Source organism: Siphateles boraxobius, unplaced genomic scaffold (assembly GCF_051911475.1).
Source record: "Siphateles boraxobius isolate OS27281-9 unplaced genomic scaffold, OSU_SipBor_1 46, whole genome shotgun sequence".
NCBI lineage: Eukaryota > Metazoa > Chordata > Actinopteri > Cypriniformes > Leuciscidae > Siphateles > Siphateles boraxobius.
Genome location: NW_027509097.1, coordinates 11,797,249 through 11,941,427, shown reverse-complemented (window position 1 = coordinate 11,941,427; position 144,179 = coordinate 11,797,249). Strand labels below are relative to the sequence as shown.

General features: G+C 39.3%; 5 protein-coding genes and 2 long non-coding RNA genes across 10 annotated transcripts; 3 read left to right on the top strand and 4 right to left on the bottom strand.

The window, feature by feature from the left end:
• The first annotated feature begins 5,439 nt into the window (after nucleotides 1-5,439).
• glud1b (glutamate dehydrogenase 1b) lies at nucleotides 5,440-24,650 on the top strand. The gene is made up of 13 exons (XM_077200827.1): nucleotides 5,440-6,077; nucleotides 12,712-12,792; nucleotides 12,980-13,035; nucleotides 13,561-13,624; nucleotides 14,390-14,484; nucleotides 18,143-18,322; nucleotides 20,217-20,354; nucleotides 20,462-20,599; nucleotides 20,695-20,775; nucleotides 20,860-20,983; nucleotides 22,563-22,654; nucleotides 23,168-23,230; nucleotides 23,592-24,650. Exons 1-13 carry the CDS (start codon nucleotides 5,681-5,683, stop codon nucleotides 23,709-23,711), a joined length of 1,629 nt encoding a protein of 542 aa, XP_077056942.1. The 5' UTR covers nucleotides 5,440-5,680; the 3' UTR covers nucleotides 23,712-24,650.
• A 756-nt stretch (nucleotides 24,651-25,406) lies between these two features.
• Nucleotides 25,407-41,893, top strand: LOC143709993 (uncharacterized). The gene is made up of 4 exons (XR_013194432.1): nucleotides 25,407-25,545; nucleotides 29,014-29,048; nucleotides 39,809-39,917; nucleotides 41,815-41,893. It is a non-coding gene; the product is annotated as an uncharacterized LOC143709993 (long non-coding RNA).
• On the bottom strand, nucleotides 26,256-27,428 carry LOC143709991 (uncharacterized). Its single transcript, XR_013194431.1, has 3 exons — nucleotides 27,251-27,428; nucleotides 26,969-27,055; nucleotides 26,256-26,855 (listed from the first exon to the last, which is right to left on the bottom strand). It is a non-coding gene; the product is annotated as an uncharacterized LOC143709991 (long non-coding RNA).
• On the bottom strand, nucleotides 31,607-42,721 carry sncgb (synuclein, gamma b (breast cancer-specific protein 1)). Of its 3 annotated transcripts, none has more exons than XM_077200830.1 (6): nucleotides 42,621-42,721; nucleotides 42,260-42,538; nucleotides 38,847-38,888; nucleotides 38,639-38,766; nucleotides 35,562-35,609; nucleotides 31,607-33,143 (listed from the first exon to the last, which is right to left on the bottom strand). In XM_077200830.1, exons 2-6 carry the CDS (start codon nucleotides 42,378-42,380, stop codon nucleotides 33,135-33,137), a joined length of 348 nt encoding a protein of 115 aa, XP_077056945.1. In that variant the 5' UTR covers nucleotides 42,381-42,538; nucleotides 42,621-42,721; the 3' UTR covers nucleotides 31,607-33,134. The 3 variants fall into 3 exon arrangements, with proteins under 3 accessions (XP_077056945.1, XP_077056943.1, XP_077056944.1); XM_077200828.1 differs by lacking the exon at nucleotides 42,621-42,721 and adding an exon at nucleotides 38,330-38,347 and having other exon boundaries at nucleotides 42,260-42,615; XM_077200829.1 differs by having other exon boundaries at nucleotides 42,260-42,652.
• An 11,869-nt stretch (nucleotides 42,722-54,590) lies between these two features.
• On the top strand, nucleotides 54,591-64,348 carry mmrn2b (multimerin 2b). Its single transcript, XM_077200793.1, has 8 exons — nucleotides 54,591-54,982; nucleotides 58,174-58,293; nucleotides 58,382-58,512; nucleotides 58,672-58,734; nucleotides 59,520-59,621; nucleotides 60,295-60,713; nucleotides 60,804-62,292; nucleotides 62,512-64,348. The coding sequence occupies exons 1-8, from the start codon at nucleotides 54,759-54,761 to the stop codon at nucleotides 62,928-62,930; spliced, it is 2,967 nt and encodes a 988-aa protein (XP_077056908.1). The 5' UTR covers nucleotides 54,591-54,758; the 3' UTR covers nucleotides 62,931-64,348.
• bmpr1ab (bone morphogenetic protein receptor, type IAb) lies at nucleotides 63,359-99,200 on the bottom strand. The gene is made up of 13 exons (XM_077200814.1): nucleotides 98,891-99,200; nucleotides 89,001-89,130; nucleotides 80,018-80,261; nucleotides 69,726-69,897; nucleotides 69,510-69,612; nucleotides 69,327-69,426; nucleotides 68,933-69,029; nucleotides 68,411-68,546; nucleotides 68,014-68,206; nucleotides 66,972-67,269; nucleotides 66,641-66,816; nucleotides 66,381-66,511; nucleotides 63,359-65,684 (listed from the first exon to the last, which is right to left on the bottom strand). The coding sequence occupies exons 3-13, from the start codon at nucleotides 80,088-80,090 to the stop codon at nucleotides 65,559-65,561; spliced, it is 1,605 nt and encodes a 534-aa protein (XP_077056929.1). The 5' UTR covers nucleotides 80,091-80,261; nucleotides 89,001-89,130; nucleotides 98,891-99,200; the 3' UTR covers nucleotides 63,359-65,558.
• Nucleotides 99,201-99,976: 776 nt separating this feature from the next.
• ldb3b (LIM domain binding 3b) lies at nucleotides 99,977-126,998 on the bottom strand. 2 transcript variants are annotated; one of them, XM_077200820.1, is made up of 10 exons: nucleotides 126,859-126,998; nucleotides 126,397-126,616; nucleotides 117,266-117,417; nucleotides 110,017-110,092; nucleotides 106,619-106,641; nucleotides 105,825-106,025; nucleotides 104,264-104,293; nucleotides 103,506-103,672; nucleotides 103,298-103,334; nucleotides 99,977-100,544 (listed from the first exon to the last, which is right to left on the bottom strand). In XM_077200820.1, the coding sequence occupies exons 2-10, from the start codon at nucleotides 126,490-126,492 to the stop codon at nucleotides 100,448-100,450; spliced, it is 879 nt and encodes a 292-aa protein (XP_077056935.1). In that variant the 5' UTR covers nucleotides 126,493-126,616; nucleotides 126,859-126,998; the 3' UTR covers nucleotides 99,977-100,447. The 2 variants fall into 2 exon arrangements, with proteins under 2 accessions (XP_077056935.1, XP_077056936.1); XM_077200821.1 differs by having other exon boundaries at nucleotides 126,749-126,886.
• Between the last annotated feature and the right edge of the window lie 17,181 nt (nucleotides 126,999-144,179).

Sequence of the window (144,179 nt, the reverse complement as noted above, 5' to 3'; positions counted from 1 at the left end):
AGGTTTCAAATTAATTATTAAACAATGCATCATCACGTATAGTTATTTTCATGTGTTGGTTTGTTAAAGCACCTCTTGCCCACATAAAACTTGTATCTGAGAGTATAACATAAAATAACACAAGTGTGATACTGTTTGTCAAACTTGTTTATTTTTGCTAAGCAAATAAATTGCGTTTTCTCATGAAAGATGTGGATAGAAGCCAAGCAGCCTTATTCCCAATGGGATTACAGGCCTCTTTAAGAGCATCCCATAATGTGCAGGGTCTTATTGGCAGACCATTATTTTCCATGGAGAAGGGAAACACAAATAAGGAAGAGTCAATAGATCATTAGAATACAGTAATGCCATGATCAAGAACTGTTACAGTCACTCAGAATTAGGCCTATACAAAATAAAATATACATCTAACAGTTACATTTAAATTAGGCCTAGAAATAAGGATACGAACAGCCACTTAGGATTTAATATGGCACCCTAATTTTCATGTTTATTATAGTTTCTCAAGTTAATTTATCTTATGTTTAGCCTATCATTATTGGGAAAATAATGAAATAACCATTGCTCGCTTATTAATAGAAACATTGCATAAGAGTGCTCAGTTTGTTGTGAGGACAATAGTTCAGTTATGATTTATGATCATCATCATAGCTTTGCGTTATGTAACACAACCTTTTGGACAGTATGATTTCCATAGAGGAATAATCTAAATAAATATGTTTGAGTTATGTTTCCGGGGTATTTTGAGTGCACTATTTTGTTAGGCTTTTTTAATTTATTTATGTTAGTTAGTTTGATAGAGGGGGCGAGGAATTAACGTTAGGCTGCCGTCGGGCACAGTTCTCAGGGTGCAACAGGATGTCGTGCCGTTTTGCAGCAACTTGACCTGACGGTGACCTTCATGCAGCTTCTTTCTGAGTACCAGAGCGTAAGATTTCAGCTGTGATTTGTAAAAGAGGAACGAGACGATGTCGAACTGTTATTAGGCTACAATCATTGCAAACATTGCATTCGACATTCTCTGTTGCTAACATAGTGACTGATTCGAGACCAGTGACTCGTGTCCGCCAGGCAGATGCATTGAGCTTTACGCAAAAACTCAAACCACAATAACCATCATTTCCGGCTGTAAGGCACACGACTGGAGCTTTCTCGTGGGAACTTGTTCGACACTTTACCTCTTGACTTCTTCATATTCACACACTGTCTAGATGTGTGTGCATCATGAAACCTCTCCTGTCGCCTATAGCCTAGTCATGTAGGCTTAAAACGTCATTCAAAACACCAGGACATGACATTAGTGGAAATACAAAAAATATAAAAATATTATTTTTTTAAAAGAATAATGATCAGTTTAGCATAGTTACAGGCAGCCTATAACATAATGTGAACTGGTTTAAGTGGTTGTAAAATTATAAAGCGAATGAGCGAGGGGAAATGTGAATGAACCTGAATGAAGGAAAATTAGGCTTCATGAAAACATTTAGGCTACATCAACATGAAATGCACATCATCTCAAGATAGTTTAGCGCAGTGTTTCTTTTCCTGGTGTTCAACAGTCAACCGTTAATTTTTGACGTTTGGCTTCCATCTAGTGGCAAACAGCAAAACGCCATGTTCGAATTTCCTGATATCGAAATAATGTTTGATAATGATGTCAAACTTGTCACCTCAGATAAATTCACTTATCCAATGAGCTTGGACCTGTGCAGGAAAACTTTAATCGTTTCGTTGTCTACAAATGTTCGTAAAAAAGACATGCAAGGTCGACTCTCATAATAAATGTCAAAACTCCTCGATAAGGAACTTCAACGACGAAAAGCATTTGCTCACCAGATCAGCATTATGTGTCTCATTGCATGCATAGCAACAAGATGTCATGGACTTAGAATAAAAACAACTTCTTAACATTTTTATAAGGTAAACCTTAAAATCAATGTAACTCGAGACTGTGTTGTGGATAGTTTGTGAATAGTTTTTATTCAATGCAACAAGAACAAAACATTGTACAATTTAAAGTCATTTATAAAATCCTAATAAATCCTATTAAAACAAATATTAGCAAAATGGAGGCCTATTGTTTTTCACATTCCAAAATGTCATTCTGAAAAAAGCATATAAAATATAACCTCTTGAGTAAATACAATGATGCATGACTAAAGTAGCATTCTGCTGCACTTCATGCCTAACTACTCCTTTTATCCTGGCCATTACGTTAAGCGTTATTTGCCAAGAGTGCATTTTAACAAGTACTCAGTTTGGCCAAGGGATGTCACTATTGGAGCACTTTACACTATATAAACACAGCCCAATAACTGCAAACAAGCCAGAGAGACAATCATAGGTCTTGACAGAATCCACCCAGGACACCCTCCCTTTTTTTGTGCACACAAACCTCATGCTTTCTAAGACAGGTCTTTTAGAACAACATTATTCATAGTAAGCATCCCATAGGCTATACTTCAAACCTGGAATATTCAGTGAAAGCCTATATAGGAATAATTTTTGGAATGGGTCAGTGAGTCAATGGGTGCCGTCGTCAACTGTCTGGTGGAGCAACACAGCAACATTCTTTAAAATATCTTCTGTTGGGTTCAACAGAAGAAAGAAACGTATACAGGTTTGGAACAACTTGAGGGTGAGTTAGTAATGACAAAATTTGGGTGAGCTGTCTCTTTAACTGAATGAGACCTCACATGCAGAGTTGCAGTTTAGCTTGGGGGTGGAGTTGGGGTGTCATTGGGGCATTGTGGACTCAAATGAAAACGTAACAAATTCCCAAAACCCGAAAGAAGAAATGCTACACGATGCAAGAGAGGGGGCTGCACATTCTTTTCAATGTAAAGGGGAAGCCATTCTTGGAACGACACAGTTAATTTCCAACCTCTCCCCGCCCTCCACGCACCCTCCTCCCCATTTATCCAATCACACAGTGGGTGTTGTCAGTGTGTGAGCCAATAATGCCCGAGCGCTTGCCCTTTGAAACATGACCATGATAAATGATTGTATGTCAGTCTTGTGTGAAGAGGAACCATGTGAGGGGGGTGAGACAGAGCAGACCAAAACACAAATCATTTCCTTTACTCCGGCCTTAGTTAATTATTCTTCTATCATCAACATGCTGATAAAATCACATATTACTCTTAAACAGTTCCCTAATATCTTTGCCGATACAATAATCTGTATAGGCTCTTAAAGTTTATTAAAAAGTCAAGTAAACAGCAAAATATATACAATTATTTGGTGTTATTGTTGCCGCTTTTGTTACTGTAGGCTATTACTTATTGATTTATTTACTGGTGATTTTTTTTATTATAAACATATTTTCAATGATATGCGTTCTTATAAATCCTTCAGGCAATAATAATTATAATTCCATCGTGTTTTTGTATTAATATGGTTAGAAAATAAGCAACAGCTGTTATCTATATGACATCACTGTCACTGAGCTCTGCATTGGCTTTTAGTATACCATATCTTTATAACTCTTCACCACTTCACAGATAGCTGTGAATGAGAGTACTGAAAATTGCCTAACATCCCTTTTTCTGTTATCTTCTCTTATCCTGTTTGACTGAGACTTCAACTATCCCTTGACAATAGATCTACTCATCACTGTGGCAATGGTTGTAGCATAAAACATGATACACTGACCCTTCGGTCGATACGAATAGTATAGGTTGTAACAATGAACTTTACAAATTAGCATGATGAGAAAACTGAAACATTATAAACTATCAAGATTTCCATAATGTCCTCAGAGCTTCGAATGTAGAGTTTTGTCTTACTGAACCAAAACAATTTGATTGATTTTAAGCCAGCGAAGAGCAAAACAGATGCATTGAGATACAATCATACTGTCATGGGAAGACATACAAATGAACAATTGATTTCTCACATACTGTGTCTACACATAAACACTATCCAAGAGACTAGCCAGTCTGTGCGTTTCTTGGAGGACAAATACTCCTTCTAAAGCTATTTGCTTATATTCTTAACCTGACTTGGGGCCAATTTGTATCAGGTACCATGGATGACAAATACTCAGAAAATACTCCTAAAGCTTATAGTTAATATTTGCTTAATTTCTTAACAAAGACGTGGGGCCAATTTGTACCAGGTTCCATGGGGATCAATCGTAATCTTATCTTCTGTGCAGAGTCCATTTCGGTAATGTGAGCTCAGTGTAAAGGTTAAAGTGTTGTGAATTCCCCATATTGTCCATTGGGTACTGTACGGCTAAAGATGATCTGAGTGCATATAGTGATTTAGTTTCTTTAGATAAGATGAATGAATAGTGAAAAAAATCAGTCAATCAGCAGTTGGTTGGTTAGAAAAACCTACAGCAGTTTTGGTTTTTAACGGGTTTCCTGTCAAAAAGGGGTCTTGCTGCTTCAAGCTGGTAAATAGGGGCTACATTTTGTCATTATTTACTCACCCGCAAGTTGTTCCAAACCTGTATAAGTTTCTTTCTTCTGTTGAATAGAAAAGAAGATATTTTAAAGAATGTTGGTAATCAAACAGTTGATGGCAGCTATTGACTTCCATAGTAAGAAAAAAAAAATAAGTCAATGTCTACCGTCAACTGGTTACTAACATTCTTCAAAATATGTTCTTTTGTGTTCAACAGAAGAAAAAAACTCATACAGGTTTGGAACGATGTGAGGGTGAGTGAATGATGACATAATTTTCATTTTGAGTGCACTATCCCTTTAAAGCAAGCCTATCAGATGATCAACAGGACAGGAAGTAAAGGCCCGCTTGGTTTATTAGAGTGTGTCATAAAAAAATCTTTCTGATAAAGATTTAATAAACTTTATTGACCATATTCATCTTCAGTTGTTTGATTTTGAAAATCACAGCAGGAACTCATTAATTTAGCAATGACCTTGAGACTGCTGGACAGATGATTGTTTTGTGGCTTTGCTACTGTATAAAACAGATTTTTAACAAATAACATAATAATACAAGTTTTATAAATTTGTGTGTATGACAAAACAATGTGGTTTATAAATGGTGAGTCTTTTTTTTAACCAATACTAATGGCGTTTTGTAAGTGATTTAAACTTAATAATAATAATAATATCCAGGATTTTTTTTTCTTTTTTTACATTTCAATGGATTAAGAGTTTCTTGCTAAACACATCAACAGATCACCAATAGTATTGTAGTTGATATTATCTGCATATTTTTATTTTATATGGACCATTTTACCTCAGGATCATAACATTCGCCATTGCAAATTTGCAATTCATATAAAAACTATTAATGTGCATTATTAATGTTTCTATATGAAAAGGCATTTTTAAAGTTTTTTATGTTATAAACGAGGTTAAATAATAGCAATAATTATAATAATATCATAAATTAATTAATCAGATCAAATTAAAATATAGCTGAAAGAAGTTTTAAAAGTAGCGCGTCCGTTTCCTCCTCCTCCCTGACGCGCAGTGACCTTCCCTCTGCTCGCGCGGCGACTCTTAACACGCCGCTGCCTTTTAAAGCGCGAGACGGTATGAGCGCTATCACTTTGACACTGAACGAGGCAGGCTTAGGAGCTTCCGTCGTCTCGTTCATTTACCCCCATTTTCGTTTCCCTTTTTCACCTCGTCGATAACCCATCATCCTTTAATTTCTTCTTTCTCCATTGTACCGTAACTTTCAAAGCCCCCTTGTCGCCATGTACCGGTATTTTGGGGAGCTGCTGACTCGCGGAGCGGGAAACGCTCTGGCCTCGGGATGCGTCGAGTCCGCTCTGCCGGCTTCCTCGTCTTTGCTGAGGGTGCGTCACTACAGCGAGGCCGCTGACAAGGAAGATGACCCGAACTTCTTCAGGATGGTGGAGGGCTTCTTCGATCGCGGCGCTGCTATCGTCGAAAACAAGCTAGTGGAGGACCTGAAGACCCGGGAGACGCCGGAGCAGAAGAGACACCGTGTGCGGGGGATCCTCAAGATTATCAAGCCCTGCAACCACGTCCTGAGCGTGTCGTTCCCCATCAAGAGAGACAACGGAGAATGGGAGGTTATCGAGGGTTACCGGGCACAACACAGCCAGCACAGAACTCCCTGCAAGGGAGGTAAGAGATATTTGTTTTATATCGTGCAGTAATAAGGAATAAAAGATCGGTTTGCTTGTCGTGTGTTTTGCGCAACAAGGTTTCAGCAGTTCGCAGTTGCAAGTAACTTGCATTCATGCTGACAGTGGTTGACGTAATGACTTTCAAACCTATTCTATTTTTCTTTTTCTTTTTTAAAATGTTTGCACGGTTAGAAATATTTGGCTAGATTTGAATGGTCTCCCTGTCCGTTATAAATCACCTTGACACGCCTTGCTCCTGCACAGGTGTATGTATATTACCTGCAGAGCTGAAGCCAGACACAGTGTAGTCAGGAACAGGAATAACGGAAATGTAAAAAAAAAATGAAACGGATGAAATGAAAATAACTTTTAGTTTACAAACATAACATAAAGTGCTTCAATACAGAACATGACAGTATAATCCAAAAAAAATGCATAGATTGCCCATAAATTATTTGTTTTATTAAACAAAGTATTTTACTTCATAAAAGTTTCGCAAGTTTTGTCAGACCTGAGTGGGGGTTCAATCTTCAGCTGGCTGGCAGGAGCCGCCACTGGCATGTCACGTGACCTGTCAGTGGCTGGCTAGTTGTCTGACGGTCTGCCTTTGGCAAGTTTCAGAAACCATTGATTTTTGACAGTTTTTGTGTTTTCCTTTCTAGCTCATTTATTATTCATCTGTTGATATGATTATGTTCTTTAGTATGATTGATGTTTTGGGGACTGTTATCCCAATATAACCAGTCAAATGGCCGTGATCAGACTGGCAGATTACAGACGCTTGCTGGACGCTCATCCAGTCAGTCGCGGCTGATACTGCGAGTATAACACGTTGCCTGACACTCGCTGCAAGGAAATAAATTGTTTTCTTATTATGAATATAATGTCATGCCTTTATTCTTGTGTATGATTGATGTTTTGGGGACTGTTATCCCAATATAACCAGTCAAATGGCCGTCATCAGCCTGGCAGATTACAGACGCTTGCTGGACGCTGTATCCATCTATTCACAGAGTGTTTCCTAATGGTTAAACACTTTCATTAATTATATAATTATATTCAATAACTACAGGGTTGCCAACTCTCACACATCTGGCCTCAATCTCACGGTCTCACGCTCAACAGAGAAATCTCACTCTAAATTAGACATTCTTCTGTGCTGTATTTTTTTTTTCACTCATGTGCACTAATTTCCCAATTACTATAAGCAAGTTCAGGCTACTGATTGGACCACTGCATTTTCTCACGCAGAGAAAAATCGCGGACAAAGAGGACACTGACAACCACAGACTTGACAGAGAAGGTTACTTTTGATATGGAACAAATTCTCAGCTGTCAGATTCTGTCAATATTTCCAACGTTTTGGCGCTTTTAAATGTGACAGATCGCTGTAGCGCGTCAGTTCAAACAGCACGTGATACAGTAGCCTACAACCCCCCCCCCCCCCCCCCCAAAATAAACAAATCTCACTCCGAGCAAATATATATATATATATATATATATATATATATATAGTTCACAATATCCCAAAAGTAACCTTCTCTGTCAAGTCTGTAAGTGTCCTCTTTGTCCGCGATTTTTCTCTGCGTGAGAAACTGCAGTGGTCCAATCAGTAGCCTGAACTTGCTTATAGTAATTGGGAAATTAGTGCACATGAGTGAAAAAAAAAAATACAGCACAGAAGAATGTCTAATTTAGAGTGAGATTTCTTTGTTGAGCGTGAGACCGTGAGATTGAGGCCAGATGCGTGAGAGTTGGCAACCCTGTAGTTATTGAATATAATTATATAATTAATGAAAGTGTTTAACCATTAGGAAACACTCTGTGAATAGATGGATACAGCGTCCAGCAAGCGTCTGTAAGCTGCCAGTCTGATCACGGCCATTTGACTGGTTATATTGGGATAACAGTCCCCAAAACGGCAATCATACACAAGAATAAAGGCATGACATTATATTCATAATAAGAAAACAATTTATTTCCTTGCAGCGAGTGTCAGGCAACGCGTTATACTCGCAGTATCAGCCGCGACTGACTGGATGAGCGTCCAGCAAGCGTCTGTAATCTGCCAGTCTGATCACGGCCATTTGACTGGTTATATTGGGATAACAGTCCCCAAAACATCAATCATACTAAAGAACATAATCATATCAACAGATGAATAATAAATGAGCTAGAAAGGAAAACACAAAAACTGTCAAAAATCAATGGTTTCTGAAACTTGCCAAAGGCAGACCGTCAGATTACTAGCCAGCCACTGACAGGTCACGTGACATGCCAGTGGCGGCTCCTGCCAGCCAGCTGAAGATTGAACCCCTGCTGTCAGACCTCTATGGCTGAAATTGAATCACAACCTGATATTCAGTTCAACAGCACTCTTGTTTGTTTTTGTTAATAATAATAATAATGATAATTCGTTAAGGTGCACGTTTATTATTACACCAAATATTATATTTTACTTTACAGTAAAAATAGACTTTTGTCTTCACTTAGTGACAAAAACTGTGTGTGTGGTTAAGTTGAGATTTTGTTGCTGATAGAAAAATTAGTGAAGACCTTTATGTTTCTGTGTATTAGTCTATATATATATATATATATATATATATATATATATATATATATATATATATATATATATATATATATATATATATAATTGTTTTTTTTAATTTTTTTATCAAACTTCACATTCCAGATGAAAACATATGGCCCTAGCAAGACTAGCAGGATTTAGTGTTCCCTGTTTGCCTTGTTTTTTTACATTTTCTTTTTAAATTGTTGATGTTACTTTTGTTACTTTTTTTGTTTTGATATCTGCTCTTTCTGTTTGCCCTCAGAATATGCTGCCTGCTTGACATTTATACTGTAGGTTATTAATGTGAACAGCCCAGTTTCTGCTGTTTATACTAACTTGCAACTGATTTTATCCTCTTGCCAAACAAAGGAAACAAGTTGCCTCAAGTCAACTGTGTGTTTTCATGACACAAAGGATCATTCATGTCATTCACTTAGGTACATTCATGTTAGATTAACAAACGTTTACCTTGGTGCTAGCTGATAAGTTGGAGGTTTTATGCAATCTATTTTCTGTCAAAACAAAAGCACAAGATGTGATCTGTACCCGTTTACTTTCTGTGATTTACAGACATGCATACTGCAATAGAAGGGGTTTACGCCCATAGCGAGGCACGTTGTAAATCACGTTGAGGCCCACAGAATCACATTCATTCTTAACAGCAGATGTTGAGGAGCAGTGGTCAATCAAGAGATTGAGGCTGTGCAGAGTGGGAGGGGGAGATGTCATCGTGGCACTGCATTGTGGGTGATTTGTGAGGTTACGTATCGTGAGAGAGGGTTCTAAGGGTGGTTATGGGGGTAGGGCTCAGGCATGATAGAACTACTCTGCTCAAATTTACAGAGTAAATGTATAGTGTATAGAAGAGTATAGCGTTTGCTTGGAGACATCTAACTCACCAGTGTGTATTTGTTCTCATGTTAATGCATATAAGTTAAGGGATTTTAATGTGACTGCAGTCATGCAACATTATAAAATTATGAAAGAGTATAGGGTCTGTTTGACTAGAAATCTTCTGTAGTGTGTGGAAAGTGTTGTTTTCTCTTTTCACTTGTTTATCTGTGTCTTGTTGTGAGTCCATAATAATCCTTAAAGGCCACAGCTTCCCAATCTGAAAGATACTGATTTCCTTTTTAATAATAGTACTTAAAGTTGGCATGAAATTAAATTCATCCTTTCTATTTTCTAAATGCATGATGTAGATCTAATTGTGAAAAATGAATCTCTGCATGTTTCTTTCTTTTTAAATTTACCTTTTATGTTTAATAAAAAGTGTTGTAATAAATAAATATATATATATATATATATATATATAAGCCTATATAAAAAAAAAAAAACTTTGTTAGATGCGATTAATCGATTTGACAGCACTAGTTATAATAACTGGACCTTCCAGTGAAAATTACAGACTTTTCTCTGGTAACGTATGCAGGACTTCTCAAATAATTTTTTATCGATTAAAGTTGCACATTTTTGAGTGCACATCCTCCATTTTTGAGTGCACACCCACATCCCAAAATACAAACAACAAACAATGCATATAAAACTATATATCTATATATATATAAATATATATCTCGTTCCATCAAGATTTTAATGAACCCATCACTGTGATTCTGATAAGACAGTGCTAATAATCATCTCAGCACAACAACCTTTTTTGATGGATCATTATCTATTCACAAACCAATGCCGGCTATATGGATTACATTTTTGAATGTCATGCATAAAATATCCCTACAAATATTACATTTAGTGAAAGGTTCCCCATTTAAAGCTTGGCAAACACAAAGTGGAGCACCTTGGATGAATCTGAACCAGCCAATCAGAAACACTCGCTGCTTGTCAATCATTTTGCATATTCCGGTGGTTTGTAGTTAATGTGCAAATGTTTGTAAGTTATCAAAACGTTTGACATCAGTTGCAGCACTTTTAATCATTCATGTGATGCAGACTCTCGATCTTGCTGGCTCAAATCACTGACAAAAGTGCTGTGATTGACATTATCTGTATGTAATGGACAAGATTAGGTACACATTACAAAGTACAAGAGCAATTCAGCCAGAACACACTGTCAGCTACTGGCTCTGTGCATTTCAACATTAGTTTCATCAGCCAAAGTCGTGCATGTGAAGTCAGAATCACTAGATCAGCAGAAACGTTTTGGCCGCATATCCTTTATATGCAAGTGCAATGGGAAAAAAAGGATGGCGTGAGTCACACTTGTGCAGAAAGTGCACATCCTGGTTATGATAAAGCACATTTGGCTTGATAAGTGAAGTTGAAGGAGATGCTGGAAAGGTCTCCTGTGTATTTTTTTGTCTTATCCGTTGGATGCAGTAGGTGATCAGTGCTGAGTCATTCCTCCATTGAAGAGCCCCTGCCAGCTCTCTCACCATTTCCCCCTCCCCTCTGTGTGTAGACCATTTCAGCTGGGTATAGCCGGAAAAAACACATCTGTTCAGCAGGTGAGCTTTTAGATGCAGACAAAACGATGCCAAGAGGGGCTGATTTTCTTATTGATTTTTTCAGCAATAAAACATCATGTTCAGTGGTTTAATTTAATATCTATTATTCTGTATGTTGGCAGGTTTCAAACTAGTATTATGAAATTAAATACGACTAAACATTAGAACACATCATTTGGCTCGTTTGGGCCAGGCATCCTCAACTGCATTTACAGAAACATTGTGACCAAATCAGTCATTAAATATCATGAAATTATTCCCAGTCTCATTTTCTACTGCTTTTGCAGAATGTCAGTGTCATTATGTTAATCGTAAAAGGGATTGATATGTCTGCCATGGCGTGTGGCAGTGTGTGCAAGAGACACACACTGTTTCATACAATGAATCAAGATTCATGATGTAGCCCATGATGTAGTCAGTACAGTCTACACGCACACACACACACACACACACACACACACACACACACACACACACACACACACACACACACACACACACACACACACACACACACTCATATATACACATGACTCCCCCAGCACACGACATTCAGATACCCTTTACTTCTCCAGGTCAGACCTAACATCATGTACTTCCATGTATTATTATGTTCCATGTTTCCTTTTATCTGGTGGATATTTATCTTGTACTGTCCTTTTGTACAACCTGAAAATACAAGGTTAATTCTAAAATTATTAGTATTTCATTATATTATTTTTGTAGTGAATATTCATGCAATCCATATCCCACAAGTGAACAACTTGAAAATGAGCGTAATCTGCACTGGAAACTTTTTTGCCCTCATATTAAACTCCTGATTGCACGCATTCATATAAGAATGACTGGATTTCCGTGCAACAGTAAATGTGATCGCTCATTTAAATGTGTCCTCATAAGTGATAATGAAGATCTACTTGCAAACTTGATACATTCATTGCTGTTCAACTATTAACACATTTATATATTCATTGTTATAAAATGGGACACATGGTTTGTTATTTAAAATATCATATGAATGTGTAGCAGTATGCTTTATTAAAGACAGTCTCTGTGTCCTCTGAGGTCACGCCCATGCTGTTGCTAGATTTAGGAAACCAACACAAGGCGCTAGAGTCTCTAGAAGGAAGTGATTGTAGCACCTGTCCTAATGGAGCGTGACCAGAGCACAGACGTTGAGGCTGGAATTTTAGCTGCATAGCTTAAACATGAACTGGTGAATCCAAGTAAAAGTCTCAGAACGGTCTAAGCTTGGTTTATTTCTAAACGGCATTGTTTGAAATTGAAATGTAACGTTTTACATATGTTTTCTTGTCTAATTTACGCAAAGTCGTTTGGTGACGACACCTTGTCGTATTCTGTTCTTTTTATCTTCAGTCAATTCAGCATGAAGACACAGCTAGCAACGCCAGCTAAGAGTCTGTTTAGCTACAGAGTGGTTGTTTGTTTAAGCCCATTGTGTGTGTTCTTGGTTTGATCCTCATTAGTCGGTAAAGGAAATATCTGCCGAGGCTTTAATAACCGATTGACTCTTTGTAATGGCTGTGATTAAGTCCAGTTTCATGGGTCCTTTTGCTTTTCTTTTTCAGGTATCCGATACAGCATGGATGTGTCCGTGGATGAGGTTAAAGCTTTGGCCTCTTTGATGACATACAAGTGTGCTGTTGTTGGTAAGCCTTGCAGGGTTTGTTTTCCCTTAACATCTTTGGGTGAAATTTCCACTTGGTATAGGCTATTGCTGATTTGTGATTTCTGAATTGTGCTTTACATCTCTGTCCTACACTCAAATATATTGTTTTTAAAAAGCTGTTGTTATATTTGTTCAGAAAATCTAAAGACTCATCATTTATCTTCTAGATGTGCCATTTGGCGGCGCAAAAGCTGGAGTGAAAATCAACCCCAGGAATTACTCTGTAAGTACCAACACACATGTATAGACTCTGAGCACACAGACTCCAGAAATAACTGGGCTGTGTTTGCCTTTTTCATGTGCTTTATGAAGTGGAAACGCATTTCATGCCACCAGTACTCCTTTCTCTTTTAAATGGGCCTTGTTTCCTGATTGGATGAAGTTTTGAATAAAGGAGTCCACAATATAAAGATGTGTCAACATACATATCTAGATGTTCTCTTTGTTGTTCTGTTTATTTTCTATCTTAACCTTACTGCTAAAGTGAGTGAAAGTGTTTCATTTTACCCTATTACTACTTACTTCTGGCGAACTTGCTATGATATTGCATTTTTCATTTTGTTCATTTGTTTGAACAATCAGTTGACCGATTTTAACACTAAGACCTTTAGCTTGAAATGTGGCGTTTTAGTTTTTTGCTTTTATGGCTGTCATAAGTTATAAGAGAGGGTAAAAAATAGCATTACATTATTGATGCAGAGAAGCACTTTTTGATTTACATTTAGATTTTTTGTTTTGTGCTGTTCAGGATAATGAGTTGGAGAAAATCACAAGAAGATTCACTATTGAGCTGGCCAAAAAGGGATTCATTGGTGAGTTTGATTCATTATGCAGCACAACTGTTTTTAACATTGATATTAATAAGAAATGTTTCTTGAGCACCAAATCAGTATATTAGAATGATATCCAAAGGATCATGTGACTGAAGACTGGAGTAAGTGTAATTGTATTAATATTGTTATGAATATAACAGTACAACACTTAAAATATAGTTCTGTTTATGGTCTTAGTAGATGCATTCTCACTAAATTGAATTTAAACAAAGTGTATATGTTTGTGACAATCACTTGCGCACTATAAGATACTTTTTGTGATATCACTGCTTTGCAACAAATCTGTAGATTTAAATCCTCATTGAGTTATTAACTGTACTTCCATGATCTTTTAACCCGGAAGAGCTTCAGTACATTGGTGCTGTCAAAAATAAGCCCCGCTTTGTGCTTCCCTGCCCCCTCTGGAGCTGTTTTTGGAAATGTATTCCGGGTGTTAGGTTCTTCGCGTAGCTCTTTATCTGGATGCCTTCCTGTTTTCCCTGGTCAAAGCAACTGGCACTGTTGTGGGGGGAAGGGCGATACGCTCTCACAACTTCAGAGTGGGAACTGAAACTCCAGCTCTCCATTAAAACAACACAAGCTGCCTACTCGGATCATTTGTTGCATTGCATCCTAAAAGATTTGTCCCTGAGATGTGCAAACAATCAAGCTTTCATATTTAAGTACATTTAGCATGGTTCATGATAGCTGGCGCAAAAGCTGACAATCTCTTTCCTCTCTCCCTTACTTATTCTTTCCATTCAGGACCTGGCATTGACGTGCCCGCCCCTGATATGAGCACCGGTGAGAGGGAGATGTCCTGGATCGCTGACACCTATGCTAACACTATTGCCCACACTGTAAGCATCTGTCCATCTCTTCAAACACCTTATTACATTATTAACCATGCCATGTACACATAAAACTCTGAGGATTTTACCTTGTTATCACTTGTAGATTAATGCCTAGCCTCTTTAAACAAAAGTGAAAGGTTAAAAAGCATATCCCATAATGGGTATTTGAGCAATAAGTAAAAAACAATAGTCTGCTGAGATCTTCTATAAGAAGTGAATTTTTCATCTTTTTGTAGCTTTATCAGGAACCTTACACCCTTTGTTTGTCTGTCTTTGATAGTGTTATGCTATCTATATGACAGCCTGTGCAATGTTTACCTTTGTGCCCTAATAAACGGATAAGTCGCAGCTTAATTTGCGCGGACAATAGCAACCAGTTTGCTTTCTTATTATATATGTGCATATTTTGGAGTGTTTTTCCTCCTTGTGATATGATTCGGGATGACAGCTTGTTCAGTTGGAGTATGAAGATGCCTGAAGCAGAAAGAGGCTGTAGACTACCATGAAATGGCCACATTGTACAGATTTTCTCTCAGCCTCTTAGTCTCTGTATTTGCTATGGTGCTTGTGGTCAGGTTTATTTCTCCTAGAGGGCTCTTATTATAGTTACATAATCCCCTAATGCAGTGCAAGCACTATCACTATGGCAACAAAAGAATGGTCACGTCTTGTTGTTTTTTATACTTAGTCATTACCCTCCCATTTATATGTTAAACAGCTTTACTAATCCTGAAAAGACTTGGCAAAAATCTTGCATCCAAAGACCCTTTCCAAGTCAGGCTGAAGAAATCAAGAGTCCAGTCACATCCAAACACAATGGCACCCTAGAAGCAACTTTTCTTAAGAATACAGCATTTTATGAAACATTACATTTTCTGTAGCCTTATTTGATTCGATGACCTACAAGCACAGACAAATATTTGAGACCCTGTCTATATCTTAATAAAATCTGTTTTTATAAAATTATGTTATAATAAAATTATGACCAATAGTTATTTCCACATTATGGTTCATAACAAATAAGTGGCATTAAAAATTAAATAAATTAAATTTGATTAAAAATATCTATACCATTTTTAAAAAAATAAATTCAAAATAAAAGACTAAAGATTAAAATCATTGTTTTAAATGCTACAAGTATAAGTGTATTTAGGTATTAATGTATAGTATGAAAAATTAATATTCATTTTGAGAATTTCTAAAGATAACTTTGTACAGCGTTCTTAAATAGCTTGTTTAAAGATTCACTTTTAAGTGAGCATTAGATGACAAAAATAAATCAAAATCTGTTTTTTTTTTGTATAATTTGTATACCATTATAATATTTATTTCAAATGAGCTTTTATTTTATATTTTCATTTTAATTTAAGTTTGTAATTTTTACTAGTTTTTTTAATATTTCTATTTAGCTTTAATTTATATTTATTTCAGTTTGTTGCCAAACTGTTTGTAGGCACATTTCTAAATTTTGGTTTTATGCATGCCAGGCCAGTAGTGGGCGATGTCACTACTATGTGTCTATATATTGAACCAACTGTGCCTGAAAGTCTAATAAATCCAATTACACTTCAAATATATTTGTTTCCAAAGATTGATTCTGTCATTTTAGGTAGTTCTTATCACACAGATGAATGTTCAGGTGTTTGTTTTCCCATTAAACTTGGTTTTAGTTGGTTATTTGATGCTATAAAAAGGGGTGTAACATCATAACTGTATTGTCAACTTGCACTTTGAAACCCTTTTTAAAAATGTTTTAAAAATTACATTTTGAGGCCCCCAAAAATGAAAAAGTTTTTAAGTTTAAAACCGTGTTGTGTAAATGGCCCCTAAACAACACTGGTCGAAAATGTAAAAATGGGGGAAATGAGCATGAGCAATAAAATATCCAGTACGAACCATTACTGACTAATTAAAAATGGTCTCGCTATAATGAATACTGCTTTGTTTAAAGCTGATGTGTATCAAACACAAGGGAAACTCTGTCTGCAAGGGAACAGTAAATGATTGATGGTATCAGTGGACTGGAGTAAAGTTGAGTTTATAAAGGGCAATAATTGATCTTCACTAATACTGCAGTCTCAGCAGCAGGTGAGCCCCTAAGGGGGTGAAAGTTACGACGAATCTAAGGTCCCATGCACTTTTGGGGCCCCCAGAGATCGATTTTATTAATGGAATTGGTGCGGTCGGAGGCCCAACCTCATATTCTTTCATAAGGCCCAAAATTGCTATCGGCACCCATGCTCGGCAGATTTGTGCTCAGTGGCAGTCGAGGGAAACGTTGAATAAGCTTTGACTCCAACATGCAAATCATCTTGATGGAATGTTCCGCAGTAATAATGAGATGCTTGTTTGGAGGGTAATTAGGTTGTTGTTGTCCATCTCCAGCAGTAACCTCTGCCCTGGTCCACTCGCTGTTGTGCGTCATCTGGGAGTAGTGCACAGGTTCTCGTTGCCGTGTCCTCGTTCAATGACAAATAGCTTGCAGCTAGGGGAAGCTTGCAAGCTGCGTTTCGTGTTTGACCCCTCTCACGTACCCTTACGAAAGTAAAGCCCCTTTCACACAGCGCGTTGATCCCGGGAAATTGCCGGAAAATTGCCAGAACACCTTCTGTGTGAACGCAAACACGACCCGGGATTGATGCCGTGTTGGGGACCTAATAACATTGCCGGGATCAGTCCCGGAACGCGCGCTGTGTGAACAAAAGCCGTAATCAATGCCGTGTCGTAATGATGACGCTGAAGTGAAGTGAAAGCAGGCTAGTGAAACGGTAAGTGAATGCGCTCGTTTATGATCGAATCGGAGAAAAAAATCTACAAGCGTGGTTTCTCGAGAGAGAGAAATCGCAGCTCATAAGCAAACTATAGACACTGCTGAGACATTACGTCACATCGATGTCACATGTCTTTACGGGATTTTTACTGGTTGTGTGTGAACGCACTCTCTTATTCCGGAAAATCACTGGCAGTGTGAATGAACCAAAATCAAACGAACCCGGGTCAAATCCCGGGTCGCTTTATCCGTGTATTTTCCGGAATCTCTGTGTGAAAGGGGCTTATGTGACCCCTTCACATTAATGCAAGAACTCTAGTTGTCCGTGTATCACATGTTTTCCCTCGTCCTACCCACTGAACAGCCCTGACTGGTGCTTGTGTTTTTTAGATAAGGAACAGAGAACCACTGTTGCCTGAAGTGTTGAGTTGACAACCATGAACTGTTTTTTTTTTTTAATTCAAAACTGGTTTAATTTTTTTTTTAAATACTGGAACTGAATATTTTAAATTACATACAGTTCCATTAATGGTGCCGCATTAATGTATGTATACATTATAAACTCTTATGAATGTGTATCTTTTTTTAATTTTAAATGTTACCAGAAAATAGTATTGTTTAGTGGACTTGACAACATAATGAATGAATATTTTGAAAGAGTTTTTTTATTTTAATTTATTATTTTTTTAAATTTGAGCTACTTTTGGTAATTTTGTTATTTTTGACTTAGAAAAGAAAAAGCCTATATAATTCAGTTTTAGTTTAAATTGATATATATATATATATATATAAATAAATGTGACCATAACAATGCTGTTGTGTTCTTGAAATGCGTGTGTAGCTGTTGCAGCAAGCATAGTACACTGATAATTTTGCCTAATTCTGTTTCTGTAGGACATCAATGCCCACGCCTGTGTGACAGGTAAACCCATTAGCCAGGGTGGCATCCATGGCAGAATCTCAGCCACTGGTCGTGGAGTCTTCCATGGCATTGAGAACTTCATCAATGAAGCCTCCTACATGAGCAAACTGGGCCTGACCCCTGGATTTGCTGACAAAACCTTCATTATTCAGGTACGTGCATAGAGGACCATTTGAAAAGGTTAAACTGACAGTTTCAACTTAACTTTAACTAGTTTTCCTACTATATTTTAAACAGTTAGTCTATAGTTTTTCTATACAATAATACTTCAATGGTGGAGTGATACAAGTAAAAGCTCTATCAAATAGAGATGTTTAGCAGAATATTCACAATGCTCTTTTTCATACAGTGAAAGCTTATTGTGACCAGGAACTGTCGGGCTCCGAAAAAAAAAGGGGTGATGTCACATAAAATTTTGGTTCCATAAAGCTATCTTATGACTTCAGAAGCCTTTTAAAATTGTGCAGTCATATGGACTACTTTTTGTTATTTCTTGAACATGACTGCCACTGGTCCAAATATGTTTTCATTTTATGGAAAAAGCATTGTTAATACGAACCTTCTACATTATTCCAGTTTTGAAACAACGCCAGGGTGAGAAAATGGTTACAGATTTTTCATTTTGGGCTGAAATAACCGCATTATATGCTGACTAAATATCAGTTTTGCTGACACAAAAAGGGAAGAGTCAGTCATATGTCAGCATATAGTACATCTCAGTTACTTTGAAGTCATGTGCCGTAAGAATCCCACAGCAAATCACTGCTCTCCTTTACAGCTGTGAAATCTGTCGACTTTAAATCTTAATCCTATAGAATAAACATGCAGGTTCATAGTAGTCTTACAAATAAAGCCGAAAGTGGTTTTGTTGCAGTCTTTGGTTCTGATGAATTGTTTAATCTTAGCCACAATGTGAGGGAAACTCCTAAAATAAATCTGTGCATCCCAGACAGCAGGGGGAGGGGGGTTCTCATCAGCTGTTGCTCTGGGATTACTGTCTCACGAAATTACATTTTCTTTTTAAAGATTTACTGGTATGTGTAGGAAATACGAGAAGATGCTGTCACGTGTTATGGATTTAGAGCAGTGCAGATAAGAGATGGCCTAGTCATTAGTATGAAACAAAGCCTCGGGAGTGGAGTTGATTACATAATTCTGTTGCACTGAGTCGGAATGACTGCTTCCCGTTTGTCCTTTTGTAGTGTGAGCAGCCATTTGCATTTCCCCTTTCAACATGCACATGACAACTTGCCAGAAATGCCCTTTAATGTGGGGAAAATCTTGCAAAGACAAACATTTGGAAAAGTGGTTCTGTAAAATATTCCAAAGCTCCCAGAAATTCAAGTATTTCTGCTGTAATTATGACAAAGCTGCATGTTTTTACTGAAACTGAGTATTGATATTAATTATTGAATTAACCACAATTCATTTTGTGACCAATTTCAAGAACTGTATGGTCTTCAATTAAAACAACAGTTATTGAGGGGGGGAAATACATAATAATAATTTATTAATTTAAATTACTTTTTTAGTCATCTTTTAGGCCTTCTGGTTGAGATCCACCAATAGTGGTGAGTGGTGCAGGGATGACGTCAAAACCCAGAAACCCAATTCGCCACTGGTTCACTTTAGATTTTCTTCTTCAATGTAAATTACACACACCTTATCTAGTTACTTATTAGAAACATACGGTTTTTTTTAGGATGAATAAAAAACAGAATCAAAATGTATGTTTTCAATTATGGGTGCGTTTAGTTTCCGTTGTATAGCAAAACGTTCAAGTATTAAGTTCACCACAGACCTTATTTTACTCATCAATTGAAAAACCCCATTATAAAACCCCATAGGAAAATCATGAGTGAACCAGTGGCGAATTAGTTTCCGGGATTTGACGTCATCCCTGCACCACTCTATTTAGAGCCAATGCTAGAGCTAGTCTGTGCTAAATCAAACCAGACGAGGGCGCCACTTCCACACACAGAAAAACTTGTTCTCAGGATTGTGTCTTAATCACAAGTTCACCTAGTTTCTTATCCTGTCATACAGGGTTTCGGTAATGTGGGTCTGCATTCCATGCGTTACCTTCACCGTTATGGTGCCAAATGTGTGGGAATTGCTGAGATCGACGGCAGCATCTGGAATCCCAACGGCATGGACCCCAAAGAGCTGGAGGAATACAAACTGGTCAGTTAAGGGTCCTTTTACAATTGCTTTTCTGAAACTCTAGTGAGAATTTGCCCTTCCTTCTGTACTTGAACTGGTTTTTGAATATTTTTGTGCTTTTTCTTTAGCAACATGGTACCATTGTGGGCTTCCCCAACTCTCAGCCGTATGAGGGAAACATTCTGGAAGCTCAGTGTGATATCCTCATCCCAGCGGCTGGAGAGAAACAGCTGACCAGGAAGAACGCCCACAACATCAAAGCTAAGGTCTGACTTCAACAGCATCATCCAGTTGAGCTTATGTTTAAATGCCCTTCACCCATGCTGAACATACTATAATTGTCATCTTTTTATGACTGCAGATTATTGCTGAGGGTGCTAATGGTCCCACTACACCAGATGCTGACAAGATTTTCGTAGAGAGGAACATCATGGTCATTCCAGTAAGAGAACTTTGTTATATTTTCTCAAATTTTGACGTGCTTCCGGAAAATGGAAATAGGAATAATTTATTTCTTGATGTACAGGACATGTACCTGAACGCTGGAGGTGTCACAGTCTCCTACTTTGAGTGGCTGAAAAACCTGAACCATGTCAGCTATGGTCGCCTGACCTTCAAGTACGAGAGGGACTCCAACTACCACCTGCTGAGTATGTGTTTAAACTTCCTCTAACAGCACTACAGATTCCTACAGGCCTCAGTCACTCAAAGAGTAGCAGCGTGAATCAGTAGAGGTGGCGCTGAACTTGCATCATGAATGCATCGGAGACAGTGTTCAAAGCTATTTTCTGCCAACTTGCATCTTGATCTCTTCAGAATGTTCTCTGCAACACTCTTGGTCATGTTGTTGTTTTTCCTTCGTGATTCTGCAACACTCTTGGTCATGTTGTTGTTTTTCCTTCGTGATTCTGCAACACTCTTGGTCATGTTGTTGTTTTTCCTTCGTGATTCCCTTTCCTTTTATCACACACATTTTCTTGGCGTGCAGACAGTACTGCATGACACTGTTCCCTACAGTACAGTTTGCACCATCCCTGCTATTGTGTTCTATATATACTGCTCTATATGTCCAGTGGTGGCCGAAGTACACAAACTGAGTAAAAGTACAGATGCACTCATACAATTAATAAAAGTATTAAGTACTCATTCTCAATTTTACTTGAGTAAAAGTACAAAAAATCTTGATTTTTAATGTACTTAAGTATTAGAAGTAAAATGTACTTATTGATATTTAATCATTTAATATTATATATTTTATATAATCCTACTGCTTAAATGACCTGGGGTTGCTGGGTCTGGCATGAATTATCAAGTAGCCAGCACTAGTCAGTAAGAAAGATTAGTGGATGTATATAAATATGTATTGATCTGCAAGTAAGATTAAGTAATATTTTATTGTATTACCAAATATCCATTTAGGTTACTTATACTTCATGCGTGTGAACAAGTGAAAAAAAAAAAGATATATTTTATATAATATTATAACATAATATTTAAAAATGACGTGTTGACAAACAATATAAAAACGGGCGTCACATAGGGCAATCTTTTATATAATTTGAAACCGCTACAGCAGTGGGAAAGATGCATGGGGATTAATTTGTGTTCTTTCATTGTTTCGTTTAGTTTTTTTACATAACCCCGTTGAGACTGTGACACAATATCCGAATTCAAGCATTACAGTGAGCTTAAACAGCTCGCCCTTTTATAGCAGATTTAGTTGACAAACAACTGACAGTCGTGACATACGATTTTCATTCACAATAATTAATCCTACAATTCAGCATTAACTTACTTTTCACACCATCAGTCACACATATACTAAAGTTCAGAGGATCTCTAGTTCTTGGCTCATTTTGAGTCAGATTTATGAACTCAGTGAATTGTTTGCTTTTGAAGAAATGTGTCAGTGTGATTAAATAAAGTTGGCTGCCATTACAGTGTGATAGTACTGATTTCATAAATAAATTATAATTAAATAAAGATATAAGTACATTATCATAAATAAATGTGACTTGTTTTGTGGTCCCTTTTAAAAAAAATCAGTGTAGCACAAAAGCAACTTTAAAATAATATATATTTTTAAAAACAATTCAAATGTATGCTTAGTAATTGATAGTGACAATTTGCACCCTTAAATTGTGCATTTGATCAAATATCACTTTCAACCTTTGCTGAAGGGAATTTGAATAAGTGATCAACCTGTTTATTTGTTGTTCTTTCTTCTAGTGTCTGTGCAAGAGAGTCTTGAAAGGAAGTTTGGAAAGCAGGGCGGCCCGATCCCAATTGTCCCTACTGCTGATTTCCAGGCCCGCGTAGCTGTGAGTCTCCATACAGATTTACATTCTTTGCCTTACTAATTACTACTAAATAAAAAAACAGCACGTAATTAATTTATTTGATGTATCTTTTATTTATTTTATGCATTATATTTTATTTATTCTTATATTCAATTTAGTTATTTATTATTAGTTCTCTTTATTTATTACTAGCATAACCATTTCAAATCCATTTAGTGAATTGTACCAGCAAGAAAAAAACCAAACAAAAAAACATGTTTGTGTGTGTGTGTGTATATATATATATATATATATATATATATATATATATATATATATATATATATATATATATATATATATATATATATATATATATATATATATATATCAATTATACCAGATATTGACTTCACTGTCTGAAAAAACAAACAAAAAAATGCAATTGATTTATGTACCTTGTGAACAAAGCCTTAGAGTTCTGTTTAGGACCAGCAATTCTTAACCCTCATGTCAAGTTTGTGCATTGATGTGAGGTGTTTGTGTTTGACACAGGGAGCCTCTGAGAAGGATATTGTGCACTCTGGTCTTGCCTACACCATGGAGAGGTCGGCCAGGGTAAGTTATTTTTATGTCATTGACGAGTTTTGAAGGCCATAATACATGCTGAAGCTGACGCCCATAGAACCACTCAGTTTTACTGCCTGTAAAACAACAACAGGTAGAGCGGGAACCGCCCTTTACTCCCCCACAGCTGCTTTATAACAGCGTTGTGTTGCCATGAAATGGTTAAAAGGTCATTTTAATGTTCAGCCCTCGCTTCAGGCCCATTTTAGCATTGTTTGATATGATCACCGTGCGAAGAAATCCTCCTCGCCCATTGCACAGCTGTTTAGTATTTATTGATGATCTTTCTGCTTTGTAAATGTGCATTAATGTAGTCAAACCTGTATTCATGAAGTAATATTTTCCTTTGCAGCAAATTATGCGCACGGCAAACAAGTACAACCTGGGCTTGGATTTGAGGACGGCAGCTTACGTCAATGCCATCGAGAAGGTCTTCAAGGTGTACAATGAGGCTGGCCTGACCTTTACATAAACGACACACAATTCCCTTTGCAAAAAGAAGACATCCATAAAAAAAACCATCCATAAATCTCTCGATTTCCACCTTCACAACCCTTTTAACATATGCGAGTTTACTTCAGCCTAATCCCCATCTCCTCTAATGTAACAATCACACTGTCATATCTCAAAATATCCGTCCTCATGAGTTTGAGAGCTATAGTGTTTTATTCTGTTCTGAGGCTGCAAGTTTCACTGCTTTGCTGAATATGATGTGGTCTCAAAACAAACTGGCACCAATAATCAGGTTTCCCAAGTATTTCTTGTTGTAACTTGTTTATTTTGTCCCTGTTTTTTTGTATTGATCTGTGGTAAACTAACGTAATCCTCTTCAAATGCAGCTGATTTTAAATGTCTGTTGATTTGTCATATTGGCCCTGGCTTCCTCTCTAAAATATCACTTCAACATGGTGCGTTTTTGTTCTCTGTCATGTTGCGGTAGGTTTTATCTACTTTATTCTTATTGTTCGGTGTTGCAAACCATTTATACATGGTTATTGCTACAGTAGAATAAGAAGAGTGTTAAAGATGCCTTACACCTGTGAGCAGGAGTTTTCTACTCAGAGAAGTTATTTTCTTTGTCATTATAATTCATGTAATGCATCACACAAAGGGAAACCCAGTCATGTTTAGCCTCATCTCAATGTTTTGGCCTAGATGTATAATTAAGTTCTAGCTAACAATGTGCAGCACATTTAGATACAGACTTTTTTTGTGTCCGAGGCAGTTCCTTCCCCATAACTTTTCGAGATCAGATAGTTGTTAGCATGATGTTAAACCTAGAGGGCCTTGGACGTTTGCACTCAAAGGAGAGTAGGAAGTTGCTCACCAAGCTTATCTGCACCCATATCTGGAACTATGTTTTGGAAATTTATATTGCCTTTTTTGTTTAGAATAAAACAACCATCATTTATTTTCTTTTGTTTTTTGTGTCTATTTCTCAGTGTCACCATAATACTAACATTCCTTCATTACCACATGGATGAATTATTCTTATGAAGTTCATTTTCACATTCACATTATAATTAGGATATCAATCAATTAAAATATTTCATAACAATTACTAGTTATTGTTCAGTTTCTTTTAAAGGTAAATGAACAGGCCTTTGTGGAATTGTTAGGTTCAGCAATTTTATTGCAATGTTTCAAATGAGGAAAACAGGTGAATTTTAACCCTTAAACGCATACCTTGGGTCTTTGGTGACTCGGGACATCATTCACTACCCTGCTCCTCATTTTTCTTCATTTAGCCATCAACCTTCTTAGTATTCCTCAATCAACTCAATAAACAATATAACAAGAAAACAATAATAAAGTTATAAGAGAATACCTGTTTTCCCAATCATTTTTAGGGTCGCTAACGACCTGAGGTGTGTGTAACAGTGTAAGTATTTTTTTTTTCTGCACAACAATAATTGAATATTTAATGACTTAATAAGTGCAATTCATCTTTATCCCACAAGGTGGAATGTCTGAGAGACAATGATGAAGTGACGTTTCACTCAGTCACGGAAGGCAGAAAACAAACGAATAGGAAGTATCATCAGTATCATGAAACGCATCAGCGATTTATTGCAGAGCAAATTCTGAACGCAGTCAAATATTAGTGTCACTGTCACTTGATGGTGGATCTGGTGAATAAGCTGCAGTGATCAAAATATTTTAAAGATGTATATATTATAAGGTTAGTTTTGAGAATATGTTTGAGATGGTGAATATGAGCCAGATGCCGAATATCTTGGGAAATGAGCTCTGACGATGATGATATAAAACATCTGCTCAAAATGAACCGTTCCAAGCTCCAAAAGGTAACAATATGCTTTATTTTATTATTCAATTGTTACTCTATTATCAAGAAATTTTTAAATTCGCAACAGGTGGAAATCCATCCATGTTAGATAGCTATAGATCCAGGTGGCTCAAGCCCCGAAAATGTGATTGGCGAAACATTCATGCATGGGTTGAATAATTGAACTACTGGTTGGAGCCAGTGCCTTATTGCTAATTAGCTGGGAACTGATAGATAAATATTTGAGGATTTTTTTTTATTTTTTCATCAAGACTATCAAGACCTGGCAAGTTTTAGGATTTATGAAGTCGTAACGATGTCCGGTGCGTTAAAATCACTTTAGTTGGAGCAAGATGCTGATGTAAAAAACTTTTTAAGTCTTCACTTTTTACGTTTTTCAGTTTGTGAAGGTGCTGTAAACTGAATCATTATATATTTGTAATTGTTTAATACTATTTTGAGCATGCAATATAGCTAGTTTTTTACTATAAACAAAAATAATAGTCAAATTTATTTTAATTATGTGACTCAAAGAAAATCCTGAGTATATCTCTATTGCAATTACGTCTTGGTGCCGTTCAAGTGCATTAAACTCATAAATATGATCTGTCCAACATGACTCGAATGCACTATCCCTTTAACTAACCAACCAGTTCCTTAATAACCCTTCCTTGATGCCCTCCAGGAAGTGACATGATTTTGGTGGGAAAACAAACAAAAAAACATCAGTGAGTGTTAGCAATAGATTTTATTGATTCTGTGATGTTTCTCTCATTTTAAAACATGACACCCTGTTTGACAAAATTACAGAAATCATGTTAAACATCTCAAATATATAAACGAACCTAAACCTGTTCAAACTCAATCACTAACGGAGCAATGGCTCTTTAATTCTTCCTTTTCATCAAGCATCCTGTTCATTTTATTGCCATTGTCTAAATAATAGTTCACTTATTTTCACAATTTATTTCTGAAAGTTCTTTTTTTTATAGAAATTAAAAAAAAAAAAAAGTTACAGAGCTCAAAAAGGTACTGCAAAACAGACATATACAGAAAGTTGTCTGCTTCAGACATTGCCTGTTTCTAGATGATAAAATGTACAACTCCTGGAGACACATATTATTCAATGAAGAAAGTTAGAATATAATTGCAGATGGATGAAGTCCAGTTGGCACACAGTGATGAGTGAGATAGTGAAAGTTCATGTTTAAAGTATTCAGGTTCACTTCATCAGGCCCTTCCCAAAGGCCAACGCCTGCTCGGCTGCCTTATTTCCTGCAGCGTCTGTAGCACCTTTGCCGACCGCGCCGCTCAACATATCGCCAATGCCTACGCAGACAGAATGTATTGATCAGAGAGATTTAAACTGGATGAATATGATAGAGGAAGAGTTTAAGATTATCTTCCCAATAGCTCCTTTCAAAAGAAAAGCAAAATATTACCTCCTTCCTCTTTCTGGTCTTTTGCGCCTCCTGCCTTTTTCTTGTCTCCTCCGATCATTCCTCCAACTTTCTCCTTGGCCACCTCAGCTAATTAAACATTTACGAGAGTTAATAATCTTGTCTGTACATGTTAGGTATACGGTTAGCCCTTAATTACAGAAATTACTAGCATGCGCCACTTCTTGGAAGTTGGAACTAACTTACATTGGTTTTCAGGCATCAATTTCAAATTAATGTAACCTTCAATGAACAAAAAGATTATAAATTATGTTTCTGACTTACCAGCCTTGTCAATAACCTTGTCTACGTGCTTGTCCATGTTTCGTGTTTGTCAGTCAGGAACTGTGCGTTTGCATCAGAGACGTCCGTACTTATAGGCTGTTGTGTTTAACCTCTTTGCACACACCCCAAAGCATTGGATGAGGAACACCCACTCTAACATAGCATTCTTTATCTCTGTCACTCCGTTTCAACATTTAAGGAGCGTTCAGAGCTGGGGAGAATGTTTTCATCAACACATTTAATTGCTAAAATAAGCCATTCAACTTCAACAGTAACCCCCTTAGGGTCAAAAGTATAGTGTTTGCACTGTGTTCAGGGCATGGCATCGGACACATAACTATTAAAGTAGTGGAAATACAAGCTTTCGCCGTTGTTAGAGAATACAGGGTTGCGTGACTCATGAAAGAAGCAGTTGAAGAATTTATTATGAGAAAATAAAGCCAAGCTGTTGGTGGTTTTACGATGATGTTTTTTTTGATTTACAGCATCTGGGATCATTTGTGATCATTTTTCTAATGTCTTTTTCCATCTTATGCATTTTGATACTAAAGAATGTTTTTATGTTTGGTGGATTTGTTGAAATTCAGGTGCAAAGGAAAAGAAACCTCTATGGGGTCCAATAGTCTGAGACCACACTGAAAATCCTGGATTTAAAAAGTTAAATTTAAAGGAGAGCAATATTACAATAATACAATCTAGGAAAATAGGGGTGAATTTAAATATTTTAACTACTTTGGTTGGAGTGACTATTAATATATTTGTCATATGCTTTGCACTAACTTCTAACATGAAAAGCCACACTTGTGACCACAATGAAAATCTAGGATTTAAATTTAAATTAAGGAGAGATTTGGGATTTTGAACAAAATTTACTAAATGAATGAGAAATATTCAAGATCATTACTCGTTTCTCAAATAAGCAAATTAGTGATATTGGCGACGTGAACTACTTTTGTGGTAAAGGTCAGATTTCTGCAGGTACTTCAGAGGCATAGAGATATATACACTAGATGTTCAAAACCACCGCCATCTTGGAACAGGGGTCTTGTCATAAGAAGTAACGCTGCTATCTCTGCCTGTACTTCGAATTCATGGATGATGCCGGACTTTTGTGCTGCGTATGGATGTTCACACGAACGAAATCTAAAAACCAGACAGCAAGGGATTACATTTCACAAGAATGTGTAATTTTGTAATTTTTTTTTACATTTCTCTGGACTTTTGTGTCTATTTGTGTCTCTGGACCCAATGATAAATACATGTCTGACCGTTGGAACGAACCAAAAAAAAATAGTACATCGCATTCATGACGATTTATGTCGATTTCATTTCCATTAGACTTTTTCCTACATTGGCGCTGATGCATTAAAGAGGAGGAGCTCCCCTTTTCCATGATGAAAAAGGCTCTATTGACGCATTCGTTCCAATGAACTGCCGTAGCCAAGGCGGAATTTAGTGTATTTATCTATGCTTCAGAGGAATATCATAGTATTACCATTAGTTGTCCAAAAAAAAAAAAACATTTTAAACCATGACTTTCATAGCGACATGCAATGAAATAAAAATTCATTAAAGGTATAATTCATCCAAAAATGAAAATGTTATCATTACTCACCTCAAGTTGTTCCAAACCTGTATGAGTTTTTTCTTTTCTTCTGTTGAACACAAAATAAGGTATTTTCAACACCCATTGACTTCTATTGTCTACTGTCAACTGTTTTATTGCCAGCATTATTTAAAATATCATCTTTTGTGTTCAACAGAAGAAAGAAACACACAGGTTTGAAACAACTTAAGGGTGAGTAATTTTCATTTTTGGGTGAACTATCCCTTTAACTGACTGAATGATTACTGGTTCTCCAAGGAACTTGAAATAGTGGTATATAAACGTAAGCATTACTTAATATTTGTTAAAAAATAAAAGAAGCATATAGGCCAACCTTCCTCTCATTTATTTATTTAGTATGTTATAGTTTCTTCAAAGCAGAAACTTTTTCCACACATATGTTTACAGCAGCAGTGTATACAGCTCTATACAACCAATGTTCTTACTATACAGACTCACTAACCAGTAGTTTGCTCTGTGAACAGGGTGTGTACTGATGGATCCCTAAAGCGTGATGTCCTTAAGGAGTGGTGGATAATTACTGTGGTCTGTAAGAATGTGTTTTGGCTTGATGTTTGTTTGTTAAATACCAGTTCAGATCTTGATCCTGAAGCGCTAGCTAATAAAAATCTTTCTGTGCCGTTCATTACCCTTCATCCCCAAATTCCACTGACATGATAAGGCCTGGCTCTATTATGTCTATTATGATCAAAAATATTTATCTATAAATTATATTTAGATTCCAAAACTAGTACACACTTTTTCATCTTTGCTAGTCTCCTCTGTACCCTCCATTGATGGTGACCAGCAGCGTTAGTAGTAAATACAATTAACAACGCTACTAACTTCACAATTTCCATGTGAATTTAACGACAACATCTCATTACCTGTAACAAGCTATTTGTTCAAACAAATGAAAATGCTAGAGGGTGTTTAGTGTGTAGAACATTTAAACAAAAAGGCCTATACAAGTGCACAAACTAGTGAGCTGAAGGCAAAGAACAGTGTAAGGTCTGTTGCGATGAACAAAAATAGGAATAAAAGTATTTTTTATTTTCCTTTTTGTGAGCATAAGCGCTAAAACGGTATGCAATAAAATATGTTATATAATGTTCATAGTGCACATCGCTCTGGAATACTTGATTCTGAATGGTCAGTAGCACTGTTCTTGATGCGATTGAGATATATACAGTATACAAACAATCATTGATGGCTGAGAAAATGACACAATATAAAGCAATAACATAAACCTTTGAAAAGTATGTGTACAAATTTAGTCATGTTATATTGTGCAATATATAAATATGTGCAAAATGTGTGAATTGTTATTTTAGCAGGGCAGTAGTACATAAAAAATATATATAAATGTAGTTATGGTGTCCGAATATATGCTCTACAACTACCATACAGCTCTTTACATACCATGCATGCAGAATCTGTAGTTTATGGTAACACTTTAGTTTAGGGTCCAATTCTCACTATTAACTAGTTGCTTATTAGCATGCATTTTACTAGGATATTGGCTGTTTATTGGTACTTATAAAGCACATGACTTATTCTGAATGAACATCTACATCCCTTAAAGGGATATTTCAAGTTGTTCCAAACCTGTATAGGCTACATTTCTTTGTTCTGCTGAACACAAAGGAAGATATTTGGTTTGTTTGTAACTAGGGTTGCAAAGGGGCGGAACATTTCCAGTACATTTCCAGAAAGCTTCCGGTAAATTTCCATGTGAAGTTAAGCTGGGGAATTTAGGAAATATTCCATATCAGAAACTTTCCATGGGAATAATGGGAATTAATGGGAATTTAGGGGAACTAACTGGGAAATTGATTGTAATGTAATCCATCATTGTATCATATCCAAGCATAAATATAAACAGAAGTCATAAGAAAACATCCATGCAAAATGTTTTCTTGGGGCGGCAATCGCGATGTCGGCTAAACATCGTGATGTCTGTCAGCCTAGTAAGAATACTAATGCAATGGCATGAACAGATACATAAATAGTAAGGCTATATAAACAACTGGAATTATCTTGGAAACATATTACAGGAGGCAGAGAAAAACAGCCACATGAGGTAGCTAGCATCTGCCCTATGTGGTAAATACATTTATGCTTGCTTATTAGCATCTAACTTATCTACTTCACGTTGTTTAGTCCATAGGCTCAAATGTGTGCCTTCAATAGTCTTGTGCTTTGGGCTTCTGTACATGTGATGGAGGCATGCACAGAGCCAGTAGGGGGTGTGGTCTCAATAGCCAAGCAGTAAGCAGTGTTCTATGTGCATGTGATTGAGGAATGGCATGGATATTCAAGTGTATTTGAATGGCATCTGTTTGTTTTAGTCAAGATTATGCTAAAATATACTTTCCTCAACTATATTTAAGTTCCCTATGAAGAGCCAACCCTCAACTTTGAAAATTCCCACTTTATTCCCATAAATTCCTGTTAATTTCCTTAAATTACTATTAATTCCCATGGAAAGTTTCCATCTTTGAAAATTCCCAGAATTTTGCAACCCTATTTGTAGGTTGCAAATAGGGTTTGCAAATAGGGCCCCCCCCCCCCCCCCCCCCCCCACTATGTGCGGAGAGCATTCATGTCAATAGCTGAATATAGTTAATGGTATAATAGAATAATAGTAGTAGTGCATATATTTGTACACCATATTTATACTGGATAGTACATTTGCAAAGGACACCTCCAATCCCAACCATAAAATCAAAAATGACACACATCCGGCATAGATTTCAACAAAACTCTTTATTTCACTTATACAGTTTATAAAATCAGCTTGCCTGCTTTGATGCCAAAATAAAAGATATGTGGGACATTTGTTTGTTTGTGTGTATTTGTGTGTGCGTGTGTGTGTGTGTTACAGAGAGAGCGAAGAGAGACAGGCTCAAAGAAAGAAAGCTTGAGAAGAGTGTGTTTTTGTGTTTTGATCGTGTGTGTGTGCATGTGTGTGAATATCCGAGTGCTGATAAGGCAACATGCAGTCTTCAGTTTTTTGTGGCTTCAAAGAAAGAACAAACTGCAATGTTTGATAGCTTTGTCTTAGTTCCCTACAGCAGACACAAGCCTGGGGTGGATCTGATTCTGAACTGGCCGTTGAGTGAAAGGACAGGGACGGGTTTGGGTGGCCATGACGGCAAGGCTAAATGAAGATGAAGACGGTGATCTTATTAGTAAAGATCTACACTTCTTAGCATTCCCTTGGTAAAACACAGTTCATAGAGTCAGCATATAGCACAGTGCTACAGAACAGACCAAAGACAAACTTTGCAACGGCGCTGTAGTATTGCTTTTACATCGCGGGCACCACAAATTCATGATCGCACACCGACTTCACATGCATTGCAACAAAATCAGGATGAAACAGAATGTGTTTGAAGATTTGATCTCTTTCCACAACATCGAAAGACTGTCTTTTCTTGTTGTCCTAGCAGCCGAAGGATTCAAAAACCCTTTTTCAACAGACCTATTTCACTCAATCACAAATTGAACCAAACCTCACATGTACAAGCGAATGAAGAGATGCAAGTCTAGCACAGCTACATCAATACGGATAATCATTTTTTGTTTTTATTTTACCTATGTATACAGTATGCGTTCACATTTTGTGAATAAACATATTTGTTCTTACTCTAACAAATCGCACGGTAAGTCTATTGGTCAAGCACACAGTAACTCTATTCTGCACACACACTGAACTAAAGGAATGTAATGTATCTCTTAATGTACATACAACTTGTCATTGCGTACATTGCAGCATTTTCAAGACTAAATAAATCGAAAAATGGCTATGATCTCACAAAGATCCAGACGCACATTGCTACATGCCCTGATGAAATGAGATGTATTGCTTTTCTTACATTACTGGTCATGCGGGTATCTTTTTTTTTTTTCTCAGACATGGTCCTAAAACACCACCTCAAGCTCTGATATCAGCCTGTGGGCTTCACAGTTCCTGTCCATTTTTTTGTGTGTAAGGAGTGAGTGAGGGTGTATGTTTGATCGTGTCTGATGAGGTGCGGACGGGCAGAGGGATGACAATAACACTAGAGAACAGTATGATGCCACCACAGATGAAGAGGATGGGAAGCGTCACACATCTAAAGGCTACAGGGCTCAGGGAAAGTCTTTTTCAACTCTGGTTTTCCATACAGTCACAAAAAAATATCGGTAACATCTGGAGTCGGGTCGAGGTGAGGATTTGGAGCAGAAACTCAGAGGGAAGAGAGGGGACCGTTTCAGCTTCGGCACTCTGGACTAATACCCCTGGTGAACCGAAAGAAAAATATTGATGTTCAACACAGATTAAGTCATTCTTATCTGCACAGATGCTTTGGACACTTTCCATAGAGAGAGTTCAGAATCAAGTCATTCTTTTTTCTTTTTCAGGAAATGGACAGTGAAAGTAAGTGTTTATCTTTCAGCAAATTACCAGGATTGCCTCAGGAGGTCAATTTCCTCGCAATAAACATATGCAAATACAACCCCATTTCCAAAACAGTTGGGACATTTTGTAAAATGCAATAAAAATCACAATCTCTGATTTGTTAATTCTCTTGAACCTTTTATTTTTTTAACTGACAAAAGTACAAAGAAAAGTTTTCCAATGTTTTCACTGACCAACATAATTGTAATTTTGTAAATATAAACAAATTTTGATATTGATGGCTGCAACACATTACAAAAAAGCTGGGACAGAGGCAAACAAAAAAGTGAAAAGATTATAAAGATTATAAACTCTTTTGAAACAGCCCACAGTTGAGTTGGTGAATTGGTAATAGGTGAAGGTATCATGTTTGGGTGAAAAAGTGCTTCTCAGTCTTTGCAAGCAAAGATGGGTCATGGCTCACCACTTTGTGCAAAATATCATGAGAGAATTGTCAAACAATTAAAAAAACCCATTTCTCAATCCAAGATTGCAAAGAATTTGTCTTTCACCATCTACCACACATAATATTGTGAACAGATTCCGGGATTCCAGAGAAATCTCAGTCTGTGTAGAGAAAGGCAGGAGACCACCGATGAATGTGCGTGACCTTTGAGCCCTCAGACGGCATTACATGAGAAACCATCATGCAACTCTGTTAAATACAGCCAGATGTGCACAGGAGTACTTAAGAAAACCATTTTCATTGAACAGTCTGACGCTGCATCAAGAAATGCAACTTGAATCTCTGTTACGCAAGGGGATGGCTTTACATCAGCTCTATGTGGAGATGCCGGCGAGTTCTCTGGGCCTGAGCTCATCTGGTCTAAAAGACAGTGGGAATGTGTGCTGAGGTCAGATGAGTCCATGTTTCAGCTTGTTTTTGGGAGACAATGGACATCGCGTTCTCAGTCCCAAAGACGAAAGGGACCATCCAGATTTCCATCAGTGACAGGTGCAAAAGCAAACATCTGTCCTGGTATTGGAGGCATATTATTTGGATTGTACAGAGACATAAACTGCCATCAAGATGACATTTTTCCTGGGAAGCAAGACAATGCCAGGCCTCATTCTGCACAAGCAGATCTGTCACTTATTGAAAATGTATGACCCATCATGAAAAGGAGAATCAGGCAATGATGACCACAGACTGTTGAGCAGCTGTCTTGTATCAGACAAGATTGGGCAAATTTTCCACTTGCAACACTTCAACAATTAGTATTCTCAATTCCCAAATGATTTAAAAGTGTAATTAAAAGGAAAGTTGATGTGACACAGTGGTAAACATAACTCTGTCCCAACTTTTGTGGAGTGTGTTGCAGCCATCAAAATCAAAACTATGTAGAAAATAAATGAGTTTTGGAAATATTTTCTTTGCACATTTGTCAGTTAAATAAAGGTTCAAGATAATTAACAAATAACAGATTCTTGATTTGATTGCAGTTTACAAAATTTCCCAAATGGGTTTGTATAAAGCATTCATTCATTTGAAAATCTATATTTTATAATTATTTTATAATATAGTGTATAGTGAATATAATAATTATCTATAATATATATGTTATATACAAACTACTGTTCAAAACTCAGATACTTTTATTCAGCATGAACGCATTAAATCAAAGACATTTAAAATATATATATATTATATATATATATATATATATATATATATATATATATATATATATATATATATATATATATATATATAAAATGTATTTGAAATAAATGCTGTTCTTTTGAATTTTATATTCAGCAAAGAATCCTGAAGGAAAAGGTGCCAATGTCTTCAAAATTGATAATAATAATTTTTTGAGCAAAAAATCAGCATTTTAGAATGATTCCTAAAGACTGAATTTCTAAGATTGGAGTAATGGTGCTGAATAAATTACATGTTAAAATATATATATTAAAATAGAAAAGAGTTATTTTAAATTGTAATATTTCATAACATTACTGCTTTTATTGTATTTTTAGATCAATTCAATTCCAACTGATTTAAGCATGAGAGATTTACCAACCCCAAAAACGGTATATAATTTTATTAGATTTTTTTCATGAGAATTAATCAGACGCTATAAGACTTCTCAGGCGAAACAGGCTAAATCCTCAATTTTAAAGGGAGACGTACACATTTGTTTAAAAAAATTTACGACATGCTAATTTTATGTTACAAACAAGTTTATCTAAAAAAAAAATGGGACAAGCTCTAAAATTTTTTTTTATGGAAAGTGCTTTTTTTTCTCCGTACTCACCTCTCCACCCTCTCCTCCTTCCATGCCGCCCCCATGGGAGAAGTCACCCTGTGGAATACAGACACCATTAAGATCCAAGATACAGCTGCTCCTGTCTTAAGCTCCGCCTGTCATTCATATATTCAGCAGTTAATCTTCATACAGAGCTCAATAACATTGCTTTTGTCATAGCCATTCTAAAGAATATCCATTCAGACATGCAGGGATGCAGCACAGCCACAGGCCTCGGCTCTCAGACACTCCCTGTGCAGGGGGACCATGTCTCTACTGCAGTGTGTTATGACTGCTGTCTCTGCAGGGATGGAGGGAAGGAGGGAGAGATGTAATCGATGGCCATGGAGTTCAGTCTCTCTCTCTCTCTCTCTCTCTCTCTCTCTCTCTCTCTCTCTCTCTCTCTATTTGTTCTGCTCCTCTGCTGAGTCACTGTCACTGTCCTCCTCAAAGTCCTAGATTTTGTTCTCTACATCCCCATCAAATCTTCCTGTCCTTCAACAAAATTTTAAAAATAATGTTGCGATCTGTAACATTTGCCAAAAAAGGATAGTCGTTTTAGAGGCAAGTTCGATTTTGATGAGAGATTGCGAAGACAAACATCTGTGGCTTCATTTATAAAACGTGTATGCAAAGATTTGATCTTAGAAGTGTGCGTACGCTAAAATCCACGCCAATGTTCAGATTTATCAAAACGATGTTTAACACAATGCCAGGTTTCAAGCAGGTGTACGCACTTTTCTTTGTGACAGCTTAGGAGTACTGTAGGTATTTTGCAGAACCGCAGAGCCATACGTCACAGCAGTCTGAGGACAGCAGCGCTAGGCCTGCAGTCTCAGACTAGTGTTGGGGTGGAGCTTATAGCGTCATTAAGGGTACGTTTAGTGGTTGGATGGGGTTGAGCATGCGTTAAGCTTACAGTAATGGAGACGGGTAGGGTTAGTGGTTGAAGCGAGGTATGCAATCCTCAGCCCCACCCTAACTTCCGGTGCAGCTGTTCTCAGACTGCTGTGACGTGTGCTTCTGCGGTTCTGCAGTTACATCTATGCCGCAATATTAATAATACGGGATTTGATTCTTATAGTATGCGTATGCTAAAATCCATGTTTTTTGGGATCAGTGGTTCTCAACCTTTTTAATTCCAAGGCCCCCCATTTTCCATAACAATATATTTAAATATTCTTGATATCACACTTTTATACTTGGGCTTTCTCGTATATATTCAAGACGGTGGTGGGAAGTTGGGAACCCTAGTCGTTAAGAGAGTGAATTAAAATAAGAAATCTCTTGATTTTTAGTTGTTTTATCTTATTTCAATGTGTGTTTTGTTTTAAAGTCATCTTGAGGCCCCCTTAGAACTTTGCTGTGGCCCTAGTGGCCCCTGGTTGAGAACCACTCTCTTATATTAAATGTAGGACGGTGTCTATTCAACATTTTATAAATGAGACCCCTGGTGTCCTTAAAGTAAAGTGCACCAATGGATCGTCCAAAATAAGACCTAGAATGTGGACGTATAGGGTTATTTTGATTTAATGATTATTTTGAAGCATAATTGCTCTCTGAATATCTATAATCACAGTTAAAAAGCTTATGATAACCCATTTTGACAATGAAAACTGATCTGTGACTTCTAGAAAAGTCTGTACAATACAGAATTTTAAGGACTTTTATGTATATTAATAAATACATATTAATGTATGTTTTAAAGTATGTTTTGAAGGCAAAACTTTGGTTCTAGATAAGCCATTATTCCTGACATTATTGAACTTATTAAAATGTATAAGACCATTTTAAAAGGAGCAACATCAAATAATATTGTGCAGGGGAAACATGCATTACCCATGAGCAGTTAGAAATGCACACTGCCATTGATAAGCTGTCTGAGGATGTAAAAGTTTAAGTGCTTTAGTGTCATTTACATGGTCTTTCCTGCCAGAATACATGTTCTGGTAGAAGACATGACAGAGTGCACAGGCTGTTAGTTGATGCAATGGGAATGATTGAATTAAGACAGGTAAATATAAGGATAGATCTGTCATCTGTGTGTTATGTGAAGATTTGCTTCTCTTGATGATGCTATTAAGGCCTCATTATGCTTCTGCGTCAACTCCACGGCGTAGCTACGCCGTAACTCCTACGGCGTCGTGGCCGTTTTATGGTTCTGCGTCAGGTTGAGTTGCATCGCGGTGCATCTGACCAATCACAGCCCTTGCGGTCTGCGTCGCCTTGACGCATAGTTACAATTTTTTGGAGGTGCACGTCGAGCTACAGCGGAGGGGTTCGCGACGACGCAGAGGGGTCTGCGGGGGTACACCGTCGATTCGACGCAGAAGCATAAAACAGGCTTTAATGTAGATTCAGAACAACAATTCACTTAGTTGTCAGTGACTAAAGCTCCAGTGTTGTTATTGTTAGCTAAAACTACATTAATTGGAATATTGAAATGAAAGATTAGAAATGAAATATTATTTATATAATAGTAACAACATGGATCTGCTCCCTTGAGCTCTGAGCAGAAGTAGAGTTTTCTTTCCAGCAAATTACTGAACACTAACAAATCATGAACTTAAAGGGATTCCAGGTAATCAATGCAGCCATTCGATCTCATTATGTACAAGGAAGAGAATGACTCCAGTGGGGACTGAACGAAGCCAACTGAACTCTGCTGTTATATGGATGGTTGCGCACATTTGCCCTATCAGTGTCATACAGCAGTCCGCTAAATTTAAAGCTCAATCTCATATAAACCCCCATTCCCAAGCCCATTTAATAAGCACCTCATATAAAGCCTCATCCTGTCAACAGCACAGTTGTACAGGGGGGGGGAAACAAACAGAATATGTTAGACACAAAACAAAGTATGAATACAGTAGCTACATGTAGTACAGTGCAGTATTATCAAACAAAACTGCCTTTAGCAGTTAACCCAGGTTAGAAATGGATCCGTTAGGCTAGACTTAAAGGTCTTTGAAATGCAACACACATGAAATATTAAACAGAAAGATAAATATATGCCGATTTTTGGGTCATCTAAAAGGACGATATCTAGTGCAGGTGGACAACCGTATGAAAGCGCTGTCACTCACCGGGTTGACCATGCCGGTTGATGCACCCACATTCTCCAGCCCCTCTGCTGTCTTCTGCCCCATTTCATTAGCACCGCCTACCGCTGTTTCACCCACAATATTCGCCTGGTCGGTGGTCCTGTGGGCAACTGTGAGGGATAGTGTATGTCTATGACTTCTCAATTCTCAATTTCTATTTTCTAAAGAGCCACACTTATTAATTTCTCACCTGTGTTTACGCCTGACACCACTCCCTCCTTTGTCTTGTTGCCTGAAAGAAATAAACGTGAAATGAAATCTCTATGAGAATGGTGCAACAACCTCATTTTACAATGGAAGAATGAGCTCCATATAAAAGCATGTAGAGGAAAAGCCACCCCATTGATGAGTCAAAATGTGAAATATAGGCATACTCTACGGTTCAAAAGTTTGGGGTTGGAAAGATTTTTTAATGTTTTTGAAAGAAGTCTCACCAAGGCTGCATTTGTTCGATCAAAAATACAGCGAAACTTGTAAGTGAAATATTATTACAATTATAAATAACATTTCTTATTATTATCATCAGTGTTGAAAACAGTTGTGCTGCTTAGTATTTTTGTGGAATCTGAAACTCTTTGATGAATAGAAAGATCAGAAGAACAGCATTTGTTTCAAATCAAAACCTTTGGTTTATTGTTAATGCCTTTAATGACACTTTTGGTCAATTTAATGCATTATTTCTGAATACAAGTTCTCTCTCTCATTTGAATTTTTTAAAATCTTACTGACCCCAAACTTTTGAACGGTAATGTCATAGTCATAATAGTCATAGTCATAATAATAGACAACAGCATGAATAATTTGTGTGTGTGTGTGTGTGTGTGTGTGTGTGTGTGTGTGTGTGTGTGTGTGTGTGTGTGTGTGTGTGTGTGTGTGTGTGTGTGTGTGTGTGTGTGTGTGTATACATAACATATATATATATATATATGTATATATGTATGTGTGCGTGTGTGTGGTTTTTTTATTATAAGTGAAAAAATTATACAAATGCACAAACACAATAAACATTAAGCAATATACAAGTATGCAAAGTACACAGATTTTGCAACAATATGCAACATACTTGAGACATTAAGACATATACAAAATGCAAGTCTCCTGTTTAGTCAATCTGATCTCATCATTTAATCCTGCTGATGTCTCTATTCACAGGTGATAGAGGACTATTCAGATCCGTGCAAACAGAGGGGAACTCCAGCACCACTTTAATGCTGATAAGATTCCAAACACTTCATTAACAGACGCTTCAAAGAGTTTGCCAGTCAGTCTTACATCCACCCTCAATATCATTATATTACACAGATCACTGCCTTGCTGTCATCATACATTTAAAAATTCAACACAAAGGACATCATTTCAGCTGTTCGGTTATTAGTGCAGTCTAAGCAGATGTTGAAATTTGTATAATATTTGGATGCAACCTGCTTCCATATTTCAGTATGTCTTCAATTTATATTTATACTTCACTCAATTTATATTTATACTTCACCCTCTCTATTCTTAGAGAGTTCCCTTCCTTCTCCCTCTCTTTCTCTGTCCATTTAGAGATCCATATCTGTCTTTCTTTACGTAAAAGCTTAGTTTTGAGTAGTTTCTGCATGGCTGCATGCAGTCTTCCTGTATGTGCCTTAAAGGAGATCACTTTATATATGTCGAAGTCTATCTGCACTGTTTGCTTTTCAAATACACATTATCTGTTTGTGCGAGGAATCTGCTTGTTGATAAAGGGTTTGCAAGATTGGTTGCAGTCGAGGAGATCAGCGTAAGACACTGCGTCATACGCTGATGCTGATGACACCGCATCTTCAGAAAATCAAAGGATCAAAGGCCATTCACAGTACCAAACGCAGTAGCTTTCTCACTCACAAACAGAGAATAAGTAACCTACCTTCGTAAAAATCAAACCTGAGTAATGATTTCACACCCTAGTGCACACAATGCCATATAAGCACTATGAAGTCTCCTGACAATACATGCACTTCGGTGAGATTCGGATTTGCAGGCCTGTGACCTCTGCACAGGTGACCTTGGTGGAGGAGTGCTTATAAAGATTACATCGTACACAAATGCATGCTAGGTTGATTGTTGACCTGATTGGATTAGGTAAGATTACCACTGTCGATTTATAGGTGATGAAAATTACATCGAGGAGAGGGTTTTGAGTGTCTGGAACGCTCTATAGTGTGTAGGTCATTTTGAGATGCTGTCCATTAAATTGGCCGTGCAATGAATCCTATATAGTCATTTTTTTACGTTGAACGGTGTTTGTAGTTTGTATTTTCTGTCTCAGTCGTCTGTCGTTTTCTCCTTTTGCCATCTGTTCATTTCATGTTGTGATGAGCATAAGCAGACGCTATGGGGCTACAAGCCTGTGACATAACACTGAGCTCTCCACCTAATTTCTCCATCTCTCTCTCTACGGTGGCATAGGGAGAGGATGAGCGTTAGTCATCTCAGTCCACTCACAACCAGGCAAATCCTGCTGCATCGGCACACGTTCTCTCTCACACACACATACGCATGGAGACGGCAAGCACAGAGGGGGAGGGAGTAAATGCTGCAGTGCTCAGCTGATCCACTCCCTTTATGCCCCCCCTTACTTTCTCTCTCGTTCACATGCACATAAACAACACTTTATAATGCATGCAGAATGAAATAATGTATTAATGTACTCATGTAATATTGGATAAAAAAACAACAGGTACATCTCTTATTCACATGCACATGAGTGCATGCAGGAAATCAGTAAAAAGAAAAAGAAAAAAAAGAGCAAATATCTGCCTAAAAATGGCATTTCTACAGCACTGTAGTGCATAATGCATTTTTCTGCATGAATAAAAAGTTAGTAAGGCAACAAATCTTGGTATAAACTACTATGCTTTGTTAAAATGTATATATATATATATATATATATATATATATATATATATATATATATATATATATATATTATTATTATAATGCCGAGATCTATAATGACAACTTGACTTTATTAAATTAAATAAAAACAAAATATTTCAAATTATTAAGTGTAACTGTATAAAACACGTGTTTGTGTTTATGTGTAAAAAAACACTTGTTTTTAAAAATTCATCCGAAATATTAGTGCACGCTGATATTGTCATTGTATTTATAAGCTTTTACTTTGTCCCATTCAGGTCTGTACTACCATCACTCTCTCCTTCACCACACCCCGGGTTTTGTTCCCTGCACCATTTTCGCAGCATTGTTTTTTTTATCATTCATGAATCTCACATTCACAGCTGCCTCCATCTACACTCTCACAGATCCTCAGCAGACTAGAGCACAACCTCAATGAGACCCTCCTCCCAAAATACACACACACACACACACACACACACACACACACACACACACACACACACACACACACACACACACACACACACACACACACACACACACACAAACACACACACACACATATAGTAATGAAATGCAGACTCATCCATCACAATCTGCATTAAATCCATTGGGAATAATTGCAAAGACCTTTACAGAACACAGCTATAATTGTCAGTCAGTACTGCATTATTTTACCCTGCGTGGGACACACACACATCAGCAAACATCTGCACTCACCCACATACATGACTCCTTCCTTGGTCCTGAGAGCTGCCTCTTCAACCCCAGCTTTAGTTTTCTCAGCGGCGGCCACCACTCCTTCCTTGGCCATGGAGAATCCCTTCATTAGAGCATCCATCCTGGACGTTGAGTTTGACTATGATGCTCTGCAGACGGACTGGGCCTGGCAGGGTTTGCTAGGACTGACGGTGTCTGGCTAAATGCTGAAAGTTTCAGATGACAGGAGAGAGGAATACAGAGAGATTCTGCGCCGGGACAGATGGATACACGGACACCCTGGAAAGAAAGCAGTAGAATGAGAGTGAGAAAGAGAGAGAGGCGAGCAGGCGCAAGAGAACAGGATGCAGAGAGACAGAACCTGCTGGATGCTGCAGTGCATTTAAGTCGTGCTGCGGCTACAGCCTCCACCCACCACCCACCCCCACCACACACACACACACACGCATTGCTTCTCACAGCAATGTAGAGCAGACTGATTACATATTTATTACGCTCTAGCCAGCAGTGCATTAAAACCAGATGATATTTACAATTATTGCCATCCTCTTGCACCTTGGGGACATGTGCTCTGCCTCAAAAAGGTTGTTTATTTCTTTATGGGAATTCATTTGAGTGTATAAACATTCTTATCTGGCCCATGAAAATAAATATTTTACCATTACCACAGTAAAAACATATGTATACAGTAATATAATATAATATTATTTTATTGTAGTGTATATATATATTTATATGCGTGTGTGTGTGTGTGTGTAGTAATATGTATACTATAATTTAATGTCATACAATGTGTCAAAATATATTTGCTTAGTAATATATATATATATATATATTACTAAGCAAATATATTTTGTATATTGTATATTATTTTTGTCTGTGTATACTATTATATTTATTTTATTATTATACATTACAATGTATGTAATATAATATAATCATTTGCATAAAACCAGTCAGTGTCTTGTGTGACCACTGTAACGGGGTTCAGATATTATGGAAATAATGAAGCAGGAATTGGCTTACGTTCAAGCAATTTAATAATAAATAAAATAAATTAAAAAACAAAAGAATAAGCCGGCAGCCCCTCACGGACGACTGCTGGCGACACAAAACAGAAACAAAACACAACATAAAATCAAGCCTGTTCCTCTCTATTTTCAGCGTCGTCGCTCCTCCTTTTATGCTTCCACTCCTCCGTGAGAGATGCGAGACCGGTGCGTCTCACAGGTGACGTTCATTATCACTCACGCCACTGGCCTCGCGCCGTTCTCTCACATCCCTCGGCCTTGTCCTGCTCGCCCCACCACCATTGCCTCACGCAGTGCAACACATCTCCTCCGCACTTTCTCTTTAACAGACAACACTGCTTTCATGTGATCAAGCTCATTCTGTGAACTTTCGGGGTCCACTGGCGTCCCATCATTCTCGGGGCTTATGTCAAAGAATAGCTTGTTGATAATGTGTTACGTGCTGACCTGTTTCCTGCATTGTGGACAGGTTTTGATTGGTGCCGACTGAAACCACTGGAGAAGACAGAGATAGTGAAAAGTGTGACCACAGTGATCAGGTTGTTGATTGTGGTCTGTGGAATGTTGGTCCACTCCTCTTCAATGGCTGTGTGAAGTTGCTGGATATTGGCAGGACCCCGAACACGTTGTTGTATACGCCGATCCAGAGCATCCCAAACATGCTTAATGGGTGACATCTCCGGTGAGTATGCTGGCCATGCAAGAACAGGGATGTTTGCAGCTTCCAGGAATTGTGTACAGATTCTTGCAACATGGGGCCGTGCATTATCATGCTGCACCATGAGGTGATGGTGGTGGATGAATGGCACAACAATTTGCCTCCGGATCTCGTCACGGTATCTCTGTGCATTCAAAATGCCATCAATAAAATGCACCTGTGTTCGTTGTCCATAACATACGCCTGCCCATACCTCAACCCCACCGCCACCATGGGCCACTCGATCCACAATGTTGACATCAGCAAACCGCTCACCCACACGACAGATGTTCTTAGCCCTTCACCATGTTGGTTCTGCCACTGCTCATTTGATTTTATCCATATCCACCAGGATGCTAGTTCTACCAGAAAGACTCGGGAGATATAATGATGTAACAAAGCATTCATTTATTGACAGCCCAGCAAGCAATTATTTATAAAGTTCTTTGGCATAGGTCCCATCCGTAGTTCATTATCCGAGGGTACCAGATCTGCATTTCCGGCCTCAAGACGAAGGCGGGGCGCTGCCGACCCCCTGGGAGGTATGGACAGGACCATTCTGGTGGTGTTGGGGAGGGTGGAGGTAGTTATCGCGACAGCATCTGTGAACTCAACCATGTGTAAGTACCAATCTTTTATACAGAGAGTATAAGGACGTGATTGGATAGATGTGAAGGTAATAAGTGACGTAGTAATTAAGTCTTCCTGGCAGAACTTTATGCTAAAGCTTTCATTTCTGCCTGTTCGGTGTCTGTTCCGCTTCCTAGCCTGGCCGTCAATCTAAAAGCAGTCCAAGGGTCCTTCCAAGCGACTGTCCTCTGAAACGCCTACAGCCAACCTCCACCGGCAGGTTCCAAGCCTTCCTTCCTTTCTGATGGCAATCGAGAATTAACGGCTGATATTTCTTAAGCTTACGCTTGTGTGCTTCTTCCATCCTCTCTTCCTAAGGTACTGTCAGCTCGATAAGTAAAACCTGCTTGGTACCCTTCGACCAGAGCACAAGAGTCTGAGGCTATGGATTATTTCCTCTAGGAATTTGAACTGCTTCTTAAGGTCTAACTGCATCTCCCAGTAATTTTCTGTGGCCAGGACTCCTTTACTCTTCCTCTCTGTTGTTGCACTCTCCCCAGACCTCAGGAACTGAATAAAAGAAGCTGTTTTGTTTTCATTCTGCTCCACCCCGGCAGCCAGCTGAGCAAAAAATTGGTCATGTCGCCACCGAAATTTCCCATCCATCAAACTTGGCCTGCACAAGGAGAGAACCTGCTCAAGGTTAGCTGGCCTTCCACCGAGCGTGCAGTTGTTGGTCTCTGCCAACCCTCATGTATGGAGGTTTGATGGAGTAGGTAGGACACCATACAGAACACAACAAAAACTAAATCTGGTGCTCGTCCATGCCCCAGATGTCCTGCCAGGTCAGAACCCTCTACCGCAATCTCTCCCAACTCATCCAGCGGCCCTGCTTGTTCATGGCTGCAGACTAAACATGTTGACTTTCCTCCTCTCCCTTACAGACCCTCCTCTGCACCATGCCACACCGGCCCCTTCACTCACTTCCAACTTGCCCTGGTTGAGCAACCTAACCCTTGCCTTCCCTGGGTCATTGACCCGACTATGTCAGCATGATGCAGGTGCTCCTCCGCCTCCCTCAATGCACTGCTGTCTAACCACTTGCAACCCGTTCTTACCCGGGAGATTAAAGGGTATTGCCTCCTCAAACACATTTAAAGGGGTCCTACTATGCCCTTTTACAAAGTCTGGATTTTGTTTTTGGGATGTACTAGAATATGTTTTCATACTTGACTGTACAAAATTGTTCACATATTTTACATTATTACAACTCCTCTCTCCCCAGTCTGGTTGAACACGTCGTTTTTGATGAAGCCACTCCTTCCGTAATATGAAATGTGCTGTGATTGGTTAGCTGGCCCAGTCTGTTGTGTTTGGCAGCGCTTACCGCGTGTTCGGGAAATGTCCCATCCCTTCATAACCGCAAGCTCTACTCAGATGTAAATATTAACGATGGCGTTGTAAGACTGGAAAAACTGGAAGAACTGTAAGAGAGGGCTGTTCTCTAAAAGAACAAAGGGAATTACCATTTGAACTCACTTTTGTGCACCATTCGAGACACATGTCTCACCCCAGAATCATTCTAATCTACATCTTTTACCTTGACCCCCATTCTCCCCCCACTTCTTTTCCCTCATGCTGATATCATCTGAAATTCATCCAAAATATATAGGGTTTTAATGTGAACAATTATCATACAGTTTTCTACATGTTTGGTATCATTTGAAATGTCTCAGTGTGACTGGTACAAATGTCTCATTCCCAAAGAAGTAAGCCAAAAGGTAATGAAGTTCTTAAGAGTTTAGAAATATCTTGCATACAAAAGGGTGTGACTTTCAGGCAAATGGTCGTATACTCACAAAAGGTGTGACCTCCGAAATCAAATTACCATTGTCAGCACATGTTACCATGTGAAAGAGATTCTGTCTATATAATGAAATGTAGCAAGGGGCTCAGGGCCTTTTCTGTACCTCAGATCAGCCTGTGAGGCTGAGAGTTGCCAAAATTCTCAGCTTCATGTATTTCTTAAATGTCAGGTTAACATTTCTCCTCTTTATTCAAGAGCATTTGGCGTTTTGTATTGATTATCTTTGAACTGATTATGAAATTGTTATGATACATTTACCTGACATAATAAATTGTAACATTTGATTATTCTAATTGACTTTGACATTATTTATATTAGAGTTAAAATGAAAAGTCAAACATTCGCTCACATTTAATGATGCACAGATATCATTAAAACCTTTTTCATTTATGGAGTCAAATAACGAGTTAATACATATGAAAAAATGGATTTCATTTAATCTTGAATGTTGCGAAAAAGGAAAGACTTTTTCACGCAGAGCCCTTCACCCGCTAATCAGAAGACCATCATTGGCCTGATCCAGCGCGAGTTTACAGCGTCAATTTCAAACCATTTCAAACCCGATTCAGACCCTGAAAATGTTAACGAACAAGAGGATTGTGCTGAACGGATTTCAAGGACGAACTTTGCAAACACGGATTTTACAGGACGTTTCAGAGTGGTATGTTTTTTTTTCTTATAAATACAATGTTATCCACCATTTAATCATATTTGTCATAAAACTATGGTAATACAAACAGTAATCGAGTAATGTGTACAGTCTTAGAAAAGCATGAGCTTACAAAAGCTAAGCTAAACACAACATCAAGACTGTAATATTAGTTAGCAGGCTCGCGAGGCAAAACTTTGCCCTTCAATTACATCATAGCTATCATTGCAACAACTTAAAATTGGAACTATTAATAGAAAACACAATTACAAATAATAAGAGTAACTTACAAGTTAAGATCCATATACAACAGACTGTCCCGACAAAATGTGAATGGCTACCTCTTTTACGTAGGCTTCGTCTTTTACTCCATGGCTACGGAAAAGCTTTTGTGCATATAGCCTGCATTGTACTCTGTCTGTCTGCTGTTCTCCGTAAAATGTGCAGGGCACAGACAAACGTTGAGGATATAATGTTCAGGACCAGTGTTAAAATGAATGTTAACCTCTCTAAGTTTGTCAGCCTTAGGACAAACTTTTTCCTGGGTGTAAAAAACAGCGACAACAATTCTTTCTCTTCTCTAAAGCCGCCCAACATTGCCTTACCCCCTTTGTAGCGTGTTCCCGGGGGCCGGGTTTATGCAAATTTTAGGGTTTGTGATGTCACCAACCCGGGAAGAAACTCGTTGTAGTCCCTACCAGCCGTTTGTTGTAGTCCTTAAAAAGTTATTTCTGTAAAATAAAACATATCCGTTTGCATTGAACTTTGAGCATCGTAAATGTCCACAGTCAGCGGTGGGCTCTAGCAAATCCATCTTGCAGCTCGCTGGTGGTGGATGGCTGGTTACTGGATGTGGAGTGGGGTCGGTGTGTTCACCAGCCAGGCAGTCATTGTTCACCAGCACCCACTCAACGAATCTGGCAAAGTCTTTCTTTGGACTGTCCGCAGGAAGATGTGGCTTAGACCAGTCGCTCAAGCCAGGGACGTGCACAGGAATTATGAGGGGCAGTTGCTCTGACCTGAAAAAAGGGCTTCCCCTACAATCAGCTGTGCTTCTTGCTCGTATTCAGTTCTGATGGTAGGCTACGGGCAACTACACATGATTTGAGGTATGATTGCGTAAAGGGAACAGGAATTCCGGTAGGAAACAGAATCGACTGCTAAACCCAGGGCCGATCCTGAACTCCCCCTGGGGCCCTAAGCAAAAGGGGCCCTCTACCTGACCTGTGACGCCGTGAGCTATGTAAACCATTTGCCATTGCCACACAATCACACCTGACACTTCAGTGCTCCCAATACAATCCTCCCTCCTTGAAACAAAACAGTCAAAGAATAAGTACAACAATATAGAACAGAATGAGGTTCAAACAAACAATATTTATTGAATAGAGTATTTTCTATAGAATGTTAACATAACAAGTGAATATTAACGTAAACATAAATAAGAAGAAAATAATAAATTATAACCCTGAGCTTTGGCTTTTGGGATTAACTTTGGTTCTCCATACAGCCTGGGTATTTTCGGCATCAGTATGATTTTTATTTATTTATTATTATGCATGTTGAAGCAATTCTTGATTTATGGTTATTATTTACTGAGGGATGTGCATCCATATTGACCAGTATGTCCAGCTAATCAACATTTTAAATTCAATATAGCCTATAAACCAATAGTCAATCAATGTCAAATTTTCAATACATTGCTTTCTATCTTGCATAATTAGTGCAGTTGTTTAGAGTTTTTAACTACACTGAGACTAGATAATCAGTTTCTTGTTTTATAAATGTGACTTTGATTGGGAGTGCCATCATTCACGTGCATGTATTGTACAGTATGTCTGGTCTCCACATTTCTGCTTGAAAAATGCGAGTTTCATTTCGTGCACGCGCATATGAACGCACGATAACACACGCGACGCGGTTATGTTTTCCGAGCTGCAGTTAACAAACACCGTTGCACTTTGTCGTTTATCAAAAACAAACGTAATAAATTTTTTTATTTTACTCTTACTTTTGTCAGGCACAAAGTGATGCAAGATATGCACTGCCTGCCCAGCTAGGTTAGCAAGACCGAAAAACATCAAACTTTGCTGACATCAAACTTAGAGAGGAGAGAACACAAGTTTACCTGATTGTTGTTCCCGCAATTCACTCTCATGGGTTTTTTCTTCTTCATCTTTTCGTGACCAGAAGGATAGTTTCGTTTCATTTTGTCATGGATGTTGTACACATTAATTGACACGCTATGACACGAGAGAGGCGGGGCCTTAAGTAATTTGTGGGGTCTTACGCACCGGTCGCGTGCAGCGCTGCAGCCACGTAAACAGTTTGCCCTTCCCTTACTGACTTTCACTTTCGGTGCACGAATGGAAGTGAATGAGGCTTTGCGATTTAAAAAAAAAAAAAAAATTTTTTATCTAGGCCTATGTGAAATTCTGCAGCCATTGTACGATTTTTATTATTTTTTTCTCGGAAGGGCAACCTGAGTCGAGAAGGGCATATGGGCAGTTGCCCGGGCAACCTGAGCAACCCCCCTGTGCACGTCCCTGGCTCAAGCTGTTGTGGTAAAATACACAGAGCGAGCGGTCCGGGTAGTGTATTTGGCATGCTAGGTGGAGAAAGTCCCACACGGGGTCTTCCAGCAGACGGTATGGTATCCCTGCTCCAGGCAGAGTAGCTCAACAGCTGGTAGGTCAATGGAGTGAAAACAAAACAAAAAACAACAAAAAGAAAGGTGGAAGAAAAGCGCTGCCAAAATTTACTGTACGTCCTGACTTCTGTCATGGGTCATTGTACACAAGTAGCGTAGCATGCAAAGACGAATAAATCAGGGAGCAGTCTTTAATTCAAAAACACTCAGGATGATGCGACGACAGCCATGGTGTGCCAGAATGCCCACCGCACACCCATGAAACATTAGCAGTGTGTTTCTGTATTTGGTTGATTTGATCATTTGCAGCACATGTATTGTCAAACTGATGAAGATGTTTTCTTAATTTTTTTCTGTTTGCATGCGTTTTCTTAGGTTGCAGAGCATTGGGCATGTACACTGTACAGCATGTTAATATAATATGTTATTGTATTACGAGGATAGAATATTTCTGTTACGATATATAGGGTTAACATTACCAGTGTTTTGTGAAAATTTAAATAACATGTTGTATTATCTGCAGACCTGCAAACAGATAGTAAAAAATCCAACAAAAACAGCTGAATCATTCCTTACTTTCCATGCTAAACATATTAAAATTGTCAGCTGAAAGTCACAAGGAATATACTCAGCAAGAATTCTTTGGTGTGATGCAATTTGATTGGATGAGGGTGGTAAATGCCAACCCATCTGGTGGCTGTGGATTGGTTAAGGACCACAGAATGATGATTGACAGGAAATAGAGACTGTGAAGGACCCCTGACGCCTGAGAGCTGTATTCACTGATGGAATCAGACAGGGTTGCTCGTCTACTCCACTGTGCATCAGATAGTCAGCTGTTTCTATTTGGGATTAGACAGTTTACAGGTTATGAGTGAACGAGATATTTTTGTCCATGACATTCTACATCAGTAATCTGGAATGACAATAAAATATATGACAACAATACAAGATGATGTTTGTTTTAATATAAAATACAGAGTCAATTAATACATTTTGAAACTAAAGAATTTGTGTGGTAGTAGATTAACAAGATCTTCAAATGAAATAATAGCTCAGTTTAAAAAAAAACATAAAGCTGAGCAGTTATGAATAACCACTGAAATATACTGTAGTAATGGAGTCCTCATTGAATAATGCAAACATCACCAGTGATGAATTATGAATGACATCATTAATAAACTATATTAATTCACTCTTTGAATGCAAAAATGCAACCCAAAACAAGACTATAAGTGATTTAAAAAAGCACACAGCAAAGGAGAGGGTAAGAAAAGGAAGTATTACTATGATGTCAGATTACAAGTGGTGCTGATATCTCACCAACTAGTAAATGATCCTCAGTGCTTAAGAAATCATAAGCATGCAGAGAACAGAAGCATTGATCAGGCTGCAGACTGCTGTGTCATCTATATCTATTATGTTCTTCTGCCAGCATGACATACCTGAAAGCTGAAAATAAGCAGATAGCCTACTACACTGTCAGAAGAGCTCAAAGGATCAGAGAGTCAATAGAGGAACACTACAAAAAATATCAGACAGAAATGAATCTGAAGGCATCTCACCTCCCGTTCTTTGCAGGCGAGTTATGTTCTTCTGAAAACAAACACATGCCAGTCAGAACATGCTTTTATAGCATACACAATGTTTTCCTGCATGCTGCATTCCAATTCCATTGGAACTGAATTAACATCAGGTGATGATCACTGATCCCACTTAAAACTACAGTAAAGCCAATAAAAGGACAGAGTTTGAAATATGTAGATATATATTGTGCTTAAATGGTAAAAAGAAACTGTCTGACTGTTACATTGTCTTGCTTAAGGCTCTACTCACCAAATATGGCCATGAAATATTGTGTTTATTGGATATTAAATTATTTTATAATCTTACTTGTATATTATATTAACCCTGTAAAGCCTGACATATGAAATAATGGTTCATATAGTATGATAAAATAGATTATGGAGCTCATACTCGAGAAGGAGAAAAAAAATATTTTAGTTTTATCCAGAGCCCCAAAGCAAAAGGATAAAATTTGGTTCAGTTGCTGATATTTATATGGCCAAAAAGTAAGATGAAATTTTGATTGTTTGCAATGTAAATCAATGAGATCTTCATAACAGTGCAGCAGATATACATATCAGTTATTGTCGCACAGTAATATGTCTTAGTAGGCTATAGATTAAATGTTTAGTTTTAAGTTCAAAGCACTATAGTTTTAAATGTGGGGACCAAAACTTATAATGCAATGCAATACAATGATGATACAACAGGTTTTTCAGCAAAGTTTTAATCAATATAGAGGTCTTAGAAATGTGTTTATCAAATAGGCTGATACAGAAGACGTAGGCCTACGGTAAAAACTTCCGCTAAAAAAACAGTTAACTACAATGAACAAAAAGATTGACTGTTAGCAATAAAACAAACACTACAACAGTTAAAATAATTTTAAAAAAAAAGTAATTTTCATTATAATCGAGATGGAAGATGGAGGGAGCGAATCTATAGTGTTATAGGCCTAGCGTATCATAAAAAAGTATAGCGCCGTATTAAACTTACCAAACCGCGAATGACCAAATACAATCAAGGCCTATTCCAGAAAGCTGTGTAACAATGAAACAACGCAGAAAGAGCGGAGTATAAGATTTTGTGGAAATACTTTATTAAATAAAATCATTAAACATAAAGAACGGCTCAGGAGAGTTAATGAATTCTGGAAATCTGTAAAGCATGTGCGTGGGAGGCTCAGGTTCCATGTGGATCTGCTCATTAGTAAAGTGAAGTTTCAATAAAAAATCAAACATACTGCTGCTCAGTAATTTAATAATTTGTTAAAGACAATAATGTTTTTAGCTAAATGTGTTTTCACATCAAAGCGTTTCAAGAAGACTTCTTTTTTAAAGTTATAGAAAGTTTTACACTAGGCTACTTATCTTAGAAAATTATATTATAACATGTCCAGCACTAAAATGCCCTTCTTATCACAACATCCAAAAATGAGTAATAGTTTGATAATAAGAGTAGACAATATCATCCTCCTACTCTTAAAGGGGTAGTTCACCCAAAAATGAAAATGTTGTAATACTAACCCTCATATTGTTCCAAAACTGTATGAATTTCTTTCTTCTGTTTAACACAAAAGAAGATATTTTGAAGAATGTTGGTAACCAGGCAGTTGAAGATAGCCATTAACTTTCATAGTGGGAAAAAAATACTATAGAAGTCAATAGGTGCTGCCAACATTCTTTAAAAGATATATTTTTGTGTTCAACGGAATAAAGAAACTCATAAAGGTTTGGAACAACATGAGGGGGTGATGACAGAAGTTTCATTTTTGGGTGAACTATCCCTTTAAGTTTATAGCCTGTGTAAGGTCCGGTCAGCCTAACAGACTTTAACAGGAAGCCACATTGTGAAGTACAGACCGAGTGCTGGGCTTGGAGACCCAGCCCAGGAGACCCCCTGTTTGTTGTCACAGCTGAGCTCTACGCTGTTGAGGCAGTCAAGCGGAGACCCCGAGGACCACCACGCCACAGAGAAAATGGCCTCTTAGTTTGACAATAACTCCTTCTCTCTGTGAAAACCCCCACCGCAAGCTCTCTAAATCTAGTCCTTTTGGTAGGTGGGATGTTTTCACTCCAGGCTGAGAGGGAGCAGCTGATGTCTGCTCAGAGGATGGAGTTTGGGAGGCATGGTTTACGAAACGGGGTCAGGGCTAAGAACAAGGACTCTTGTGTGTTATAAAAACTCTTGCCATTTATCACTGCAGACAATCTCTGGACGGGAAACATGGCATATATATAGCTGCGCTGACATCTATTTCATATTTTTCCCCTTTCTTTTGGAAACCTTTTTGAGCCACAGAATATGCAATATATACTCTTAAAAATAACGGTTCTTTAGTGGCATCTATGGATCCATGAATATCCTTTAACATCAATTTTCAAAAAGTTCTTTATAGATCATAAAAAAAATTATTTTAAGAACTATTTACAGAAAGGTTCTTTGAACCCAAGATGGTTATTCTATAATTGGTGAACATTAGTTAATGGTGAGTTAACAATGAATAACAAAATAGATTAATACTAATTTATAAACATGCTAGCGTTCATTGTTAATTCATGTTCGTTCAAAATACTTTAATACCCTTTGACATGTCAAATGAGTTTGTTTATGTAGAAATCAACATTAATAGATGGGTAAGGTGATAGTTAGACTTCTTACATGTATTTACTAATAACAGTAAATTATGCATAATTACAAGTAACTAACCCTAAACCAAACCCTAACCCTAACATTAACCCTACAGTATGTTGATTAATATTACAGTAATCATTTGCCTCCTTAAAATAAAGTTTAATCAAATGCTGTTGTTCATTGTCAGTTCATTACACCTATGTTAATGAATTGAATCCTATTGTACAGTGTTACCAGTGTAAGAATATTAACTACATAGCCTAAGTAAAAGGAATTAACATGGACTGGTAGAGCATGGTTCTAGCAAATGACAAGGTCAAAGATTTAAATCCTAGTGATCACACACTGATAAAATGTATGAATGCAATGCCGCTTTAGATGCTTAAGTATAAAAGTTTAAAAATGGAAATCAACTATTTTCTTGCAAAGCATCATCATGCATGAGACTGCAGTGTGTGCGCTTGAGCATGGAAGGGTGCTGTAAGATTGCAAGTAGAGCAATACATGGATCTATGGTTGTTAGCAAGCGGCAGATTTCCTCCTATTGTTAGAAGGTGTTGATACTGTCAAGGGAGAGGAGGGAGCGAGAGAGAGGGGGAGTGGGAACTAAGAGGGTGGGGAGAGAGACATACTGGTGCGAATACCGGCTGGTTTGGATGGAGAGAGAGAGAGAGAGAGAGAGAGAGAGAGAGAGAGAGAGAGAGAGAGAGAGAGAGAGAGAGAGAGAGAGAGAGAGAGAGAGAGAGAGAGAGAGAAGGAAAGAGGGGTGGGGAGTTTCCAGGATTGTTTAAAACTGCCATCCGGAGGAACACTTTCAGTACCCCTGGAAAGCGAGATGGCCCAGACTGTGCCTCTGCTGCTGTTGGCCGTGCTGAACTCTCTGAGCTGCCACAGTGAAGTGAGGGCCAGGGACCCTGATGTGGAGGAAGAGGAGGCTGTTGGGATTGGAGGAAGAGCACATCATACGCCTGTCACCTTTGGGATACCACATGAACATCCCAGCATCCCAGTGCCTCCAGCTGGCTCAAAAGAGACTATACATCTACCTGCAAAAAGAGGGTGAGTCAAATGAACATTTTGAAAACTATATATATTTATAACTATACATAACATTTTGCGTGAATGGACCTTAGTCAAAATATTTAATTTGACGTGAATTATACCTAAGATATTTGTTTGTTTAATAAGATACTGTCATCTCTAATTTTCATATAACCCTTGTTTTACACTACTAAAACAAGCCAAGTCTGGACAAGCCTTTTTTATTATTAATACCATTTACTAAAAATCATAAATGAAAGTAGACATTGTTTAGTGACCAAAAAAATGGTTAAAATCAACTATCAACTATCCAAATCAAAGTAGCCAAGCGTCACAACTCTAATCATTCTCTCAGCTTATGAGGTGCATCATGGGATGTTTTTCCTCTGATTGGCTGATTTTCCTTCTCTATCTGGCCCAACTATTAATTTCATATAATAAAATAAAAAATATTATTTTATTATTATATTTTTTTAATTACAAAATAATGGTAATTATAAAAAAACATTTTTCATCAATTTACTTTAAAATGTTGTGTTGTAATTCCTTCATACAAATCTTTGTGTCTATAAAACTAATTTTAAGCATTTGAGCCTTTAAGATCAGGAGAAACAAATTCAAGTCAAGTGTGTCCAAAACTTTGACTGGTATTATATTTTCTCTGGATTTTTTTTTATTTGCTAAACGATCAACACTATAGTATACAACAGTACAACCCACTGAACAGACTAGACTGTGCATGTATCCCACACAGACTTGTTTTAATATCATATTATTAAATATGCCATTTAGCCTGACTAAAGTCCTTTGCATTCTCCCTCTGTTCTGAGAAAGAAAAAGCGAATGAATTTGCCCGAGAGGCTTAATTACAGTAATCTTACAATAAAGATAAAATTCAGGGCTTCAGTGATCTGGGAAGGTATCATGGAGTGACTGAGTTCCATTGTGATATCCAATATATACATATGTATAAGAGCCGTAGAAGTTAGTCGTCCACTTCTATAGCCAGCTCAGTCTTAGATGTGTAGCTCTCTCTCTCACAGTAGCTCTCTCTCTCCTTATTTCTTGAGGATGAGAGGAATTCGACCGGACTGGGCATGCTCACTACAGCTTAACAGCGAGGCAGAGGACAGGTACCCCTACAGCAGTTTTCAAGGGCATTTGCTTTTAGTCTGGACCAGAACAAAAGAATATGAGAACCAGATGTGTCCAGAAAAGACATAGGAGGAGTGCTAATCAAAAATGTTTAGGGGTTTAAAGAAAAATAAAAGAGAGATAAAAAGAGGGGTGAAGATGAAAGAAAGGTGGACTGATGAAGGATGTTCAGATGTGGGTACATGGAGACAGATTAACGATAAAACCACAAAGCGGCAGACAGGGCTAGAATTCAGCCAAACTATGACTGAATCTGTGGCTGAATAGGGGCTGATGTTTTACCGGACAAAGGGTCTATGGTTCAAGGTGGCAACGAAAGGAAACAGGACGGCCCACTTATATTTAATCTCTTTCTTTCTGAAATCAACACTGAAACGGATGCACAAAGGAAGGTCAGTTGAAAAAGCACAAGTAATGGGCCGTACTGTACATACAAGATGTGTTCTTGCATTTAAAAACACCTAACAGAATGGACATGTTATATAATTTGAGATGTTTCTACCTTGACAAACCATCTTAAAAAACACATCCTGGTGCTGAGAAAATGGAGAAACATCATAGCAGTTAAAAATGTCCTTCTAGTGCATATTCATATATGGGCCATTCACACAGGATGCATTGTGTCCATCTGCACTCTTTATTTTCTTAAATGTGTGTACATACGCAAACATGCATTTGACAGACGCACTTTGCTGTTTTAAGACACAGTAGTCATGCTTCCTTCCAGACCTGCGAATTTAACTTGTGCACAATATTGGAACATCAACTAAAACATTTGCGAATAAAACAAAATTGTCACTTTCTCTGAAATTGGCACAAAATATCTGTAATAAAAATTACAGAAGTTGCTGCAATCGGGGAAGCCACTGTGGCTCTTTTTCATACATTATACGCACGCACGGCTCAGAACGTGCATGCAATAAACGCTGTCATGTTATCCTGTGTTCGGACGCAGATGCCTGGTGTTTGGGAATGCAAGCGAGTGAGACAGTTCTGGGACTGGGTTGTAATAATAAAACACTACAATTTGTATCCACTCATTTCAGAATGACCAAACCAACATTTAAGATGCTGTGCAATGAAATTGGAGAACTGGTTCGTTTTTTGAACCTCATGATCTGTGAGTCAAAGTCACATTACTTTTTTTTTTGTGCATCAAGGGTTTTATTCAGTAAATGTGTTTCGATTGTAGTTTATGTGCATGCCTTCTTACAGATAAAAAAACATCTGCGCATGTTTTTTCATGCACATTTTTAGAATGTATGAGCATCTTGGCATTTCCATCCACCATTTTTTTTATACGATATCTCAATATTTAGCATATAAATAGGTGGATGGAAACATTGCTAGTGTTAAATTAAAAGGCAGAACGCATTACGTGTCCCATAGAAGCACAATATGGATGCAAGGACACATCCCATGTGAACAGTCCCTAAGAAATGCCTCCAAGTCATTTGAGGGGAATAAATTGTGTTTTATAAGCCTTACTAGAATAAGCTCTTTGGAACAACAGACAGCACAAAGAAAAATAACTGACAGGGGAAATCTCATGTCCCTTTATGTCAGCTTTTATAATATTCATAATGAGAACAGCACTCAGAACGCCACCTTTTTAAACATGCGTTTCAGTATTCGACAGGATGCAACTCCAGTAATATTGCAAACTAGATCATTTTTGCAGAATACAATTTGCACACTTTACTGTAGGCTATGTTTATGAAATACTACACCACAGAAAAACACAGACTTGTCAAAATAAGATTGAGCATGTGTAAACATCGTAATCAATGTGTGCATATCAGATTCTCTCTGATACAACAGAAAGCTAAAAACAAACATAATGAACGTGCCAATAGAACGACATATAAAACCTTTTGCTCAGCTATAATATCTTGCTCTGAGCTTGTTGGGTATGGGTACAACAGGATTACAACAGGGGCTCAAGAGCATATATCTTCATCAGTCTGTGATTGCATGTAATCTCTGCTCTCAACTTTCACTTTTCCCTTGTTTTTGTTCTGTTTTATCCTTCCAAACCTCCTTTCCATGGTCAGAAACTGGTGTGCGTATGTAAATCACCGCGTCGTCACCACAGCCGTACTATGCACAGAGACTCAAACAGTGAAATCCGTAAACCGCTGTCCCAATGGAGCTCCTGACTGTCAAATCATCACGTGAGTCACCTCATAAACTCTAATAACCTCAGCTCTTACATTTCTAAAAAATACGCTTTGCCTTATTGATGATGATGGTGATGATCAGGTATAGACAGTCCTCACGGCCTGTGTACAAGCAGAAGCAGACAGCACTCTATTCTATGCACTGGAGGTGTTGCACAGGCTATGGAGGACACAACTGCCTGGAAAAGGGCAACATACAATCTCCAGGAAGAGGTCTGGATACAATCATTTTTACACAATAAAGCATATGCAAATATAAAATATGTTAGGAGCATGTTGCTCTTCAGCCAATTTAAAAGGAACACATCAGTTGAGCTTCCCAACCAGTTTTGGTGACTCATCTGTGGCTTCCTCTTTATCTTTCTTTTCCAGACAAACCTCCAGAGGATGAGAAGCATGCTTCAAAGTCTGAGGTTAATGACAATGACAAATCAGGCAAGTCTTGTTTTGGGCAAGGCTGGCTTTAACTGGCTTGACCTTTCACACCTTTCCTCTTTCTGCAAGCTTGCTTCTTTAAAACAACCTTTCTGACAAACAGAGGAAATATCTAGCAGGCGTTTGGCTCAGTGAGTGTCCTTCAACAGGAAAGGTAGAGTCAGCTGGCACTCGGGATACCTAGAGATAGAGATAGAGATAGATAGAAGCAGTGCCTTATGCCAGCAGGCAAAAGCAACAATCATATTTAAGAAGAATAACAACATCTTAAAGTTATGTTTTCCAAATTTCCAAAATGTCCTGCAAGTGAATATTTTGATGGCAGAACATTTTCCCAGACTGTTGAAAGAAGCCATCCTATGTGCCCTCGTGCCTTAAAATTGATCCTGCAAGCCCCTCACCCCTCTTGCAGTTTGACAAATCACATTGATACTTTATTGAAAACATTTGAAAGTACAGTCTTTGGCAGCTCTATACAATCTAAAGTCGTGTGTTTATGAGAGTCTCATGTGTGCTAAATACTTAAACCGGTATCATGAAATAAAAAAGGGTTATTCTTAGTAAAAATAATATTTAGTTTCATAATATTCTGTAATATTGGGTCATTAAATGTAACTTTCGGTGGAGTATTTTAAGCCTGTTAAATACTTAAGGGCTATAATAACCCCTCTAAACTGAGCATATGCGTGGGCCCAATATTTACCCTCAGACTCACAATGTTGTGGTTAACTTCTTTCCCACATCCTCCCTCCAAACAATTTTTTTTTGTGTGTGTTTTTCTGTAGAAGTTCAAATGGAAACAGACCTATTGGAAGATGCAAGCTGGTCTGACAAACATCTACAGGAGGCTCCTATTCATGGTTCTTCACCAAACCAGAGCCCTGTTGGTAAGACACGGAATCTGTGCTCAGCAAACCTAAGCACACATAAAAACATTTAGATTGATACAGTACAGTATAGACATACTGTGAGATTTTACCACCCTAAATTGAATGGCATGACTACATAAACAATGACATCTTCCTCTGGAGGATATCCTCTCTTTCTTATAAACAAATTCCTAGTGATCTAATCACCCAGAGATATAGGCAGAAGGAAGGAGATTACGAAAGAAGGCCAAAAAGTCATCACTGGACCACATGAGTCATGGAATAGCTGTTTGAAAAGGGGTTTATGTATTCTCTTACGTATATCTAGCCAATGAGCTCATATGGTTTAAATGCAATTACAGCCTATAAAGGAACATCCATCAAAAATGCTGAAGTTGTACTCATTCCGATATTCAGTAATATAGGGAGATGTGTTTGTGTAGGAGGTTTGTAAGGAAAGGGTTATTCATGATGAAAACATCATGTAGAGACCCTCAAATGTCAAGAGCAGTCATATACTCTAGGGAAGATTCAATTTGCTGATATAGATAAAGATATCTTAATTGCGTATTTAATAGGTCACACAAGTAACAAACAGAGTTCTTTCACCATTTTCCCTCATTAATATCTGAAATATACAAATTGCACAGTATTTCTCCAAAATTAGAGAGGCTTGTTATCGATATTCCAGGTGCCGAGGAACAAATCCCTACCTCTCAGCCTCTGCAATTCCTTGATTCATCAATTCTGCTGTCAATGCATCGGTTAATGTCAACTATGATGAGTCAGCTTCAACCAGTGCTAGAAAGCTTCAATCAAACACTGGAGCATCTGTCCAGTGAGGTGGACACACTGTCTCAGGACTTGCAGCAGTTGCGGATTGAACAGGAAAACAGCAGATTTATCAGCAGAGGTGAAGGTCATAGTGGATCTATTGAGCAAAAACTAGAGTACAGCCATCTTCAGGTCGACCAAATGAAAACCCAACTGAACGCACAGAAAGACCAGATGGAGAGGGCCTTTCAGACCCAACAAGAACTGCTGAAACACAACCTAACAAAACTGAAGGAAGAGATGGATGATCAGATCAGTCAGAGTCAGGATGCACAGGTCATTAATTCACTCAGACTCCTTAAGTAACTACAAAATCTCAACACATCGAAACAGTGCATAAATAAATTTTTTTTGCTATTCCAACAGGTGAATCTCCATTCTCTAACTGAATTGGTTGAGGAGGTGAGACTTGGCCAGAAAAGGCTGGAAGGGGCACTGCAGAGAGAGCGTGCTGAGTTTGTCAATCAAAGTGGAGGCCAGCCAACACAGGCGTCAGGAGTGTGGGAGGCCATCACTCAGCTAGATGAGAAGGCACAAAGTAACTCTGTGCAGATCAGCAGCTTGTCTGACACTTCAAAAGGTTCTGCTAGAAAGATCAATGATCTGCAAAGAGACCTATTGATCCTGGGACAGAGCCTAGGGGAGGTCAAACAACGCACTGAGGTCCACTTTGTGGAGACAGGTCTAGAGGTGGAGGCTACTCGCGTCAGTGTGCTCAACAGCATTGGGGAACTTACAGCTAACATAAGTGTGCATGAGGGCCAGTTGAGAGAAATTGAGGTTGACCTGGACAACATCTATCATCAACTACAAAGGAATGATTCGGTAATTGCAGAGCAGGTCTGTAGCTGCAAATCGATGGGAAGTTATTTAGCTAGGTTGGAGCTGGAAGTGGCTAACGTGACACATTTAACAAGACAGAACCGACTTGCACTTGAGAAGGCAAATCTAGATGGGAATCAGGCCACTCAAATGGAGGATCTTCATCAGGGCCTGCTGAATATGAAGGAATCATTGGCATTTGAGCAGAGCAGAAGCAGGAGTCTTCATGACAGTTTTTCCCAGCTACAAGCTTCACTCCTGGACAGCCAGCAGGAGATACAAGGCCTGAGAGCGCAGGACGAGGACAAGTCGGCTGAAATTCGAGGTCTATCAGCCACCTTCTCTTCCCTCCTGAATGATGCTGTACGCCACTCTGAAGTCCTGGAAGTGCTACTCGGAGAAGAGGTCTTGGAATTCACACGCTGGTCACATAGCCAAAAGAAAGAGCTCAATATCCCAGATCTTTTACAGAGAATGCATGTGATGCAGCAAAAGATTGAGACACATGATAGGAGTCTGAATTCTATTCGGAGAAAGCATCCTGACGGAGATGAGATGAATAGCGATGACCCGGTGGCATACTCAGAGGGGACCGCCACAAAGAACCAGGTGAAGGGCACTGAAAGTTACCAGTCCACATTAGACCATTTAACTGGAGAGGAGGATGTGGATTACTCCGTCAGTGACTTCTGGAGTCTAGGAAAAGAGGTGGAGCAATTAGCAGGTAGAATAACCATGTTGGAAGAGCGCTGTGGCAACTGTACTGAGCCCCCTGGTGGCTCTGTTGTGGAGCTGCAGGCAGATATAACATATGTACGTCAGAGCCTAGAGGATCATTTGAGAATGTTTCAAAAACTGTTCAGTAATACAGAAGAACTAGCCAGCTCGACAAAAAGCCTGAACCTATATGAAGTTTGGAGACTGGTGAGAAAGAAAGAAGAAAAGAAAAGGAGGGGGCACAAAAAGCAAGAAGACCAGGAGAAAAGAGAAGAAAAGTCTGCCAGTGAGCGACGCAAAAGATACAGTGTAACAGGTAAGAGATCTCAATAAAACAGTATGTTTTCATTTTCCATTCGTTTTAAACATGAATGAAGAAGATATTTGGTACTGAAAGGCCTGCGTAGTCTACACACAACAACACTGCCTCTAAATGGACAACACTAAAACTACATCATGACAAAGCAGTTTTTCTGTAACTTAAAAGTATACTTTTTTACCAAAACAAATCATCAAAATAACTTTATCTCTTTAGAACATGCTCGGTTACCACACCCCCCCGTGGTGTTCATCACAAGCCTGGACTACAGAATAGGGCCAAATGGGGAGCTTGCATCAAAACATGTTGCTGTGAACTACGGTGGAACTTTTAATCCTACATCAGGGGTGTTCCAGGCCCCTGAGACGGGACTCTATCTCTTTTTAGTGACCTTAGACTTTGAGAGAGGCCTTTCATTGGCTGTACTGAAGCGCAGTGGAGTTACAGTGGCCTCCCTCACACAGGAACAAGGGGAAAAGAGGGGACCAGTGAGCCGAGCCTCTCTGCTGGAGCTTCGGCGAGGGGAGGCGGTTACATTAGAATTGATGCATGGATCATTACGAAAAGCGCAGCCTGGGGATAACAAACTGTCTGGACTATTGCTCTTCATTACAGAGCACAAGGACATGCTGTGAAAAGAACTGGGTGAGCAACAAAGGCATGGGAGGATACATTCAAGTCAGACGCACTGTGCGTCACTGCCAGACATGTTGTAATTTGTATGCATGCAACCTCTTCTTGAAGGTGCAAAAATTTTTGTTTAAATATTATGTTTTGTAATTGGTTCTGGAATATTACTGAGAAAACAGGTAAGAAATAAGGGGAAGACAGTTATATACCAGAACAATTTAGATACCACCAGACCTTCTGTTGTTTTTCAAAATATGGAGAATCTAATAATAAGGCATAGTATGGAAACCAGTTACTATACGATAGTATGAATAAACAAAAGGTACCAATAGTGAGGGTAATACTGTACATCCAAAAATGGACATCCAACAATTCATGCATTCAAATGATCACGATTCAATGCAAATGTCAATCAAGAAGGAGGAGGCATGACTGTGTACTAAAATAAGGCAATTTACTTAAAAATTGATACATTGGACTAATTCTGTGTACAGAACAGCTTTTCTTGGTAAACATAAGGCATCTCTCTTAAAACCAGATACTGTGCACAATACAGTTAAAAAAAGGTTCATATTATTCAGGCCATTTTACATATTTCCTTACACATTAAACAATTAGGACAAAAATATTGTGTCATTTATCTAGACAGATAAGCATAAATCAGTTCAAATGTTATTTTACAGGTTAAATTGCATGATTGTAATGGACAGAATAGACTTGAGAACAAAACTGCAGCCCAAACAATGAGAAAAGACACACATAAGCAATGTGAGATCTGAATCTTCAATGCAAAAGTTTTTGTACCAGTCTCTCTCCTTGCTTGTACCTTTGTAGAAATGCAGAAGTGGAATAAGATCTTCATTAATTATATTTCCCAGACAGCTATAAATCACTGGCATAAATACACCCCCATGATATGACTGGATCTACAAGAAATTGCCAACTTGTTTTCGAGGCAAAGGACCCTGGTTTTGAAGTTAAACCTGAATTCCCCACAAGTGCTAATAATGCATTGCGTGATTCAAATTATTGACTAAATTGCAACTTTTGCACACACAAAAAAATGTGTTCACATAATCTCTTAAGTTATGGGAGAAAAAATATGTTCATGAATATGAAAGGTGAAGTTAAGTCGCCTGTCCTGACTTTTGAGTAAATTATAGATAAGGTTTTACACATTAGAACAATGACAAATGATAATTCACACCCACACTTTCATAGGAAGTCATTAAATGTAGAATTTCATTTTAAAGTCATACATTTACTATTACTAGTATTTGTAAGGTTGAGCTGCTCAGTAAAAACAATGATAATGTCATTTGCAAGAACAGTGTTAATAGTCCTGCAAGTAAAAGTATCTTACCACAATAATTCATACTATATGACATGAATAAATAACACATGCATTTGCATTATTCAATCACATTAGACATTTATGAGTCATATGATTTCCAAGCGTCACAACATTATATTCAAGGCAAAACAGTTCAAATGAGGCATTGAAAACAGCAATCCAATCTGACACTGAAAAAATTCAGATGTGATATACTGAGGTTGACTTGAAGGCTATAGGATAAAACAAAACAACGGTTATGAGGCATTCAGGAGCAGTAGGCATCCATTTGCACTGACACGTCTGCGATGAGGCAGATCAGATCTGCCATTCTGGGTTATTGAAAGTCACCATATCTTCTAGATGAATAGATTTTTTTATGGCTGCAGTGTTGGCAATATTTGACAGGTGGTACTTCAATTCTTCATGCCAGAGCTGGAGTTATGATCACATTTCTCATTATACCCGAACCTTCTATTTCTAACAACAAATCCATTCCATGTCTTTGCAAAACCCTATCACTAACACCCAGTTTTGTATATGAACATATAATGGACATATTCTCAGAAAGGAAAGCTGTTGAAGGAATAATTCTTCAAAAAGGCTATTAATTAAAATATTAATATGTAGTTAACAGGACATTTTCTTTTATACACATATATGACAATATGGGTCATTTGAATTAAATAGGGCACGTTCTCTGACGTTTCGGTGGCCACAACTGCACATGGTCCAAATGTAGAGTGACCATTTTGACACTACCCTTACTGGAGCACATCCCAAACATATGGCTGGTTCGGTCCCAATATCACCCCAAATATGTCCCCCTCTCAAGTCTGTCAATAACAGAGCCCCAAACCTTCTCCCAAATGGCTCCATTACTGTGCTCCCATGGCAAATGGTGCCACCTTGCCTCTCCTCCATACAGATGTATTGTATTACACAGCTTTCACAGAAAGCACCATATGCTCTTCAATTGTCTCCCAATATATAAGAGTGCCCGAAGAAGGAAAAATGGTGGCGATGGGGATGGTGTGAGTACTGATGCCTGTTGAACAGTTGTCCTTACTGTCCTTACTTCCTCTTGGATGCGTTATGGCACATACTGTCCAGCAGAGGGTTCTACATGACACTAAGAGCATAACTGCAACAGGACGAGGAATTACAGCCAGACAGGGAGGCAAATGTTCTGCTCAGCAGCGCTCCCACAGGTCTGTCTAGGAACTGAGGCAATAGTTCATAAAGTGAGCATAAATATCTCCATGATATATCTCAGACTGGTATATGGAGGGAAAACTGATCATATTTTGATATCCTGTGATTCAACCATTTTGGCAAGTGTTTTCTTGACTCGAAGAGCAGTGAGGCGAGAGGATGGGTTGTGGGCCCAGCACTCAGACATAAGCTTTAGCATGGCCCGTAAGCACTGTGTGGAGATGGAGACAAGAGACCAGTTGTTTTAGGGTTGTATTTTACACAACTATTAAATGGTTACAATGCAGTGACATTTAAAGACCCCATAAAATCAAAAGTTATGTGTCTTTTAGCATCCATCTGTTAGCAATGAAACAACTATATACCTAATGTACTCTTAAATGTTGACGCGATGACTTCTTATAAAGCACATTTGCGATTTACAGTGATCAAAAATTAAATGGTTACAAAAGATTTCTATTTTAAATAAATTCTTGAACTGTTTAAACTTTCTATTCATCGAAGAACCCTAAAAAAATGCATTACAGTTTCCACCAAAATATTAAACAGAGCAATTTTTTCAACATTGAAAATAATAAGAAATTTTCCTTTAGCTCCAAATCAGCATATTAGAATGATTTCTGAAAGATCATGTAACACTGAACAGACTGGAGTAGTGATGCTGAAAATTCAGCTTTGCCAAAGATATAAATTACTTGGATTTTACTTTTGGATTAAAAAAATACCTAATTAAACATTAAATAAATAATTGTTGGATAGCAGTCTTGCTGAGCATAAGAGACTTCTTTCAAAAACATTAAAAAATCTTACAGATCCCAAACTTTTAAACAGTAGTGTGTCAACACAAGATCGATAAGAATTAGTATCTAAGCATTGTTGAACTGAACTGCTGAATGCTTGATCTTACCTCGTCACTGTTCCAGCGATTAGACACCACTGGCCGCATGCCTTTAACACATACCACTTCCCTCATGTCCTCATAGGAGGGTTCTGAAGGTACCATGTCCCAGTATGGCAACTGATAATCCTCAACTATACCTGCACATAAAACAAAATGCCCTTAATAAAAAACAAATCCATCACATACTAATAAAGGAGAGACAAACATACTTTGAAAAGTGTGTATACATTATTATAACCTCAAACACTAACACATGTAGACCGTACCTCCTGTCACGCATCTGCGGGCCATCTCCCAAACAATGAGACCGTAGCTGTAAATATCAGCCATTATGTACGCTTGGAATTGGTTCTTATTTAGGGTCTCATCCAGGACCTCTGGTGCCATGTACCGCCGTGTTCCCATCCTTGTGCTCAGAGGGACATCCACCTCATTGGTGTCACTAAAATAAAAGCAAAACAAGTGTTCAAACTATTGCAAACAACTGGATACTAGCTGTAAATTAAGTATGCTTCTATGATTCTTCTTTACTCATTGCCAGTGTGCCAGGACATTTATTTGCATGCAAGTTTGGGTATGTTGTTAGAGTGTCTTCACCTGTTGTATTTCACAGCCAGGCCCAGATCAGCAATGCAGCAGGTGCCATTCTTCTTTATGAGTATGTTTTTGCTCTTTAGGTCTCTGTGAGCGATGGCAGGTTTGCCCTGTGTGCCGTAGATCTCTGTGTGGAGGTGGCACAGGCCACAGGCTGCGGAGTAGGCCAGCCTCAGCAGAGCCTGTGTGTCTAGGGTGGTGTATTTCAGATAGTCATAGAGAGAGCCGTTCTCATGATAGTCCGTGATGAGGAAAAGCTGAGTGAATGCTCCCGTGCCTTTAATATCTGCAGCTATAAAGCCTGGAGCAAGACCGAAAGGTGGGTGTGAGTGCTAATGGGTTAGTACACACACAAATGAAATTTCTGTCATTAATTACTCACCCTCATGTCGTTCCAAACCCGCAAGACCTTTGTTCATCTTCGGAACACAAATTAAAATATTTTTGATGAAATCTGAGAGCTCACAAAAAGTATTCTCGTCGCTTCATAATATTAAAGGTTGAAACACTGTAGTCACATGGACTATTTTAACGATGTCTACTAGCTTTCTGGGCCTTGAAAGTGGTTATGATGTTGATGTCTGTAGGGGTTTGGGGGGGAGGGGGGTCAGAAAGCTCTCGGATTTTTGTTCTGAAGATGAACAAAGGTCTTATGGGTTTGGATGGAAAGTCATGAGGGTGAGCAATTAATTACAGAACTTTTATTTTTGGGTGAAATAACCCTTTTCAAAGAAAGGCAAAACAAAAACCACAGCAGCAATCGTACAGACAGAGGCATTAGAAAAAATATCAAATATGCTAAGTTTTATATCAGTGTACAAAACTACAATTTGTGAAAAACATTAATCTACCTTAAACCAGCAAAATGTTTCATCGTCCCTTCATATTGAAATATAAATGCAATATACATGTATTTGACTCTGTACATTAATAATGATTATTCTACTGGTTTTGCAATGGAAGTATCATATAAAATGATTAAAATGCAATGCTCACATACAATATGTATTGGAGTCCCTACTACGCGTTTTTTGATGGAACCTACCGAGTATATTCTCGTGTCTCATGAGCACAGTTTGGTAAATCTCGGTCTCTCTGAACCAACTGGCCTCTTCACGGGTAAAGAACACTTTCACCGCCACCTTTTCTCCTCTCCAGCGACCGAGCCACACTTCTCCATACCTCCCCTTTCCGATTTGACGTACCATCTGAATTTGTTTAGCGATGGTGCGCTGGACCTGTGAATCGAGAGAATTGGGCAATTCAAATGAAAAGATTTAATGGTTCATTACTACAAACATTTATATTGACACAAGAAATTTCCATGACATTTCCCAGACTTTTTTTTAAAACCGTACAGAGTTTTAAAATTCCTATTTTCAATGACCTTTTAAACCCTGTTTTTTTGAAAAAAAAAAACATGTTCAGAAACAGTGCCTCACCAGCAGGGGGAGCCCTGAACCAGAGCCAGTGCTTGACTGACTAATAAGATCTTTGAGAGACTCTCCTACTGGGATGAAGGCCTCATCCTGCTCCAGATCTCTTTGGTACCGCCTCCGTCCCGTCTGTTGCTTATACCTGATCAAACAGCCACACAAAGTACATCATCACCTTCAACACAATGTTACATCACAGAAGCTGTTTCACAAAGGGATCAGTAACTTATTACTAAGAGCAACAGTATATATATGTATATATATATATATATATATATATATATATATATATATATATATATATATATATATATATATATATATATATATATATATATATATATATATATATATATATATATCCATGCATTAAGATCAAGCACAAAAGGTGCTAAATTCCCTTGATTATCTTAAACAGGTGTGTCTCTGCCAGTGTTATCAGTATGCTGGTCAATAATTAACAGACTGTAGTGCATCTTTCATTCATTTCAGCTGGATAAACATGTCGTTATGAAATTAAAGTTTTACCTGTAGTAACACACCACAGTTATGGCCACCAAAGTGAAGCAACACACTGTCACGGAGATCAGAAAGGCCAGCAAATGGGCGTTCCATAACTGAGGCTCTGGATTACAATGACATCACATACAACAGTTTTCATCACTGATAATAAGAAATGTTTCTTCAAACCCAAATCAGCATATTACAATCATTTCTGAAGGATTTCTGTGACACTGAAAACTTGAGTAATGGCTGCTGAAAATTCAGCTTGGCCATCTCAGGAATTGCATTTTAAACATTAAAATGAAAAACAGTTATGTAAAATTGTAATATTACTGTTTTAACTGTATATTTTAATGGAAGTGTATATACACACACATATATTTATTATTTTTAGGTTCTTAAGGGACGTTCCACTTACTTCCTGGAATAGGAGGTGGAAGTGTGGGCTGAAGGTCTCTATTACAGAAATCTGTGGAACAGCACTCAATGGTCCGTCTGGGCTGAGCATTAGGAGAGTCCTGGACAACAATAACCACATTCAGTCAATCACAATGCCTCAGCACTAAAACATATATTCTTCACTCTCCCATTTATTTATTACCTTGCACTGGAAGTGGGAGCCCTCGTACTTCATGCAGCCGGAGGTGAGGATAGCCTCGCCGTGCTCATCCTCCTCTACGATTGCAAAACACTGGCCATTCGTCCTGTGTAAACACACAAAGACCATTTAATCACAGTGTTTGTGATTTAGATGAGCAGTTAGAGGAAGTTGAAAGTGGCTGTTGTGAGCAGTAGGTAAAGCACATGGTGTACTCACTCGCAGGTGTTGTTTGTGGCATCTTCGGGGCAGTGGATCGAGCAATAGCAGCTAAGGAAGCGGGCAGCATCCTCGGGGGCCACGGTGGACCCGTCCCTAGTCTGGGGTCTCTTTGGATCCGATCCAGGCTTGACCCCAGTGCCGTGAAGCATGTAATCTGGGTTCTGCCCACCTAGAAGGGTTGAAATAGGGGAAATCTGATTTTTAGACCACCTAGAATGTGACCGTCTCTAATAGCTTCATCATTATAGCTCAATATTTACACAAACATTGAGTCACATCAACCATATTATTAATGTCACTATGAAATCGAAATAGACAATCCTTTTTTTAAGGAATATTGCAGTATTTATTATAAATGATTTATTCGTGCACATCATTATTTTCTTCAAAGGGGTCATGACATGAGAAATCAAATTGGCCTTGATCTTTTGATATACAAGAGGTTGTTGTACCATTAAAACATCCCATAAGCTTCAGAGCTTAAAATGTCCTTATGAACAAACCATTTATTTAATCAAGCTCCAAAAGTGGCTCGTTTTGATATTGGGGGACTTGTGACGTCACACGGGCAAACACATTTGCATATGCCTGCCTCCAGGACAAGACATCGATGAATAGTTTAACATCATTGCACCCACTAGCATTCAGACGCTTAACGACTGAGACACTTGCCTGATTCGCATTCGAGCGTCGCGTCAAAAGCAAATAGAACCCATTATAATCATTTCACAAAAATAACCCATTATAATCATTTCGCCATTATAAACACAGTTTGCAAAGAAACATTTGTTGACATAAAGAACAGTCAACTGTATTGGATCCGACAGCAGCTAGTTTTCAAATCATATGAAAGTTATTTCATAATGCTTTGTCTGTAAATGACTGCTTTTCCACATATACATTTGTTTTTCTTGTGCAAAAAAATACTTTTTAAAATAAGTGAACCTAAAGGAACACAAGGGCCCTTTTAAAATTCATGTCCCCTCACAATCTTTTAATCAGAATTATCTTCCCCTCCTTCTTGCTGTGACATCTCTTCTCTGATGATGTGTAAGAAAGGGGGAGAGAAAACCCATCACAGCCACAAGGACACAAATCCTCTGTTATCCTCTTCGGTCTCTGCTGAATTATACTGCAGGGAATCTAGGGATCTTAGATAAATAGGTGGGAGTGAGGAAAACAGATCACCATAGACTGTGAGTAAAAGAGGGAGATAAGGATTTAAAACGTGGACAAAGAGAGAGAGAAACGGATATTTCTCTGTGCTGTAACCTGATCCGTCTGAGTGTGTGAGCATTTGTCGCAGACAGACAGGGTGCATATTGCCTCAGGCACAAAGACGCATGTGTTTGGTAAGTATTGCTGTGGGTGCTTCCTCTTAGAGCTCTGCTGCTTGTCCTGCAGGTCTGGGCAGGCCTAGCCCCAGTCAAAATAAGCCCACACTAAAACAGGCATGCTGCTGTTTAGTAAAACACCACATTCCACACCTAGGATCTCATCACTAGAGCTGTGCTTCAGACCTATCCCACGTCTTAGACACCTTTAGACTTGCCCTACATCTCTACCTCTGAAAAGTAACATAAATATTAGATATATGGGCATGTGATACAAATGCAAACGAGTATAAATGGCAAACTCCATCCAGTAGGCAGATCTTACCTGAGTTACACAACAGCAACACCTCCAGCCTTATCAGCTGAGGTGGAGACCACTAAAGTGATATACAGTCTGATAACAGAAGCGTGGAGCCAGGACGCTTTAAACCCTGAGAGCTGATATCAGCTGGGGGAATGAAGAAGACGTGGCACAATAATATCGGACGAAGAGAATAAACAAACCGCTTGCTAAACATCTAGAGGAGAATCACGCAATTCTGTGAATCACATTTTATAAATACACTGATCAGATGTTGCTTCAATACATGTCTACATTCATATTCAGTACAATCAATTAAGAAGCAGGCCATATCAATAATCAGAAACTCCTAAATCTGTGCATAAAGCGCAGAACAGAATGGCAGAAGTAGTGGGGTGAATCTCATGCATAAATGTACAGATCATATTACACTCCAAAATCAAGCAACACACACACACACACACACTTTTGGATACAAATAAAATTAAGCCTTTTTGGACCTTTGAGACATTTTAATTTCCCACACAATTTCGCATCACCTTAATTTCTGGTTTTGCATCTTTAGTAACAGTTTAAAGAATTTAGTAATCTTAGTTAATGTTAATTTAAACATTTACTAATAAAGTATTTAATTCAAAGGGTCCTTAGCTAATATGAACTAACAATGGACAGTTTTTTTAAAGAAATAACGTTAACAAACAATAAAAATATTGTTAATGATAATGTCAGTTAATGCATTAATGTTAACTAATGAGACCTTATTAAAAAGTGTTACAGATTCTTTAAAAAAAAAATTCTCATAAGAGGTTCAATTACTATTAAAAAAAAACACTGTATTACAGGAAAAACAAATACCAGAATATAATATTTTTATTTAAACCACCATAAAAACCTGTACATAAATAATCTGCATAATTTACATATATTAACATATTAAACATGAAGCATATTTTATATAATCAATGGTTATTAAGAAATCTTAATGGTCCTAAATGCAGGCTATATTTTCTTACAGCACTTTGTAATTTCTTTCATTTTGATCGCAGGCTGAAATATGACCTGGGCATGTTTCATCATGAGATTCACCCAGGGACTTGAAATGATCTGAGAAATGAAAAACATCATGCTCAGGCCAGGAATGAAAGTGTGCTTGACAATGCAGTGGCTATAATCAGTTTTATTGAGAGGGATCCTGGAACAGATGTGTCAAACACGATAAGATGTTACTCAACACCAAGTCAATTTGTGGAACATTGCTTACAAAAGAACGTGTCATGAAACATTCTGTCGAATGGCCTGAAGGTGAAATGGTGAGAAGTGGGATTAGAAGGGAAAGTGAAAGACCAGATTAGGAACACAAGAGACAGGATTAAAGTGTGTAAATATGAGGTTGAAGACCGGGTCGAGTGGCACGAGCTCTGGAGACTGATCAAACACTCTTGAGTCTGCTCTAGTGTGTCCTTTCTTTCTCTTTTCATGTAATACTTTGTCTCCTGGTGTATGAGTCAGTCCATTCATATGCTGCTCTCCTGCAATAGCCAGCGATATAAATCTTCTGTTTATGTGTCATAGTTCAGTTTGTGCAGATGAGAAATGTTTATTTGAAGCCATGAACTTGTGCCATGGCCCCCTCCATTTGGGCAAAATGCAAAACGCCCGGCTAAAGCATTTGAGGTAATATCTTTGATCACTTCACAGTTTAGTCCAGGCGCTGATGCTGTCACACAGGGCCCAGTGTGATAATGGAGGTGGAAACCGGTAACATAAACATGGTGGAAAAGAGACAGGAAAAAGAAAGAAAGAAAATATTGCTCTGAAATCCCTGCTCTCAGCGAGAGGCCGGTAAATTGAAGGAATGCAAACGGTGTAGTCAGAAACACAGGCTGCTTTTAAGAGCGACTGTTAAAGGTAGGCTAATCTGTTATGATGTGTTGAGCCCTACACGTCCTAACAGCAACAATGCGCAGATAAGCGTGAGCTAAATTCCCGCAACCACAACAGCGGCACACAAACAACCGCAGGGCTCAGGAATGTTATCTGAGCTCAAACACATAAAACAGGTTTTGAGCCAGAAGGTTTACTAAATCAGAGCAGATGGGACTTCTTGCGCTATCTCCTCTGAAGTACCTCTGAGGCACCAAGTGATTCATTGACATTATGAAGCCACTGAATACATTTGCTCTCTTTCCCCCTCTCTGTGTTTTTCCTTGGCTCGGAGAGAATAATCTACAGAGTATCGCCGTGCTCCTACATGTGTGCTTGATTGTGGCTCGCCGTCACCGTGGAGTCTGAGGTCTGGCAGTACTCAGGCAGTAATGAGTCCTGCTGACCGCATTCTCCCAGCCTGTAGGCAGCTCAGCTCAGACTCCAGCTCCTTTTTCCATACAGTTGGCCCAAACATATACACAGGACTCTACAGTTACATGTCTAATCAGTGTAGGTGCTGTGGAGCACGCTCATGAGGCCCAAGCAACAGGTGAAGCCAATCAGAAATCTCTTGTAGTTCTTGTCAGTTTATCACAGTGGCCCGGAACGCATTTGTACACTTTATGCCTTCTACAGAGAGTGCGATTTCAGCAAGATCATTACTAAATCACATTGTACGACATGGATCTAATAAACTTGGCTACGTCAGGCATGTAGACTGTACGATGATGACACCTAGTGAATCGTAGGCTACGACACAAGTTAGTATAGAAGGATAAAGCATCATCAGCATGCGCTAGTGGTAAACAAACAGAGCAAGATGAATAGCATTTTGGCAATTGTGGTTTTTATGTGCGCTGAAAAAAGAGGAGGAAGCGAAAGAGGAGAATATGGATTGGTCATGGCTAGGTAACGGAGGCCAACTTGGCATGCCAATTTTGCAAATGAATCTTGAGGTAAGTTTTAGCTTCATGTCTTGTTGATCAATAAGCCATTTCATGTAGCATTTTTATTTGCTAGTCAGTAAACGTAGGTTGAAGCAGTAAACACTGTGAGATGACTATGCTAAATTTCTGACACTGTCAGAAAATTATCGCAGGCTTTCTTTGGTCGCAAGAAAGTGACAACGACCGTATTTGAACCTCTCTCACGGTACGATGTAGGACGATGGTTTAGGAGCCACGATCACAGAAGTCACTACAATTGGTCATCTTTTGTGGGGGAAAACCCCAAAATCATACAATGTGTTCCGGCTATGGAAGTCACACTTAAAAGTCAGTTTTCATGGACGTTTTCCAGTCAGTTTCCCACGTTTAAAAATGCGGCCTAACAGAATAACTACCGGTAGTTATTAACTGTTCCACAAAACCCAACAACAAGAAAACGACCAATATCTTGACTAAAAAATGTGCTATACATCTTTAAAAAAAAGCAACTTGTTTTGATTTCTATAATGCAATGGCTTTTTTGTAATATGGTAGTGTCTATATCCTTTTTAGGGCTCACTACATCATGACATTGTGCTGCTTGAAGACTTTGTCTGCATAAGATGAGGCAGTAGCTGAAGCTTTAACTCATGGGTACACATCTGTGGTTTGACCCTATTAAAGCAAAGGGTAGAGTAGGCAGCTCAGAGTCACTATTGAAGCTGTAATGGGAGGCTGGTCAAGAGGCGAGAGGAGAATATGAGTGCTTCACAGACTTCACACACCTTGATGAACAGGCTATGCTAAATGCTTCTGGTTTCTTTAAAGTTCAAAAGTGACAAAAGATTGCAAAGAAGCTGTTTTGCAAGTAAATTTTAAAAGTACAGACCGAAAAGTATAGCACACTGTGGAGAAATGACATAAAACCGATCAGTCTGCATGTGTTCTCGGTGGTGTAGCTATTATTTCTCAGCACTGCAGTAAGACTTAACAGGAAATGATGCAACAAGCCAGCCAAGTCTCTACGAGGGCGTTTGGCTCACAAGCCTATAATCAAGACACTAGTCCTCATGACAGTCTCACAGTGTCTGCAGCAGAAACGTAGGAGAGGGTAAATAAAAACACAAAAATCCTCCAAGATGTCCTTGTTCCAAAATACATCACTGGGTATCCATTAGATACATCAAAAAAACTTGTGAATCATGTCCCCTTGAGGGATGACATGTAGGTGGTTTGCCCTTCTGTGAGAGGCTTAAATATTAGAGACATGTATTTTTTTGATCCCTACACAGGTTATTCATTAAAATATGTACACGTTTACAACAAAAAGTAACCCGAACAATGAGGCTATAGGTTGTGGGCTGGCAGGAGCGACTTAAGCTTTAAGTGGCCGTTAACCTGAACCTGCCATTATTATTTATTTACTTTCATCTCTTTAATAACGATCATTATAATTATCACATGGGCTCCCATTTCAAGGCCAAATCCCCCAACACATAATAATCCAGCACTATTTGAACACCAGCTTGTTAAAAATGGAATGAGGGGAAAGAAAAAAAGGAACATGTGGAAAACAACGGCCTGCCTGACACAGACCAATAAAGTTGGATGCCTTTATGAAAGTAAAGCTCTAATGGGCTTGGAGACACCTCTAGAGCCAAGTACCCAACAGCAAGCTGTAAAAGTGAGAGTTCAGACCGCCTTTAACAGGCCCCTGTGCCGCACTGCTGAACATATGCTCGCTAGAGTGCACGCATGTCAGCCTACAGAAGCTCAACGTAGTCCTCTATTCAAATGCTTCAGAACCTGTGGTCTACAAAAACAAGGAAAAGCACAGTGACGCACACCAGCACAAGCCTTCATTGTCAGACAGTAATGATTATTTCCTGAAGAGCAGCACGCATTTGGCATTTTTAGCTCGCTACCTGTCAGCCAGTGCAATACCGGAAATAGTTAAAGTGTCAGGGAAACTCACAGCATCCACAATAGACTCAACAAGCTTCCTGTAGTAGGGCCCGGGCAGGCGGCCCAGCGTGGTAGAGCAGTGCAGAATGGGAAATGAGGGCACAGGGACACTGAACAAAGTAATTTATTCAAAGCTAATATTAATAAGCATGTTGTGGCCATCAACCAATAAAAGTTTACCACAAAAAATGTTATTGTATTAACTGCTACAAGTAAATTTAGACATAACTACAATTTGAGATTTGCTTAATATTTATTCTCACAATCTCTGAGAATTTACTGTATAAATAAAAATGCCTCAATTTGTTTGTAATATTTCAGCCTACTTGGGTTTCTATATTTTCTATAACCAGTGGTTTAAGTGGGATTTGGTAGGTGGGGGAACCGTCAAATTTTGTGTAGGTGTAACAGGAAAAAATGACTCACCGTGGTACAACATATTGAGTATCGTGGTATAGCAATACTTTTTGGGACAAGAGTGTCACTGTGGCACCAAGTATCACAATACTTATTTACTTGATATTTTAATGGATAATAAATATCTTTAAAACCATGTCAGTGTGCAATGGATTATTTGTCAACTTTGAAAGTTAAACTTTGACTGATAGTCTTTTCATTTTCATCTGTGTCAGTGAAGAAAAGGAAACATAGGCTCAACTGATGAGTTTTATGTATCATTTTCTTGAATAAATAAATTTACTCAAGGCTACCAGATCAGGATTGCCAATAGGAACCTTCTACAAGCTTTGGAATTTGCAAAGTAATTGTAAGTAATACAAATTATAGGCTACATTTAACGCAGTTAGTGGAATTGGCAGACGTTCCCTTAGGCATTATACGTTGTGGAAACGTGTCAAAGCATTCTCAGGTATAAATATGCAGCATTAATGCACGTAGGTGCATCCTATAGAACAGTGGCAAGGGAAAACAAATGTCCGGCGAAATATCGAACCTAAAACTAACTTTACCGCGCTCAACCACCGTGAGTGCATTTCACGCATTTGTAATCGCTCGCGTTCAGCGGGGAGGAGGGGAGGTTGGTCTGTCAGTCGGCCCATCTCGGGACCACAGATTTGTTGAGATTAATGAATCTATTTATTTATTAATTTATCTGAGGTGCCGGAGCGCAGTTCCGGATCGTTCCGGCCCACTTTAACCCCTGTCAATAACTATGACTGCCGGTTTTCCTGTCCTATGGGGCTCAACATATAAGTGCTCAACCTCACCTTCTCCAGTGAAGGCAGAAAATTCCATAGTCAATTTAATAGCTCAAGCCTGTGTTAAATGTGTCGAATGACATGACATTTCTCAGTAGAACATGTCGCCATATTCAGTCAGGAGAGATTATTCTGTGTCAGACGTTGACCTGCCCCCAGATCAGCTTTCACAAAGTAGAGGGGGGGAAAAACTACAAAACACTCTCCGTAGCATTCATCTACAGTTCAATTCTCACTCGGTCTTGTTCTCATTGGCACTCTAGTCTCCCTCCCCATTTAACAGGAACCTTTGCAATGACCGAGGGTAATCACCCTTTGTTTTAAAGGCTCTGTTTGACTTTATTAGTGAGAGAAATTGCTGCCAGCAGCCAGCACCCATTTCTTCTTTTGTTCCTTTACAGGGAGGGGAACACCAGAAGGAAGAATATATTTAAAAAGAGCCTAACAAGCAGACAGTGAACACTCCAAACAATTGTAAGGTTAAAACTGTGTCAGTGCAGTGACCAAAAACAACTTTTAAACTCTTGTACCAAAAAGACAGAGGGAAATTAAGCTTCTAAAATGCATTCCCACCCCAGAGACTTCAATTTGCCTTGGTCATTTCCTTTTGTATACAATATTACGAGCTTAACTCTAAAAGGAGGTAGTGGGGTTGTGAGCTTTGACAGTAATTTAACTTCCTAATCTCTTTCGATCTGTTTTTTTTTTCTTAACAGACTCCGTAGAGGCGTAACTCTAATTCTTGATAGGAGGAAAAAGCTCTCTCCCATGGCTTTCATGTTGCCAAGAATAGACAGCGTTTATGACTCCAAGATATCATTCCCTGAAATAGAAAGGCACTTAGAAAAATAAACTTCAAAGAACTAAACAGAAACAGATAGTAAGACCTTATGACATAAGTGGGCAACTCTGAGATACTCAAGAGTCAAATGTAAACAATGAATCTACTGTTTTCAAGCAACAAGGCTAGTCCAGTCCACAGCAAAATTGCTGAGTGTTGTTTTGTAGCCTGAAAAAACTTGTTGACTGCATAGCAAAATATTACGTAACTAAGTGCGCTTTGACTCATAGCTAGACTCACATGGAATCTGTGCCCGCAAATATACACAGTACGCGGCACAGTTCTCAACAGAACAGCAGCCGTCACAGAAAAAGTTTTGCATTTGCACATCACCACAATCTTTATTTATTGAATATTTTGGCTTACTTTTAAAGCTTTCAGCTATAGATAAGCATTGGGTAATTTTAGACAGTGACAAGCACCAAAAACTCTGATTAAAGGTACTACACTATGTAACTTTTTATGTTTAAAATTAACAATATTTAAATAATGAGTCAATACATCATCAAACCTTTTTCCAAAATGTGTTTTTGTCTTACCCTGATTCACCTAAGCCTGTTATACGATTTTATATTTTAGACCGAGCAGGATGGTTTTCGCAGGAAATCAGCTTTGTTACCTTTTGCACGTTTTACATTTGTATTACATGTTACCTAAGTTACATTTGAAGACATACTAAAATAGAAAACCGTTATTATAAACTGTAATATTTCATAATATTACTATTTTCCTTCAGTTTTGATCAAACAAATGCAGCCTTGTTGAGCATAAGAAACCTTTCAAAAAACGTTTAAACTGTACCTGTTTTTTCCCTAGCTATTTTTTTGTGCTTTGCTCAAACACTTTAACACTAATTCCATTCACCCTAAAACTGCCTTGATTAACACACTAGTGTAAAACCCTAGAGGAAAAACAGCATTCACCTAAAATACATACATCTACAATGTTGCCCATTGACACCCTCTTCCCCCAACCCTCTCCTTAACATAAAAACACTCACATTTTCAAACCAATCACCCAAACCATTGTTTCTATGCACAGTGTGACCCCAATGGCCTCTCCACACACCCAAAGATGTGTATTCTTCAATACAATCACTGCTGAGTAAATGAATGAACTACCTAAAGACTACATGAATGCCACACAACAGTCTCTCTAACGGGGGCAATTACATTCTGATAATGCGAGTCATTTGAGAGAAAAGAAGTGTGCAGTCCGTCATGTCTGCATTTACCTGAAATGGAGACAAAGTCTCCATTACTGTCGACCCATATGAGAGATCACAAGGGCATCAAATCAATAAAATTAAATAATTTAATTCAGATTAATATCTTGGCAGATAGTGTTTGTTCGCTAATGCATCGCAAATGTGAAGAGATGGATTCTGTGCTTTCGGGGCCTGATGAGAATAAAAAGTGATGCCATTATCCTGCTATGTTTTTAAAGGCCACCATCCATTAAAACAGGCAGTGAGCCTTCTGCAAACACTGGGTATCATCCAAATACGGCAAAATCAATTCTCCTGCTGGTTTGTGTTATAAATTGCTGCTGCATTTCTATTGTGCATCAAGATGAAACAAAACAGATGACCCTTTTAGTCATCTCCAGTTTTCGCCTTCTTCCCTCACTCAAACGAAACCAAACAAAAAACACATTTTTGTTTGCTATAGGGATTTGTGATTCAAAACAGACACTCTGCATCTACTGTCATCTGCATGGTCCACTGAGAAGGAAGAAATGATCAAGTGTAGACACTTTACAATAATCAAACTTTCTTACCCTCAGCTGGCAGTGAGAGGAGGACGGCAGCTCCCAAAACGGCAAATACGACGACCATGGAGGTGCTTTTCATGATGTTGGTTTGGATACAAAGCTGCTTGGCTGTCTTGGTTGTGTCGTACTCTGCCACTTTTGAGACAACGAAGTGACCAATTAGCGATGAACGCGAGTAGACTGTGATCGTGAGTATGCGAGCGTGATGAAGACTTCAAGGTTTCTTTACAGCCTCCTCTTGTTTAAGACCCTGTAATGAAGAGAGAGGAACACTAATTAATATTTCAGATCCATCATCGTGACGTTTCCTTCTTCAGTGCCAGACAGTAATCAAGCAAGAAAGGGCTGAGGTGGTATTAAAATTCCTTTGCACTTCCATCTTAGCATTGTGACTTGTGAGAGCGTAACCCCTGACCTTGCAACAGAGTGGAGATGTGGAATGGCGGTTCTCAAGTCTGGAAGGCTGCCTAAAGGGAAGTCCATCCAAAATTGAAAATTCTGTTATTATTTACTCACTCATTTTGTTCTAAACCTTTCTTCTGTGGAATACAAAAGAAGATATTTTGAGAAAGTGTTGTTTTGTCCATCCAATGGAAGCCAATGGTCATCAGAACTGTTACCAACACTCCTCAAAATATATTTTTTTGTTTCACTCAGGTTTGGAACAAAAAGGGGGTGAGTAAATCATTACAGAATTTAAATTTTTTGGGGGGGTAAACTATCCCTTTAAGGAGTGTCCCTTTCAAATGCCTGGTGTTGGGTTCTGTCCAGCGTTAATAACATAATGTGTCTGCTCTCTCTTAGCTCCTGCTTGTCTCGATGCAATTAGTGGCTCCCAGAGGCTCTGCAGGACTGGGGGCCTGAATTAACAGGCACAGAGAGGGGGCCGGTGTCTGTCACTTTTCATTTGGCCAAGGGGGACAAAGAGCCCCGACCTGCGCCCTACTTTTCACACTTCCCTGACTCCTGGGTAATGGGGAAACAAAAGGCGGGGCTCCTCTGGCTCACTGGGACCCCTTAAGAAAGACTAGATCCCTCTCCACACAGGACCAAAGGGCAAGGGATGGAGAGATATGACCTGCAACAGGTTAACAACTTAACTCATCTCTGGTAAAAAAAAGGCAGTTCACTGGGAGTACAATTAATGTACACAAAGGCTTTTCCTCTTAGCAAACAAGAAAAAACAATAACAAAAATAAGAGATCGTTTAATAAATGCAATTATTTATCAATATAATAATAATAATGATAATTATTATTATAAATGCTATCATTATTATACCAGAGAGGAACCATCAGGGCGCTCTAAGCCATCAGAGAGAGCCTATACCATTTTAAATTCTAAACCTAAACTTTTAAATAATAGTTTAAAAAGTAAAAACTTTTGTAATAAAATTCATCAGTTCTAATGTTATTTTGGAAGTCATAAATTGACAATATACATCTAAATCTTTTTGAGGAAATAAACCCTATTCAGTTTGTGTAGTGTAGACACCCAAATTTGTCTCCATATTAGAGTTTTTCCACACAATGCTGTGATTGGTGGTCAAGCTATATAATTACAGAGGCCAAGCAACAGCAAAATGGTCATTGCTTTAGTCTATTTAAAAGATATATTAATTTGAATGAAATAAAAAATAATTTGAATGCCATCATTCAAATGCCATTATGGATGAATCAGCATTTGTGAATAAATCTTTTAAATTAATGATTCAATGACTGATTTTTTAAACTTGTCGCCAACTCCTGGCATAACGATAAGCAACACGATACAAATTAGTGTCAAAATACTTACTTTATTTTGATAAATACCTAGTTTATACCCAAACTATAAACTTTTATCCTGTTTTATTTAAATGTTTGTAACACATAGCCTAAATAATGTTAATGTGTGGTTGAAAACACTGTGTGTGAAGCTGCTTCATACTCTACATTTACATGGCAGCTGCTCTCTCCAGATCAGCGGCAGCGCAAATGCAGATTTGAATGTTGCAGTGTGATGATCGCACTTTCAAAGGTTAACCAAAGTCTTTGTTTTAAACAGTTTCACATCGCAAGCGTCACCGAAGCGTGAACAGCACGGGTTTTTTCACTGCCCGTATCAATGAATGAGAGCGTTCATATCAGAAGCGTGATGGTGCGTGTCTACTGGCGCGGAGCAGAGCAAGCATTTTCAATCCATTCCTACGGAAGTTGAGCTTTATTTTATATTTTATATGAGCTTTTTTTTGTTGATGTGCTAGGATTTATTTTCAAGGAATTACAGTATCTATTCATGGGCGTTGGTACTATAACGTCTTCAGCTAGTCAGCTAAAGATCCTATCCATCTAAACTGTTTATATCTCTTAAGCTTAGTAGTGAATGTTTTATGAGCAGTAGGATAACCATATTCATCCGCACAGTCACGCAGAGCCGAAGCACAACCAAAACAATGTTCTTCCTTAAAATGCATGCATTTGGCTAGAGGGCCAAAAGTTACATAGTGTACCTCTAAAGCCTGTAAACAACCAGAATCCCTTTGTAGTTTCACCATAGGCAAGATAAAGGCCAAAGACTGGTAAAAGAATGCCAGACTAGTCAGTGCGGAAAGCTTCAGGGCCTGAGGACAGGAAGTGTGCTGAAGGAGAAAGAACAATCCTATCTTGAGGCCCCTGACACTTACATTTGTCAGCAAGATCATTCCCATCACAGTCACAGCAAATAATATAGCATAAAGTAAAAAATCTAAAATCTAAATAATATCTCATGTTTCAGAAATGATTGAAATGATTTCCAATCCAAATCACACAAAGGCATGGTTTGGAAAATCAATTTGCTCTAGTTAAGAACTTCTAGAATTACTACCAATGTGGTAGTACAATAACAGAGTTTGAAAACTGGCACAAAGCAAATCTCTGCAGCAGATGGACAATCATTAAATCAGAAGGCAAAGATGCCATGGAGTTGTGCAGCTAAACTGCATAATTTATAGTCTCACTGAGCATTCTTTCAGAGGAAAGCTCCTCATTAATTTCCTCTGAATGGATGAAAGACCAGAGAGATGGGGGTAAAGGTAAAGCAACTGTAGCCACCATATAGAATGACCACACCTTATAGCAAATCACTGAGGCATGGCGTGTGGTTTCTGCGAAGGCATTCCCACAGTCGTCAATCATATGATGCTTGAAAGGGAAGTCACTGTGGAGACAGAAATCTGAGGAATAACAGAGCGAGCTGTGTCACTCGTTTCCCTAAAGATAATGCTGCTTTGACAGGGCCTTTGAATATCTTTGTTTTTCCAGCTAAGTCCATTTCAGAGAATAAAAAGATAACCACAAGACGCCAAACATCCCCTTTCAGACAGGCTTTGGAAAGGCAGGTGAGATAAACAACTAAACTAAAGGGATCACCCGAGATCCTGTTAAGTTTGTGGTCTTGATCGGTGCACACTGAAGAAATGCATTCAAAACCAGAACCTTACATGAAAACAAAAACCACAGAGCAAAAGAACAGAAAAAGAACAAACATCAGATCATGGACAATTCACTTAATTTTTTTTTTTTTAAATTAACTTTATATATTATGTGTATATTATAACTTTTTAAACATTATTAAAGGAGCATGGTATAAAAAAAAAAAAATAAAAAAAAACAGGTTAAATGAGTATACACAATTAAGTAACCGATATTGACCTATAGTGAAAAAAAACAACAACAGCCTAATATCAGCAGATAACCAATACGGTACTGATTTATAAAGCTTATGTAATGATAATCTCTTAAAAGCAACGGCAAAAGTACATCACCAAAACTGGGCTAGTAATGATGACAGTACTGAAATGCATCCATTTCTATAATCTTCAGAAAAACAAGTCCCTCTCAACAGCAACACAAACATGCTTTTCACCAACTCCAACCATGCTCTCTAACTTGTAGACTGAGTAAATGTGGTATGTGGATATGTGTGCTGGCATGCGTTTCCCTGGCCCCTCCTGGGGGCCCCTCCTTACAGGCAGCTCCTGCCTCTCAAGTCACGCCGGCCAGCAGGGAGAGCAGACTTCCTGGCTCCACTCTCATTGTTTGCTTGGCTGCTTCTGAGGCTCATCCAAGGCTGGATTACCATAAGAATACTGAAACGTTCCTGCAGAGCACTCCTCTTCCAAACCTCCTGCTGCACTTCTTCTCTCCTGTCCTCCTCCCCCTCTCTGCCCTCCTCTATCTATCATTCCCTGCAGTCCTCTTCCAATATCTCAGTCACGCTCTGCTACCAGCACAGCCCTCTCACAGCCTGCCTTCAGTTTCTCTCCACACCTACAGCCAGTCTTTGGTTTGTATCGGCGGCTTACTGGATGTTGAAAAACCCTCAAGAGACACACAACACTGATGGAAATATAAGAGGGGGTTATTGGGTACAACTGACTGCATTTGACTTGATACCAAAAAAAAGTGCAGGTGGGCAAAATGAATCTTTTTGTGGGTACATCTACAAAAGAGAAATTAAGTGGAAAGTGCATAAAGTTAAAAGGATGGAAACGAGGGCGGAGGTTTGTGGCAACAGACACAGGGCTCTATCCAGACAGTGGTGGGTTCAAGAACACACTGATGATGGTGTGCATAGTCTATTGAGGTCATGTTGCTCTACCAATCACCCACGTGGAGTTGGTAGTTGGTTTTTACTACTGATGGAACATATCTATTCATGTTGGCTGACACAATACCAGTCTAAAGTTTGCAAACACTTCCTCAATTTATATTGTTAGCCTTTCTTTTTACATTTTATGTAACCGCAAAATCATCATAAATACACAACATTTAAAAAAAAACCTTTAACTTAGTTTTAACGCTGATACAACTTATTCAAATAGGAAAAAAAAATGGATGGGCTTTCTTTTTCAGTACGCAAATTTAACAAAATTACAATCCACTTTTCCTCTTCAATGGAAAAAGAGAGTAAGTCAAACTCCCATCGATCTATATGTCTAGACGAGTACTAGACTGCACGCTGCGCTGAGACTGACCGCTTCCAGAGAGACCCATTTCTCTAGTCTCAGTTTAACACCAGTGAGGACTCTAATTGGACTCTTATGTGGACAGTGATTTCCTCACACGGACGGCACACTTTTCTAAAAGTAAGTAAATATGTCTGAGAGAAGTTGTGTTAAGGGTGGCTCAGATTTACTGCTGTAAACACTCTCTGTTTGGACTTACAAGCCCTGGGCAGATCCTGGGAAACTTGCACAGAGAATGCTGTGGGTTCACAAGACGGCTAGATTCATTCTAGTCTGTAATTACAACATTGAGCTGAAAATAAGGCTTTGTTTAAGCAGATGCACACGCTCCAGCACATTCCACGACCAAATGTAGCCTAGCTCTCCAAGAAGGGCTTCACGTCACTGAGACATATGGTAGGATGGTTCATGCTCAGTTCAACAATCACAGATCAGCTCTGCTGGAAATTAGACAGAATTGAACAAAATGCTGTCGTTACAGTATCATACATAATATGGGGTCAGTAAGAGTTTGTATGAAAATTAATACTTTTATTTAGCATGAATGCATTAAATTATTCAAAAGTAACAGTAAAGACATTTATATATATATATATATATATATATATATATATATAAAATGTATCCTATATAATTCTGTTCTTTTGAACTTTCCATTAATCAAAAAAATATTTTAAAAAATGTACGACGGTTTCCACAAAAATAAAAATAAAGCAGCATCATTGTTGAACTGTTCTTCAAAATCGATAATAAGAAATGGGGTAAACAAATCTCACTGACCCAAGCTTTTGAACGGTAGTGTATCTGTATCATAGCCCAGTCATATGGCTATTAAGACTTGATTACTATTAATATAATATTAAATTAACTATATATACACTTTTCTATTGGACAATAGCATTATTATAAGATCTTAAAACTTCTGTAGTAAAAATACTGAATAATTCGAAACTGAAAAGACTTGTGGGGCTAGAAGAAACTGCAAGAGCCACAAAGATGTGGACTTCTCTTAGGACTTAGGACGATTTTTGATTCAGAAAGTTGTGTTCTCTACCTAGGGATGGTCACCTGAGTTCCCTAATCTACACGTCCTATGAGTGTGAAATCCTGTCTGACAGATCGCAGACCACAGTGTGGACCTGTGCAAGCCAATTCCTTTTGGACACGGAGAACAAAATCCATTTTACTAAGTGGCTAGTCCCACTGTGTATAGAAACACATGTCATCCAGCAGGCAACTGAATGTGACATTGCCCCCTTCCCCAAAAACACTAAGTGCAAATTGTTTTGAGCTGAAGGACGTTGCCCTGATGAGCAAAGCATAAAAGTGTACTTCATGCAGGGGTCTCCGATGTCTCCAATTCTCTAGGCAGGACGCTTAATGGCTGCGGCAGGAGGTTCCTCTGTATCAAACAGATCGCTTTCACACTCTGCAGAGCTCATGCTGCCAGAATGTCTGTTCCTGCATGAGCTTACAAATCAAGATGTCTGCCACAAGGTGTTTAAAATGATGCTATTTTTTTCTTTCTTATCCACATAGATTGGGGAGACATACTATGGCACTGATGAAGATCTTTTATTCTTATCGCTGAGGGGTGATGTATGTTTTCAAGCACCAAGATTTCATTTGTTTTTTCTCAAAAAGCATTGGGGCATGACACAGAAAGTAAATTTTCCATTACCTTCTCACAAATTTCATGGCTGTGGGATGATAAAGAGGTTTTATCATCTGTGGCAAGCTTTCTTCCTGCCTGAGATCTTCCTACCCTTTGGTATAAGCGGAAAACGTCAACCTGAGGCTTCTGTGGTGGTTCATGTACACAACAATTCCAGAGTATCCGAATTAAAGCAAGCACATTTTTAAGAAAACTCCATGCTTTTAAAGTGATAGTCCAACCACAAACGAAACTTTTCTTATCATTTACTTAACTCATGTCATTTCAAACCGGTATGGGTTACTTTATTCTGTGACAAAAGAAGTTTCAGCAGTTTTTGGTCATACAATGGAAGTCAATGGGGTCCAAAAAAAACAACAATGACCGCCATCAACTTGTATATATCATTGTATATAATCTTCAGGAAAGCAAGTCATAAAGGTTTGGAACGAAATGAGGATGAGTAAATGATGACAGAATTTCTATTTGGGATAAACTAAGCCTTTAATCCAATAAACTTCTCCTATATTTTCCAAAATGCTGCAACATAAATAGGGCAATCTGTTAAACTACAAAATGTCTGTCATTTTACAACTTCATATTGAGTTTACCTAATTACAGCAGCAGGAAGAGCAGTAAAAGCTTTTGTTCCTCAGTTAAAGAGTGACATCTGGACACTTTGATCCCAGATCCAACAATCAGTTTGTTTACATTCGCTTTAAAAGTTCGATTTTAGTCGGAATAATACAATAATTTGTCTTTTTAAAATTTAAACCATTTAGTCTAACTGAATTCATGCCAGTCTGTTTATTTTTTGTGAAGTTGCACTTGCATGTATGACCCTGTGCACCGTACGAGTATTGACCATGTGTTATGGACAGGCTGCTAGCGATGAACTGATCCATCATGTGGCTTTCTATTGTGCCACATGTATTATTATTAAGGTGGTTATCTGTATATTTTAAGGTAAAAAGGCAGATTTTAGTAATTAAAGTAGGTATATTAACATCATATCCCTTAATGAAATATATGGTTATAAGTTTTAAAATATACATGCATCCTGTATATTTTTCACTGTAAATTTCTGGCAACCACAGCTGCAAGTTTTTTTTCTACCGTAAATTTAACAGGATTTTTTTTTTACAGATAAATATATATATATAAACAGGTCAAAACAGACAGACCATATAAAACATGTGGTCCAACTATTACAAACAAAAACCAGAGTTAGTTGACAATGTCACTTTCCATTATGCGTCATGTGCATGTTTGAAAGTTTTCCTGCTTCTGCAAATGTTCAACTGCAAATATGAAAAATGCCATGCCCCATCTTAGTTAAATGTGTGTGGTCTGTGTGTTAGTGTAAGTCAGTACAAGAACGGATTTGTCTGAGCAACTGTATGGGGAATCTCAGGCAGTGTGAGTGCAGTTTATGAATTCAAAATTGTACAGCAACAGGGCAGTGTGTTTGCCCAGAAACCACAGTAACGAAGAGGCTGGAGGAACACGCTGGAAAACTTTAGAGCTGCCCACAGGCGAAGGTCCTGTTTAAAGTCTGGCAGATCACACGGCCTCGTTCAGCTCCACATCCTTTGCAAACATGTGGCTGCAATTGAGTGGAACAGCACCTCCCTCCAGCCATCCATCCCATCAGTCCCATGTAAACATCCCAGGTCCATACGACTCATTACATCACAGACTGATTGACGCATGCCTCAGAGCGACATCTAAACTCGCACTACAGTCTAATCAAAAGTAAAGTCCATAAGTACCTGAGAAAATCCCAACAGTGATCCAGTCGATGAGGCGGTATGGAGTTCTGCATGTAAACACGGTTATCATATGTCGTGGGTCATTAATGTGGAGGGAACGGTGAAGGTGGGCTGACAGACCAATCAAGCGCCAATAATTATGAGACAGGAAACCCACTGATTGTGTAGGTCTGTCTCTGTCTCAGGGACAGGGTTAAGGGTTAATCTCTTGGCTCCGGTAATCAAGGTTGTTGTACGCTCCTTCTCTCCCTACGAAAATACAGCCAAAGTTGGAGGTAAAGTAAAGAAAAGAAAAGGAAAGAAAGGAAAAGAAAAGAAAAACTGCAGCATTTACTAATGTAGTTGGCTCTGGAGTGAGTCTTTGAAAAAGAGGTGACACTCTGGTAACAAAGCCGAGCGCTCCAACCATTTAGCGGCAGTTTATTTCACAAAGGCTTCTGTGATATACGACAGACCACGAATTACAAAAGAGAAAAAGTATAAAAACTCACAGACCAAAGGGAAAAGGAATAAATTCAATCAAATTAAAGGAGAGCATCATACACTAGTCTGCAACAAAAAGCAGCAGGTTCTTACCTCACAGGGTAGCAAGTGTGGCAATACATCATGATCCGGGGTACTCATGAGTGTCAGTATTAAGAGGCTATTGTCTGGAGCTGTATCTCAAGGTAAAGCCACAAACTCCCGCGAAAAACCTTTGTAGTACCTAAAGAGACATGGAGAGCAAAAAAAGGATGATTATACAATCTGGTGAAAAACGAATGGCCTGTTGACAGCTGGTCACTTCATGCAATTTTACTGAACTGATAGCTATCTGATAGCTTAAAACGGTTCCATTTACACTTGGCCAAATAATTGTGTCTCCGCAAAATGAATTATAATCCAATCTGGTTAACCTTCATTCAATTTTGTAACATTTAGCGAAAAAAAAAAAAAAAGATCTCATATAAAGTGCATTAGCATTATCTTGTTGCATTACAAATTTATAAAGAGAATTGAGCACATGCTCATCATATCATTCCAATTACAAAATTTAACCATGTTAAAGAAATAAATTGGTAACTTTTTGGTGTATAAAAAAATAGAATAGTCTTGAATGTTTTCTCATGAGTTGCTTTAGGACACTTTTAGTGCGTCACAGTTGAACATCTGCCAAATCACAACTTGGCAAGAGATCTTTTTTGCATTTTCAGAATTACTTGATTTTGGATTATCAAAAAAGAAAAAAAGAAACAATGTAGGGAGGGGACTTGGTTCTATGCATCAGTTGTTGATTGGATTTTGAGATATGGCCACTGCATTCAAAAATGAACATGAGCTTACAGAAAATCGTGGAAGGTCGGCGTTAAACATTAGGAGGTAAAGAAACACACGGATGAATTGTTCTTGGAGGGTGCTTTCACAATGACAGTTTAGTTTGAAACAGGGCACGGTTCGCATCAAAAATTGGGATTTTAAAGCTGTCAAGTGGACCTGAGAGCGCACTGGGGCACCGAACCCAAGACTACCTGTGGTGCGATTTGCGTGCATGTCAAAGCAAGTCGGACTTGTTCAGTGCGCACTTGTTCATAAATTAAAGTAACCTGCGCATGCATTTTAGTCAATGATGATGTCATTAGTGATTTACCTTGGACACGAGTGCGAGAGAGCGTGAGTGCAATCGAGTGGCAAATTAATGGCTTACAATCCGCTGTCTCATTAAAAGAGTCTGTTTGCAAGCAGCAGAAAACCTCCATCATGCGATGTACATACACAGTAAACCCAAATTTTGTTTCACTCTGCTGAACACAATAGCACCAAATTAATAAAAAAACCTAATATATGGACCCGCATCCCATTTTCTATCATGCACCGTGCACATTTGTGATGACATAAGATGAATGCAAATGCACCTGGGTTCAATAGAATCAAGTTGAATGTGAAACCAGACCAACGTTTCCATACCAGACTAACTGGGAACTAACGTTCTCAGATTCGGACTTCAGCAAACATGCCCAGTGTGAAAGCCCCATAAATGTTGAAGATTACCTTTAACTGCTACTAAAAAGAAGTATAAAAATAGAATGCCACACTGCTCACTAAGAACCACTTGTGCAGCCTAAGAGTAGTTTCATATTTATATTTCCATGTTTAGACTTAAGTTTGAAAACTGAAAGTACATATTTGCAAGTGAGGTTTGATGCAGTATAACAATGTATGATATGGGTGCTTTAAACTCAACCATATGCCTTTTGAACCACCAAAAATAGAAGCTTAAATGGTAATGAGAGAAATTGAGAGGGGGAATTGTTTGATGTCAAGAAAGTTCATGTCAAAACTATACATGAAAAGTCACTAAATAACACTGAAAATGTCACAAAGGAGATCCCAGGATTAAACTGAACTAAGACGTGTGTGGATTAGCGCCAAACGCAGGGCAGAAATGCTTCTTAGACAGAGTGTCACCAAGCCTGAGACATTCATATCCACACAGGTGCCAAGAGGAGTTGACCCCACTGCCCTCACTGAGAAAGAGGATTACAACTTATTTCCCAAGTCTTGGAATGTTGACTTCTTCCCAAATCTGAAGCTTTATGGATGATCTTTGAAATATGCCACATCAAAAACAACGGAATCAAGCCTCAGATTAGAAAAGAAGTGTGCAGTTTATAATCAGAGTGGCTTGCGTATGCACATCTCCACACTCTTGACCAGAAACATGTGACTTGATTTGTGACACTATTTTGTAGCAGTGCTGAAAGATGAGCGGCAGCTGTAGGAAGTGGAAATCAAAAATGAATATTCCATCACTGCTGTTAATTCCAGAGGGTTTAGTAAAACCAACAGGAAAGCACGAGGGTGTATAAAAAGCAATTGGGGCTCTGAGGGGAGACTAATACGATCAAAGCGAACGATCAGCCATAGCTAATTGAAATTAAAGCCCATGAAATGAGAAGGTTAGCGTGGTTCACTGAGGCATTGTGGATGGGAACACAGATGCCTTGAGGGAGGACTCAACTGTGCCTGCAAAGCACCCACTCATTCTTTTTGCACTGTGGTTATGATATTCCTTAATGTTTGTGTTTTTTACAAGAGCACTCAGTCACGATTCAGCTTTGTGGGATGGCAACAGCTAAGCTTTTCTGTCAGGACCTTTAGTTTTGTGAGATGACAGCAAAGTTGTTTACTGTTTGTACACAATTTAAAACCACCAATGAGCAAAAAGCCAATAAATATTGTTGAAAATAGCCAGATAATCAAACAAGCCTAAATGCGAACTATGTGAACTAATGCAACTATGTGATCAGTCAAACAACCATCGGATGTTTCCTTTTGTGCTGAAACACTAAAACAGTCCATTAAGATGTGCGACTGGCAAAGTATAAAGAAGAAAGGCAATAATTAACCCTGGGCTCACAATAGTTGAGTGATGATGACCACCATGTAACACATCTGTTCATATTCACCATTTAGGAACTCTTACTCATTTCCTCTTCAAAGCAGAGACCTATTATGGAGGAAGTCATTCAATTACAACCAGCCATTCTCCATTCATTTAGGTTATGGCTCTTAAAGCAGATAACAAAATAATATGTAGGCTTTAGCTCACGGTGCTGTATAAGACCTTCAGCAAGCCGTATCTCCTTGAATCTGCTATGTAAAACAAAAGTAATATTACAACTTAAATCTGCACAAAAGGACGTGAATGCACAAGACCTTGGTGTGCTTGTCTGCATGTATGTATAACTCCCATTTTGCATGCGCTCTTTCTGTAACAACACAGAAACACGACTTGCAACTAAATTAAACAATGAATTTACAACATTCTATAACAATGGTGTTCTTATTATAAAGTTAAGTAGATGGCACTAGGGCTGCACGATTTGGGGAAAATGTCATATTGCGATTATTGAGGTCAATATTGCGATTGCGATATTATAAACAAATGGTTTCATGAGTCAGCTTGCTTGGTTCTCAAGGAAAATGCACACACAGATTAGTGATAATGCTGAAATGTGTATTTCTCAACTCAAACTAGCAACAACAACCAAATGCAGTGTTTTCAAATTAAAATAATGTTTTACTAAATTAAATAATGACATCTTTGCATTACTGCAAACTTGTTATTGTCTCAATAGTACAATAGTATAAAATAAATGGAACAATAAATAAGGGCATTTGTATGCTCATGAAAATAAGATATTTTTAACATTCTGTCCAGACAAACAGGGACATTTAAGCATGATCCAACATATGCTTTGAATAAACTCAGTCTGTGGAATCATTTTTGGTGTAAGTGTATTGTGATTGTCAAAATATTTCAGTCATATCACAGAGGCCGATTTTTTTTCTGGCCAAGTTCAGCATCCATCTTCACCTGTTCTCCACACTGCACACCGGAAAAGTCACGGCGTGATCATACGCGCCACGGCCTAAACCAAAACTGACTGGTCTTCTTTTTATTAGCGGTGTAGAAAATGTGCATTTTGCGTCATATAATCGCAAAGGCTTGACATCGCGATTGCGATATGATTAATCGTGCAACACTATGGCAGATTGCTGCAGCACATCTTGCACTTTACTGTATTTTTATTACCAAAGTGATTAAAGGCATCACTGCATGCTATCAAAGTCATAGTTTCACTTTAGTTCTCTGTTCTGGACGGCATGCTGTCTAACACTAACCAATCAGATCTCAGGTACCGCCTAAAATGCCAGTAATCAATCAGAAAAAGATAAGTCACGATGATCATCGTTTTCTTGATCGATTGTCACAATACACCAGTGCTCGTGCCCATCCCTAATATATGAAACAAATTAATATAAAAGTCAATATAACTCATTCTATCTAATGCTTTCAAGACTACGTGATATTAAAAACATTAGTATTGAACAACTATTCACACATCACAAAAAACATTCGAGCAAAATAGAATCAAAAAAAGAATCATTAACTGTTCCAAAACTCTCTCACACTGACCCCTAGCCATAAGGGCATCCTTATTGCCAAACCCTGGGGTGCTTTGCATTTCACATGTATTGCAGAAATTAAACCCTGTTTTCTTTGGCTGTGATGGCTGGACGTGTCTTGCTGGAGGGCTCAGTGCTAATGAATGTTTTTTTATTGAGGGTTTTGTTCAGGTTCAGCAGTGCTCTGAGCACATGCAAAGTTCAGATTGAGAGTCAGACTCTGGAAATGCCCCTCTTTATAGTTGTGTGGTTCTGTGCAGATGCCAAACACATCTCAGACCTGACATAATGCGCTGCAAAAATGCAGACGGCATGGTTTGGGAAGTTCTTTCCATAATAAAATGTCAAATATAACTACCCATGCAAAGCAGAGGGAAAATATCCAATACTCAAAAACAGTATTCAAAAAAGAAATAGGCCTACTTTGTAATTATCCAAATTAAATCCAAATAATGCAGTGAAGTTTTAAACAGCACTAGAATAATGTTGTCAGTCCCATATTTTGCACTTACGACTGTGTTCATACAGCATTCTGCTTTTTACGAGCTGCCGTAGGAGCGAGGCTGTGAGACACGGCTCAAACGTGCTCTCTGCAACCGGTTACAAAGCATTTAACGCTGTTGTTGGCTATTTAACATATCTAAATGGATGAACTCACACCTCGATTGGACTCATTTATTTAATAACACGCCGTCAATCGTTGTAAAACTTCACCGTTTTATGGGCACCACCATGTTAGGTTAGTAGAATGTGGTTGTGACTGCAGCCGAATGAACATATTCAAGCATCTACTTTAATCTCCTGAATGAACAAAACATTTCAGGATTCACACAAATTTCTGCTGTAAATCCCAAAAAGTGACTGAACGCAGCCACAGTAAAAACCTTTCCTAAATAGGCCTACACTGCATAAACCTTATCTTTTGTGATAAATGATATCATTAGGTAAACGTTCATACATAGATTTCTTAAGGTTATTATTTATTGGTAAATTAATCAACGTATTAATCGACTATTTAGAAAATAAACAACCCAATTTTTTTTTGATTTATCGATTAAGCCAAAAAATAACCGATAGATTAATTGGCTAAAAAAAATCGTTAGTTCCAGCCCTATACTAAATTGAGTTCTCTTTCACATCTTCTTGCTCTTAAACGGCCATATACACAATGCCCATATAAAAAAAATATCGAAATGCCCATATTGGCAAGTATCCGAGTGTAAACAGTATGTTTTGGCTTAAGTGAACATACGTATTAGAAAGAAAATGTGTATCAGTATTTTGGATCCGTGCATTCAGATCCAAAACTACTGGCCATACCTGAAAAACCTGCATTATTTCATGTGTTTGTTTGTTCTATTGTATTTATATATACTATTGCTCGTAATTTGATTGTTTGTTATTATTCTATTACTGACTGTTTACTTGTCTTTAACAATATTCAAAATTTATATGAGTTAGACTAGCATTTTTGGTGTTATAACCTCATTTAACACCAAAAATGCTAGTCTAACTCATATAAATTTTGAATATTGTTAAAGACAAGTAAACAGTCAGTAATAAAATAATAACAAATAATCAAATTACGAGCAATAGTATATATAAATACAATAGAACAAACAAACACATGAAATAATCCAGGTTATAATGCAGGTTACATTGGGTCAAAAACAACAAAAACAATAAGCAGGCCTATTTAATTTTATTTATTTATTACTTTTTTTGTGGTGGGGGCCAGTAAAAAAAATCCTTAGCATTGAGCCCTGGGATCATAGTGGCAGGCTTTAGTTATAAGCCACTACCGGATTGGTATAAAGGAGTAGAACTATGGTAGATCTCAACATTGGGAGGTCTCGGCACAGCAAATAATGGACGTGTGTGTACTTTGCACGCTCAGCTAACCACAACCAACTCTGCTCTATTGTTATATGTGGTCACAACAAAACGCTGCTGAAAGACATGGCATTTTCTATACAGAGACAGATAAAGAGAGCGACATTGAAAAAGGTATTACATAGAGCTCTACCCCAACATGAGGGTGTAAAGGCTTAAAGTGCAATTTAGTTGCAGTTTCCAAATACAACAAGGGTTTTCTGTGCATTTTCTGTAAAATCATACGCCAAATACTATTTATGACAAACTCAACATGCATGCATGAAAGATGTGCTTCGTAAAGTTGTAAACAAGATATCTGTTCATGTTATTTCAACCTGAAACAACTTCTGTCCTTTCTCAAAGGTTCTCAAAAGAATCATTCTTCACTTGCCAACAACATATAGGCCATTTGCAGATTTGGCATTCATTAAGATTTGAAGATAACATTTAGTGAGAAAAGATTCACCAAGCGGGGACGTGTGCTCCACCTTTCCATGCACTAAAAAAAGAGAAATAAACAGGCTGTCTGTTACTGCAGAAAGTGATAAAATCTCCCAAGACTCAATTTCATTCTGCAATTCAAGGCCGTGAAACTAGTAGGCTACTCCTCTGGTTTTTCACTACCATTTCTTATTACAGCCAAGGTTAATTACACAACCGAAAACTGAATAGACTGCATGCAACTGAGTCTTAAATGGATTAGTTTATCCAAAAATATATAATTGATCATCTTTTTATACCCTTATGACACTCAAAATCTGTATGACATTCTTTCTTCTATGGAAGATCATATTTAATCATGCTTGTTTGTGTTTTGCTAATAAAAACCAATGTTGTTTTGGACCCCTTTGACCTTAAATATATGGAATAAAAAGCAAAAAAAGTTATCAAATTATCTTCTTGAACAAAAACAGCTGAAACATTCTTCGAAATATCTTCATTTGTGTTCTGCAGAAAGCAAGTCATACAGGTCCGGGACGACTTGAGGGTGAGTGAATGATTTCCGAATTTTCATTTTTGTGGGGTGAATGATCCCTTTAAGCAAATCAGAGCATGTAAGACTAAAAGCAGCTTTGCTTAAAGAAACGTTCTTGTCCGATTCAGCTTAGAGCGCACAGGGAACGAAACCTGACTCTTTTACTCTCTCTCTTCCCCCCTTTCGTTCTCTTTCTCTCTCCTCCCCCCTTTGCAAGGAGAGGCTCTTCTATGGCCAGACGAAGGCCCACAGGCTGAAAAATAAAGAGCGAGTCATGCATGGAGGAAGCGGGCCACCATTTCTCCTTTAAATACAGCCATAACGATATATAAATAAAGAAAGCCTGGCTCTTAGGGAGAAAATTAGATTTGTTTCTCTCTTCCCCTCCCACTCCAGGCCTTCTATTTTAGTTGCAAGCAGAGCACAGGCCTTTTTCTGGCCTGTGGCTGCAAGAGCAATTCCGATGAATGCTGAAGGTTTCATTTTGCTGCAAGAAGTGGGAGGGGTGCTGCTGGGGTCATCGTTGTTTTTTTAGCCCACATCTTGCACATAATGCCCTGTCTCAATATATTTTGCACTATTGCTTCCCAAGTAAAAATATGTTGGGATGTTTTGGTACACAAGAGGGAAAAATACTAGTTCATTTTTTTGTAATGTTGGTGTTAGATAAGACAACTCTCTTTATTTGTTGTGTAATTGCATACATTGAATCTGTATGATTATCCAGTGGATTGTTTAAATAGGACTACTTGACCTGAAGCATGTTTATAAGGTCAGCCCAGTCCTTGAAACAGGAATTCACATTCACATCTGTGTCAGACAGATTTGTCTCATCTGTTCATTCTCACAAACCATTGGCACCAAATGTCTTTCCATTTGCATCGTGTTTTGTAATCTACTGGCATGTTTGTATTCATACTAAACTAAATGCAAAAGCAGGATTCACACCATAAGCTAAACTCTCACAAATGAGCTCATTTAAAAAAAAGCAAATAAATAGCTTTATTCAGACAACAAAGAGTTGAAAGAACTTTGCTTTGTCACACAATAGGAATCTCCATAGCCCAATGCAGGCAAAAGGAGAACCCATTTAGAAAACAGTGTGCCTTCCTTCATTAACATTATTCACACTTGCCAACATGCCATCTCATATCAATATCTCCACAATCGAAGACTTTCAGGATATTAAGCAGCAGAAAGTGCCCTGTATTTACTTGAACAACTATTCATATTCACGACAACACAGAGAGAGGGAAAATAACCTGTAAGCATTGGGTCTATTTGTGTTTCCGAACACTGACACTAAAAAAGAGAGGGCTTCTCAGAAGAGCCCAGAGAAAAGCACAGGCTCAGTGCTTGCTCAGAAGAGCCAAGAGCAAGCTAAGCTTCTCTGTTTTTCATCTGGAGTTTTCTGCACTTTTTTTCCCTCCACAAATCTGAAAGAGCAATACCACGGTAAATTAAGATATATGGAAAGAACTGCCTCTCTCCTCGTACGAGATTTATCTCTGTCTCCGCGTTTAATTACCCCTGGGACTAATCATGGGTCTGTTCATTCTCTAGGTGCTGTGGACCAAAAAAAAGATTTACACTTTATTCTAAACGTCCCTCTAAAACAACTCAGAAGAAACTGAAAGAGTTTGCAAAAGAGAGACATAAATCCTATACTATAGACCAATAGCTCATAGTTAAGGTTGTTAAAAGTCTTACAAAATTGTTACTTTAAAAACACTCAACAATAAGAAAACAACTGAGGGAAAAGTGCAGCAAATGAGACATAATGATTGGTTGTTGATAATTGGTTTGACCAAAATTCAATGTTTTCAACTTAATCAGTTAATTTTTTTTTTTTTAATATCAGGTCTATTGATAAATGGCATAATTTTATGGCAGCACCCAAAAACAGTAATGTAGAGCCCAAAAACAAAGATCAAAATATATTTTTTTTAAATTTAAATCACAAAGGGTTGCATAAATAACAATACTAACAATAGTAATTATTATTGTAGTCAATGCAATAATCATAATAAATATAATGTTTTTGATTGTTGTAGTCATTTAGTTATGCTTGTGTTATCAAGAAATATAGCCATAGTTCTGGGGAAATTGGTAATTGGATAGGCTGCGTTGACATAATAACAATAATCTTTATGTAGGCTATCGTTAATGCAAAGACAACATACCTCACTAATAAAGGACAAACTCTTTTTAATTCAGCTATTGACAACGGCCAATCCGAGCTACACAACAAAGCACGTAGTAGTGATTTTACAAGATGCATGTTGGGACTTGACAACAAAACCCAAACACAGATGTTATCGAAGCAACGCCAAACAAAAATACAATAAACAATATGGAGCAGGAACGTAGACAGGAATTAGCCATTTAATTAACGTTTGCTTTATGAGAACATGGCTGTTGTAGAAAAAGCATATAAAACGACTAAAGGGCTGGAATAATAAAATAGCAGATAAAATAGAAAATAAGCATTTACAAACACTGTAGATAATAAACCCGTTGTCAATTACTGTATTAATTGTCTTACTCGTTTAAAGCGTCCGTTTTTTTGCAAAACGAAACCATGACAAGAGAAAACAAAGTTTCCCCGTCCACAACCGGAAAGAAAATCATCACGCAAATATCCGGAATTCCCACTTAACGTTACCTTTTAGATGAAGCCGCTAATTCAACTCAAAATCCTTCCAAATTAGGACTTATGACTCGTGACGAAGGTCTACTTCAAAACGAGAATTATAGAGACATTCTGTGGTGAGATTTTCTCCTGATTTCGAGGACGTTTTACTCCGGTTTCTTTCGTTCTTTTCTCTGTAGTTGTGCATCTGGGTAGAGCGAACATTCCACTCGTGCACGTAACGCGATGAGCCCTGATTCAATTCTCCAATCACAGCCGCGCGCTGCTTCAGTTCTCCAATCACAGCAGCGCGACTGAGCGCGAGCGTTCCACACGCAGACTCGCGCGGTGAAAAACAAGCTGGATAGACGCGCTGGAGAGGGAGAGGATGGATGAATGGGAGGGGGTCGCCCAAAAATGAGAGCCGCGGATGCCATCTGGTGTCAACACGAGGAAGAATATAGTAGTAGTTTCACTTTTAAGTTTATAATGAAGGATACCCTACAAGTAATAAATAATGAAATACACTCATAAAATAGGTGTCCACTTTTTATATTAGTAAATGTACACATGAATGTAAGGGAGAAGTACGAATTTATACACAGAGGTGGTAAGAGTGAGGGGGGGGATGAAAAAAATGAACAGTTATGATTAAAATAAGTTTTTTTTTCTATTTCAATATATTTTAAAATATAATTTATATCTGTGGTAGCAAACTGAATTTTCCATTGCTCCAGTCTTTTCTTATTATTATCAATGTTGAAAACAGTCATGCTGCCTAATATTGTGGAACCGTTCTATTTTTATTTTCAGGATTCTTTGAGAGTTCAAAAGAGCAGCATCTATTTGACATATACTGTCACTTTTGATCAGTTTAATGCATTCTTGCTGAATAAAAGTATTAATTTATTTAAACAATAAAATGATATTACTGACACCAACCTTCATTGCACAATCAACTTTTTCTTCCTAAATAATCAAGTACATATGGTTTTATAATTCCAGTTTTTTTATTTGTGTGGGAATGTATTACGCTTTACCTTACAAAGAACTTAGTACACCCAAAATAGTTAATCCAATCATAAGAAGACTTTGTAAATAACAAGTCACACTGAAACCTTTGTTTATTTCTTTTCAAAGTAATAATGGTTTATTCACATTAACAATAGTACATGGTTTGTATTACAATATGTGCTTTGGAGTATTGCAGTGGATGTGGTACATTATTTTATAATTTCTCTCAGGGTTTTTTTTTTGTACATCAGCAATTCATAAAGGCAATTCATTATTCAGCAATAATTTAGGATAAACAGAGCAGCCAAAAAGAGAAAAAAAGAGAAACATAAAAGGAAAAAGAAAATGACAACTGAGCACTATGCACTATATGTTTCAGTGACTGAAAGTTACAGAGACATATGAACATCAAACACAAGAGCTTTGTGTGATCACTTACAGCCAAGTTTATAACTCTAACTCACATTCCAGTCACTAGACTACTCCTCCATCCCTATTGCAGCCTCACTTTACATAGTCTTCTGGTTTCTTTGTTGATTGTTGCATCAAATTCTATCCAGCAACATCAGGGGGCATTTACCCCTGGATGTTAAGGATCTGTGCAGATAGGCCGTGGTGCCAGTTTTTCAGTTTGGCAAATCGTGGGCCTTTTACCTCGGATTCAAATTTCTCCCTGTAAAAAAAAAATAAAAAAATTATACTTAGACAAAGGGGCATTATATGGTCCAACCATAAAATTTGTGTCAATGTACATGTAAAGTACTATAAGTTTAACTGTAATTTGTTATTTCATATTGGGTTAAAAGTTAATATATTTTTATATGCTAAATTGAAACTTATATTTTATATTATCTTTATATTTTTAAATATATTTTGATACATGACATACAGATTTCAGAAGAAACTACATTAAAGTATATTTTAGTTATACCATAAATGCTTGTCAGTAGATTTGGCAGTACACTTTTCAACAGAAAAACAATAGAAATAATTATGTTTATAGAAATAATTAAATTTGTACCAAGGTCCTACTTAACTGGGTTAATAAGCACTTTTAAGGTAATCGAATTGCATCTGCACTGTGTTCCAAATTATTATGCAAGTGACATATTAGTAGGATTTCAGGATAAAGATTCAAATTTTAGTTTTTCAAAGAAAGAGTTTGTTTTATTTTTATTATTTTTAGGTATTAATCTCAGACAGGTTTGTAAAATAGTTACGCAATAAGGGGAGGGCGAAAAATCTTTCTGAAGATGAAAACCATGAAATGGTGCAATGTCTTGCAAAAGACACTAATATTTTATATATTTTCAAATTAATTGCATTAAAAGGACAGCTATAAAAAGTCTCTCTTTATAAAAAGCTCACATTTCTCTTTGTGAGCTTTGGTAAGGGGTGGCTGAAATGCCAGCCTGCATGGAGAGATTCTTGATACTCCAGAGACGCCAGCAGCTTCAAAGATACCTGTTTGCTGATCAACAGTTCCGTTTTTTTTTTTAAATAGCTGCCCTTTTAATACAATGAATTTGTCTGACAGAAACTTTCAAGTCCTTCCGTGCTGTAAATCACTCCCAAATATTTTGATAATTTGATAATCTCCTTACAGTTTTCACAAAATATTAGTTGTTTTCATGCCTTTTGCAAGACATTCCACCATTTCGTGCTTCTCATCTTCAGAAAGATAAAACAAACACTTTCTTTGAAAAACTAAAATCTAAATGTTTATTGTACTGAAATCCTACTGATATGTCATAAATATTTGGAACACAATTTAGCCAAATATAAGTTTTAACTTTAATATATTTTAATTTATTTGTAAATATCATGACAATAAAGTGTCCGAAAACATTTACATTTACTTAGCACTTAAAGCTCCAGTAGGTAGCTTTTGTAAACAAATATTTGCTAAAACTGTCATTATGTCCTGAAAGTAGAATATGAGACATATAATCTGTGAAAAAAATCAAGCTCCTCTGGCTCCTCCCTGTGCTCCTATTGCCATTAGCAGAAATACACCGCTCCCGGTCAGAAACAACCAATCAGAGTCAGGAGGAATGTCTTAGCAGTGTCAATCACGCTCGTGTACGCGCTGATCACCCCTCTCTTGCACAGCGCGAGCGCATACCGTCGTTCGTGACTCTCCTGTTCGAACTCGTTCATCCAAATGAACGAATCTTTTTTCGAGTCATTTCGTTCAGTCAAGGAACGAAATGACTCGAAAAAAGATTCGTTCATTTTGAACGAGTCTTTTTCGGAGTCATTTCGTTCATTCAACGAACGAAATGACTCGAAAAAAGATTCGTTCATTTGGATGAACGAGTTCGAACAGGATCACGAACGTGCATCACAGAACAGAGCAAGGCGAGCATATGTGCTTATAGTTTTTTATTTATTTTTGAAATGACCGATCGTTTCGCTAGATAAGACCCTTATTTATCTGGTATCGTTTAAAGCCCTTTGAAGCTGCGCTGAAACTGTCATTTGGTCCTTGAAACGTTAGTGTCCTATTGAAGTCCATTATATGGAGAAAAAGCCTGGAATGTTTTCATCAAAAACCTTAATTTCTTTTCGACTGAAGAAAGAAAGACATGGACATTCTGGATGACATGGGGGTGAGTAAATTATCAGGAAAAGTTTTTTTTAAAAGTGAACTAATCCTTTAACGTTATCTTAGTAGCTATTTATAACTTCTAGAAAGAGTGCAACCTTATAAAGTTACATGTATTGCAAAATACATAATGATTTGAGGACCAAGTTTGTAGACAAAGTATGGGCAGGCCATAATCAATGTAAAGCATATTGTTGATGTTTTCATCCCTATTAGTGAATGTTCCATAACTGTTTATAATCCCCCGTCATCGGTGGTCCTGCTTACTAGCCTGCGCGTTCATGTGGAGGGAGGGCTGTAGTGCAGCAGAGAGCAAGGGGGTTGGACCTGTAAGTTGTGCTTCTTCAAATTTTCAGGCTAAGTCAACATTTTCTCAAAACTCCCTACTGCAGCTTTAAGTATATTCTTTCAAAGTATAGACCTTATGTAGCCCCGCCCCCTTTTTGGCATTGGACAGGTTATGTTCTGACTTCCGGTTTGTATTTCCTTAGGCTACATTAAGATCGTATGGATTAATTAATGAACCGCTTGTTTTAAAATCATCCCGGTCTACTGACATTTGTTATGACATCCGTTTCAAACATTACAATGCTTATGATAACTTTCTAATTACTCTTCGACAGCGATGCCATAGATATATACAGAGCTACCGCAAAAATGGAAGTTCAAACACAGAATTCTAAAGATGGCTGCACTTTTTTCTCTGCCGCATAAGGCCTATATATTTTTCTTAATACGCTCTCTTTTTAAAAGTATGCTAAAGTTTATTTCTTTTGAAGGGGGAAGACAGCAAAACAAATGTAGACAAAATGGATTACCTTGATTTTCTAAGAGCCTCTTCATCTGGATCTTGCACTGTGGCATACAAAATAAAAATTGAGTCATCCTTTACAGGCCAAGTCGCCAAAATAAAGTGATTTTTATCACATAAACACTAGCTGTCATCTTATGTCAGTGCGTCTAAAGCATGTCAGCCTTTTCAGTTCCAGTCCACATAGTAATGTGAAGAAGAAAGGTTGTACTCACAATACTCCGTCCCTGTGATATGAGCAAGGATGCGGAAGGACTTGGACTGCAGGTTGGCGGCGCGACGGGCCCACTCAGACATCTCCGGATCCTTATCGTCAGGTTTGAGCACGGCCTGGTACACTGGAGAAGCACTGTCCACAAGAGGGTCTTTAATAGGAAGTGTGCTACTCCCAAACAGAGAGAAAAGGGGAAAAAATAAGATCAGTTGTTCATCTGTGTTCTCTGAATTCGGAAACATCAAATAATTACAAATCATTACATAATTGCAGTTCCAATAAGCATAATAAAAGGGCAGTATTTGCTGACAAACTTTTTTTACATTATGCTTCTTGTGAAGATGTGCATTTTAATTACAGTTCCATCTTAGTGCGAGATCTGTGATGGAGGAAGTGACTCAAGAATGAGTTAGGATATAACTGTATGCAGAGTTCCCATATTAGGAGAAGGGGAGAACAATTAAAATTAGGAGAACAATTAAAATGTTAGATGTTACGCAATTCTTGATGTTTTGGCAGATATACTCAGAACATTGCTTTTAGGTTTTGTCTTCATTCGGTTTTAATACAAGATTATTTATTTTTCTTTATTGAGCTCCATTTACTTTACTTACATATTCCCAACACTGTAACATGGTAATTTAAAAATTACCAAAAAAGTCCACTTCAGTGTTTATGCAATCGGCCTTTAACAGAGAATATAACGTGAGATGAGTCAATGCAGCTGTGATGGATCTGAATAGACTGTTGGCTACTTACGCCAAGGGAGATCCGGCGGCGTCATCACCACTGTCAATCACATGATGAACCGGGATGGGAGGGAGCAAGACAGAGTCGTGTCACATGGAGGGAGGGGAATGGTGGAGGGGTGATGCGAGGATGAGTGATGAGGTATGGTTGGGTGATTGGTTGTGGATGGAGTGACATAATTACAAGCAGAAGAGGGAGGAAAAGCACAGATGAAGTTGATATACAAGACCTTGTGGAAGCCTGAAATCAGCCCAGAGTAGATGACCGATACTGAGCTCTTACTGTTATAAACACTGCAAACTAAAGCAAGTTCTATAGACACTAATCAAAAACAGTACACAGTAAATATAGATGCGGAATTAAGGGAAATACATTTACTTTTACTAACATCTCATAATAAATTGCAAGAATATTCTTTCTTATGTCAAGAGTGCTGCAGGGATGACATATGTAAGCCAAAACCCTAAAACGAATTAGAATCGTTCCATCGTTCTGAATCAATTGGGTTTTTGGTTAAATGCCTGAAAAAAGGTCTGTGGTGAACATCAAGATTTTTTCACATTCTACAACATAAAATAAATCAGTAATACCGCCTTGTGATTTTTTTTCCAACGCTTTTACTTTTCTTGTGGCTAAATGGGACTATATGGTCTGGGACATTAAACATCATCGCGGCAAACAGGTAAAGTTATCTACTCACTAGTCCGCTTTCACATCCTCGTGTTTATAATCTTGCAAACTCTTCTAACTCAAACTTTTTGGTTGAAAAATGTGTCGGTAGCTTGATGGTGGTGATTTTGAATTCATGCGAGCATGGTGTAGGTCACAGAGCTTATGTTTGGCAATAATCCAAAAGCCAATGGAAAAATCCTACTGACTTTTTGTTGAGGGAACTAGGGTGATGCTAACTACAAAAATTAGGGGCAACACATTTTTTTTATCGCTGTAGCCCTCTATGGAGGCGTCCTTTAAGTTTAAGTTCTTGCGTGTGTTAAAGAATGGGGCATTAAAAAATGGGCCATTTAACTTTTGGAACCGGATCATGAATAAATCGCTTAGCCATCTCAAAAGCATTGTGCACTTTAGTAGATCATAGAAACCACCAATTATCAAATGATATATTAAGGCTCGTGGCATTTTGAGAAAAACACATCCCAGTCCATTTTTGTGTACTGGATCAAGCAATTCATGGAAAAGATCAGACTCAAAGAACGATTTGACACTGAACAGAACACTGCTAAATATACAAAACTATCATATGACTTCAGAAGATGTGGAAAGTTGTGTAAACCACTTTTAATGGTAAGCTACTTATTTTTCCTGATGTCCAAGTTGTCATTCACTTTCATTATATTGAAAAGTGTGTTCATGAAAGTTAGCAAATAATGACAGAATTTCCATTATAAGTGAACTATTCCTTTAAAAATATCATTGCTTCACGGTTGTTATTGTTTCTAATGCAATGACATTCATGTAGTGTGGCTTAAATGTTCATTTTGGGGCCTCTGTATCACTTTCTTAAGCATCAGTGTAGTAAAATGTAAAGTGCTGGATATGACAAGAGACCTACCTCATCTCATTTCCTCTGGCTTGGGCCTGACCAGCAATGGCATCCATAATAGCATCCTGAGAGTACATACTAATAGGAGTGTTGTACTGGGCATGGATGATAGTAGCCTTCCCACCAGGACCCTTCACCTCAATAGGCTTGTGAGTAGACAAAGCTGAGTCTTTCAGTGCAATGGGGTTAAAGCTGGGAACATATTCTTGGCTGTAAGAGTTCAGGTGAGGGAATGTCCAGGGTTCGATAGTTTAGAGGAGAGTGGATGATTGTGCGGAGCCAGAAATATGAGTGAAAACAGAGAGACAGTGAGAACAATGTATGCTTGACTTACCTTACTTAATACATCTGTATCATTAAACAGCATTGAGTTTTACGATACTACAGTTTTCTACCTAGTTTGAATTGTTTACACCAGCTGTTAATTTCTTGTTTTATAAAATACAATGTCTGAAAGCACAATATCCTGTACAACAAATGCATCTGGGCTTTGAATCCAAAATGTAAAAGACATGCAATAGTTCCCAGTATGATATTTCAAAACATCATGCAAAGATGCATTGACCAATACAACTTTAACCAAAATCCAACTATAGATTTATCCAGTTTAAATACTTCACTCAAAAGTATTAAAAATTTCATCATGTCTGAAATGTCAAATTGTTCAAAATAGCTTTCGAACATTCAGGAGTTGAAAATGTAAGCATGCAAACCACAGCCATGGTACTACATGTGGCCATGCTTCAGAGCACACAGATTCACACGCAACTCTGGAGATTTTGTATTCAAAATCTGTTACTGACTTGGCAGCTGTGTTGGCAATGACCTGGGATGACATAGATGAATATAGACAAAAAAGAAAAGAAGAAAAGACAGACAAAAGAGGCAGTGTTAGCCTTAATTTGGCAGTATGCTACATGATAATAGATCTACGTATATGTAAACTAGCAGGGAAAACCCAACATTAACAGATAATACAAACTACTTCACTTTGAACTTCAAAAATTTTAATATATTGATGACAGTAAAAAAAAAAAAAAAATAATTCTGTCATCGTATTTCACCCACAAGTCATCTTCTGTGGAACACAAAATAAGACTTTTTTTGTCACAATGAAAGACTTTCATTGTCACAAGATGGTCTGAAGAAAATGAAGACGGATGACAGGATTATAAAACATAAACAAAGTTTTATTAAACTAGAAGTCAGCAGGCATAACAGCGTGCACTAACACAAATAATAACAGACCATTGAAGAGTGAACAAGGAGGAAGTTATATATACAGTGGTGACGAACTAAATGATGAGCAGCTGAGATGAATGTTAGTGCCCATGGAAAGTTGTGGGAAACAAAGAAAGAGAACGCATGTGACTGATGAATACAAACTAAAAGTCCATGAAAGTGAAACTAATAATGAACGGGTCCAAATATCCCTGACATTCATTGTATGGACAAAACAGTTTTTCAACATTCTTTAAAATATCTTCTTTTGTTTTCTGCAGAAGAAAGAAAGACATACAGGTTTGGAATGACCTGTGGGTAAGTAAATGAAAACCTTTGCAGCTAAATACTTTTAACAAACATTTCGATGCCGTGCACACTGCTGAGAGCAACGTTTAGATAAATATGTAAACATACATGTGCTGCACACTTTCCTATCAATAACTAAATAAACACACATCAAAAACGACAGTGGTGAGAAAGCAGCAGTTAAGAAAGCGTCTGATCATAGCGATGTGGATATGTTTGCACCAGCTCTGCAATTCACCGAAATTATGTTGACAGATGAGGTAGGCTTATTAAAATAAAAATTATGATAGTTTAATTATAAAGTTTATTTGAGACTATAGACTGTACCTATAGATCTGGTTATGTGTTTTGAATTAATTTCTATTCTTTGCACACCACACTGACACACTGAACAGAGTAGCTCTTTCGGCATTATCCTTTAACATTGTATAAGCATTCGTTACATGTATCATTGTATTGAAGATAGGCTCCCGGGAGCATGCATAAACATCACATCCTTTTGATTTTCCCGGCAAAAAGTGACCTTCACATAAAAATTATAGACAACCTAGGAAGTCGGGGAAGGTCTCGTTTTTTATTCACCAAAAGCTGTTCACACATTGCCAATAAAAAAGCAATTAATACATGAGAATTCTTACAAATTGCCCCTTTAAGCTTAAAAAATGTAGGCTACATGAAAATTAGAAATATTGTCTTATATTGTCTAATATTGTAACCAACACAAAAATAAAGTTAAAATTACTCAAATTAAAACTAAAATAAAAATAAATCAAAGATTAATAGAAATATAAAGAAAATCAATAAAAATGACAAAAGCGCATAACAAAAGTCAAAATTCTCACAAATACTATAATAGTATATAAAACTAAAATAGCACTGAACCAATCAAAACTCAAATAAGTGTATTGCTAGATGCATGACAATAAGAATCAAAGTTTAGAGTGTAGCGTACAGTATCAGACCACTCGAGTAATGAAATGAACAGTCAATGGACACACATGCTCTGCTCAGCTGCGCACGTGATGTTGCATAGCGGGATTTTTGTTCCTATGAGCTGCAAATAGACGATGCGTGACGGAATCATTTCGGTATAGGACTTCATTTGGTATATACTGTTACAGGAGCTGTGACATTCTAAGCACATTAAAAGAGCCAAACACATTTGCACCCATGTTCAATTTTGGCTCAATGCTTAGGTCCTGTGTGAATTTGCGCACATGTTTTTGGACAGAGAAGATTTAGGAGACTTGTGAAGCTATTACATGATGCCAACATATTAAAAGAAGGTGAGAGCCCCATTTTTAATATGTTGGCATCATTTATAAGCCAACTTCAAGCTTGGCAGTCCTCTAATCGCAGGAGATGTAGTTCTGACACGACTAAAATAACCGTTGTATGTTGTCATTTGGAAACAGCTAACTTTCTTAGATACAGATATGACTCGGCCAGGCCCTGCTCATGTTGCAGCCCGGGAGTCAGGTGTGCCTGAATGGACCACTGGTTCGCCTGCTGCCAACAACATTCCCAGCTGATCCGCTGCATGCAGGGCAGAATGTGCAGAGGTAAGGACGGAATGTTCTGAGTACTCTTTGCCACAGTTTTGTTAAAAATACTGCAGGGATACAGGTAAGGCTAGCCAAAGCCTTAGTGACCCGTCAATGAAAAAGTGAGTACTAGCATCTAGTTTGTTAAAGCAGATTTGGTGGAATTGCTCATGAAGATACAGATTTGTGGGTTAGCTATTATGTTACCTACCCCAACAATTGTAGGCCATTTTGACTGTCTTGCTGCATGACCATTTCCCTTAAAGTTTCTGCTGAATACAGGCCTATGGGAGAATTATACTGTCCCCTTTGGTTTGGGGTGTTTTTTGCCCCTTGGCCGAATGACAAATAAGTAGGGACAGGACTTTTAGAATGAATTACATTCTCCTGAGGTTGCATCTCAGTGTTTGGGATTAGAGACTTTTTGGAAGGTTTTTTGGCCAAGAGGATGCCATATTTTTTGACAGGTTTCTCATCATCTTCTCCTTCCTCAGTGTCCGTGGTTTCCTTAGCATAAAATAAACCATTAGATCAGACCAACAAATCAACCATTAGCCCAGAATGGCAAGGTACAGAAAAAAGAGATGTTTAGGAAAGAGGCAAATGAGGCATGAAGAAGCTCACAAAAACATCAAACAGAATTCATCTAGCAACAACACTGCCAATGAAAATTGGACCAGTGGGAAACTAATGAGGATTTCATGTGATGTGCTTATTCTTGCTTGACCAACAAATGCCTGTAGAGGGAGTTAAGTGTCAGCTTAACAGAGAATGTTTGTTTTCACAGTCCCTCCTCTTTTTCCCCTCTCTATGATATGGCTTGGAAACTCCCATGACTGATTAAGAGGATTATAAAGAAATGGTTTGCCTATAACCAAAAACTATCATTGAGTTCCCTTCAAAATTTTTGTCCCCTCCAATAAAAAGGTCAGTGTGGTGTAAGATACGACTCCAACACACTGACCTTTTTATTGGAGGGGACAAACATTTTAAAGGGAACTCAATTATCATTTTTGGTTATGCGAGCCATTTCTTTATACACTTGTACACCTATCAGACATAAACCAATCAGTGTAACATGCTCGGCATAAGGAGGAACATTTCAGATGGATAGAACTAGACTTTACCTTCTGGTGAGGGATAACTGGCATGGGTGAGTCCATTCTTGGAGTGGCTGTGGGTACAGGAGCAGGACGTCTCGACCTGGGAAGAGTACAGAGTTCAAAAGCAAAGGTCAATAATGCAAAACATCAGGCTTTCAATGTCATTTTACTTATACGTATAGTCAGAATTATATTTAAGAAGATTTGGGCAAAATAACCTTTTTTATGATTTACAGATTTATTGGAAACATCAGGATAAGTAGCTTATCATTAAAAGTGGTTTCCACACCGATTTATTATTCTACTCCTTTACAGTAAAAGCTATTATGTCTCTTACCTGAATTTGGGGTCAGTAAGAAGAAAAAAGTGACAAAGACATTTAGATTGGTACAAAAAATTTCTATTTCAAATAAATTGGCCTACTGTTATTTTAAACTTTCTGTTCATCAAAGAATGCTGAAAAAAAATGTTTGGTATTAAGAGAGCACATCTGTTTCAACATTGAATTCAAGCATATGAATTCAAGCAACATTCAAGCATATTTGAATGATTTCTGAATTTTTTTTCTTTTTTTCTTGGGAATCTTATAGATCCCCAAAATTGTAATGGTTGTGTATTTGGCAGAAATGTAAAAGAAAAAAAGAACAACACTTAATTGATCATGAATCACATTGAGCAGCAGCACATCACTTCACAAATACTATCTCTCAAAGACACAATTTTCCTAAAATCAGAGACACGAGGGCTATAATCAATGTGGTCAGGAACTGATATCATGTCACGTTCCAGTTTTGTTGAGTTAATGATAAACCAATACGAAAAAATGCTTAAACCAATGAAAGTACTATGTCTGGGGTCTTGAAAATTAAAATCCTTAAACAATAAGAAAGAGCACTGATTGAGTGACCTCACTGTAAGTGCTCTTGTCAAACAACAGCAGCATTGCTGTATGCAGTAACACTGGGGGATTTTCACAAGTCGTGAGCTTAGAATTATATGGTTCTATCTCCACTTCTATCTCCACTTCTATCTCCACTCGGTCGAAATTGAGTTTTTGACATAATCTTATCCATTAGGTGTTTATTAATGTTTGTGTGGTGTTATTTTTGTAAAAAAAAATATTTTGTTAGTAGTTATTATTAAAATAAAAAGGTTCCATCTCACAAAACAGCAGGGATTTAAAAACTTTGATGCTCAATATCTCAGAACTACCCTAAACGGAGATAGAACTGTATAATTCTAAGCTCACGAAGTCACTATGCATAAGACATTTTTTGGAATCCATCATCAAATGAAGTACAGGGAAAATACATGTGCACCCTGTCATTCCTCCTGAGATGCTTTTAATTGGGGAGGAGCAAGGAAAGATGGTGCAAAATTACATAAATCTGTCAATGATAAATCTGTTAAATCTACCAAATCAAATAAAATGCAGCTAATGGCTATATTTATCATATAACATACAACAATACTGATATCTAATATCTGCATGCATATGAAAGCAACTTCCACCCTCCTCCAACCAATAAATGTATAGGCTGTCAATAACTAAGGAGAATCGGGTTTCTGAGGATCACTCATAGCTGAAAGATGGATAAAGAGGAAGAGTAGCTTACAAAAGTGAACACTAGAGCCAGCATTAAGAAATGTCACAGGGTAGCCAAGGTATCTTTGTGAGTAACATTTCCTCGCTTTGCTGTAGTGCAGGCCGCCACATGAAAGGACTTAATCTTTTTTTCAGATAGAGGCTTTGGGGTGTCTATACTAAATTAATAAACTCTATTAAAAAGGTTGAAAGTCTTCCAAATGTAATTTCCCCTACCTCATAAACATCAGTGCCTTTAATTTATGCATTCTGGCAACCTGAAGGGCTCCATAAGACCCAGGTGGTTTATCACAGGCACATTTTTTAATTCTATTGTCTTGTCTGTATATTTGTATGCTAACCATCACTTGTAGTTTGTGTCAGCTCAACTGTTTATATTCATCATGAACGAGCTGTTTAATTGCAGAGAACTGTTATTTGGCTTTTAAAACTGCAGTGAACCAAAGACTGTCTCAACAAACTTGGTTTTCAGAATTGGCCTCCATTCAATTCATAAAGTTGAATTTGAATTTGAATTAGAAACGACAGGAAGTGGAATTAAATTCATGGCAATTCAAAGAAATTCCACACAGTCACACAACAGAAAGAATGTGTTGAATCTCACATACATTTAGTGTTAGGAAGGTTACTTTGGAAATGTAATTGCTTACTGTTATAAGTTACCCATTATAAATGTGGTTTGGATTATTTTGTTTGGATTACTTTATCAATGTAAAGCAATTTCCTTTTCATTTGATTAGTAACTAATTGAATTACACATTTTACCTCAGTAATAAAACAAAATAAAATTACATTTTGTAATTTAATAACATAATTTCATTATACGCAACTAGTCACTCCTCAACCCTGCATACATTTTGTTCTAATATATATATATATATATATATATATATATATATATATATATATATATATATATATATATATACACAGGTCCTTCTCAAAAAATTAGCATATTGTGATAAAGTTCATTATTTTCCATAATGTAATGATAAAAATTAAACTTTCATATATTTTAGATTCATTGCACACCAACTGAAATATTTCTGGTCTTTTATTGTTTTAATACGGATGATTTTGGTATACAGCTCATGAAAACCCAAAATTCCTATCTCAAAAAATTAGCATATCATGAAAAGGGTCTCTAAACGAGCTATTAACCTAATCATCTGAATCGACTAATTAACTCTAAACACCTGCAAAAGATTCCTGAGGCTTTTAAAAACTCCCAGCCTGTTTCATTACTCAAAACCGCAATCATGGGTAAGACTGCCGACCTGACTGCTGTCCGGAAGGCCATCATTGACACCCTCAAGCAAGAGGGTAAGACACAGAAAGAAATTTCTGAACAAATAGGCTGTTCCCAGAGTGCTGTATCAAGGCACCACAGTGGGAAGTCTGTGGGAAGGAAAAAGTGTGGCAAAAAACGCTGCACAACGAGAAGAGGTGACCGGACCCTGAGGAAGATTGTGGAGAAGGACCGAATCCAGACCTTGGGGGACCTGCGGAAGCAGTGGACTGAGTCAGGAGTAGAAACATCCAGAGCCACCGTGCACAGGCGTGTGCAGGAAATGGGCTACAGGTGCCACATTCCCCAGGTCAAGCCACTTTTGAACCAGAAACAGCGGCAGAAGCGCCTGACCTGGGCTACAGAGAAGCAGCACTGGACTGTTGCTCAGTGGTCCAAAGTACTTTTTTCGGATGAAAGCAAATTTTGCATGTCATTCTGAAATCAAGGTGCCAGAGTCTGGAGGAAGACTGGGGAGAAGGAAATGCCTGAAGTCCAGTGTCAAGTACCCATAGTCAGTGATGGTCTGCGGTGCCATGTCAGCTGCTGGTGTTGGTCCACTGTGTTTTATCAAGGGCAGGGTCAATGCAGCTAGCTATCAGGAGATTTTGGAGCACTTCATGCTTCCATCTGATTTCATTTTTCAGCACGACCTGGCACCTGCTCACAGTGCCAAAACCACTGGTAAGTGATTTACTGACCATGGTATTACTGTGCTCAATTGGCCTGCCAACTCTCCTGACCTGAACCCCATAGAGAATCTGTGGGATATTGTGAAGAGAAAGTTGAGAGACGCAAGACCCAACACTCTGGATGAGCTTAAGGCCGCTATCGAAGCATCCTGGGCCTCCATAACACCTCAGCAGTGCCACAGGGTGATTGCCTCCATGCCACGCCGCATTGAAGCAGTCATTTCTGCAAAAGGATTCCCGACCAAGTATTGAGTGCATAACTGAACATAATTATTTGAAGGTTGACTTTTTTTGTATTAAAAACACTTATTTTATTGGTCGGGTCGGATGAAATATGCTAATTTTTTGAGATAGGAATTTTGGGTTTTCATGAGCTGTATGCCAAAATCATCCGTATTAAAACAATAAAAGACCAGAAATATTTCATTTGGTGTGCAATGAATCTAAAATATATGAAAGTTTAATTTTTATCATTACATTATGGAAAATAATGAACTTTATCACAATATGCTAATTTTTTGAGAAGGACCTGTATATATATACAGGTGAAACTCGAAATTAGAATATCCTGCAAAAGTTATAATTTTGATGATTATGGCTTACAGCTTATGAAAACCCCAAATTCAAAATCTCAGAAAATTTGAATATTACATGAAATCAATAAAAAAAGTATTTAAATGCAGAAATGTCGGCCCTTTGAAAAGTATAATCATCCATAAGTATAATCATCCATATGTATATAGTTATACTAAATATATTTCACCTAATAGTTTCACCTATTAATTTGAATTACTGAAATACATGAACTTTTGCACGATATTCAAATTTTTTGAGTTTCACCTGTATATATATATATATATATATATATATATATATATATATATATATATATATATAAACAAATGTCCACCTCAATTTTTTTTTTTTTTTAAGATTTACTAAAGTAATTCTGGGAAATGGAGTCATGTTCCATCTTGTTCCACAAAATTACAATTACAATAAATCAAACTTAATTATTTGTTCTGTGACTAGAGCTTTTAACATTCATTGCTGGGGAAAAACATTTCCTGTTAATGTAATCTGTACAAGTAGTTCAAACTAATATCATTTATAGAATATGTAATGCAATCATGTCTGACATATACTGTTAAGCTTCATTGTTAAACACTTCATTTAAAATATGTATATGAATTTCTTTGAATTTCTATTGAATTGCAATTCTGCTACCTTTAATTCAAATTCGAATTGTAATACCAGATCCTGTTTTTGACAAGGAATTTTTCAAGGAATAAACATTTAAATATGTAATTTTGGGGATCAAAGATGAGTTTTGAGCACGGGCGTCAGTTTGGTTTGAAAAGTGCTGGGGGCAGAGATGCATTCAGAAGTGCATTTTCAAAAGTGCTGGGTACAAACTTGTCAAACAGTGCAGCCTCTCTGCTCAACCCGTAGATAAATCCATCGATCCGCAAAATTAGTTTGAGTTCTTAATGGTCTAGTGGTAGATCTTTTGCCAAGCGTATCAGAGTGTGACACTGTCACATAAGAGACATGTTTACTGCTCTATTCAGGACAATTATTGTATGTATAATAGAGTTTTAATTGGTTTACATGTTTTCTTAGTCCATTTTATTGCTCTTAACATTTTAAGTGTGTATGTCTTTAAGAAATGTATGGTTGGCCTGTCATGTGAGGGATCACATGACAGGAAGAGGAACTACACTTGTATAAAGAGAGCAGAATGGCAAACAAACAGGGTTCTTAACGGATACCATTCACTTTTCTGGAGTCAGGAGTTTCCACTTGCGGACTCACCTTTTCAGACAACAAATCAAGCTTTTAGATCATCACTTTTTTTGGACTGTATATACACTGGTGGACACTCACATTGGGACATTTCAACACACAAGGATTCGTATGGACTCTATGCTTTTAACAGCCTGAGTTTCCCTGATTTTATTGAGTTGTTTTTAAGTCTCTTGTGAAGATTGTAAATACACCATTCTTATACACTTTAACCTCAGTTTTGTCTCATTCTTTTAACACCAAAGTCCGCACACAGTAAAATCTGACCCCATTTTACTTTTGTAATCTCAACTTAATTGGCTGAATGTTACATATGGTGGCCCGTACGGGGAACGTTTGAGATTGAAATGGCTGTGTTGAGAAAGGTTACAAGAGGTTACGGGTTCTAAACCGCACTCGTATAGTTTTTTTCTCTCATCAAAACTGAATATGTTCATCAGTGGTTACAGTCTATATCAAGCAGGGACACTTTTTGTGTGCGTTTTATTTTGTGATTTCACCGGAATGAGTAGAGAGTCTTCGCAACAGCGATAGATTGAAGCACGCGTCCGAGTGAAGTCTGTGCGAGATAACACTGTATCCAGGCAACTGATAGCAGCGGCAAGGCGCGCTCAGCTTGATTTCAAAACAACACATTTTAGTGCTAGATCTCTTATTTAATAGCGAATTAAATTAATGTTCTGCTAGTTAACTGGAGATGTTTTATTTATTTGTATTAAGTACATCCGTGCCTCAATGTTTCAAAAAGTGGTGGGTACAAAATGACTCATGACGAAATCTGTTGGGGACGCGTACCCACCGTCCCCACCGAAATCTACGACTATGGTTTTGAGTGATAAAGTTATTGCTTAATAAAGTTATAAGCTCGAGGGCTATCTCTCCCCTGGCAGCGAACCTCTCTCATCTGTGGCTGAACCTCACTGGCATCAAGGAGAGAGATAAAGTTTTTCTCCTTGATGCCCCCATGTAGCCTTCTAGTCTAGTCTTCTTCAAATTCAAATTCAAAATGTTGACAATCAAAATGATTGTCTCAAATTCAACACAGAGACTGGTTTGTCAGGATCAACCTCAAGGGCGCATATTTTCATGGGTGTAACAAGGACGGCCGCCACAGAGTAAACTATGTCACATTGGGTGAGGGATGCTATTGCTCTAGCCTACGAGACGAGTGGTCAAGCTACCAGAGGAGTTGCATACTCCAGGGCTTTAGCAAGAGGTGCCCCCTTGCAGCAAGTGTGTGATGCGGCAGGCTGGTTCTATAGTTTGGATATCCGTGTTACTCCGGGCTCTCACGTCTTTGAGTCGACATCACAAGCTCATGTCTGAGGCCCTTCTTGGCGTTTGTGCGCACACACTACACAACCTTGAGGGGTCTAGACACTTCCGGTGCGGCTGCGTTGGTATTCTCGTTCCCCATAGCACTGTTCGCGCAGCATTGAGTGAAGCCTTTGAAAGGGAACGTCTCGGGTTACTTGACTGTAACCCTGTTCCCTGAAAAAGCGAGAACGAGATGCTGAGCTTCATTGCCGCACTGAGGGCATGTTCAGGACATTCTTCAGATAAAATGACCTGATGAGCACACCTGTCACACGTCTATTTAAAGCCTCTGACGTGAGCATTCCGATGACGTCATCATCAGAGGTTATTTAAGCCAAACTCTTTGGCTTGATTGACACACGTGTTCACAACTGGTCAAATAAAGACGTTCTTCCCCATTTCGCTGTTCGCGCAGCATCTCGTTCACGCTTTTTCAGGGAACAGGGTTATAGTCAAATAACCCGAGACGTTTAGTTTGGAGGCAATAAAAGGAGTGTTCAGAAACATGAAAAGAATCAAAAGATGTTCAAGTTGTTCTCTGAACACATCACTGTTGAGGTTTACCTCTGCATGGTGAGGATGAGTTTTGTGGTGGCTGCCTTTATCTTGTTTTGGGCATCCAGATGGGTCATGCCTTCAGTGCTAACTCCATCTATTGCAGTAATGTTGTCACCCTGATTGAGGTTTCCGTTTGCTGCCTTGCTCCCTGGTGTGATCTGTGGAAAGACACCAGAAATTAATTAAATAATTAATTAAATGATCACTCAGATCATTAGGATTGCATCAGCTAGAAATACCAAAGGTTCACTCTAAGCATGGCGAGTCCGCTTTTAGCTACTATGCCAGCCGCAGCTGGAACCAGCTTCCAGAAGAGATCAGATGTGCTCCTACAGTAGTCACATTCAAATCCAGACTCAAAACACATCTGTTTAGCTGTGCATTTACTGAATGAGCACTGTGCCACTGTTCGTCCGACTGTTTGTACTGTATTCTATTTTATGTTTTTAATTATTCTGATTTCTTTTGATTATTTCTGTATTTTATCTTTTACTCTAAACTGTTTTAATTATTCTGATTTCTTTTGATTATTTTAATTTCTTCTATGTAAAGCACTTTGAATTACCATTGTGTATGAAATGTGCTATATAAATAAAATTGCCTTGTCTTGCCTTGCCTCATTACAAATGAATCCACAGATTGAATTTTATACACACAAAAAAAATCCAATGTAAAATTCTCATGACTATAGAAATCTTTTTTACAATTTTTTTATTCACAATTACTATCAAATTCATCTTCACACTTTTTGCTTGCTACAGCACATACATTTGCTTGGTACATCGGTCACATTTAATTAATAATTTGTCTTTGTCAAGTGCAGCAGCTGAATCTGAGCAGATGAGTACATGGCGACACAAACAATGTCTCCTTATAGAGAATCCATTTGCAGCTTAGCTTTTGTATCTACATACATCTTAGCAAATGTCTTTAAGTGATGAGAATGACAGTGGGACATGGGCCATAGAAGTGATATGTAGTGATGTTATGTTCGACACCGAAGCTCAGAATCTTTGTCAAAATAAAAATCAAAAGAAAACAAAAACAACACATTTCACATGAAAGCACTGATACGTAGCTTGATTAATTTTTAAGCCAAAATCACATGATCCATGACTTCTGAAGATCTTCTGAAGAAAACCACATGACTGTTTCAATATTTTGGCCACACCATTTACCATACTAAAAAGCTCTGAGTAATGATCCCTTTTGCAATACAGCTGCACACGCTTGTAATATGCACTAAATAATTACAATAACTCCTTGCTCCTTCAGAGCAATGACAAATGGATCTGGAATGTTCGCTTTTATGCTTAATTTCCAGTTTATCTTGCATGGTAGACAATTTGAAACATGTTAAGTCAGCTTTCACACAAAATGCTCTTTTGAATCTATTTAATTGACGGGTTGCAATGTAAAGAATGCTGCGTATAATGTTTTTTTTTTGTTTTTTGTTTTTTATTTAATACACGTCTTAAAAAGTGCCACTCGTGTGTAGGGATGGGTGATAAAACAATAATGATTATTATCGTGATATTTTGATTTATTATCGTGATATTAAAAAAAGAATGTTTATACACTATACCAATAATGCTAAGCATGACTTTTTCAGACTTTTGGACTGATAAACGCCATTTCTGACTGTTGCGTATGAGAAACATTAAACAGCAAACGCGCCAAAACTGGAATGAAACATATTTGCTCATTTAAACCGAGCACCACAGTGAACAGTTATTATCATCAGCGTGGCTAAAAATGCACCGCAGCGTGAACTTAGAGTGAGTGGATTTACTCGCTTCTCTCAATGTTGCAATGTCAATCTTTTGTGCATTTGTATTAGGCCTAGGCTATACTAAAAGTTATTAGGTTTTGTTTCACAACAAATAGAAATATTTTGAAACATGATCCAAATACTATGGAAGACCAAATTGTACCCTTTAAATTTTACCCTATAAAAACAAAATTGTTAAAGTTTTACAGATGGTACTGTGTTTGTTAATGAACACACATTTACATCTCCATCCCAACTCAAACTACTGCTACTGTCATTCAACTCAATATACATTTCAAAGAGACAAAACATGTCATATGTAAATGTTCACCTGTTTGGCAAGGGTTTTTCTGAGGTTTTCAAATGTTCTGATGATAAAGGCGTCTGGTTTACAACTTTTACTTAGTAGCAAAAAATCTGTCTTTAAACTTAAAAGAAATAAAGATTTGATATTTAGCGTGATCATTTTGGATATGGACAAAAAAAATTGGCAGTAGTGTCTAAACTGATCACCAATAACTTACTAATAATGTTTTTGTTCCTGAATGATTCATTATTTTGATTGAATCAGTGATCAGTCATCACCTACTGGTGTAACAATGTAGCAGAAAGACTAAGTATAAATAGGCACTATTGGAACACTGCTTGGTCAATCAAACTGAAGAACTGGGACTAACTGCAGTAGAAAAAAGGATGAAAAACATTTAAAAAGCAGTGCAGTGGAAAATAAAAACATGGACTGGTTTGAAAAAGCTCAGAAACCAAGGGGAAGAAGACTGAAATCCCATATTTGAAATAAGTCAGGTTCTATTCTTTCAGGCACCTCATTAAAATGTTAAAAATAAAGGTTGTTGATGACGCCCCTGCCTCCCTCAATTTGACCCTGTATTCTGGGGCCCGGCCACAAACCCTTCTGTCCCACCTGCTGCCATTACTCAACGCGCACACATGTACATGTTTCTGAGAGAGCTCTCCTTTATGTAATGTTCTACTAGTAAATACCAAACTGCCAAGCAACTTAAAACTTTTGTAGGTGCATGAAGAGCACTTGATCATGTGATTTACCTGTAAATAACTGGAATCTGTAATGCACTTCTTGTTTTAGGTGGACAGGAGTTAGAAAAAGTCTGGGACACAATTTAGCTCTTAACTCAAAATCAGCAAGGAAATGAGAAATATTAGGCTACTATATAATTTACATAATAATAAACTGGAAATGATTCACATCCATTTGGCGTTCACACACTGCATTTTTACGCTTGTATTTAATGGCTTCCCTGACTTTACTGTTGAGAGATATATTTCTCCTTGGCTATTATGTCATTAAATCCCGCTGCATGCATCACTGGTCAGGATACTACAAGCTAGATTTAAAAAAAAACTCTCCATCCCCTACTTCTCTTCACATTCGTGAAAATTCTGTCATCAATTTTCTCACCCTCATTCCAAACCCGTCAGACTTTCGCTTATCTTCAGGACACAAATGAAGATATTTTTGAAGAAATCTGAGAGCTTTCTGTCCCTAAATTGACAGCTACACAACTACCACCTTCACGGTTCAAAAAGTTAATAAAGAGTTGGTTAAACTTATCCAAATTAATTGAGTGGTTTAGTCCAAATTCTCTCTGAAGAGACACGATCGCTTTTTATGATGAACAGATTAAATTTAGGCTTTTATTCAATATAAACATTGATCAGTGAACATAAACAGAAGCTCAACCGAACCTGCTTGACGCGTGAGAACAAACCTCTAGCAGATGCTCAAACATACTGCGTCACACATTCAACAAACATGCTTGAGCTCCCATTTACTCCAACTGATGTGTACATTCATGAATGTTTAGGCTATATGCGAATAAAAGCCTAAGTTCAATCTGTTTAATATTTTTTGTTTTTTACAATCTCTTTATGAACTTTTTGAAGCATCAAAGTGGTTGAGTAGCTGCCAATGGAGGGACAGAAAGCTCTCAGATTTCATCTAAAAAATCTTCCTTTGTGTTCCGAAGATGAATGAAAGTCTGACTGGTTTGGAACGACATGAGGGTGAGTAATTAATGATAAAATTTAAATTTTGGGGTAAACTAACGCTTTTCAGCCAACAGACTGCATGCTTGACCAACACTTCAATCATGGAGCTGCTAGATCAAAAGAAATCATCCTCCTCCCTCGATTCACATTTTACTTTTGCCAAAAGACTGCTGCTTGACCGACACTTCAATCATAGAATTGTGGTGAATGACAGTGAGAGACAAAAAAAAAAAAAACATGCATACAGAGGGGGCTGATTTGACAAAGAATCTAAGTTTCTGAGAGCCAGGAAAATATGTTTTAGCATATTTCATGTTTTTGTTTTAACAAATATAACTTTTTTTTTTTTTTTTTTTTTACAATTTTCCACAATAATTCATTTTCAGGGTTGAACAGTATGTGAGTAACTGCAAATACTGTTTACAACTGTTTCTTTCCCCCGGTTTCCCAAGGCTTAAGCTTAGTCAGACTAAAATACATGTTTGAGCTTTCTTAACTGAAAGCAACTTGCACTGACATATCAATATGTCACTGCCATTGTTTTGTCACAAGATGCACATCAGCAATGTTCTTTTCAAGGCAGGTTTATAAAATACTTAAATGTCCTAATTGAACTCAGGCTTAATCCTGAGCCCTGTATGTGTATTTTGGTTTCGTTTTCCCTGCTCCTGTTTTTCCAGTGTTCCCTCTCATTGTCATTGTTCATTGATTACTCCCTGTGTATTTAAGCCCTTAGTTTCCTCTTTTCATTGTTCCGTGTCGTCTTGGTATTATGTGTTTGTGTTATTATCTTTCCCCGGATCTCCTGCGTGTATCTCCTGTATATCTATTGCCATGCTTTTACTAAAACCACCGGTCTTAACAGAGTCATGATTTAATGAATTACTCTAAAAAACACTTTTTAGAAATGAAAATCGCATTAGTCATTAGTCCATACTTCAGCTTATTTCTCAGGACGTTTTAAACCACTTTTCAATTGAATTGAGATGCACTGACAACAATAATCACTGTTCGCTCACAGGTTCATTTTGTCTGCATAACAGGCACAAAAGAAATACAGCTGTTCATTTAATTTAAGATGCTAAGCTGACACTCTCAACAGACAGTAAAATCAACCCGCTGAAATCCATATGAAAACATTGGATACATTGGGACTGTTCTAGTCCCAATGGCAACTCTCTAATGATATGGTATTCCAGTATGTATAGGTGACAGCATCTGTTTTATCTTTGATAGTAGAAGTCTGCCCGAAGAACCTGTTTAGTTTTGAAATGGGGGCCTGTCGTTGTTGACATTGTGATTTATGAGGCAGCCCTTGGTAAATGGCAACTTTAATGGTATTTTTCCACTTCCTGGACTGTTCTCACTAAAAGCAAAGGTTGGGGTGATGATCTGGACTATCTGTGGTACCTGTGGGTATTTACAAGGCTCTGAAGGCTGTTCTTCCATTTTCCTGTGTATTCTTTTCCATTTTTGTTGCTAAGCTCCAGCACACATGCATATATATATATATATATATATATATATATATATATATATGTGTGTGTGTGTGTTTATAATAGGCCCTGACTGTCCACCTTTATGTCGAGAAGGCCTTGACCTCAGCATAATGTAGCCTGACATCATACAGCACTGAACAGTCAGGGTCAGAGACCTTGAAGAGCTAACAAAGCAATTGCCAAAATGAAATTGAACAGACTTATTATGAGTTATATACGTTTGCAATACATAGGAGACACAATGTGTGAATGAAAGGACAACAGAATGAAGAAAAATACAAATTGGGTACATCACTAAGGATGATAGCATCTTAAGGATTCATATGCAGTGAAATTACTTTATATTTTACATCACTCCACAGACTGTCTTTGTCATGGACTTCATGAAGTGCTTCAGAGAATATAATATTGGCACTTTGTAAAGCTGGACTTAAAAATAGAATGATGGAAATTATTTCTGAGAGGACATTTAGTGCTAGTGTTTTCTGCCATCAGCAGTGTCGCTCCACAAAGGTGTCCGGCGCTTACAAAGCCTCTGACAGAATCTCTCAATTTTAAATTCATCATTATCAAGTAGACTTTGTGTGTGCTCTTATCAGAATTTACTAAAGTTATTGCTGTGAGCGTGTTGCTGCAATTGCGGTTCCTCGTTTCGGCTCTTTGCATTTTTCATGCAATACTTTGGTTGACAAAAAGATGAAAGCAAGAATAATTTAAATGAAAATGTTTCCAATTCAGAAAAGAAACGACAACTATAGTGAAAGGATTTGAACTGTGTACTCAGAAAACTTTTCATAGCTGTCAGTCAGGGCATGTAGTCACGTTTTAAATGTTGTAATTTTATGAAATGTATTCATAATTCTATTGTTTAATTTTTACTAAACAAGCCATTAAATATTAAAATCAACTTTGTACAATAAATTTACCATGAGAAGAAAGTCAATGAAGTAATAAATGTGACAACTAGCCCCAGTCTCCCATTACATTTTCAACAGTTTTAAAGGGAACTGACTCACATCTGGTTAAGTTTCTTCCTGCAACTCTTTCCAATCAGTATTTACATTCATGATGACCTCATGTGTCTATTGTCTCTGTGCTTTTCACATTTATGGCCCTCACATGTATTTCTACTGGTCTGACCTTCAGTACTAAGCTAAAAACAGTGACCATAAGTCAGGCATTGCACCCGCAGGTCGTCAGTGCTATCATTAGCTGCCACAGAGCTTTTTATATACTGTTACAAAGGAGGAAAAGTAGATAAATGGTAAATAGCGAATAGACAGTGATGTAAGTGAATTATTATTATATATTATTATTATTGGTTTTTTTTTTTATTAAAAAATCCGCCTAAAATGTTTCGTTAGAAAATGATAAGGCAGCTCTTCCCACCTATCCACAATATCAAAATCAACCCACACACATAAACAAATACACCCATATTAACGACCTCATATTTTACTGTCACTCACTTAGCATGGTCTTCATATTAGTGTTGTCATTTATCCATGTCTGTAACACTAGGGCCAGGATACCTTAATTAAAGTTGGATCATAGCTTGCATGAAAAACGAATGTCTGTGATTTGTTATTTCAAAAGGTTGCATCTCAGGTCTAAATCCATTTGTCAACAGCTGCTGTAAATGACTCTCCCGTCCAGCATGAGCCGTTTGTCGGCTCCTTTATTGACACTAATATCACACATCCCTGGGGATTTTTTTTTTCAAGTATGAGGACAACATATGAGATTGCAATAATTTACTGAATCAAAGTATTAAATTAGATCATCAACTCCTTCATTGTCTTCAAATGTCACAACTTCATCACGTCTCTATACCCCTTGTTGTCTAAAAAGACTACAGAAATTCAACAAGTACAAAAGCAGTAAAAGCAATTACTGGGCTGCTTTCTGGAAGACAGCAGCTCTATCAGTCTTTGGACCAGGATTAAGATTCAATGTAGATTGTCTACTGTGCTTTAGGATAGAGGCCGATCTTTTATTACAATGTGGGAAGATTTGATTGTGAAATGCATAAACTGTCACCTCTGGCAGTTAAATGTCCATCAATCATCTGAGACTTGATCCAAACACATATACCTTCCACATTTCAATTTACTACCATGTTCAGTGACAGCTGGGTCAGGAGAGACTATAATATCCAGATGGACGACTTGACACTTATTACAGCGTTGAAGCGCGAGCCACCGACAATGCTGATTAGAAAAGTAATGAAATCCGAACAATGTTTACTTGGTATGATGGTCCTGTCTGTAATTATTTTCAGACAAGGGGCCAATATATGAGGAGTCAGACCTACAACAACATTGACAAACAGAGGTAATGACTCTCCCCTTATTGAGGTGAAGGCCAATCAAGTGTCAAGAAGGGAGTGAAACAAACAAACTGGGCTGAACCACCTATGACTGTTAACACAGCGATAGCGATTTTTTTGTCATAGCAGATAGAAAATCACCTCATTCTCTGTTAGAACAAAATAATCTCTCTAAACCTTCAGTGAAGCATGTCAACTTCACTGAATCCATACACTAACACAATGAGGATTCTAGGTGCCATGGAATAAGCACACTTGGTGAATAGACACAAGGCTGTTTATTATGTGTTGTATTAACAATTCAGTGTTTTGTTTAATTTAATTTTAATGTTAAGTGTTGCTATTTTTTCAATAGCACACCTTATTGATCAATTTTGGGTGGGACAATCACTTTGCTTCTTTGTTTAGTGCAGTGCATGAATGTCCACAATGTCACTCATAACGTTCTTTTCATAGAACTCGTGTTGCAGGAAACGATAGATGGAAATCAGCTTACCATCAAGAAATGACTTCTAGGAAAACAGCGTTGTTTTTTAAAAATCCCAAAGCTAAAAGGAGGATCAACATCGGAGAGCAACAAGAATTTGCGCGTCTTTCCACGAAACATGATGTCAACTCCTGCTTAGCATAAATGACAGATGGTACAGAGAGACATCCAAAAGCAAATTACTTTTATACTTCAAAGGATAGTTTACCCAAATATGAAAATAATATAGGCCTAATCCTTTATTCACCCTCATATCATCCCTTTCATCTGCAGAATATAAAGGCAGGTACTTTGAAAAACAGGTAGACCTATCACCCATACAATGAAAGATAACGGGGTCCAAAACAACACAGACATTTTGCAAAATATCTTCTTTTGTGTTCCAAAAAATAAGAAAACCACAGAGGTTTGGAAAGACATTAGGGTAAAAATAAAATAAAATAAAAATAAATATTTTGGTCAACTACCTCTTTAATTACTTTTCTTCTGGGGCTATACATGATCAAATTTAAAGTCTCCTTTTTATTTCATTTTATCGATTAAATCAGTGTTATAAACAAATATCCAGCATGTTTTTTAGGCAAATTAGGCGAATTAGCATTAGCGGTTGTGTATGGGATTTAACTACACAAGTAGCATACTGTACATCCAGGCTTCTCAACTTTCACTTTTAACCTCTCATGCACAGATTCATTTTCTTAAAGCTTGCCTCATCTAATGCTATTCATAGATTTTTCCACTGATTTTTCCATTCATAGATATGTGTTTGGATAATAGCTGTTAATACACCACTCTCTCAAGCCAAAGGGCCAATATAGCTGGTTAGAGAATGCCAGCTTTGGCTTGGACGATAACCAATGCAACACGTTGTTACATAATGCCAACATAAATGCAATTTTCATTTTTTAATCGAGTTAAAATAATCTCTGTGAGCTTTTTAAAAAAATATTTTATCAAAGCAGGAATTTGTTTAAATAAAGCATAATAGTTTTTTTCTTTTTTCTACAAGAGCTGTTGTCTCACCCGGGATATGGTCAGGGGCATGTTGAAGTCTTTGCCTCCCTGCAGCCTGAAGCCCCATGGTGCAGGTCCTGACAGGGTTACTGTGTAATTGCTCATTTCGGAGAGAATTTAAAGCGTAAAGCTTCTTCTCAGATCAGTAAAGTCCTTTCTTTCCTTTCAGTTCTTCTCCCTGTAGTCGGGATGACCAAACACCCGGGTACGGGCAGGCACCGATGAGCCTCTGAAACACAACAACAACAGACAGGAAATGTAATAGAGTGAAAAAAAGCTGTATTACCTTTTGCCAGTATACGACCATCACACTGGATGTGAGAAAATATATCTGCACTATCAATACAACTCAAAAACATACCACAGAATAAATCAGACTTTAAAAAATAACAAATAGTTCAATCCCATCCCTGTTTACATTGACAAAATAAGTCAAAAAAGTCTTAAAAGCAGAAGGAGGAGAGTTCTTGCCTGCTCGGATGGCCTGGACAAACAGCCTGAGAATAGATCCTCTCTGCAGAAAGCAATAACACTCGAGCCTTCGGGCCCTTATATGGCATGTAAGGGGACACCCCCGGATGCCAAGCCCCCATGATTCACATGGCGAATATAGCCTCTTCTTAGGGTAACACATTTTTCCACTCTGCTCCTATGGGCGTCCACTCATAGAGCACCATGAATATTAAGCTAGCGGGAAGCGACTAATAAACAACAAAGAGCCATAGTGGTTAAGTCTGATGTAATGTCTCTTTAAAGCTGTCAGCGTGTAAATCCAAATACTGTAAGATTTGTTTGAGGTGAGGGGACTGATTATAACTTTCATCAAAAGCCTCTTCTCTTCTTTCAAACTTCACAATGGAGTGTGAACCAAGGAGTTTCATCAAAGCCACTTTAAGGCAAGCCTTCAAGGTTAGAAAAAAAAGGGGAAAAAAGGCATAACACATTGGTACACAGGTAAGCAGACCAGAGGCTGTTTTTTAATGGATGTCAATGGAGGATAGGCTTAACGAAGCTGAATGAACTGCTTTTGTGGGAAAACAGCTTATCATTTAATAAATTGACAGCCTATCGGCTAATCTTCAACATATTTGGAATTAAACATTAATTTTGGATTTATTTTTAGAGTTTTCACTGGGGGAAAAAATGCAGTTTTATAAGACAGGTCTTGAACAATTTTGCAGCAGGTATGATTCAGTTTACAGCAATTCTCACGCATCTCTATAGTATATGCCAACACTGACTGACTGTTTTACAAACTTGGTAACTCTCAATAATAAGACCATTTCTGGTTCATAATACCTGGCATAAAACATCCATTAGCATTCATATTCAACTCAATTCAATTGCTCAGCTGGTGCGGGACCCCCAAGAGTTTGTGCTTTATATTCTTCCATCTTTGCTTAGGGCACTCATTTCTGCTGCAAGGTTGTTTGAAACTGTTTTAAGCTAGGAGAATGAACATATTCTAAATGAGTAGACATTTGTATCGATGAAGTTTGTGTTTATCTCAAATATCGTTCTCCAGTAGATAAAAAAAAAGACTTTTGATAGAAAACTGAAAGTCTTTTTTCCTGTCATCCCATGTTGTTGTCATCAGGTGGGTTTAAAAGGAGCACACATTCCAGAGAATACGACTGACATGGTCAATACACTCTGCTCTGACAGGACACCCACATCATCCTTTGCCATTCATGCATTTCTGTGAAAGATCAGAGGTATCATTTGGCCAGGCCATTCTGATTGAATCTTGTCACTCTTATTCTTAAGAGTGACAAGTATAGAAAGTATTGTGGCTCCATCATGTTACACAATGACACGCTCAATAGCTATTATTACAAACAATGCTGGTCTATGGAAAAGTAAAGCTCACCCTCAGCCATAAAATAACTTTCCTCTCTGTCTTGGTCCACTGTGACATGGGACATGTGGACGTCATCATTCAAATTCACAATTATGAAAAGCATTAATCTTCCCATTGCCTTGAATGGATGATGTGCATAATATAGCAAACATTTCAGTTCATGTATTTTTTACAACTAAAGGTATGTTTACACAACAATGATGTACTAAGAACAAAAAAAAGTTTTCCACTTTACGCTTTTTGAAGGTTTCTCATACAGACAACATTATTATCAAAATGAAAAGAAAAAAAACTATATTTTGCATGCCAGGCCAGTAGTTGGCGATGTCACTTTGTAAAGAAACATTACACGTCTGCGTACATACGCATTCTTCTCATAGACAGTAAAAGAAATGGACACAGCGACCCCATTGATTTCAACGGAGAAAACTGAAGCCCGATTATTGCACTTCCTTCCTGATGGATGAGCGACTGCGCAGGCTCAAACTGAGCTTGACGACAGTCTGAGAGTTGTAAATCTTTTAGTAGCTGTGCCAAGACAAATCTGAATCACTTAATTCCTCAAAAACGTTGTTGAAATATTTTGTCCCGTTGCTTTTATGGACTCTCTATGGGCTTTTCCCTTGACTTTATGCATGTCCCCCCGATTGCCTCATAGACAGTAAAAGATGGCCTGCGAGCTGCTCCTCCTGTCTATACGGTAATTTCTCTAAAGTGCGACACCGAGTCGCGTGGTTGTGACGCAATCGTTAGCCTATTTTTTACAAAAACGGCTTCTACGGGGCCATAACGTAAGATACAAAGTAATGGAGCATTTTATACATTGTCATGTTTCTTTAGAACTAAATAATGGACAAATGAAGTATTTGGACGCCTCAGATGTAAAGTTATTCGCGGTCAAAGTGACGCCAAAATGAATGGGAGTCAATGGAATGCTAACAGCAGGTGAAGTTCTGCTACAATGGTGGCTCCCGTGAGGCTTCAGTTTCCGGCTGACGGATTACCCCCTTGATTCACAGAGTGGTGAATACCAACAATCAAGATGGCAATTTCAATTTTGTCTGGACAGACGATGGGGTTGGTTTATTACTACAAGTGACCCTGCACTATAAAGTGGCAAAATGTCAGGAAAATATGGACTGGGAGTCCACAATTTATGTACACCTACGCATGCCGACCGACTGAACATGCAATACCTACACGACGTCACCGTTTCACAAATTCACATGGTTGTAGTCATGGTTGTAGTTTACATGGAGACATCGTTTTAAAATGTTTAAATTTTCAGGCCCCCAAAACGCTGTTGTCGTGTAAAGGTTTTTAAACTAAAACGTTTACAGTTTTTAGTTGAAAACGTACTCGGTTACTAACGTAACCTCGGTTCTCTCTAGAAGAGGGAACGAGTACTGCGTAATATCTTACGCTATGGGGAAAACCTCTTTTCCCTGAGATACTGAAGCCAAAAATTATCCTTAATTTTGAATTAATGTAAAACGCCTTGCAGCAGCATGCAGACATAGGCAAGACAGCTTGCGTGCCTATTGACTGACCTGCGGCAACAGCAGCAGCCTATCGAGAGAGGCTCTGCGTGACGCCATATCCAATGGGGGCAATTCGTGCCCACTACATCACGTCCCGCCGAAATAGGCATGGCCTTGACCTATAAATATAGCTCGACAGGCTGATACAAACTGGTTTTTCATCGCCGAAGCGAACCAGAGCATGTTGTAAGCACGGCAAGATACGCAGTACTTGTTCCCTCTTATAGAGAGAACCAAGGTTACGTTAGTAACCGAGTACGTTCTCTTACGAGAGGATCTCTCGTACTGCGTAATATTTTACGCTATGGGGAACACAGTGTAAAACGATGTGCGTACTGGGATCCGACACCAAAGTCCCAAGGGCAGTAGCACAGGGCTCATATAGTGCATAATCACCATGGACTTACAGAGAGTCAGGGAAGAGAGGCTAGAAGCATCATTCCCTATAAATAGCATCCCACGGGAGCTAACCATATTAACAGTGCACCACGCAGTCAGGGTGAAAAGCGTTCAGCCTGAACTGGGTAGCAGTACGGGTCATTCAATACCCATGGAGTTGCTCTATCGATCAGTGAGTGATGCACAAGCAAAACTCAGCATTCTGAGCCGGCACAGCCTGCCGCCGTACAGATATCCTGCAAGGTAATCCCGCTAGACCATCCCCGACGAATTGGCTACGCCTCTTGTGGAGTGCGCTCTGACACCCAAAGGACACTACAGGCACTTAAAAGTGTAAGCCAGCGCTATGGCATAGACTATCCTCCTGGATAGGCTCTGTTTTGATGTGGCTAGTCCCTTAGAACGCCCGCTAAACAAAACAAAGAGCTACTCGGTCTGTCTGAAAACAGAGGGGCGGGACACATAAGTTCTCAGTGCCCTGACAGGGCAAAGGAGACTCGCATCCTTCTCCTCGCTGTGAACCGGAAGGGCAGACAGGAAAATAACCTGGGCCCTGATCGGTCTGTTGAGGGATTTAGGCACGTACCCGTGCCTTGGTTTGAGTATGACTTTCGAACCATTAGGCCCGAATTCCATACACGCCGCGCTTACCGGAAGCGCTTGTAAAACCCCAATGCGCTTCACTGAAGCGAGAGCCATAAGAAATACTGTTTTGAAAGACAAATGTTTCATGTCTGACAAATGGATTGGCTCGAATGAAGCACTTTTCATGGCCTCCAAAACCGTATAAAGGTCCCACACAGGGACTGAAGGGGGTCTGGGAGGATTCAGCCTCCTAGCTCCCTTGATGAATCGCACGACCAGGTCGTTCTTCCCCAGTGACTGGCCAGATGCCGGTTTAGTAAACGCCACTATGGCCGCCACATAAACTTTGAGCATGGATGGGGTTCTGCCCTTATCCAGTAGCTCTTGAAGGAAGGAGAGAACTTCCGTCACCCCGCAGTCTAGGGGTGACGAGCCCTGAGCTTGACACCAGCCAGAGAACACAGACCATTTTAAGGAATAGAGCCGTCTAGTAGATGGGGCCCTAGCCTGCGTGATCGTGATCAACACTCCCTCCAGGAGGTTAGCGGGTACCAGTTGATGGCCCATGCATGTAGGGACCATAGTTCCGGGCGAGGATGCCAAATCGAGCCCTTGGCCTGAGAGAGGAGGTCTTTCCTCATTGGTATAGGCCACGGGCAGTGCTGGTCAGCTGCATCAGGACTGGGAACCAAGCCTGGTTCGTCCAGAGCGGAGCCATAAGCAGCACTGAGCATCCGTTTTCCCCGATTCGTTCCAACACCTGAGGCAGGAGCGAGACGGGGGGAAAGGCATAGAGAGGGCAGCGGGGCCAGACGTTGGCCAGCGCATCCCTGCTTTTGGAGAAAAACTTTGGACAGTGAGCGCTCTCTTGGGACGCGAACAGGTCCACCTGCGCTCTGCCGAATGTCTCCCACTGCAGTCGGATCGTCTGCGGGTGCAGCGACCACTCTCCTGTTGGAACGTTGTTTCTGGACAGTATGTCCGGTCACAGATTCAGGTGACCAGGCACATGCGCTGCTTTCAAGTGAAAGCAGGTTGTGCTGAGCTCAGACCAGGAGGCGTTCCGTCAGCCTGTAAAGGTTTCGGGACCTGATGCCACCCTGGTGATTTATGTATGCCACCACCGACATGTTGTCCAACCGGACCAAGACGTGGTGACCTTTTATCTGGGGACAGAAGCGCCTTAGCGCGTTGTCGACTGCCATCATTTCCAGACAGTTTATGTGTAGAAGCTTTTCACGTTCTGACCACTGGCCAAAGAACGATCTGCCCTCGAGCAGCGCTCCCCATCCCGAGGTAGAGGCATTCGTGGACAGCCCCTTCACACTCGAGAAAGTCCCCAGGCTCACACCTGACTGATACCAGTCGGTTGCTTTCCAAGGTTCCAGAGCTGAGACACATTTCAGATCGACCTTGAGGCGAAACAGACCGGAGGTCCATGCCTGGGGTGGAACTCACGCTTTCAGCCATAACTGCAGTGGGCGCATGCGAAGCAGACCCAGCTGGAGTACCGAAGATGCTGAGGCCATGAGGCCCAGCATTTTCTGAAACCTTTTGAGCGGGACTATAGTGCCGCGGCGGAAGGATTTGGCGGCGCGCTGAATGTCCAGTCCGCGCTCCGGCGACAGACGTGCTGTCAGACAGTGAGTCCAGTTCTGTGCCCAGAAAAGACATTTTCTGACTGGGAGACAGCGAACCTTTCGCCCAATTGACTGTGAGACCCAGATTCTCGAGATGCTCGAGTAATATGGTCCTGTGTTCTATGAGCTCTGAGTGTGATCGAGCTAGAATCAGCCAATCGTCCAAGTAGTTCAAAACTCGCATGCCCCGAAGTCTCAGGGATGCGAGAGCCGCGTCCATGCACATTGTAAATGTACGGGGTACCAGGGACAGGCCGAACGGCAGGACTGTGTATTGATATGCCTGGCCCTCGAAGGCGAATCTCCAGAATCGCCTGTGACGTGACGCTATTTGTATTTGGAAATAAGCGTCTTTCAGATCTATTGACATAAACCAGTCCTCTTGGCAAACTTGCGCGAGGATTTTCCTGGTTGTAAGCATTCTGAAATGGTGTTTCACAAGCACTCTGTTCAGCTGTCACAGATCTAGAATGGGTCTGAGACTCCCGTCTTTTTTCGGTACCAGAAGATATCTGCTGTATAGACCCCCTTCGCTCTGAGCCTGAGATAAAGGTTCTATGGCCCCTTTGCTCAGTCGTTTCGCTATTTCGGCTCGAAGTAGATGAGCTACCTCGTTCTTTACCGTAGTTTCGACTCACGCCGTGTAACGGTGGGGACGTCGAGCGAACTGCAGCGAATAGCCTCTTTTTATAGTGTTCAGCACCCATTCTGACACCCCGGGAAGCTTTACCCACGCATTTGCATGAATAGCTAGAGGTAGAATGAAATCTGGGCTCTGGCCGCAACGTAGTGGAGACCGGAGAGCTCTGGTGTGCTGTAAAATGAACACTGTGCTTGCAGCATCTGAGGCGGGGAGCGCGCTGATCACAGCGGGCGGTCTGGCCGCGCTTGATTTCTCTATGGCAGTTTGCGAAGAGGAAATGAGCGGGGTGAAAACCGTGGGTTTTAACATGTCTGTGAGTGAATGTGGGCACGTGACAGCGGACACATTTACTACACTCAAAACACCATCTGCCTGAGCTGACTGAATGTGTGGTTTCGTTTTTACAGAAATCGCGGGACATGCATAGTGTAGTGTTTGTGGGCACTGGGTTGTGGGCACATTCTCAACATGTAATGCACAATCGACATGAGTCGCTGGCCATGCTCGATTTCTCTAAGGCAGTTTGCGGAGAGAGAGCGAGTGGGACAAAACCCCGTGGGGTTCAACATGTCTGTGAGATAATGTGGGCGCGGGACAGCGGGCACATTTACTGCACTGAAAACACAGTCGGCCTGAGCTGACTGAATGTGTGTGTTGGTTTCGTTTTCACAGAAAACGTGGTACATGCATTATGTAGTGTTTGTGGGCACTGAGATGTGGGCACATACACTACATGTAATGCACAATCGACATGAGTCGCTGGCCGCGCTCGATGTCTCTATGGCAGTTTGCGTGGAGAGAGCAAGCGGGACAAAACCCCGTGGGGTTCAACGTGTCTGTGAGAGAACGTGGGCGCAGGACAGCGGGCACATTTACTGCACAGAAAACACCGTCAGCCTGAGCTGACTGAATGTGTGTTGGTTTAATTTTTACAGAAACCGTGGGACATGCATTGTGTAGTGTCTGTGGGCACTGAGTTGTGGGCACATTCACTAGATGTAATGCACAATTGACCCCATCGGCCGTGGCCGGAATACAGAAAATACACTTCATGTGATTTATCTGAGTCGTCGTGAAAACGGCTTTTGTGTGCAGGCAAGCGGGCCGTGGTACCGGCTTGTTTACTGCAGAATACACTGGAACAGTCGCATTTTCTGGAACTGAACGAGCAAAAGATTTTCGGTGCATTTTTTTATTACACTCATAACACCATCGGCCATGGCCGGGATACCAGAAATTACATTCTTCATGTGATTTATCTGGGTTGCCGTAAAACGGCTTTTGTGTGCAGGCAAGCAGGCCGTGGTACCGGCTTGTTTACTGCAGAATACACTGGAACAGTCGCATTTACTGGAACTGAACGAGTGGACATTTACGGTGTGAGTCTGGCCGCGGCGAGACTTAAACACCGTTGCTTACCTCGGAGGTCTAGGAAGACTTTGAGGCCTCGGGCTTTATCTCACTCTTCGGCCGGGGCCCACGCGGAGGGGGGCGGCATCCGGCAGAGCGAGAGCGCGCTAGAGGCTGCGCGGGCGCCTTCCACTCAAGACCGAGGCTCGCCGCGGCCTGTGAGAGCAGATGTATCAGATCGGATTCGATGCTGGCCCGTTTCCCTGACGACTCGCAGGCAGAGGGGGGGAGGTCCACAGAGCTCGCCCAATCCTCACTGTCCGACCCCAGGATAGAGCAGCTGTCCTCCTCCACAGAAGCAGCTATCTCGTCTTCACTAATGGCGGAAGCAGCGGCGGACGGCGGACGCTGTCCGTCGGTGAGCGACTCGAGTGAAGCTGGCGGGTGAATGCTGGCTCGGCACGAGCCACAGGAATGAGGCATCTTTAAAAAGACGCTTGCTCTTTTAGATAAGAGAGAGAGAGTGTGAGTCGCGGTGGCGAACACACACTCTCAGCAGAGGTAAAAGGATATAGACACCGGAAATCGTAGCAGGTACGGCGACTGAAGGCGGCGAGGTGAAGGCCAGCAGCTTCAAAATTCGGAGGCTCGTCCCGCAGAAGGCTTATTCTCAACGGCGCGGCTTTTCACTCTGGATCCAGCGATGCGTGAGCTTCGCTGAAGAGATGAAAAATCAGTTTGTATCAGCCTGTCGAGCTATATATATAGGTCAAGGCCACACCTATTTCGGCGGGACGTGGCGTAGTGGGCGGAAAGCGCCCCCATTGGATATGGCGTCACGCAGGGCCTCTCTCGATAGGCTGCTGCTGTTGCCGCAGGGCAGCCAATAGGCACGCAAGCCGTCTTGCCTATGTCTGCATGCTGCTGCAACGCGTTTTACATTACATTACACAGAACCTCTCGTAAAAGAACGGCGTCATGTAAACAGCCCCTAAATCTTGTAGCAACACCGTTGTTTAGGAAAGTTGCCAATATGTTTTAAGTAAGGGATAATGTAGGCTACAATCTGTCAAGTAAAGTCAAATTTTATTCAGTAAATAAATAAATGTTTTATAGTTGCATGACATCCTGAAATGCTTTTTCTAAATACAGGTTTGGAATTGTAATGACTATTTGGTATTGTACCTTTCTAAAATGTGCAATTTATAACGCATTTCTTTCTGTAAATTGGTCAAAAATAACCTTAACAAACTAACAAAGATTCCTTTGAATATCTGTGATAGTTATCATGGAGAACATGTCACGGTAGACGTATTCTCTGGTTCCCTTTCGTTGTCACTCCGAGTTACGTCGGATGACGACGAATGGGGTTTCGCTGAGAAAGCCTATCAACTTCGAGTATTACAAAACGAGCCAATGGCAAGGAAATGCCATGGGTCTGCGGAATTTGCATGGCGTAACTCCGCCCCACCTCGTGGGTATAAAAGGAGGACGCCGGCAGCAAGCAGATATGTTTTCGCTTCGGAGCCAAGTGTATTCTTCTCTCCACAAGCCATCTCTGAATTGTCAGCTTTACAAACGAGTACCTCGAGTGGTGGTGTGACGGCGATCTACGGCGAGAGCGTGCTTCCTGCTGATCTGTTGCAGTGGTCTGCCAGTCGGTGCGTTTCTCCCCGGGTGCTTCAACACTTGAGTTTTCTCTCACTAAAAGAGCTTACACGTGGCACGTCTTTTTAAAGATGTCTCGCCCGTGTACTTCTGGTTGCGGCAGATTGGTATCGGACTCTGATGGGCACGAGCGTTGCATAGTATGTTTGGGCATTGATCATGCTAGAGCAGCGCTCGTGGATGACTCATGTTCTCTCTGTGGGAACATGACCATCGCGTCATTACGGTCGAGACTCCGTGAACTCGCAAGAGTGAGAGTCCCCTCATCCACCCCCCGTCCTGCGGCTGGTGGCCAGGGTGACCTGAGAGTTACGGTCTGGAACAAGGCGCCGACTATGTGTCCGCGACCCCAGCCCCCCTCTTCAATGACGGTGCCCGCATCACTAGGCGGGTTTGACTCTTCTGGAAGTGAGGGCTCGTCACAGCTGCCACCTTCCGGTGTGCATACGGCTGTGCTCGAGTCTGATCCGGAGATGACGGCCATGCTTTCCCGGGCAGCCGCGAGCATCGGACTTGAGTGGAGGCCTCCACCCTGTCCTGAGCGCTCGCGGCTGGACGATTGGTTTTTGGGTAAGGCCGCCGACCCTCGTCCTCGGCAAACCCCAATACCTTTCTTCCCGGATGTGCATGATGAGATCTCGAAGTCCTGGAAGACCCCCCTGTCTTCTCGGGACCGCTCGCTGGTCTCATCCGCCTTTCCTCCCCTCGATGAGGCAGCTGCCCGTGGGTACACTGGGCTTACCCCGGTTGAACGCTCTGTTGCCATGCAACTATGTCCTCAGAGTGCTTCTTCTCGGGGCGAGCCTAAGCACCCATCCAAAGCCTGTAGATTTTCGTCGACCCTGGTGGCGAAGTCTTACAGAGCGGCGGGACAGGCGGCTGCTTCACTGCATGCTATGGCCACTCTGCAGGTCTACCAGGCCCAGATGCTCAGAGACATGCACGAGGGTAGGACAAACCCAGGGCTCTTTGATGAGCTGCGCGCCGCGACCGACCTTGCTCTCCGGGCGACGAAGGTTACCGTGCGCTCCCTGGGTTTGGTGATGTCCACAGCTGTGGTCCAGGAGCGACATCTGTGGCTGAACCTGGCTGACATGCGGGACGCTGAGCGGACCCGTCTGCTTAACGCCCCCTTGTCCCAGGCCGGCCTCTTCGGCGGTGCAGTTGAAGACTTTGCCCAACAGTTTTCAACTGCCCAGAAACAGACCGAGACCATCAGACACATTCTGCCCCGCCGGCCCGCTGCTGCCTCCACCTTGCCGGCCGGGCAGACGCCTCGACCTGTTTCCCGCCGAGGGCGCCCTCCTGCGGCTCCCGCCCCTCCCGCCCGGACCACGCAGCAGCCTCCACCCAGGGCCGGTCGCGGAGGAAGCCGTAAGAAGGCGCCACAGCCCTCTCCTGCCCCGCCCCCCGCTAAACGCCGGGACAAGCGGCGCTCCTGAGACGGGCTGCTCAGGGATGATGGTTGTTTCGCAGGAGGTGGTAGCAGGACCACTCCTTCCCCCGGTGGAGGGCCGGGGGAGAATCTTTTGTTCTCCACTCCCCGCTGCTCACCCATGGGTGGGCAGCACCCTAATGTGGTTAAAGTCAGAAACAATCCCCTCTTCCCTGAGCTCACAGAGTTCTCGGGCGACACAGAGCGCCGCCCACAAGCCGTGCTCTCCTCGCCCCCCTCTGTCCCAGAGGCGGTTGACACGGCGTGCCGTCCACGGACCGCTTCGCCCCTGTCCCCCTCTGTCGCCAGACCCCTGGCAGAGCAGGCCCCCGCGGGACGACCAGCCTGGTCCTCCCCTGGCCCCCTCTGCCAGGGCGCGGTTGCTAACTGTGCCCCCTCTCCGGGCCGCTATGTCGTCCACATCTGGGCCAGTTACTCCGCTTCGCTGCCCCTCCGGGGGGACGCCTGTGGCTCGCATGATCCCGTTGGTTCAGTTCCTGGGAGCCTGGCTAGAGCTTCCCCGTCTGTCCCACTGGATCGCGCGTACCGTCAGGCTCGGCTATGCGATTCAGTTCGCACGGTCTCCTCCCCGCTTCAGGGGAGTCCGCTCCACTTTGGTCGGTGGCAATGCCCCTATCATGAGAGCAGAGATTGCCACCCTGCTGGCGAAGGGTGCAATCGAGACTGTCCCTCCAGCCGAGATGAGGTCCGGCTTCTACAGCCCCTACTTCATTGTCCCCAAGAAAACCGGGGGGTTACGGCCAATCCTGGACTTGCGCGTGCTGAACCGCTCCCTTCACAGGATGCCGTTCAAGATGCTCACCGCCAAACGCGTTTTCGAATGCATACGGCCCCAGGATTGGTTTGCAGCGATCGACCTGAAGGACGCCTACTTTCATGTCTCCATTCTTCCTCGACACAGACCGTTCCTCCGGTTTGCTTTCGAGGGGCAGGCATACCAGTACGCGGTTCTCCCTTTCGGGCTAGCCCTGTCTCCTCGCATCTTCACGAAGGTCGTCGAGGCGGCCCTTGTTCCCCTTCGAGAACAAGGGGTTCGCATCCTGAGTTATATCGACGACTGGCTGATCCTAGCTCACTCTCGAGATCAGGTTTGCGAACACAGGGACCTAGTGCTTCGGCACCTAGCCCGTCTGGGCCTTCGGGTCAACTGGGAGAAGAGCAAACTTTGCCCCGTGCAGAGGATCTCTTTTCTCGGTATGGACATCGACTCGGTCGCCATGTCCGCGCAGCTTACGAGCGAGCGCGCGCAGTCACTGCTGACTTGCCTAAGACAATTCGAGGGCAAGAGTGCGGTTCCACTGAAACTTTTTCAGAGGCTCCTGGGGCATATGGCATATGCAGCCGCGGTCACGCCGCTCGGATTGCTTCATATGAGACCGCTTCAGCTTTGGCTTCGCGACCGAGTCCCGAGGTGGGCATGGCAACACGGCACGTTCCGAGTACCAGTTACTCCGACCTGCCGTCAGTTCTTCACCCCGTGGGCGAACCTCGGTTTTCTCAGGGCCGGTGTCCCCCTGGCACGAGCTTCCCGGCATGTTGTTGTCTCAACAGATGCCTCCACCACGGGCTGGGGCGCCATGTGCAATGGACATGCTGCTGCGGGCTCCTGGACAGGACCCCAGCGGCTGTGGCATGTCAATTGCCTCGAGTTGTTGGCAGTACGCCTTGCCCTGCACCGCTTCCGGGCGTTGCTCAGGGGTCAACACGTACTAGTCCGTTCAGACAATACCGCCACTGTAGCGTACATCAACCATCAAGGTGGTCTACGCTCACGCCGTATGTCACAACTCGCTCGCCACCTCCTCCTATGGAGTCAGAAGCATCTGAGGTCGCTTCGAGCCATCTTCATTCCCGGAGCGCTGAACTGTGCAGCCGACGAGCTGTCACGGCTTCAGCCCCTCCCTGGAGAATGGCGACTCCATCCCCAGTCGGTTCAGCTGATTTGGGACCAGTTCGGGGACGCGCAGATAGATCTGTTTGCCTCTCACGACTCGACCCATTGCGCCCAGTTCTATTCCCTGACCGAGGGCACGCTCGGCACGGATGCTCTGGCGCACAGCTGGCCGCAGGGCCGCAAGTATGCGTTTCCCCCAGTGAGCCTTCTTGCGCACACTTTGCGCAAGGTCAGGGAGGACGAGGAGCAGGTCATTCTGGTTGCCCCTTACTGGCCCAACCGGACCTGGTTCCCCGAACTAGTACTCCTCGCGACAGCACCTCCCTGGCCGATCCCTCTGAGGAAGAACCTTCTTTCTCAGGGACGGGGCACCCTATGGCACCCTCGTCCTGATCTTTGGAACCTCCACGTGTGGCTCCTGGATGGGACGAGGCAGGTTTGAGTACCCTACCACCAGCGGTGGTGGCTACCATCACTTCCGCTAGAGCGTCGTCCACGAGACACGTCTATGCGTTGAAGTGGAACCTCTTCGTCAACTGGTGCTCTTCTCACCGAGAAGACCCACGGAGATGCTCGATCAGTGTTGTGCTTTCCTTCCTTCAACAGGGGCTGGAGCGAAGGCTGTCTCCCTCCACCCTGAAGGTCTATGTTGCCGCCATTGCCGCACATCATGACCTCATCGAAGGTAAGTCGGTGGGGAAGCACGACCTGGTCATCAGGTTCCTGAGAGGAGCGAGGAGACTAAATCCTCCTCGTCCTCCTCTCGTTCCCTCTTGGGACCTCTCAGTGGTTCTAACTGCCCTGAAGAGTGCTCCCTTTGAGCCCCTGCAATCAGTCGAGCTTAAGTTCCTGTCTATGAAGACAGCGCTCCTGGTTGCACTGGCCTCCATCAAGAGGGTTGGGGACCTGCACGCATTCTCCGTTGACGAAGCGTGCCTGGAATTTGGGCCGGCTTCCTCTCACGTGATCCTGAGACCCCGGCCTGGATACGTGCCCAAGGTTCCTACCACTCCCTTTCGGGACCAGGTGGTGAACCTGCAAGCGCTGCCCTCGGAGGAGGCAGACCCAGCCTTGGCACTGCTCTGTCCAGTACGCGCTCTCCGCGCCTATGTAGACAGAACGCAGTGTTTCAGGACCTCAGACCAGCTCTTTGTCTGTTATGGTGGGAAGCTGAAGGGAAAGGCTCTCTCCAAGCAAAGGTTGTCTCACTGGATAGTGGACACCATTGCTTTGGCTTACCAGCAGCAAGGTCGACCGTGCCCCCTTGGTGTGACTGCCCACTCCACCCGGAGTGTGGCGTCCTCTTGGGCTCTAGCGCATGGTGCCTCGCTAACAGACATCTGCAGAGCTGCAGGCTGGGCGACACCTAACACATTCGCCAGATTCTATAATCTCCGAGTGGAGCCTGTGTCCTCTCGTGTACTCGCTTCAACCAGCTAGTACCGGACCCGCTCAGGTGTCTTCGCTTGCTCGCCATTCCACTCCACGGACTGGATACGTGCGATATTTTCCTCAGGTGAGCTTCTCCAAAAGCCCTGAGCTCCTCCAGCACTCCTGACGTCGGCGCCAGTGTCTATTGCCTGCGCGTCGGCTAGGTGCCTCCCGTGTGCATGGTCCCTCCTCTGACTGACCCCCACATGTGTATTTCCACTGTAAGCCTCTATGAGCGTGTGTCTTTCCCTTGGCAAGCCACCTTGCCACCCCTGGGGTTGAAATATTCCACCTGCGGCTGGACACCCCAGTGTTTTCCATATGCTTCCTTCGGGTCATATGTGTATTCTCTAAGTCCCCCCCCTCCGGGCTGGCATTAATTGCATACTTCCCCTAAGCTTGGGATATGCTTCCCAGTGTACCTTGGTATTCCTGTGATAAATGGAGTCCTTTGTCCAGGCTGACAGGGATCTCGATTTACGCAGGGCACTGGAAGACAGCTGAGAAGGTGGCGTGATTAGACTGGTAACCCCATTCGTCGTCATCCGACGTAACTCGGAGTGACAACGAAAGGGAACGTCTACGGTTGCGTATGTAACCCTCGTTCCCTGAGTAGGGAACGGAGACGTTACGTCTGCCTGCCACTTTCCGCTGTACCGCGGGGATCGCCTGAGCTCAGTCTTGGCTCCTCAGCGAAGAAACATATCTGCTTGCTGCCGGCGTCCTCCTTTTATACCCACGAGGTGGGGCGGAGTTACGCCATGCAAATTCCGCAGACTCATGGCATTTCCTTGCCATTGGCTCGTTTTGTAATACTCGAAGTTGATAGGCTTTCTAAGCGAAACCCCATTCGTCGTCATCCGACGTAACGTCTCCGTTCCCTACTCAGGGAACGAGGGTTACATACGTAACCGTAGACGTTTCTTCTAGTCTTGTGTTTATGTTGTTGTATGAGCGCACGTGTGTGAGAGGCGTGTATGTCATTACCTGATCCGCTCCAGCTGTTCATCATTACTTCACCAGCTCCTAGCGATCTCACCACTCTATTTATACTCACCGCTGTTCTAGCATCTTTGTCAGATCGTTGTTTGATGTCTCCTCGTTGGTCTTCTGGTTCCGTGTTCCTGTCTCATGTTCCTCGTGGTCATCGTTGTGGATTTACTTCGTCTCACTGTCTGTTTCACGTCTTCACCTCACCGGATCTGACCGTCGAAGTCCCTGCGTCACCCTTCATCATCTGGCTTGTACTGTTCAACGGACTTTTCAAATAAATCATTGTTTGCTCGCGTTTGCTTCCTATGATCTCTGTACAGCTATGACAGAACGTCACCACATCTGTGTTCACAGGGCTTTTTGTAGGCCCTATCTGTACAGATGATTCCTGTCATCAAGAATTTGTTATACTGGGTCACAGATACAACAATGCAAAAGAAGTGACAGAAGTGTAACTGTCTATATCTTACAAGGTTTACTATTTCAGTCAGTTTTAATCTGATATTTGCCAAGTAGCCTATATTGAATTGTCAAGTATATCTATGTATTTTGTTCTTTACTGTTCAACATCAAAAACCATGTAAAATAAAGCTGTATTTGAACTACATGGCACATTTGACATATTTCTGAAACCCAAAAGCATAAATATATATTTTTTACATGCAAGCATAATTCATAATACTGATTAGAATATAATATTTATTTACATTATCAATCAACCAAATACATAATTCAATAAATTAAAGTGAAATCACACAATTTTAATGGTTTTGGCCATCCAACATGTGCATGAAGAACGGTTGTGAAGAAAACACAGTATAGTACCACATAAGATTAAGAGAAACAATATGTAAAGAAATATAAATACATTTTAAATACCAAAGCTATAACTATTAAATATTGTTTTGCAGTGACTCCAATATGGCCAGCAGAGATACTCAGATCACCTCTAATTTGGGCCAGAGAGTCCAGGCTTTATTATAAATTGCTACAAGGGAAAGAGTCAATGGCACAGAGCTGTTTACTCCATAATCTTATCTCCAGGGGCTTGTGACCTTGTTCAGAGCTCATTGTAGAAATCAGACAGAGTAAATCTTATATAAATGCAGAGCCAGCAACTGTGTACATATATACTTTAAGGCGGCTCAAGGTTTTTTCTACAGTTTATGGAAAAATAGAATTTTTTTAGTTTCTTTTAATATTTGTGAAATTTATCAATATAAATATTTAGTAGTTAAATGGAAGAAAAATAGTTGAATACAATAGAATGCTTTAGAAAGGAGTTTGTGATATAAGTCTTGGCTGGTGAATGAGGTGTTTATTACCGAGGTGCAAAACGACAGACAGCAGCCAGTACCTCTGCATAACAGCCACTCATTATTACCATCTAATCTGGACTACTTGACTATCAAACATGTTCAAGTTTACATAATGATTTCTGTCTGTGGACTGTCTGATTTGATAACTGTGGTTTACTCAGTCGAAGCTGCTGTGGGTCTTAAAGTCACAATGAAATCAAAATGAACAATTCTGTTTTATGGAATATTGTAGTATAAATGCTTTATTCGCGTACATCATTATTTTTTAAAATAAATTCATACGCCCTTGTAATCTTTAATTAAGATTACAAGGGGCAACCGGGACAAACTGTCACTCAAATGAAATCACAGCAATAGCAAACCACGTAATCCAATCAATCCCAGATGGACAAAATCCTGCCCTCCATTTTTTTATTTATTTGACAAGCCGTTTCACTTGGATTATGCCACAATTGGGAAGTAAAGACTATCGCAACTTCCATTTCATGCCGACTTTAAACCTGCAACCCAAATCACTGATGTGTATCTAGGACTTTGAAACATTTTTCCCCCCAAAACAAATGTAGAACATTTGTCACGTTAAATCACCTAAACAAACAAATATATTTTTTGACGGGTGCTGTTTCATAGAGATATTAAAACTGTAAATGACACTACACGGGCCTGCACTGTTTATCACAATTACTGTATATGAAAAGAAACACCTAAATGTTTGGTCCCACTTTAAAATAGGTGGCCTTAACTACTGTGTACTTACATCAGTACAATGTACTTACTGTGTTCAAATTTTATTGCAAAACACTTTTGCTGCTATTGAGGTGGGCTACGGGTATGGTTAGGGACAGGTGTGGTGGTATGGGTAGGTTTAAGGGTAAAGGTGTAAGGGATGGGTCAACAGTGTAAATATAAATGTAATTACAGAAATTAAATACAGATGTCATTATCTGCATGCATTTTTACAATGTAAAACATGTAGGCTATGTACACAATAATTACATTGTCTCAAATGATT

Bases quoted from the DNA above. Each gene is read 5' to 3' on its own strand.
- glud1b (XM_077200827.1), top strand. From the start codon at position 5,681: ATGTACCGGTATTTTGGGGAGCTGCTGACTCGCGGAGCGGGAAACGCT. The intron at 20,355-20,461 runs GTCAGTTAAGGG...CTTTTTCTTTAG, and splicing joins AGCTGGAGGAATACAAACTG to CAACATGGTACCATTGTGGG. The intron at 20,984-22,562 runs GTATGTGTTTAA...TCTTTCTTCTAG, and splicing joins CTCCAACTACCACCTGCTGA to TGTCTGTGCAAGAGAGTCTT.
- sncgb (XM_077200828.1), bottom strand. From the start codon at position 42,380: ATGGATGCTCTAATGAAGGGATTCTCCATGGCCAAGGAAGGAGTGGTG. The intron at 38,889-42,259 runs GTGAGTGCAGAT...TATTTCTTTCAG, and splicing joins GGAAGGAGTCATGTATGTGG to GCAACAAGACAAAGGAGGGA. The intron at 38,767-38,846 runs GTGAGAAATTAA...TATCCCTCACAG, and splicing joins GGTGTCAGGCGTAAACACAG to TTGCCCACAGGACCACCGAC.
- mmrn2b (XM_077200793.1), top strand. From the start codon at position 54,759: ATGGCCCAGACTGTGCCTCTGCTGCTGTTGGCCGTGCTGAACTCTCTG. The intron at 58,735-59,519 runs GCAAGTCTTGTT...GTTTTTCTGTAG, and splicing joins TAATGACAATGACAAATCAG to AAGTTCAAATGGAAACAGAC. The intron at 62,293-62,511 runs GTAAGAGATCTC...TTATCTCTTTAG, and splicing joins CAAAAGATACAGTGTAACAG to AACATGCTCGGTTACCACAC.
- bmpr1ab (XM_077200814.1), bottom strand. From the start codon at position 80,090: ATGAAAAGCACCTCCATGGTCGTCGTATTTGCCGTTTTGGGAGCTGCC. The intron at 69,613-69,725 runs GTGAGTACACCA...GTGTTTACACAG, and splicing joins GCCACAAACAACACCTGCGA to GACGAATGGCCAGTGTTTTG. The intron at 67,270-68,013 runs GTAGGTTCCATC...GTCTTGCTCCAG, and splicing joins GAGACACGAGAATATACTCG to GCTTTATAGCTGCAGATATT.
- ldb3b (XM_077200820.1), bottom strand. From the start codon at position 126,492: ATGAGCAATTACACAGTAACCCTGTCAGGACCTGCACCATGGGGCTTC. The intron at 104,294-105,824 runs GTAGGTCTCTTG...TGTGATTGACAG, and splicing joins GCCAGAGGAAATGAGATGAG to TGGTGATGACGCCGCCGGAT. The intron at 103,673-104,263 runs GTAAGTAGCCAA...GTTTGGGAGTAG, and splicing joins GCCGCCGGATCTCCCTTGGC to CACACTTCCTATTAAAGACC.